This window comes from Tamandua tetradactyla, chromosome 25 (assembly GCF_023851605.1).
Source record: "Tamandua tetradactyla isolate mTamTet1 chromosome 25, mTamTet1.pri, whole genome shotgun sequence".
Taxonomy (NCBI): domain Eukaryota; kingdom Metazoa; phylum Chordata; class Mammalia; order Pilosa; family Myrmecophagidae; genus Tamandua; species Tamandua tetradactyla.
Window position 1 is genome coordinate 1,463,676 of NC_135351.1, and position 138,760 is coordinate 1,602,435.

The 138,760-nt window shown below is 42.6% G+C and overlaps 1 protein-coding gene, 1 long non-coding RNA gene and 1 other non-coding gene across 6 annotated transcripts; 2 read left to right on the forward strand and 1 right to left on the reverse strand.

Moving 5' to 3' along the window:
* Positions 1–30,695: 30,695 nt before the first annotated feature.
* Positions 30,696–31,885, reverse strand: LOC143668911 (uncharacterized). The gene is made up of 2 exons (XR_013168630.1): positions 31,511–31,885; positions 30,696–31,133 (listed from the first exon to the last, which is right to left on the reverse strand). It is a non-coding gene; the product is annotated as an uncharacterized LOC143668911 (long non-coding RNA).
* Positions 31,865–97,090, forward strand: DUSP22 (dual specificity phosphatase 22). Of its 4 annotated transcripts, none has more exons than XM_077143527.1 (8): positions 31,865–32,149; positions 46,707–46,740; positions 53,959–54,041; positions 76,428–76,477; positions 85,720–85,794; positions 86,123–86,294; positions 86,799–86,871; positions 88,633–97,090. In XM_077143527.1, the coding sequence occupies exons 1-8, from the start codon at positions 32,129–32,131 to the stop codon at positions 88,677–88,679; spliced, it is 555 nt and encodes a 184-aa protein (XP_076999642.1). In that variant the 5' UTR covers positions 31,865–32,128; the 3' UTR covers positions 88,680–97,090. The 4 variants fall into 4 exon arrangements, with proteins under 4 accessions (XP_076999642.1, XP_076999639.1, XP_076999641.1 ...); XM_077143526.1 differs by having other exon boundaries at positions 31,878–32,149; positions 86,799–86,910; XM_077143523.1 differs by having other exon boundaries at positions 31,878–32,149; positions 87,177–97,090.
* LOC143669424 (U6 spliceosomal RNA) lies at positions 65,270–65,372 on the forward strand. Its single transcript, XR_013168934.1, has one exon. It is a non-coding gene; the product is annotated as a U6 spliceosomal RNA (small nuclear RNA).
* Positions 97,091–138,760: the final 41,670 nt, after the last annotated feature.

A 138,760-nucleotide genomic window follows, 5' to 3' on the forward strand; every position in this document is an offset into this window, starting at 1 on the left:
AAATGTCGCTTCTTTCCCTGTTTCCTCTTGTCTTCCCCCGGGATCAGGCTCTCCTCTCAACCTTAGGTCTGTTACCTGAGCAGGATTGATCAGAGCCTGGTGTGAATTCCCACTCCTTCCCCGTGAGCGGTGGCATCAGTTTAAGTGTCCTGGCTGCTTTCCACCCCTTGGTTTAGTCCTTCTAACCTGGTAGAGTTTGGAAGGAGAAACCGAACCTGTGGGGCCCCTTCTTCTTTCTTATGTTTGGGGCAAGATGCTCTCAGGAAACTGCAATCTTCTGGCCCCCCAGGCTAGGCTCCCTGCACACAGGGAGCTGCACTTACCTGCAAGTATGTCTCTGTTGGGAATAAAGGGGCTTGTTGTTCATTGGCCCCCACCTGCCAACTCTTCTATCTAGTTTCTAAATTGATTCAAAACTCAGTTGGCACAAGAGGGTGCCCATTACTGACCTCCCCCCGAGACCCAACACTGCCTTCCAGACAAGACTAGCCATCAGTTCCTGCTTCCCGGAAACTGAAACTGAACCTGATTTCAGCCTCACCAAAGCCCTCCGAATTACGATTAAGTATTGGCTCATCCTTATTTGTCAACCTTTAAATTTCTTCCATTCTTGAGGAAAGTCAAACCCATTGTTAGGGAGGGGGTTGGGAATGCTAATGTATCACACACACACACACACACACACACACACACACACACACACACACATCTTCCTTGGGGCTTGCAGATTAGTTGGGAAACGTGTAGAAACCAGACAGAAGCAACATATTGGCTTTACTTCTGGTAAAGTTGGGCCAAAAATCTTGCCTTGGACCCAAGGTCCAAAGAGCCTTCTTGAACTTTCCACCACCCGCCTACAGGAGGCCAGCTGCAGGCCACCCCCAGCAAGGGCAGCACCTGGTCCCTTGGGCTTACCCCATGGAGAGGAGGAGGAGGACAGGTGCATCCTGTGGTCAGGCTGTTAAAAAAATTTGAGAGACAGAGAGGAGGGGAGAAGAATGGGGGGCAAGAAGGCCATGGAGGAAGGGGAGGGGAGACAAAGAAAGAAGAGGGGGAGGGAGAAGAGAGGGAGAGAGGAAGAGGGGGAGACAGCAAGGAGAAAAGGGAGAGAAGGAGCCTGGACCCTTCCACATTGATGCCAGGCTGTAACAGGCAGGCAGAATTAGTTGTCCCGGGGCAGAAATGAGGGGGAGGTAAAGCAAAGAGGGGAAAAGTTCTTTCCAATACTTCTGAAAGGTCAAAGTTCACCTTCCAAGGGCAGAACAGGTGAGGAAAGGGAGAAAATGCCTCCTCTGGTTGGATCACTTCGGCAGGGTCCCTGAGAAGCCTAACGTGAGCCAAAACTGTTGCGCGGCTGACCTTAACTGGGCCTGGCCTGCTGAGCTCCAAAATTTGAGAATCAGCAAAATATAAAATAATAATTTGAAAAAGAATGTGCATGTCTTCAAATCTCGTGCTCTGCCCTCATCACCACAGCCTACCCACAAAGGGCCAAACCCATCTCTGGCTCAGGTCAGTCCCCTTAGCATCCCCCGAGCTGATGAGCTGGAGCGCCTGTCCCTCTGGGGACCCAACGGGCTTCCCCTCCTCTTCTCTCCTCTTCTCTTGCAGCACGCACTGTGGCTCTCTGATTTGAGGGTTTTTTATGTTACTTGTCCCTAGGGTCAAAATTGCAAGGTAAAAAGTTGAAGGCAGCAGAATCTAGTTCTATGGTTCAACTCCATTCAACAATCATTTATTAAGCCCTTCCTTTGTGCTATTCCAGGTGCTAGGCATGCAGAGGGAATAACACAAAGCTCTTGCTCCCAGAGTTTCCATTCTAGGGGGAGGAGGCAGCAGTGAACAAACACTTAATCATTGGAGGTCATTTTGTCCATGTGCATTTACTTTTTGCCTGCTTTCACATAAAGCAGGACGTTAATAAGACACATTGCAGCCACTTTGAGGACATTCACTGAGACAGCGCTTCAGCAGTTGATGATTGTAAGACGCTTGAGTAAAAATCGCAGACATTGACACAAGATACACATAACTGATTTATTGACTGTTCAGGCTGTGCAATGGACACTTTCGTTTTAAGGCTTACTTAAGCACAGGAAGCATATTATAACCACAAACTGATGCCTTTTTAAGGGTGAAAACTAAACTTTGAACTCACCTCTGTTTGGTTCTAACCAGGTAGCCAAAAAAAAAAAACAGCAAAAGATTTGCTATCCAGCTAATTTTATTTGGGGAAAATAAATGAGCACATATAAACAGAAAAATAATTAAGGGAAGCACAAGGGAAGAAAGGACTGATTTCCAAATTTTTAATATGCTGCGATGCAGCTACTCTCATAACCAGAAGTTAGTCCCGAAATAAAGCAAAATATTTAAGGAGCACACTTGAAAATCCAGTATGAGATTCATCTGTGTTAAGAGGATTAATTTTTAAAAACAAAAACCTGACCTACGAATCGGAAGTTGGCATAAATCCAAATTCAGAAGTATACTAATATATGTATTGCAGATTCACTTGCAGAATAGAGACAAAAACTGAAACAAATAGAAAGATATAAAAGATTTATGCAATCTTGTGTTTAAAGGTGTTTAATGATAAGCATGGAATATCATAGTGTAATCACATTTTACTCAATTTATGCCAAAAAAGAGGAAATTAAGAGATGTTAATATACAGAGCAAATAAATAATTAAAAAAAAAGCTTCGCCCTCTTTTCTGTGTTATGTGTGTACTCACACATGCGTGCAAGTGACTTTTTTTTAAGATAAGTGTGAAAGGAAAATGTTTTTGCTTCACTCTCTCTCCAGGTCACTTTTGGGCAGGCACCAGGATCGATCCCGGGTCTCTGGAATGGAAGGGGAGAATTCTGCCTGCGGAGCCACCGTCGCACCACCCCTGTCCAGCTCACTTTTTTTGATCTTTGGCCAACAGCAAGTGGCTCCTGAAGTCTACATCCTCCACTGTCTGCGAACCCTGACACCCTTACTGGCATTTCACAGAGAATCGTTTACTCATTTAATAATCCAAAGAAAAGAAATTTTGATGAGGTTGCAGCATGTTGCACATGTGCAAACTCAGCGTCGGAGAGGCTTAGACACCATCCAGTTCAATCTCACGGTAGAGATATTCATCAGCACCCTGGCTGATGTTTCCAGCGAACAGTCTATTCTGTTGGTTGGGTATAAGCTTCCTCCTTATGCTGTGTTAAAAATCCACCTCCACGCAATTTCAACCCTTTGCTCCCAGTTTTGTTCCTGGATTAACTCTGAACTAGTCTGTGCCCTCTTGACAATGATAGCTCTTCAGATTTTTAATTTCATGAGAAACTACAGTTAACCCTTGTGGAGGTATTTCTTTTCTTCTACACAAGGTTTTCATTTTTTAAGTAGTTGCCAACATTTGAAAGTTGGAAGGTGTCATATAGTACACCCACGTTCGAGCTGCTCTTTCAAAATAGGTCTTCCTTACCCCTTTTCAGCATGAAGTTATAATGGTTTTTGCCCAAATATCCCTCAAGATTGAAGGATGAGCAAAAACAAAAGGGGGGAATTTTAACTGAAAAATTAAGAATAACAAATGATTATGATTACTGAATCATCATAATGGATATTTTTCTTTCTATATTGTGGAATAACCAACAGTTAGTAAGTGAAATTACTGAACCTCAACTGGTTTCAGCCCTGTGTATACTTACTGTTGTAATGGTTTCTCTAGCCTAGCCTCAGTCCTGCTTATGGTTGATATTGTAATGGTAACAACTCTATCTCTCCTTGTTTGAACCTATAAAAACATAAACCTCTTAAACTTGGGGAGACAGGGTTCTGGGCTGATAGGCCGTGTGATCTCCTGCTTCACGTGTCGTGGGTAAACTCTTTTTCTCTTTAAACAAGAATAACAAAAAAAATAGGTCTTCCTTCCCTTGAGTCAATGGCTGAGGCTAAAGAGAAGCTGCCCATTCTGGAATTCTAGCTACTCATCGAGACAGTTCTCCACTGCCAGCCATTCCCTGTGCCTACCGTGTCCTTCACGCGTCTGCGTGCTCAGCTACCTCCAGCCAGTTCTCAAATGCCATGGCTTCAAGACTGCACCCTCCCTGGAAAATGTGGCAGCTGTGCTTACAACATTCAGCGAATGACTGAACACAACCCTTCAGTTGTGACTCGCATATGGCTTCTCTTCATGTGGCTACCATATTTCTATGAGTTCTGCTAATTCAGCCTCAGTTGACATAACTTTTGTTCATCTGTGCTGTTGAGTTCTCTTCCATTAATATCTTGCTTATGACTTTTTATTTCAAGGCAGAATCCTTCTGTTATCCCACATCCATTTCATCTTGTTTGTTGAAGCCTACAACTGTAGCCTATCAGAGAACATTTAGAGCTCCTCACTCTGTCATTTAATGTATTCTGAGTACTGCCTTCTCCAAATGTGGTGTGCGTGATCACACCAAATGGATCTTCTTGCCAGTTATTGATTAAATCCTACTTGAAACCATCCTCTTAGTTGTCATTGTTTCATTAATCAAGACTCCTTTGGAAACAGCTGTCCAACTAACTCTTGGGGGGCATTTTTTATTTTTATTTAGTGTGTATGTGTGAGAGAGAGAGAGAGAGAGAGAGAATTCAAACTGTTTCATTTGAGATCCCATACAGAACAATACAGTGTAATTGTATCAGAAATAAACTTTTGGTTTAAATTATACCACTGAATTGTTGTATTAAATATCCAACAAGTGAAAACCAATGAATTGAAAGTATTTTAGGGGGAAGGGGGTGTATCTCCAAGACCATCATCAGGTTCAATGATTTCCCAGAACTCAACAAAGCTATTATACTCACAATTATGGTTTAATACAGCAAAAAAGATAAACGTTAAAGTCAGCAAAGGAAAAAGGTGCAAAGTCAGAGTCTGGGAGACACCAGGCACAAGTCTAGTTGTTCTCGTTCACACCGGTACAAGCATATCATTATTATAAATGCTTAGAAATTGAATTTCTGGGTCAGGCAATATATGCATTTGAAATTTTTAGAAGTGTAACCACATTGCCCTGCACAGTTTCTTACCAATTTACATTCCCACCAGCAATATGGAAAATTACTTACTTCCCTTTGCACTTACCCACACAGTAGCATTAAACTTTTTCATCTCTGTCAATGTGCTTGGTTCACTGTGCTTGATTTTTTCGTAACATGACTGCAGTTTATTACTCCTTTTCTGTAACTCTCAGCTCATATCCTCTGCTTGTTTTTCTGCTATTTAAAAAATATTGATATGTATAATCTCTTATTTTACTGGGGAGATTTGTCTTTGTTTTGGTGTCACTTGTAAATATTCATTTCCCAGTATGTTCGTTATTCTTTAACTCTGCTTTCAGTGGCTTTTATCTAACAAAAATGTTTTATGGTCAAGCATCTGAATTTATCAATTTATTGAGCTTTGTATCATAATTGGCTATGGATTATTCATTCAAAGGTTGTTTTGATAAAGCATTTTTCCCTTAGTTTCTCCTAGTACTTTTTTCTTCTTTTTTTTTTTTTGCATGGGCAGGCACCGGGAATCAAACCCGGCTCTCCAGCATTGCAGGAAAGAACTCTGCCTGCTGAACCACTATGGCCCACCCTCTCAGCACTTTTTTAAAAAACATTTTTAGTTGAGTGTTTAAAATTTTTTAAATAATAAAATCTATTTTTAGAGAAGTTTTAGATTTACAGAAAAATTGTTCAGAAATTACACAGTTCCCTTATACCAAACACATAGTTTATATTTTACATTTCTTGCATTAGTGTAGTACATTTGTTACAATTGAGGAACCAATATCGATACACTTTTAGTAAGGCAAGCCCATAGTTTACATTAGGGTTTGCCTTTGTGTTGTACAGACTTGTGGGTTTTGACAAATTCATGTCATGTATCCACCTTCACAGTATCATACAGAATAGTTTCAATGCTCTCAAACTGTCCTCTGCTCCACCCATTTATCCCTCTTTTCCTCCCCTTTAGCCCCTGAATGTCATATACTTGGAACCACATAGTATGAAGCTTTTTCAGACTGGCTTCTTTCACTTAGCAATATGTACTTACTATTCCTCCATGGTTTTCATGGCCTGACAGCTCTTTTTTTATATCACTGAATAGCCCTTCAATGTATGGATGTGCCACAATTTGCTGATACATTTACCCGTGGAAGGGCATCTTAGCAGCTTCTAATTTTTGAGAATTATGAGTATCTTATAGTACTTTTATGGTTTCATCTTTCTTTTTTACTTTTATATGTTAATAAATCCCACTGGGAATGCATGCTGGTGCAAAGTGTGAGCTTGGGATCCATATTTATTTGTCCTTCCAGTTGGCTTTTTGGTTATTCCAAGCCATATATTGGCAAATCTATCTATTCCACTGGCTTTGAGATGACCTACTGTAAGCACTTGATGTCCTTCCTGCTCAGATAGATTTCCACCCACCACAGGGTTATCTAATGGAAGCCCTCCTGAGAATGTAGGCGTTGCTCTCACTTTAGTACTAAACCCATATTTAGTAGGGGAGACATCTAGGAATTCCCTGGTCAGGAAGGCAGACAATTTGATACCAAGTTAATCTTCCTGTTTGCTCTACCTTGACCTTCCATTCCAGTTGAGAAAATGGCATTTCCCTGACTATGTTTCTCTCTGCAGCCAATTTCTTGGCCAGATCTTTATTTTTTATAGTTTTGAGTGGGCCACTGCCTTGAAAACTTATTTGGTGTCCTCAGTTTCTTCACGATTGAGGAATGGAGACCCATCAAGGCCAGGCATGGATCACTGAGCTGGGTCTCTGAATGGCATTCTCTCAGACTTCCTATTGTGAATTTCCACCATTTGGGAGAAAATAATTGCAAATGACATATCTCATAAAATACTTGTATCCAGAATATGGAGAAAACTCTCAGAGCCCAATAATAAGAAAACAAATGGGCAATTTGTACAGACAATTCAACAAAGTTTAGCAGATGGCCAGTAAGCATAAGCCAAGATGTTCAACACCATAAATCATTAAAGAATGAGGTACTCGCATCTATTAGAATGTCTAAAATCACAGCGACTAACCAAACCAAATGTTGGTGAGGATTTGGAGCAAGTGGACCCTTGTCATTACTCGTGGGAGTGTGAGTTAATCATGTCACACAAACACCTCCCATGTAACCCAGACAAGAACGAAAGCATGTGTCCATACAAAGATTGCACCCAAATCACAGCAGTTTCATGTGCAAAAGCCCTAAAATAATAGCAACTCAAATGTCCATCAACAGATAAAAGAAAAACAATTATGGTATATACAGTCGATTGAAGACTACTCAGCAGTAAAAGGAATCAATTATAGATACATGCAATGACATGGATGAGTCTCAAAATAATTATGCTGAGTGGGAACAGTCAGGCAAAAGTGTATACAAACCACATAATTTCATTGATATAAAACTCTAGAAAATGCAAACTAATCTTTGGTGACAGGAAGCAGGTCAGTGGTTGCCTGGGATGGGAAGTAGGCAAACAGAGGTAAGAGGAGGAATTACACAAAGGGGCACTGAAAACTTTTGGGGAGGATGGTTATATTTATTCACTATATTGATTGTGGTAATGGTTTCACTGGTATATACATATATCAAAACTTACCAAATTGTATGCGTCAAACTTGTACAGTTTTATAGATGGGTTTATAAATTGAGAATTGGTATTTGATTCTATGTATAATGGGAGAAATATCAGGAGGTTTTGAGAGAAAGCTGATACCCATAGAGCTATGTTCAAGAGCTCCGTGAAATTAGCTATAAAACTATCATTGGAATCATGAACCTGATATTTCTGAAAATATTTTCAAAATATTAAACTCTCAGAAGCCTAGAATGAACCATGTGGTTCTGGATTAGAAGGAGACATCAATACAAACTCTTGTTTAGTTTAATAGCGATAAAGATGGATTCATATAGAACTAATGATAGGATATATATACATATATATATGTTAGTATACACACAAATATGAGAGGATTTAGAAGCAGTGAGACTTCAGCAGCTTTGGCCACACCCAATAAAAGGAACTGCTTCTTGGAGAAATGACTGCTTCCGGGACTGGGGTCGGAAAAATACAACATGAGCCTGGAAGCATCCTGAGGTGTTAGCAAGAAAGGAAATTCTCAAGAAGCAAAATGATTGGATATGTAAAAGGAACTCAGAGGATAATCTGAAAGAGCCAAAATGGCCAAAGCTGGAACTATCTGAACCCCAAAATAATATCATATTGGATTATAGACCAAAGTGTAAAATAATATCATGAGTCTATACTGATACAAACAAATGATTGAATAAATGAATGTATGGACAACTAATGAAACAAACAAACAAACAAATAAATGAGAGCGGACAAATCTTACTGAAGAATTCTAAACAAGTTATGTTAGATTTTTTGCCCTCCAGGAGATAAAGCAATCTTCTCTGTTGCCCAAGTCCCCAAGTATAGAGCTTGCTTGATGACTGTACTTGATGACTAGCTTCCGACAAGTTGAGCGTGGAAATTTGGAATGGGTGTAGAGGTAAACTTTACAATGGAGAAACCTGGAAAACACTACCTAAGCCAGGAGATCAAAGATACCATCAGTGAGAAGTCATGTTGAAAGTACGTACTGTACTATGATACGATGAGAAAGACACTTCACCTCTGTGGTCTTCCTCCCCAAATCCATAAACCTCAGTCTAATCACGAGGAAACCCAAATTGAGGAACATTCTACAAGAGACCTGACCAATGTTACTCAAAACTGTCAAGATCATCAAGACTGTGGAAGGTCTGAGAAATTGTCCCAGACTGGAGGAGATGTCCTAGAACAGAAAAAGGAAATTAGAGGGAAAACTAGTGAAACCTGAATGAAATGTGTGGTTTAGTTCATAGCAATGTGGCAGTGTTGGTTCCTGAGATGCGACAAAGGGACCATACTGATGTAAAAGTTATTAACAATAGGGGAAACTGGGTATGGGGCATATGGGGACTCAGCCCAATCTTTGCAACTTTTCAGTCAATGTAAACCTACTCTAAAGTGAAAACTTCATTTAAAAATATTATCCACCTTATACTGGCCTTTAGGCAAACTAGTAGAACCAAAAAGAAAAAAAAAATTAACAAAGCTTCTTTCTGCAGCAACAAATTTACCACAGAGTTAGTGGCTTAAAACAATACAAATTTATTATCTTACAGCTCTGGAAGTCAGAATTCAAATTGGGTCACCAATAGTATATTCCTTTTGGAGATTCTAAATAAGAATCCATACCCTTGCCTTTTCCACCTTCTAGAGGCAGCTTATATTCCTTGGCTGGTGGCTCCTGCCTCCACTTTCAAAGCCAGCTGCATAGCATCTTCAAATCTCTCTCTCTCTGACTCCCCTGCCTCCTTATTTCCCCTGTCACCCAGGAAAATCTCCCCATCTCAAAATTCTTAATCTAAGCACATCCGCAAAGTCCCTTTTGTCATATCCACAAGTTTCAGGGATTAGGAAGTAGACACCTTTGGGAGATGCCATTATTTTTGCCTAGTGATCATTGGTTGAGTGAATGTTGAATGATAGAGTGAGGAACTATAGACTGCGAAGCTTTTTAAAAATACACTAGATGAACTTTGTACATTTTATAACTTCCCAATGTTTTAAATTTATTGTTGCATCATTTCTGTTTCACTATAATGATTAATTTTTTGCACTTGGCAGTGAAATCCTTAAAAACAAAGAGATTTGAGCATTCCACTTTGGAAAACCCAGTGACAAAACACTTACTGAGCATGAGGTTATTTGGCTAAGTGCTTTAGATGCATTATCTCATTGAATTCTCACTGAATTCTAGGAAATTAATGCTGTTGTTATGCCCTTGTTTTGCAGATAAGGAAACCAAGTTTCAGAGATTTAATAAATCACTCAAGTTTATACAGCTAATCACTGGTGGAACAGCTTGCATTTAGAAGTATTCCTGACAAAGTTAAGAGCAGAAAAATACCAATGGGAGGGGGCGGTGCAAGGGGTAGTTCAGTGGTAGAATTTTAAGTTCGATCCCCGGCCCATGCAATTCCCAAAAGCAAATAAACAAACAAATAAGCAAAACAAAGGAAAAAACAAACAAACAACAAAAATTCAACAAATGGTGCTGCAATAATGGGATACTCACATGGAAAAAAGAATCATATGTGACCCCCACAATATAGCAGACAAAAAAACAGAGTACCAATGGTGCAACCCGGTCCAGCAAGGAATAGGGTATGTAGGAAACCCAGCATTAGAACTTGGCTGAGCTTTGGAGCTAATAATCCCAAGGAATAGGAAGGATGGTTTCTAACTAAAAATGGAGAGGAAAGAAGAGAGAGTTCATCTTTAAATCCTGTTGGCAGTATTTTTTTCCAACAGATTTATTTGAGATATAATTCACAGACCATGCAATTCATCCACTTAAATCATATAATTCAATCATTTTTACCAACCAGTAGCACAATCTAATTTTAGAACATTTTCATCATCCCCAAAAGAAATCTTTATCCTTTAGCAGTCATCTCCCATTGACCTCCTTTCTCTCCCCACCTACACCCTGAGGTGTAGATTTTATATTTGCCTATACTGTACATTTTATATACAGGCCTACCTCAAAGATATTATGGGTTGGGTTCCAGACCACCGCAATAAAGTGAATATCTCAATAAAGTGAGTCACACAATTTTTTTGGCTTTCCAGTGCATATGAAAGTTATGTTTACACTATACCACAGTCTATTAAGTATGCAATAGCAGTGTGTCTAAAAATACCAATGTATATACCATAATTAAAAGTATGTTATTGCTAATAAATGCTAACCATAATCTGAGCTTTCAGCAAATTATTCTTTTGCTGGTGTGGAGTCCTACCTTGACGTTGATGGCTCCTGTTTATGGGTGGTGGTTGCTGAAGGATGAGGTGGCTGTGGCAAGTTCTTAAAATAAGACAATAATGAAAGTTTGCTGCATTGACTATCTTTTCCTTTCAGGAAAGATTTCTTCATAATATGCGATGCTGCTTGGTAGTGTTTTATCTACAGTGGAACTTCTTTTAAAATTAGAGGAAATGCTCACAAACCCTGGCACTGCTTTATGAACTACATTGATGTACTATTCTAAATCCTTTTGGTCATTTCAATGTTCACAGTATTTTCATCAGGAGTAGATTCCATATCAAGAGACCGCTTTTTTTGCTCATCCATAAGATGCAACTCCTCATTTGTTTAAGCTTTATTATGAGATTGCAGCAATTCAGGCACATCTTCAGACTCCATTTCCTATTCTATCTCTTGCTGTTCTCACCGCACCTGCATTACCTCCTCTCTGAAGTCTGAATCTCTCAAAGTCATTTATGAAGGATGGAATCAGCTTCTTTGAAACTCTTGTTGTATTTTGACTTCCTCTTATGAATTATGAAGGTTCTTAATGGAATATAGAATGGTAAATCATTTCCAGAAGGTTTTCAATTTACCTTGCCCAGATCCATCAGAGGAATCACTCATTATGACAGCTATAGTTTTACAAAATGCATTTCTTTAACAATAAGACTTGGAAGTTGAAATTACTCCTGGATCCACGGGCTGAAGGATGGATGTCGTGTTAGCAGGCATAAAAACAAGATTAACCTCATTGAACATCTCCATCAGAGCTCTTGGGAGACCAGGTGCATCATCAATGAGCAGTAATATTTTGAAAGGAATTTTTTTTTCTGAGCAGTGTAGTGGGCTTCAAATATTCAGAACTTGTTGTAAATAGGTGTGCTGTCATCTGGTCTTTGTTTTCCATTTATAGAGTACAAGGAGAGTAGATTTAGCATAATTATTAAGGGTCTTAGGAAAGTCAGAATGGTGAATGAGCATTGGGTTCTTCTTAAAGTCACCAGCTACATTAACCCCTCATAACAGAGTCAGCCTGTCCTTTGAAGCTTTGAAGTCAAGCATTGACTTCTCTCTAGCTATGAAAGTCCTAGATGGCATCTTCCTCCAATATAAGGCTATTCCATCTACATTGAAAATCTGTTGTTTAATGAAGATACCTTCATCAGTTATCTTAGCTAGGTCATTGGATAATTTGCTGTAGAGTCTACATCAGCATCTGCTGCTTCACCTTGGACTTTTATGTTATGGAGATGGCTTCTTTAAGCTTCATGAACCAACCTCTGCTAGCTTCAAATTTTTCTTTTACAGGATCCTTGCCTCTCTCAGCTTTCATAGAATTGAAGACAGTTAGTACTTTGCTCTGGATTAGACTTTGGCTTAAGGGAATGTTATAGCTGGTTTGATCTCTCATCCAGATCACTAAAACTTTCCCCATATCAACAATAAATTTTTTTTCACTTTCTTATCATTCATGTGTTCACTTGAACAGTACTTTTAATTTCCTTCAAGAACTTTTCCTTTGCATTCACAACCTGGCTAACTATTTCGTGCATGAAGCCAAGCTTTCAGCTTGTCTTGGCTTTCAATATGACTTCCTCACTAAGCTTAATCATTTCTAGCTTTTGATTTAAAGTGAGAGATGTGCAACTCTTTCTTTCATTGACTGCTTACAGGCCATTATAAGGTTATTAATTGACCTTATTTTTGTTGTCTTCCAGGAAATAGGGAGAGAGATAGGGGAACGGCCAGTCTATGGAGCCGTCAGAACACATACCACATTTACTAAGTTTGTTGCCTTATATGAGCATATTTCATGGCACCCCGAAACAATTACAGTAGTAATATCAAATATCACTGATCACAGATCACCATAACAGATATAATAATAATGAAAAAGGTTGATACATTGTGAGAATTACCAAAATGTGACACAGAGACATGATATGAACACATGTGTTCAATGCAGGGTTGTCACAAAACTTCAATCTGTAAAAAAAAAAAAAAAAAAACCCACAATAACAGAAAGCACAATAAAGCAAAGCACAATAGAATGAGGTATACGTGTGCAAGGAGTCATAGACTATGTGGGTTTTGTGGTTGGCTTCTTTCACTTAGCATAATGTTTGCATTCATGTGTTCATCCAGGTGGTTGCATGAATCATTCCGTCCTTTTTTATGCCTGTATAGTATTCCACTGAATGAATAATCCATGCTTTGTTTATCCTTCCATCTGTTGATGATCATTCAGGTTTTTCCCACTTTTGGACCATTATGATTAACAGCATTATGAACATTTTGTGTACAAGTTTTTGTGTAGACTTGTTTTCATTTAACTTGGGTATGTTTATAACAGTGAAATTTCTGAGTGATGTGATAATTCTACGTTTATCATTTTGAGGAACTGCCAAACGGGCTTCCAAAGTGATCATACCATTGTACATTCTTCCATCAGCAAAATACAAGCATTCCAATTTCACCATGTTCTTACCAATGCTTGTTTTTGCCTTTTTTACTGTAGCCATCCTAGGGGTGTGAAGTGGTGTCTCATTGTAGTTTTGTTTTGCGTTTCCCTTATGACTAAAAATGTTCAGCAACTTTTCATGTGCTTACTGGACATCTATATGTCTTTTTTTGAGAAATGTCTAGTTAGATTTTTAGAAACGTCTAGTTGCCCATTTTTTTTAGTGAGTTATTTATCTGTTTATTATTGAGTGATGAGTTCTTTATATTTTGAATACAAGCCCCTTATCAGATACATGACTTGTAAATATTTTTTCTCATCTTGCAGGTTTCTTTTCACCATCTACTGAATTTTAGAAGAGCTCTTAATCAAGATCATTTATATAAAAGATTTTAAATATCTAGTAAAACTGCTTACCATGTATTTCATATATTACCCTGGGATCTATAAAGTTAAAAAATATAAAAAAGGAAACTGTAAGAATTATAATTCACTCAATTCTCATTCAACAAAGTATTGCAGTGAGAACAAGTTGTAATTTATCCCACAAGTTCACATGTCAGTGAGTGCACTGGACTGATGTCCAACAGCTAACCTATCAAGTGAATCTCTGCTTCTGACTCACTACACAGAATCACCCACACAGGTAAATGGCTTTTAGAGGGATAAAAGGCAACAGAAAAGCTTACCATATCCCAAGTATTGTTCATGCAAAATCTTAGTCATGCATTTCATATTTATTGATAGAGATGCCACAGGACAGCCCTTGTTTTAGCATATTAATTTTATTCCTCATCAAATGAGTTATGTGAGATGGGAATATTCATTTAATTTAGTGAATATATGTCATGTCATTTTGAAAAACTGCTGCCACTACATTCTTTTGGCTGTCATAACCACACACACATATGATGAAGTCACGCTTCACTTTGGAGTTGTAACAGATATCTCTTGGTCAAAGATCTGACTCTAATTATCACTTCCCTGGGAATGTCCCCCAATACACAGGGATAGATTTCCAGTGACCATGTACACCAAATGTCCTTGTTATCCTGGCCATAACTAACTGACCCAGGGATAGCCGTCTGGCCCAATTTGGAACAACTTGGGGACCAAATTGTTTCTCTCAGGGATTTCAAATTTCATTCTGTGTAGTCAGCAGTGCCTTGACACCAAAGCCAGACAAGGACAAAACAGGAAAAGAAAACTACAGAATATCCATAATGAAAAAAGATCTCAATAGATATTAACACATCAAATCTAGGGATATATAAAAAGTAAAATAAATTATGACCAAGTAGGGCTTAGCCCATGAATGCAATGTTGGGTCAATATTAGAAAACCAATGTGATCACCATATCAGTAAACTAAAGGAAGAAAATATATGATCATCTGAATAGATCCAGATAAACATTTTATAAAATCCAACATCTATTTTTGACAAAAACTCCAACAAACCAGGAAAAGAAGGGAACTTCCTCAATCTGATGAAGGTCATCTACAGAAAGCCTATAGCTAATATTATATTTAATTGTGAAAAACAAAATGTTTTCCCTTTAAGATCAGACACTAGGCAAGGATAATCACACTTACACTCCTTTTCAACATGATACTAGAGGTTCCAGAATACTAGAGATGCCAAAGTAATAAGACAAAGAGAAAACTGAAGGATACAGATTGAAAATGGAGAAATAAAACTCTCTCTATTTGCTTATGATATGATTATGTACATAGAAAATCTCAAAGAGCATACAAAAGCTGCTAGAGCTACTAAGTAAATTTAGCAAGGCCACAGGATACAAGGTTAACATAAAATATCAGTTGTTTTTTGTATGAAAAAATGGAAATTGAAATTTAAAAACAGTGCCATTTATAATAGCAGCAGTAAATATGAAATATTTATGTGTAAATCTCATGAAGTACTTGCACAAACTGTATGTTTAAAAATAAATGAACATTGATGAGAGAGATCAAAGAAGAACTAATTGGACAGCTATACCATGTTCATGGATTGGCAGACTTAATATTGTCAAAATGTCAATCCTTCCTCGAATTGGTCCATACAGTCAATGCAATCCCATATATAGTCTCTTAAGGACACTTTGTAGAGGTGTCCCATACAATAAACCCATAGTTTATTCGTTTTGTAAAGGTAGAAAAGTTGATTCTAAAATTTCTAAGGAAATGCAAAAAAACTAGAATTGTTGGGTAAACCTAATTTCCTTATAGCTTAAACCATACTTAGTTGAGTTTTATGTTACTTGCAGCTAAAAACACCCTAGCAAGTAAGGAAGCAATGATTTGGGAGACTATATAACTTAATGATATCAAAATGTAAAAGGAAATAGCCTTCTCATTCAGAATGATGAAGGGCTTGAAAATTTCACTTACAATTGCATTTCACAAAATTTTTAATGAGTGTTAATGATAACAATAATAATAATAGCATTTATTAAGCATTAATAATGGACTAGTTATAACTAGCTATGGACCAGCATTATTATAAATGCCTTAAATGTATTAATTTTATTAATGCTTGCAGTTCTATGATGCAGGTATTAGCCTTACCTCCATTTTAACTGATGAAAAACTGAGGTTAGGAAACCTCAGATAACCTCTTTTGTTGTTCATACGTGCCCTCTCTAAACCAATGTGTCAAGTGAATTTACTGCCCTCCCCCGCCATATGAGACATGACTGACTCCCAGGGTACAAATCTTCCTGGCAGTGTGGGAGAAAAATCCCTGGATAAACCAGGACCTGACATCAAAGGATTGAGAAAGTCTTTTTGACTAAACGGGGGAAGAGAGAAATGAGGTGGAAAAGTTTCAGTGGCTGAGAGGTTTCAAACAGAGTTGAGAGGTTATTCTGGAAGTTATTCTTATACATTATATAGATATCCTTTCTTAGTTTATGGTGTATTAGAGTGGCTAGAGGGAAGTACCTGAAACTGTAGAGCTGTGTTCCACCAACCTTGATTCTTGAAGATGACAGCTTTTACAGTGTGACTGTGTGATTGTGAAAACCTTGGGTCTGATACTCCTTTTATCTAGGGTATGGATATATGAATAAAAATAAACAAAAAATAGGGAGGAAAAGGTTAAAATAAATTGGATCGACAGAAATACTAGTGGTCCAATGAAAGGGAGGAGTAAGAAATATGGTAGATAGGAGTTTTTTTTTCTTTTTATTTATTTTTCTAGAGTGATGCAAATGTTCTAAAAAATGATAACGGTGATGAATGCACCACTATGTGATGAGCCATTGATTGTACACCATGTGTGGAACGTTTGTAAGTTTAGATTTATCAATAAAAATATTTTAAAAAAAAAGAAAGAAAGAAGGATTAACTCTCCCAAATAATGTGCCAAATTAAGTGGAAGCATTTGCACCCGGGTAGTATAGCTTCAGAGAACAAACACTTCACCATTATCTTAATGTGAACTCCCTCTGGATTATGCATGCTCACTATGATATTATGTTTCCATAGAAATAATCCCCAAACAACCTTACATGGAACTTTAGCAACTATATTTTTCAATAATAAAAATATATTTAATTTAAGAATATTAAAAACTTCCCATATGTTGAACCAATTAGTAGAATCACAGTTTAGAACTGTGATTTTATTTAATATAATTATATTTCTAGACATCTGTTATGATTCTAATTCTGCAAAAAGCAGAACATCTGCTCAATATTTGTTTTTGCTTGGCTGAGTTCATCTAATTGGTGGAGGAAGCAGCAAAGAGGAACCACTGCAGGCCTAATTCTGAAGAACAGCTACAGCAATATAGTAGTATTCTCGTCATCTTAGAGTATGACTAACAAAAGAGAGTGAACACTGGGCATAGCCAGGCATATATGCCAAGTTTTGGAAAAGCAGATTTCCTTTTCAATTCAGATAATATATGGGCATAATTCCATGGACCTGAATTTTTTTAATGATTGACAATTCTTTATGTTGTAGGGAACCCAAACTGAATTTACTGGAATGCACTAGGTGTATGTATTAGTTTTCCATTGCTGCTGTTAATAAAGTACCACAAACTCAATGGCATAAAACAACACAAATGTATTATCTTGCAGTTCTGTAAGTTAGAAGTCTGGCATGGCTTTATCTGAGATAGGCTAAAATCAAGGTACCATACAGTATCCATTTCCTCCTCCTTTGGTTTGTTGTCAGAATTCAGTTCCTTGTGATTGTAGGACTTAGCTCTGCATTTTCTTACCAGTTGCAAGCTAAGGACCATTCCTCATTTCTAGAGGATACTACATTCCCTGGCTCATGGCCCATCTTCAAAGCAATGGTCAATCAAGTCTATTTCACATCGTATTTTTCTGACCGCTCTTCTTTGATCACTTTCAACTTTGAAGGACTGGTGTGTTTAAACTGAGCCAGGATACCCTTCCCATCTCAAGACCCCCCACCTTAATCACATCTTCAAAGTCCCTTCTGCCAAATAAAGTAACATATTCACAAATTCCAGGCAACAGAATGTGGACATCTTTGGGGAACCATTATTCTGCTTAGGAATATTTGTTGGTGCAAGTAATAGAAACCTTGACTAATAGCGACTTCCAGAAAGAGTGGTTTATTTTTATCTGGTAAAGTGAAGTCTTCCACTTAAGGCAATGAGCCCAAAGGATCACCCCTCTTTCATCTTTCTACTCTACCGTCTTGAGTAGATTGTCTTGCTCCTGCTGTCGTTTTGGCATTACATCTGTACTCAGGGCCAGAAGAAAGAGGGAGAGCTTTTCCAAAACCACCCCATCAAACTCCTCTTACGTATCTTCGATCAGAATTGAGTCAGATGATCCCCTTTCTGCAAGGGAGGGTAAAAAATGGAGGATTTGGCAAAGATAAGCTGTGTCGTTTGGGAGGGCTTAAAGCCATTGTCTAAGTTGGCCTGAGCTTCTATCACAAATACGCACAAATTGCTTTGGCATAAACAATAAGCATTTATCGACCATGGTTTTAGAGCCCAGAAATTCCAAATCAGAGTATAGGAAAGGCCAGCTTTTTCCCTGTGTTAGTAGCATTCTGAGGACAGCAGTTCTCTGTCACACGAAGACGCTCTTGGTCTTTTCTCTACGTTCTTTTAAGGCCTCCAGTAATCCAAATGAAGACCCACCTTCATTCGGTTGGACCACCACCTAACTTAAAATAACCTCTGCAAGAAGTCCTAGGTATAATGGATTCATGCCCAATGAAATTCCACTTGAGATTAAAACCATGTCTACATTGGGACACATAATTCAATCTACCACAAGCAATTGTGAATTATTTCAATTGGGAAATATACATTTTGTTGTTGGGGTTTTTTTTTTATTTAAGCAAAGAAGAACAAGGGAGGGTTCCTTTTTTTAATTAGAGAAGTTGTGGGTTTACAGAACAATCATGCATAAAATACAAGATTCCCATATACCACCCTATTATTACAACCTTGCATTTGTGCAGTACATTTGTTGCAATTGATGAAAGTACATTTTAACAATTGCACTATAGTCCATGGTTAATTTAGGATTTTTTAAAAAACACTTTATTCTAATAACCTAAAATTTCCCCTTTTAAAATCACATTCAAATATATACTTCAGTGCTGTTAATTATGTTCTCAATGTCATACTACTAACACCACCATCTATTACCAAAACTTTTCCATCATCCCAAACTGAAGCTGTACCTCTAAAACCTTAACTCACTAAGGAAGGGGTTTCAGGTAGGTAGTGAACAATGAGTGGGTTATCTCATAGAATCGAAAGAAAGATAAAACAATCAAGTGCCAAAAGAGAAATACCCCGTTTGTCTCTAAGGATCTGAACGGCAAGAATTTATGAAGCTTTTCCTGAGATATTGCAATAACATGCCTCTCCTCTCTCAATACTGTTTTCTGAAAGAGTGTATAAAATTGGTACTATTTCTTCCTTAAATGCTTGGTAGTTCCAAAGGAAAGAATGGTCTGGAAGGGATTCCCCACCTCCATGTCTGTACCACCTTGGTGCACCAATCTTTAACCCTTCACTTTCTTATGAGAACACGGTAGAAGCCTGGGGAAGAGCCTGTGTGAGTTAATAAATATCCCACATGTCTGTGGCTCCCTCTAGCTCATATTTGACCCTTCTGAACAGCCAATCCTTGGTCTTTCAGGTCTTTCCCCATTCTCAGAGATCGTTAATTCCCTATGGCGGTTTGAAGTTGTATATATCCCAGAAAAACATGCTTTTAAATATAATACATTCCTGTGGGTATAAACCTATTTTAAGTAGGAGCTTCTAATGAGGCTACTTCCGTTAAGGTGTGATCCACCTCACTTAGGATGGGACTTAATCCTGTTGGTGGAGTCCCTTATAAATGGAATGATTATACAAAGAGCAAGAGAAACACATAGAAGCAAGAAACTGAAAGCAACAAAAATCTGGAAGAGAAGAGGGAGACCAGTGGATGCTGCCATATGCCTTTTGCCAAGTGGCAGAGGAGTCAAGGATCACATGCACCTGATCTTTAGAAAAAAATCATTGCTGTGATGATGCCTTGATCTGGACATTCACATGGCTTCAAACTGTGTGCTAATAAATTCCCTTTGTTGAAAGTCAACCCATTTCATGGTATCTGCTTTGAGCAACCTAAGATACTAAAAACAATCTGTTACAAAAATTTGGGGGCTTCCTACCTGCTTGTTTGGTACCCAGCATCTTTCCTTCTATGTCCAACCACTGGTGATCAATGCTTGTACCTTGTCTCTCTTTGAAAGGTCATGACTTTCCTTGGATTTGGGGCTTTTGGTTACTGAATGACCTCAGGTCTCTGAAGGGTTCAAGAAAAGTACAATTATATAGTTTATCTAGCTTTTACTTGCTAGAGTAGGAGCAGTACTCTTTGCTTTCCATATATTTAAAACTCCTTGTCTTTCTTTCTAAGTGAAAATCTCAACACACAATAAAATAGAACTTTTAGATGTGCTTTGGAATCATCTTTAATGGGTCTTAAGAAGTCTGCAAATTGCTCTCTTGTAACAAAGAAAAATACATACACACACAGTGCCCCATCTTTATTATTATCTAAATGTGTATTAGGGACATTGTTTGACCAACAGCATTGTTTGACGGACAGTCACGCCAAAGTTATGGCAAGGAATTTCCAGTGGGTTTGAGACCCATTTCAGTGAAAAGAGGAAAAGAGCCATCTCTTTTACACCACAGCGTTCCCAAGGGCTGTCTGTGACTTCAGTTAGGGTTGTCAGAGCTACAAAACCACTGAAATTGAGGTAGATGATAAAAAGAATAATTTCAGATGAAGAGCTCAAAAACCCATTTTGGGGATCAGTTATTTCACATGAATAGGACATTTTCATTAACTTTGCAAATTGTGATATTGGACAGTTCACTTCCCCAATATTGGTGATCTATTTGAACTGACCAATTTGAAATATTTTATTAGGGTTCTACTGCATGACTTGCAGTGGGATTTTAGAGCTGTTGCCTTCATCTGGCCCACCTTCCTGAATTTATTTTAGTAATCTGTTCTTCTGTTGGCAATTACACTGAAAGGGAACTTGACTAGAAGCTTGAGCTGTGCCTGTCCCCATGTGGCCACTCACAGCACAGCCTTCCTCCTATGGGTCGCTGCCTAGTTTCATTGTTGTGACATCGATGCTTCTCACTCCAGTTCTCACACCTCCTGGGAGATTCCATCTTATTCCTCTTTTATTCCGACCTTCCCATTTTCTAACTTATTTCAATATTTATATACAATCAGAATTCAGTAACTGATTGTTTAAAAATTACTAAAATAACACCACGATTTATTCATGGTGGCCTTTGCTTATCACTCTTAACACAAGTGTGAAAATAAACATGTTTATAGAGCAAACAAGTTTATTTTTATTGAGCCATGAGATACTTAGTAAAATTTAAGTTATTAGATTTGCTGTATTTCTTCATGTAACCTGGCTGTAATTCTGTTTGGGTGACCTGAAAACACCTGAAACTCAGCATGTCCAGACAGCACCCATCAATTTCCTACCAAACCTGTTCCTCTTCTTGTGTCCCCAACTTTTGCAAATAGCACAACCACCCATGCAATTTCCCAAGCGAGGAACCTGGGAGACACCCTTCATCCCATCTTTCTTCTCACTTTTGACATTTAATTAGTCTCCAAGTCCCATGAATTCTCTCTTTTCATTTTTACCCCCAACCAGCATCCTTCTCTTCATCTCCACCGTCTATCTTTATTAAGGACCCTCATGGTTTCTCACCTGACCTTCTAACTGATCTCCCAAACCTCGATCTTGTCTGCTAGAATGTAACATTCTCCACATGGCCCTCAAGATGTTCATTCTAAAACCCCAACCCTCCAAAGACTTCCCAGTGTTCCTGAGAAGGAATCCAAACTTCCTGGCATAGAGTATGAGGATGCTCTTAGATGCTGACCCCTCCCTCCCTTCACCTCGTTTCTTGCCTCTCTCCATTTTGCACCCCATACTCCCACCTTGATGAACCTCTTTGGTGAACTATCTCTTACCAACATGTTTTTGGGCTTACAACATCCTCTTTTGGAGCCATCCTGTTCTTAGGCGTCCCTCACTTAGCCCATGACTATTTACCTGCAGGAATGCAGCTTGACATGGTAGCCAGGCAGATCTGGGTGTGAACGCTGGCTTAGCCATTTGCTTAACATCCTTGAGCTTGATTTTATCTGTAAAAGGGAGAAAACAACACCCCTCTTTTCCAGGCTTGCGAGGAGAACTAGAAATAATAAACAGAAAGAAACTGGTGGTAAAAATAATGTCAATAATAACAGTAATACATATATCTTTTTATGGACTGTGTAAGATTCTGAGCATTCTACTCAAATTAACTCATTTATTATTACAGACTCAGGTCAAGAGTCACCATTTCCATGCAGTGTTTCTTGATTTCTCAAGACTCATTTAGACGTCTTTGCCGATCATTGTTTGCTCTTTGATCCTGCCCTGATCTACAGTTGCGCCCTGAGACTGGCCTCTGTGCATGGCTCCTTGGCTGGCTTCTGGTTGAGTTTGGCTATTGAGAAAGATCTGAAAGCCTGGGAGAGAGTGGCCAGGGTGTTTCTCCCCGGTCTACTAGATGGGCTGTAACTCTGACGGTGGCTGTTCCCTTGTCAACTACAGTGCCACTCACATCAACCTTCTGTGGTGGCCGTGGCTCCCACTTGGCGCCAATAAATTCATTCCTCCTCTTCTCTTTTGGGCACAGGGATGGTAACTAACAGCGTCCCCCTGTCACTAGCTCTGGATACCTCAGCAGCTACCTTTGCTTCTCTTAACCCTGATGCACCTTTAAGGAAGTAATTACTCACTGAAGTTACTTGCATCATCTGGCTGAATTCCGTTTCCTGCTAGGACACTGACAGAGTGCCTTTCCTGTGAATGACTTTAGCCGCTTCCTTCTCCTGCCTCCAACACATAATGTACAGCATGCCAACTATCTGATTCTCTGTCATGTCCCACGAAACTGCAGGTTTCTTGAGGGTAAATGCTGTGTTTTTAAAAATTTTTTTTATTTTGCCTGTGGTAACACATATTCAGCATAACATTTCCCATTAACATTTTCAAGTCTACAATTCGGTGGTGTCAGTCGCATTCACAATATTGTGCTACCATCACAACCACCCATTACCAAAACCTTTCCAACACCCAAGCAGAAACTGTCTCAATTAAGCATTAGCTCCCCATCCCCCACCTCCACCCTCACCCCCGAGAGTTTGCCCTATAATCTTTCTGTCTCTGTGATTTTACATACTGCAGTTATTTCATAGAAGTGAAATAATTTTTGTGATTTTTATATTTGTGCTTTTGCGTCTGGTTTACTTCATTCAACATGATTGAACTCAAGGTTTCTCCACGTTACAGCATTTAGCAGAACTTCATTCCTTTCTACCGGCTGAATACCGTTCCATTGTGTGTACGCACCTCATTTTGTCCATTCATCCTCTACCAATGGACACTTGTGTTGCTTCCATTTATGACAGTTGTGAATCATGCTGCTATGAATATCAGTGTAAATATCTGTGTGAGTCCCTGCATTCAATTTTTTGAGGGTACATAGAAATGGAGTTGCTGGATCATAGGGTGACTCTATACTTAACTTCCTGAGGAGATGCCAAAATGACTTCCACAGTGACTGCACCATTACACATTCCCAATAACGATGAACGAGGGTTCCTCTTTCTCTGAATCCTAATGCTGCCTCTTTTTTGTTGGTATCTTTGAGGCCTAGCCTGCCGCCTGGTGTACCGGTGGGGGCCAATGCTTGGTGTACAAGCCAGTCATTTACTAAAGCTCCCCTCACTCCTACTTTCCCACCCCTGGCTCTTGTACAGTCTAACTTATTTAAATCCTACTCTGGGTCCTGGAGACAGCATTGTAATGGATCTCCCTGGTTCCCATGTCTTCCACTCTTAATCCTGCTCCTGTTCACTGGTGGCAGATTCCTCTTCCCCATCATGGGTGTGCAGATAGACATAGCCCTCAACGCACCCACAATTAGTCCCGACCGACCTTCAAGCCCCCATGCTCCTCCCTCATTCACACCAACCTCCTCCCCATTCACACAACACACAGACGCCCTCCACTCATGGCCTACCTCCTCCTGAAGCTCTCTTTGTCCTCCTCTCCTGCTAAAGTCTCACTGGCCTTCCAGACCACATCAAGGTGCTGACTGACTAACTCAGGCAATAGCTGCTTAGAGCTCAGCTCAGGCTGGCCCAGGGCTAACTCTCTGCTTCTGGACAGAGGGAAGGGGAGGATCCCAGAGAGGGGCTTGAGGAATGAGGGGAACTTGGGGCAGCAGGTATTTCCTAACACTGCCTTATCTTATGTGACCCCAAGAAAATCAATTAATGTTTCAGTGCCCCTGTTGCCAAGTAGTTTAGACTAGAATATGATGCTCTCCAAGGGCCCTCAAAGCTGTACAATTTGATTTTCTTCAATATATGCCAAATTTGATTTGCTGCCTTAGCTTATCACTTGAGGCTGGGTTTTCCTCAACAAATGTAGGAGAAAAGTTACCCTTCACAAGGCTGAACATTCCTCTGCTTTTATTTACTTGCAGCCTCTCTAGATCCCAAAGGCTTTCCTTGAAAATGGTACCTGTGAAAATCCCATAAGAGCTAGAGGAAGAGTAGGGAGTGAGGGTGTGAGACCATCCAAATTAGTTTGGCTTTTAAACTAGTTTATGTTCTGGAACGGCCCTGCTAACTGATGTCCTATAATCTGTGTCTGTATTTTCTACTTGGATGACCCAGGGCACCTGGATCTCAGTGTGTTCAGACAGCAGTCATCCTTCCCCCACCAAACCTTATTATAATCTCGGCATAAGGCACATATGTCATCCCCTATATCACAACCCCTTTGGAAATGACACTGAATGAATCAAAAAGCTCGAGAACGTGGCACTAAGACAAGTCTGTCTTATATTCCTGGTCCTAAATAACCAAAATCGCCGTGCTTGCAATACACACGTGTGTGTATGTTTGAACTCCTCACACACCAGAAATACAGGGACATCTATCCTTAGGGGAAAATAACAGAAGCAGTTCTATGCGCACCCTCCTTTACAGTCCCAAAGCGAAGTTAACACACTCAGAAGATACCATATCGCCTGGAAATCCCTTATGTCTTCTGTTTCAGGAACTAATAAAGAAATATGAGTTAATTATGGGGTGAATTTTGTTTTTATTTCTGTATCCCCCGGGTCAGGCACAATGCCTAGCACAGAGTAGGTCTGCAAAAAATGTTGGTAAATGAGAGAAAATGCCACCTCAAAGCTGGGAGATGGGGGATGTGGCTAGGACCTCTGAGACCACATTCTCTGGGGGCGGTCCCTGTGCTGGGAGCAGGACAGGGTGGGGGGAGGGAGTGTCTAAGGAGGAGGAAAATGATTAATTAATGCACTTCTGCACTCAACCTCTCCACCTTGCCAAAAATTTAACGACTTTTAGATTTTGAAATAAATCCTCCTTCAAGCATTCTGAGTTCTTTAATTCAATATTACCAAGAAAATATTAGGCTGTCGTGGTTAGTCTGAGATGGTTTCTCAAGAAAATATTCCAGTGGAACCTGACACATCCATTGACTTGGCTTTTATTAATTTTCATTTATTTATTTACTTTTTATTTTTTGGGCAAAGAGCAAAATGTATTTTTCTCCAGGGGAAATATTGGCACTTTTTTTCAGCCAATACTTCCCTTCTGGAAAATATCAACTGCCTTCCACAACCCTGAAGGAGCAGCCAGTCCCTGCCAGGTATAGGAAGCAGCTGATACAGCCTGGCCCTGCCAAGCAATTGGAGGTAGTTGGTCCCTTTCAACATTTGGAAAGCTGAATTTGTAAATAAAGTTTTTTAAATGTTTTTTTAATTTAATTAAAAAATTTAATTAAACATTTAAAAAATGACATCATTAAGTCAAATATAAATGTTTTCAGATTTAGACATTGCTTTTGTCAGTTCAGTAAAGCAAGTTGTGCATCAGTGAGATGGAGTAAGCTTTGCCCCAGACTTTGTTTCCCTTTTTTTTAGGGAGAGGATGCAGGAGAAGTGAAAGAGAAATGTCACTATTTATGAACTGAATGTGTTCTGTGCTGCCATCTCTCCAACCTCTTTGCAGAAACTGTTCTTAGTTTGGGCCACTATTTGCAGGGGACATGAAACTGAGGCCTGAGCAGAGAAAGGGCACAGAGGTGTGACAGAGAAATGAGTATTCTGAGTAAGTACGAGGCACCGAGGTAGACTGCTAGCTTCTGATGCAATTGTTTTGTCTGAACCAGAAGAAAGACCTGCACTTACAAGTCTAGTGACAATAAGTGAAAAATACAAAAGCCCTGCTGTGGATAAGAAAGAAAACCATTCTGGATCTTTTGTCTGGCCTGAGCTAGATGATAATGTACAATGATTTTCTCATGATTCACAGGGTTTTTTGTTTTATTTTATAAATTTTTTATTGTGAAATACAACATATATGTGAAGAAGCAATAAATTTCCAAGTACATTTTAACAAGTAGTTATAGAACAGATTTTCAGGTTTGGTATGGGTTACAGGTCCACAATTTTTCATTTTTTCTTCTAACTGCTCCGAGGCACTGGAGATCAACAGAAATATCAATATAATGATCCAGCACTCATACTCATTTGTTAAATCCTATCTTCTCTGTTATATTCCTCCTTCGCTTTAAATAACATATATACATAAAAGCAATAAATTTCAAAGTACATTGCAACAATCAGTTGTAGAACAGATTTCAGAGTTTGGTATGGGTTACAATTCCACAGTTTGAGGTTTTTGTTTCTAGCTGTTCTAACATACTGGAGTCTAATAGAAATATCAATATAATGATTCAGCAAAGTTAGAAAGATGCCCCTTTTAACTTTTTCATGTTGGAAGGGGTTGTCAATATTATGGGATAGGGGGATGGAACTAGTTGACGTTCTAGAAAGGCTGACCCCTTGGGTTTCAGGACTTACTTGGCCTAGGAACCCATCTCAGGGTTGTAAGTTTCTGGAAATTAATCATACTGCATGGAAACTTTTTTGAATCTCAGATAAAGCCCTAGATGTTCTTTAGGGGTTGGCAGGAATGGTTTTGGTTGAGGTTTGGCAAACTATGATAGGTAGTAATGTCTCGCTGAAGCTTGCATAACAGTGGCCTCCAGAGTAGCCTCTTGACTCTATTTGAACTCTCACAGCCACTGATACCTTATTTGTCACACTTCTTTTCCCCTCTGGTCAGGATGGCATTGTCAATCCCATGGTGCCAGGGCCAGACTCATCCCTGGGAGTCATCTCCCACATTTCCAGGGGGACTTTCACCCCAGAGTGTCATATCCACATGGGAGGGAGGGTAATGATTTCACTTGCAGAGCTGGGCTTAGAGAGAGAGAGGCCACATCTGAGCAACAAAAGAGGTTCTCTGGAAGAAGAACTGTTAGGCATACCTATAGGTAGGCTAAGTTTCTCTGCTCACAGAGTTTTAATGATGAATAATTAACATAATGAGAAATCTTAGCAAACATATAAGCCAACAGACAGTGTTAAATAATGACAATGTTATATCATATGAAATGGACTTCCCCTCTCACATTAAGTGAAATTTCTCTTGGGACATTCCGTTCTCTCAGGAAACCCCCTTCTCCTTCCAGCCCCCTACCAAACAGTTTTAAAGTGTCTTCAGGCCCAGTTCAATTTCTGTTTCACATAGAAGGGTGAAAAACAAAAACAAATAAACAAAACCAACCCCAAACTCTTCCCTAGCTAAGAGCTCCATAGTAACATATAACAGGTGGCTGTGTTGTCTTAAGAAAGCAACACTTGCCCAGTCATTTCTCAGTGACAGGGATTCCCTGCTGTTTCTCTTACGCTTTTACCCTGCAGGCATTTGAGGAAATAGAAATGCAGTGTGGTAAGTACAGACAGATGAACTCTTCCAGCCAGGGATATTTATCCATTTCCCACCCTCCACTTTGGATAACTAACTACATTGCCACTTTGAGTAAGGTCTTATGAAGATTTGGAGACAGTATACAGAAGTCTTGTGTAGACAGCAACTGATGGGCTCCTGGGTATGTCTGCCTTGTGCCCTTGGTAATCAGATGAGTTAGGGTGAGAATGCAAGGCTTAGTCTTATCTGATACAAACTAGTCCTGTCAAACAACTGAAAAGACATTAGTTATACAATCAACTTTCAAATGCTTAGAATAGATAGTCAGATAGATGGATAGATAGTAGATAGATAGATAGAAAGATAGATATAGATTATAGAATACTATGGAAAATGTGAAAAGTTGGTGGATCTGGGTATCCGGGTGGGGTATATGTTGGAGTTTCCTATATGGGCCCTGTAATTATTTTTGCAATTGTCCCATATTTGGAAATATTTCAAAATAAAAACATAAAGAAAAGAGACATCAGTGGTTCAGATTTGATTAGTTGTTTGGGGCTGGGATCATCAACCATGAAAAATTTTTAAAGACCTCGCTTGTTGTCACAGGTGGACCTTCCTTGGCAGCGGTAAAGAAGTATGTATGTCAAGCTAAATCATTCCAGACAAGGAAAATAACCACAGCCAGCCTTCAGGACAGATATGCCACAACCAGGAACGATGTCTTAATCAAAGCTCAGAGTCATACAACACGATGTCAAGGGCAGGGCTACCAGAAGTACTGGGCTGTGTCTTTGACAGTGGGGCTGCAAGCAGGGCCTCACATGGACGCTATGTGCGGACACTGGATGGCAGCTCCTTATCTCACCTCTTTGTTCTTGTTTAGAAGGCAGTGAGGCCTAAGAATTCCTGCAGAGAATTAACATCATCTGTTGGGTGTATATTTAACTGGTTATCAAGAGAGATAACAGCCATGGTTCTCAACAGGGGTCAGGTGGGGGTGGGCGGTGGGGGTGGGGGAGAGGTGACATTTTGCCCTTCAAGGGTGGAAGACATTTTTGCTTGTCATGACTGAGGGGTGTAACCGACATCTAGCGAGTAGGGCCCAGGGATGCTGCCATATGTTCTAACATGCACAGGATGGCCCTCACAGCTATCCAGTCCCAAATCGGCAGGAATGCCAAGGTTGAAAAACCCTGGATGTTCAAAAGGAATAGGAAGATTACATCCCTACTTCTCACTTGGGCAGAGGTTTGTATTTTGCTGAAATTATCACAAGCACTCCTAGCGATCTGGATAATCCTAATGATTAATGGCTGTGCTTCTGTTCATGGGCTCTTACCCACCCCACCTTAATGGCCAAAGTTGTTGCCTATCAGTTACTTGTAACCATGGGTCGATACAGGCCCAGAAGCCTACACAGCTTGTAGATGATTCCTTCTTGTGGATTTATGTGGCTTTACTTGTTTGGGGGTTCTTGTCAATTTGTGGGGTTGGCTGTGCTCACAGAGAACACAATAGCAGGAAGGAAAGTGGAAGTAAAGGTCTTAAATGGAGTGGAATTCCACTAGGTTTATGACTCATTAAATATTTCATGAGTGAGAGAGAATGCAAATGAATAAATACATTCTACTTTGGATGTGAAGCATACTAGGTTGGTCTGAGAGTTTCCTTCTCTCCTTCTTTCCATGATCAGGAACAATAGAGAATAAAAGAAGGAAGGCAGTAGGGAGCTTAGAAATGGGCAAATCACCTGTTCACCAAGACGGCTGAACCTGACAATCTCAGAAGCAATGCCACAAAAATGAAGAGAGAAAAAGGCAGGATGTGTTACCAAGTTGGATCAGACCTTCCCCTTTCCTTTTCTTTAGTCATAACCTTGCAAGATATGACGAACTGGTAGTTCTTGTGTTACAATGTTATGGTGATATGATGAGTTAGTTCTGATAGGGGAGGAGGCGGAGTGCAAGAAGGTGATCTTTATGGAGAACTCCCTTCCTCAAAGAATAAATTTTAAAAATCAGAATGCTTTGACTTCTCGTGTTAATGATCCCCCTACTTTTTCATTCAACAACAACAACAACAAAAACTTTGAGAATGTGAAATGAGTTCCAGGCATGTGGACTTCTGAGAGCCATCTTATAAAGCAGGCCTGAGTTTGGACTTGACTGTCAGTAGACAGCCACAACAGGTTCTGAGCCTAGGATGGTCAGGCAACTGGTCTGAACTGGAAAAACAAATTCATAGAGGACGATGAATACAAGAAAGGAAATATCACAAACGGATGGCAGGAGAAAAAACTGAGTAGGAAGCTGTCATTTGTGGGCAAGTACCAACTTCAGAACTCACTGCGTTCTCAACTGCTCACTGACTAGTGGAAACAGCAGTGGTTCAAGCCGAACAGAGGGAAATAGAAGCAGTTGATTGATTGCTGGATTAAAAATTCACAGCTCAAAATTCTCATTTTAAAGAAGAAACAACTGGCTCAGAAAAGTCAATCACCTTGCCCTGTAAGGACAACTCTGTAAGGAACTGAGGCTGATTTTGGATTTCCCCTGCAGTTTGCTAACCATGCCAAGCTGTCTCTAGTTGGAGGCAGTGAAAATAATGATGGTAAGAAGCAGAGGGCAAGAGGGTGGGTTGTCCAGGTGCCTGGGAGGCAGGAAGGAGAAGAGGCAACAAAGGGTAGGGAAGGAAAATTCCTAAAGCAAGGGGAAAGAAGGGTGCTCCCCAGTCTGGCCCCACCCATCCTATCTCTCCACAGGTCCACATTGACTGGGGACTTCCTGCACGTGGGGTACTGATACAGTTGTTGCCCAGAAGATGTGGTGTACAAGGAGAGAAATGACAAAGGATTGAGTTGCAAGCGCTTTCCAAATGTCAGCATTTCTCAGAATCTCACTGCTGTTTTCTCTGCCCACAGAAATTCATTCATTTATTCAACAACATTAATTAAACCCCTCGTGTCAGGTGCCATTGTAGTCCACAGTGGCTATAGCAGATTAAGACAAAGAAAGGGGAAAAAGGCCCTTTTTCTCTGGAGGTCACTGTCCAGCAAAAGGTAAACAAACACCGTACTTTCCCATCAAGCTGTGTGACTGGAAGAACTACTTTAGATCGGGTCAGAAAAATCCTCTTGGAAGAGGGGAGCGTTCAAAGACAAGAAGAAACGGCGTGGAAAGAGCAGGGGAATGACCAGTCTGGGTGGAAGGGCCTTGGGTGGCACCGGGCTTGATAAGTCCAAGGGACACCCGTGCGGCTGCAGTCTGAGCAGGAAGTGGGCACGAAACGAGGTCAGCCTGCTGTCTTCAGACATTAGACAAGTACCGATGAAGCGCCTTCTCTGTACAGGGCAAAGGAGGCACAGGTTAGGATGCAGGAATGCAGCTGCGAACCCCCGTCCCCAGGGACTCGCAGCCCCGGCAGGCGGACACGGCCGTGGAGCTCACCAGGGCTAGGGGCTTTCCGGGAGCAGTTGTGTCAGCTCCCATGCCCACAAGGGTGTGGGGAGGGTTATGCCCCAATTAAGGGCACATGGGCGTGCGGTGCGGCGGTGCGAGGCCGGGGTCGGCGGGGAGCCCCGGGCAGGGGGCGAGGCCGCCCACGGGGTGAGTCAGCGAGCCCCCTCGCCTCGACTTCTCGGTCTGAGTGGGCGTGGGGGGCGCAGGAATCCCCCAGCCTAAATCTGTTATACTCGGAAATCCGGGCTCCGATCCCCACCTCGAGCCTCGGGCCTCCTGGGGCCCGTTGCGCCTGCAGCCGAGACCCCCGCCTCCGGCTAGCACGTCCCTTCCCGAACTGAGGGCAGCGGATAGCGACTCCGGGAACCGTAGTCCTAGCGGGGCGGGGCGCGAGACACGCCGGGAATCGTAGGCGACGTCGCGGGCCCGCCGGGAGTTGTAGTCCGCGCAGGGCAAGGTGCGCCGGGCCGGTCAAAATGCTTAGTCCCCTCGGGCGGGGCGCAGGGCTCGCCGGGAATTGTAGTCCGCGCAGGGCAAGGAGCCCCGGGCCGGCCGAAATGCCTAGTCCCCTGGGGCGGGGCGCAGGGCCCGCCGGGAGTTGTAGTCCCCGAGGGGCCGACGCCGGGTGCCGGCCGGCGAGTGGGGGCGGGCGGCGCGGCGCCCAGCGTTTCCCGGCACGGGCGCTGTGGCTGCTCCACGCTCGGCCTCCTGGAACGCCCCGCCCTTCCCGCGGCCGGAGCGGGCAGGTCTGCCCCCACTCGATATTACCGTCGTCCTTGTCATTGGTCTTACGCCCAAGCGCTCCTCCCCGGGGACCCCCGGCTGCCCCCGCCCGCTCCGGATAGCCTCCGCCCGCTGCGAGCCGCCCGCCGCCGCCATGGGGAACGGCATGAACAAGGTAACCTGGCGGCTCGACCCCAAACCCGCGGCGCTGGGGGCGTGTCCGGGGCGGGGCTCGCCCTCAGTCGGGTTGAGGCGCGCCTACCGGTTGAGAGGCTGGGCCCTCGGGCTCGTCCCGTCTGTGATGTCGAGGTGCTCCCGTTTGTCCTTTCTGTCGTGTCAAGATGCAACCCCCCCGCCTTCCATGCCCTCCGTGGTGTCCAGGTGCTGCCCCCACCCCCACCCCCTCAGTGGTGTCCAGGTGCCGCCCCTCCATCCCCTCAGTGGTGTCCAGGTGCCGCCCCTCCACCCCCTCAGTGGTGTCCAGGTGCCGCCCCCCCATCCCCTCAGTGGTGTCCAGGTGCCGCCCCCCCCCCCCCGCCCATCCCCTCAGTGGTGTCCAGGTGCCGCCCCCCCATCCCCTCAGTGGTGTCCAGGTGCCGCCCCCACTGCCCATCCCCTCAGTGGTGTCCAGGTGCCGCCCCCCCATCCCCTCAGTGGTGTCCAGGTGCTGCCCGCCCCCCCCCCCCGCCCATCCCCTCAGTGGTGTCCAGGTGCCGCCCCCCCATCCCCTCAGTGGTGTCCAGGTGCCGCCCCCCATCCCCTCAGTGGTGTCCAGGTGCCGCCCCCCCATCCCCTCAGTGGTGTCCAGGTGCTGCCCGCCCCCCCCCCCCGCCCATCCCCTCAGTGGTGTCCAGGTGCCGCCCCCCCATCCCCTCAGTGGTGTCCAGGTGCTGCCCGCCCCCCCCCCGCCCATCCCCTCAGTGGTGTCCAGGTGCCGCCCCCCCCATCCCCTCAGTGGTGTCCAGGTGCCGCCCCCCATCCCCTCAGTGGTGTCCAGGTGCCGCCCCCCCATCCCCTCAGTGGTGTCCAGGTGCCGCCCCCCCATCCCCTCAGTGGTGTCCAGGTGCCGCCCCCCATCCCCTCAGTGGTGTCCAGGTGCTGCCCGCCCCCCCCCCCCCCGCCCATCCCCTCAGTGGTGTCCAGGTGCCGCCCCCCCCCCGCCCATCCCCTCAGTGGTGTCCAGGTGCTGCCCCCACCCCCGCTGCCCATCCCCTTTGTAGTATCGAGGTGCCCTAGACTGCCCTGCAGTGAGAACAGCCGTGCCCCTGCCCCCACCCCCAGCCCCCTTAAAAGCCATGACACTTGTCCCTGGGATGTGGGCTGAGCTCTGAAGCTGTGCTTTCTCCCTCCGCTTCCCGCAGGACTCTGAAGCATCATCCACCCTGTCACTGGTGAACTGGGCATGTCTGGGTGTCTTGTTCTGTCATTTCCTCCCACAGCCTCAGATCCTTTTTTGTGTGTGCACAGATAGGTTTTTGTTGTCTCCAGAGAAGCTGAGGGAGGCTTGTGTCCATAGCTCTGTGTAAATGCCTGGGAGTGAGAATGTGGATCCGGAATCCCTTTGTTCTGGGCTGTGTGGCTCCTGCTCTGGGACATCTTGCTGCCCCACTGCTCAGGTTGCTTAGACCTGTCTCTGTCCTGTCTGCCCCCTCTGCTGTCTGGTGTCCCCCCACCACCTTCCTAGGCTGGGGGCTAGGCTGCATCCTGTGTCCCTGGAAGGGGCCAGATCCTAGCTGTGTGGGAGGTATTGATGTCACCGGAAAGGCTAAGGATCTTGGGGTTTGAAGTGTGCATGTTTAAAGGAGAGACCAACAAGTCCTGGATCAGATTTGACCCTGCAGGTGCTCCTCAGCCCCGCTCCACGGTGTTCCACCCACCTGCAGCCCCCATGCCTTCAGCTGATGGCAGTGAGGACAGCAGTGTGGCTCCCTTCCTTCCTTTGGTGTTGCTCAGCACCCTGTCGGCCAGGTGGGCTCTGACAGCTGGAGTGCTGGAAGTGGCGGGGAGAGGCAGAGTGAGCATTGGGGTGAGCTCTGTGGCCAACTTCACTCCCCTCATCTGCCCTAATTGTGATTAATGTGTCCTGGGGACCCAGTTTATGAAAAAACTGCTGTGTATGCTGGGCCTGAATATCACTTCACTGAGATCTTTGATGATCAGGATTTTCTTCTTTTTTGTTTCTTTGCATTGTAGTTTATTTTGCCAGTGATCAAGTTTGGAAAGAGAGACTCTGGCTATGTATTTGTGTTATGTCACTCTTAACACTGGAACCCACTAGGGCCACATGCCTTCTGCTTTTTAACATTTCAAACCAAACAGTACAATCACTCTTCACAGGTTTGTTGGCTCGCAGTTTGCCTTCCTGATGATTGTGCATACCCCAGCTTTCCTTGGTATTTCTACAGTTTTTTTCCACCCAAGTTGCTCACTCCTCACTTTTTCAGCATTTGGTTTGTAACATTTTAGTATTATAATTTAAAGAACATATTCAGGAGTACAAATTATTGCCTAAGAGATCAAAGTTACTTTCAGGTTTTTAAGGAAGAAGTGAGTAATACTTTTTTTTACTAGTTTATTATCATAACCATCATGTATTGTAAGTAGAGCGGCTATCTTCTGTGTAGAGGAGAAATACATGTATAGAGAGATCTAGAGCTGTCAGTGATTCAACAAATATTTATTATGAACTTCCAGTGAGTCAGATGCTGTGTTAGTCAGAGAGGGTGGGAAGTACAGTGGTAAATAGCATAGAAGTCCTTCCCAGAATCTTCAGCATAGACGAGTGCTTGTCCAGTAGAAGTACAAAAGCCAAATGGTGATTTAAAATTTTCTAGTACTCACATGAAAAAAAAAATGAAACAGGTGAAATTAATTTTAATAATATATTTTACTTAAGCCTAAATTTCAATATTATCATTTCTTTATGTAATTGATATAAAAATTTCTCATGAGATATTTTACTTTTTTTTCACTAAAACTTTAAAGTCTGGAAGTGTATTTTATACTTAAATCACATCTCTGTTTGGACTGGACACATTGTAAGTGCTCAGTGGCCGCTTGTGACGGATGGCTGCCATATTGGATAATGCAGGGCTTGAGAGAGAGAGAGAGAGTGAACAAATACAGGGTGGGGAGGAGTGGAGGCGCCAGAGAATAAAACAGATGGTTGCATTTGAGTGGTCAAGTGCTCTTATGGGGTAAATGTGAGATGGGAGCGACATAGAAGGGACATCCAGTTTGGGCAGGGGATCCTGCTGGAGTTGAAGGTGAGATCAGAAGGAATTGCCCAAAATTGCAAGGTTCGTTATTGGCAAAGTAGATTGCTGGATGGAAAGCGAGAAACCGAGAGCCTTAATTGGAGTGTTCCCACATACTACTTTGACTTGAAACAACACTTCGTATTTTCCTCATCTAAAAGAAAGGAAGAAAAAAGAAACAACAGTTGATTTGCAAAATCAGTGGAATTAATATGAGATGCTAACCACAGAACTGCTTTTCAAAGGACATTTATGGATAAAAAACATGCATTGCCCTTGGAACTAAAATCATAACTTTGTTTGTGTGTGCCCTGAGGTTACCAGGACAGGATTTCTTTGCAATCTCACACAAATTTGTTATTCTTGACCAAAGAAAACACATGAATTTTACATAATGCAGATTCCATTCTGATTGTTTTGAGGATAACAGTTTTATTTGTATTTCACAGCTTCTGTGGTGGATATTGTCTTCAATAAGTGCACGGCTCCGTTGTACTAGATAGTATTGTGCTTTGCGGCAGACAGTATTATGTCCATCTTGCCCTAGATGTACACAGCGTGTTTTAGACAAAACGTAAGGGAAAAGGGGCTTCTGTATTCTGTCCGGTGCATGATTATGAGGCAATAGAGAAAGGGAACAAAACACTTGTGATCTATTGTTTTTTGAGCCCCACATGATGTGCCTGCCCTTTTTAAAATCCAGTCCTCACTATAGCCCTATGAGGTCAGGCTGTCTTATCCTCTTTTTACAGATTGGGAAACTGAAAGTTGGAGAGATGAAATAACATGACTAAGACCCTGCTATTAGGAAATAAATGGCAAAGTCAGGTTTGGAATCCTGTTCCCATCGATGCCAGTCCTTTGAACCAGGATGCCACTTCATCCCATGTCAATTCTAAAGACCCTGATAAATAATCAGAAAAGCTTCTTAGCGTTCCATATTAATTGCAAAACAGGCAAAGTCACCTGTCTTACTTCATGTTTGACATTGATAAAGAGGAGGGAAAAGGCAGGCAACTAAAACTATTTCGCCTCTTTGCTTCCCCAATAGATGCCCTGAGCTGGCCAAAATTATAATTGCCAATGGGCTTATGGTGCTCCAGGCCCTGTTATGAGCACTTTACCATTTAGAGTAACTCATGTGATCTTCATTTAACAACCCCATGAACAAGATGCTGTTGTTTTCACACCCATTTTACATAGGAGGGACAGAGAAGTTAAGCGACCCACCCAAGATCACAGAGCAGTGAGGGGTGGAGGCTGGATGGTCGTCTGGCTCATGCCACAGTTACTGCTAAAGGATCAGCCTAGTAAATGCCTCTGACAATTTAAAGGTTAAACTAAATGGGCTGTTAATGTGAATGTAACATTTTTGTGGAGCCTTTGAAAACTCCTCTTTGACTCATGGGTTTTCCAAGAGTCTGAACTCCAAGATCTTTTGGAGGGAGGGCTGCCATCTTACTAATCTTAAGTACCCTGGTACCCCATTTAAATCCAACACGTTTATCTTTTTAGTCAAGCATGATGCAAAGAAAACTGCCCTGATGCTGCTTCTCTGAGTGCATGTCTTTATCTTGATCTGCCTCAACTAATGACCTAAAAGTGGACTGAGTGTTGACCTCCTAGAGAGGGACCTGAGGTCACTTTGCCTTTTACATCTTTCCTCTCAGTGACCGCCAGGATTGATTCAGCTTATCCAGCACCCAGCCACACCAGTATGGTGTCCCCTTCCTTCCTTGCTACTTACTCCATGTCCCTCCAGAAGCATCATGCCAGTTGAAGTGGGTGCTGTTCCAGTCCCCCATGGGATGCTGGCTTGTGGTGGTAGGAGACAAAACTTGAATGAAAGCCTCACTTCCATGAGAGGCTGCTCTTTGTGCAGTGTGGAAGAAAGAGGGCCAGTGCCATCAGAAACCTAACTTGGGTGTCTCTCCACCTTTCTTCTTCATGGTGTCATCTTGGACGAGTCACTTGTTTCTGAACTTCAATTCTTTATCCCCTCAACGTATAGGCATTTATAGCTAAAAGACTTTCAGTGGTTACTTCATTGAATCTCCTTGGTGCTCTAAAAGGAGTAGAATAATACTTCCCCCAGTACTACTCAAGTTCTTAGGAGAAGCAAATAAATTTACTGGGAGATATTTTTTTGTAAACTACAAAGTACAGACATGCACTGTTATTGTTTTTGGGTTTGTCCCATCAATAATTACTGTGATACCATCTACCTCTTAGATAGCTAGCACCTTAGGATGGCTCTTTCCTCCTTAGAAAAGCAAGGGAGTTTAGTTCAGAAAGGAGTTAGTCATGGGAAAATGCCCCCAGCCATGGGATGTGGTTCTTCAACCTCAGCACTACTGCCATTTGGGGCTGGATATTTCTCTGTTGTGGGAAGGCATCCTGTGCATTGCAGGATCTTTAGTAGTGTTCCCGGTTTCCACCCACTAGATGCCAAAAGCATCCTCTCCCAGTTGTAACCCCAAAATATCTCCAGACATTGCCAGTGTCCTGGGGGTGGGGCAACAAAACCAACCCTGCTTGAGAACCCCTGGCTTAGGCTTCTCAGTGTCAGAATGTCTTGAGGCCTGTATGAGCTGGAACTTGGCTGTTATCAGAAGGGGGATATGACTTAACAGGTTGAGAAACACTGTCTAGTCTAGTAAGGGGCAGGCTGTCAGATATTTTTGCATTGTTAAATGCTGCATTTTACATGGTAGCCATGGCGTGGCTGTCTTGATCCTTAATTCATTCATCCATCCATCTGTCCATCTGGTAGTGTTGACCTCCTGCTATTTCAAGGCACAATAGTAGATCCTGTAGTGAAAAATAAATGAGTGGCATAAAAACCTTGTCATCTAAATGGTCACAGGATGCAAAGTCAGTCCCCCTGTGGATGTGAGCACACTGGAAGGGGACCCCATGCCAAGGCAGGCACTGATGCTGGGATGGCCCCCATAATGTCCCTACTCCCACCCTGGGACAGGCCCCCAGGCCACAATGGACCCCCATACTGTAAGGTGCTTCCACGCTGGGACAGGCCCCTCATGGGGGCAGGTGCCCCCTGTGTAGCTGGTGGCCTGCTCCGTGCTGGTGGACCCAGTCTTCTTGAGTCTCCTTATCTCCCCCACACCGGCCTCCTGACGTTTTTTCTTTCTCTCTTTAACATTCCTTCTTTATTTCATGTTCTAGGAATAGATGTTTAAGGCAGTGTTCTAAAGGCACATAAGACTATTTTCTGATTCTTCCCGTTTGTAAATATAAACTGGTAGAGTTCATGGCCAAATGGCATTAAGAAAGTTTCTATGACATTTAACCATTAGGGAATCCCCTTAACTTCTCCCCCTCACCCCTGGCTTTGAAAAGCAGACAGTCCTCTGTCACAGAGAAATTGTTAAGTGTCATCTCTCCCTGGTTTGTAATGCTGCTTGATCAGGAACTTTATATCTTACATCTGTTTGGGTGGGTTCTTAGATTTCATGGCATCCTGAAGTACTAAGAGAAATGTTTGAAAAAACAACAAAATATGGCCTGCCTTGGAAGAAGTATATTTTTGTGCTCAAATGCTTTTTTATGGCTAAGAATTTGGTTTTGTGCACTTCTCCTGACCACTGTCAGCCCAGTGTGGCATGTGGGTTGGGTGATAATTGATCAAGAAGAGCCGTCAGCCATGGAAAATCATTGTGATCTCAGAGTGACTCTGCAGGCGGAGTCTGCCTTCATTATCTGTCCACAGACAGTCTTTGAACAGAGTGCAAGAATCTCTTTTTTGACTGGCAGTGTCAGAAAACATCACCCTTTGTGGTTTGTGCTGTGTTTCATCAGCATCTATTCAGTAGTTACCTCATATTGTGCCAGCTGCTGTTGAAGGCTTTTGGGGCCCAGTAGATATGCCCCTTGCCTCAGGGTCACACAGAAAGTAAAACATGCCAGGTCCTGATAAATGTGAGGAAGGAAATAAAGCAGGGTAGTATCATCAGAGGTTCCTGGAGTTAGGTGCCCAGGAAAGACCTCCCTAGGAGAGGTCACTTCAAGGAGACCTGAGTGACAAGGAGGCCCTAGGTAAGCCTCTGTGGGAAGAGCATCCTGGGCAGAGGGAGAGAGAGGTTGTTTCCATGGACTGATCTGTGCTTAATTCCTTTAAGAGAAGTAGCAAGTTCCCAAGATGTATTCCCAAGTTGTTGTTGTTGTTGTTGTTGTTGTTTTTAGCCTATCCTTCCTAATAGGTGGGGTGATTTCCTTCCTGCTGTGTTCTTGCTGCTGGATTGATTTCAGGTTCTCTAGGAGCTGACTGGCCTGGTGCTGGTTCTTCTGTGAGCCATCGCTCTGCTGGAATATTATTTAATTTCACTTCATTTCATTTTCTCTTTCTATGTACTCTGGCATTACCAACAACAAAAATAATTGGGGAAGTAGAAAGGTCAAATTTTTTGAGTTTTAAATTTGGATCATGAGGCTGATGTAGAAGTTTAAATATTTGTGGGCTCTTCATTCTCTTTGAAACAAAAGTATAATTTCTGGGCGGGCCGCGGTGGCTCAGCGGGCAAAGTGCTTGCCTGCTATGCCGGAGGACCTCGGTTCGATTCCCGGCCCCAGCCCATGTAACAAAAACGGAGAAACAGAATACAATAAAACAAGAAAATGTTTAAAAATGTTTCCCTTTCTTCCTTCCTTCCTTCCTTCTATCCTTCCTTCCTTCTCTCTGTCTTTCCTTTAAAAAAAAAAAAAAAAAAAAAAAAGTATAATTTCTCTCCCGGCCCTTGGCCAGTCTTTCAGCTTTCCTTGATCTTGTTTTGTAATTCTACTTGGAAGAATATGGTCATATTCTGACTATAGAAATTAGGATGGAGCTGTTTGCTTTCTGTTTCCAGCCCTTCAAACTCCAGCTCACTTTCCTGGTCTGGAAAATGGAGTTTGTTTATAGACACAGCTTTATTCTCTCTTTACATTATTTAGAAATATTTAAAATACTCGTGAAATTACTTTTAGTAAGTTACCTTCAGCCTTTTTCTGCCTGTACCGGCACTTTGCTCTGGCTCCCCTTCAGCCTGCTGCTCTACTTCAGCATACCCCAATCCTGGGGGGTGTAGGGGTCACTGGCCCAGATGGAAGCCTGCTCATGGGCAGCAAGGAACCGAGTCCCTTGCAGACAATGCCTGCTCCAGATTTCACTTACCACTGTTTTTTTTATATCTCTCCTTACCTTGCCTCACTTCCATCTTGTCTTTTCGTCTTCATTCACTGAAGAAACATTTACTTAAGTACCTACCCAAGGCAGAGTCAATCAGGTTTAGAGAAAATACATTCACAGACATATGACAGGCAGAGATGAGAGGTGATAGTCAGCCACAGATGTGTTCTATTTGTCTATCTCAGTGTTCAAGTTTTTTTTGTTTTAAATTTATTTAGTTGACAAACTTTGAAACTGGGCTGTTTCACATAAAATCTGGATGCTGGAAGTTGGGGATACTTGGCCTGCTTTTCTCCATGGCGTCTCGCTATGGGTGAAAGTGAGATCAAGGGAAGGTGCTAGGAACAGGGTGAGGCTGAGGACAACACAGGCTTCTGTCATTACTCACTTGTCCAGGTGCAGAATTTGGGTTTCTTGCTGAAAGTTACTTGGAGCCTTAAGAGGATTTTAAGCTGAAGGGTCACACAGACACCTTTGCATGTCGGAGTGAATACCTTGGAGACTGTTTGAGGAATCCTTTGGAGGTAGGGAGATCAATGAGAGGCTATTGCGGTAACTCAGAGGGGAGGTGATAAGCTGAACAGAGATATTCCACTAGAGTTTGAAGAGGAGTAGATAAATGGAGAGAGATGGAGGAGTAGAAGTGGATGCTAAGTAAGGCACAAGTGGAGTCCAGAGGAGGCGGGAATGATTTCCTATTCATGTGATCTGTAAATAGTTCTCGAGGCCATCTGAACTGCTGTTTGAAGGGCGTGTAGGGCTTTGTTAGCAGCAGTGGGACAGGACCGGGATGCTAGGTCTGTGACTTGCCTAAAAGTCTGTGCAGCTTTTCTGCATTCATGCATATTTCCCAGATTGAGGGCTCATGTCAGGATCCTTGGTTGTAAGAATCAGAATCCAAATGTGGCTGCAATAAATAGAACAGGACAGATAGCCAGGATTGGGAAGAGCCAGATTTGAGGACTGCTCTGCCAGGAACAGACCTAGAACTGATCCAGTTAGGGCATCTTTGGGGCTGCTTCAAAGATGTTGGCTGGGGATGAAGGGCATGCCCCCAGCCCACCACCCATGCTGTCAGAGAAGATGCTTAGGTTATCTCTGGACTCTAGTCTGGAGCAGGAGTGGAGGCCTCTGGTACTCAGGTCACAGGCCCGCATTACCTCAACTAAGGCCTCTGCGAGCAAATGTGTGGCGTTTGCAACTTCTGTAATAAAAGCTGGGCACTTTTTCCTTCCAGAATCGTAAGGCGGGGAACCCTGAGACATAGGAGAGGGGATCAGATGCTGGGAAACCAACAAAATGAATGAAATATCCACTACAGGCCTTGTCATTTTTTTGTGTACCCAGGGGATGAGGGACCCCAAACAGTGAAGCCCTCCTGTGTATTTAGAGAGCATGTGTGGAACAAAGAAAGGTGGGACCAGGCAGGGGTATTGTAAAAGTGGAGTTAGGCTGGTATGATTGGAATAGAGGACTGGAGGGAAGTGGGGAGCCTTGGGGGTAGGAAGGTACGAGCTGTACCACAGAAGCCGTTGAATTCTCAGTCAAAATGTTCAGTGTTTATTTTCTTGGGAAGAGGTTTGTCATAGAATATGACAAATATGCCAGTATTGGATATTTGGATCTGGAAAAATATCCCAGTAAGAATATGACTTTAGGAAAATAATTTGATAAGGCAGAGAAAATATGTGAAGTGACTATTGCTGCATCTCGCTTGTGAACTAAGCTTGTAGACGTGGGTGGAGGTGGTGAGGCCAAGCAGGAGGGATGGAGGCTTTGGATCCAAGGGCACCAGGACCCCAGGCACATCTGGTAAGGGGGTAGAGTGGGGAGGAGACTGAGGGGTGGGGAGGAGTCTGAGGGGTGGGGAGGTACCATCAGGGGAAGGAGGACTCGATAATGGGAGTGGGGAATTCAGGAGTCTGTTTTAGGTTGTCCAGCGGGAAGTTGAAGGCAGGGACTGGGGCAGGTTTCTAACTGGATTCAGCAGTCAGAGAATCCTGTTTCTAGAACACTGAAGCTTAGGAACTCTCATCTCATGCCCTCATTTTATTTTACTTAAAAAAATGAGCAGCTTCTACTTTTGAGCCCCAACTTAAAGAAGAAGAACTGTTTTCTACTAAATTTTTCATTAATGCCAAGTTTTTCCTTTTATGTAAAATAAATTTATTGTGAATTGAAAAAATAAAATAAAATAATATAAAATTAAGTATTAGTTCACCTTTAGTATAGAAAGTAATAGAGGTACAAAGAAAAAAAAACAGGCTGTAACCCCTCTTGACAAAAAAGAAAAAAAGAAATTAAAGTAATGCATGTGTATGATTAGAAAGTTCAAACCACACAGAAAAGTACATGCAGAAATACAAAGTCTCCCTCCTTATGCTCCCCCCAGCCCCCAGTTAACCTCTTCACAGAGGTGAGCACTGGTAATGCAGGGCATACTGAAAATACAATGTTGGGGATTGAATTGTGTCACCCACAAAAGACACGTTTAAGTCCTAACCCCTGGTCCTGTGGGTGTGAACCTGTTTATAAATAGAATCTTTGGAAATGTTGTTAATGTGTGGCCAAACTGATTGAAGGTGGGCCTTAGTCCAATATGACTGAAGTCCTCATAAACAAAGGAAATTGGACACCAAAGGAGAAGGCAGAGAAGAAGAGAGTGATCACCACTTGACTGTCTGAGGTAGTGATTGAGCCACCACCGGAATGCAGCAGACTCGGAGAAAGTCTGATCCTGCCGATGCCTTGATTTAAGGTCTCTGGCCTCCAAAACTGTGAGCCAATAAATTCCTGTACTTTAAGGCAACAGTGTGTGGTATTTGTCACAACAAATGCCAGGCAAACTAAGCCTGACTTAGATTAGATAAACTAAGATCTGTCCCTTTTTTTTCATCATGACACTTCCAAGAGATATTAAATAAAAGCACTAAAAAGCTGTCCTCCTTTTTATAGCTCCACACATTAGCCATCTTAGCAGGATTTCCTTGCATGGCACTGATCCTGAAAGCCTTCCAGCAACCTTCCAGGCCATGCGTCAAGGTCCACTGGCCTCCATGTGGGGTGCACTCTGCCTCCCTTCTGTCCCATGTGCTTCCTGTAGACATGTCGGACTTCTTCCTCCTGGCATCCTGTGGCCATTGCTCCTGCTCCATCTGCTTGAGGCCCCATCCTCCCTGTTCCCCCAGCCTTTCTGATCCCAGCATGGTCAGGCCCCGTGTTGAATGTGCCCAGTCACTTGATCCCACCTTCCCTGCCCCAGAAGCACTGCAAGGATCCTGACCCTCTGCCACGCTTGGACCCCAGGCTCCCCCCATTGCCTGAATGTAGTGGGAGCTCCTGAGCTTCTCCCTGCCAACTGCTATGACTCCTTGTGACTTTGGGCAGACAGAGTCCAGTATTACCATCAGTTGTGGGACTCTGGATCTGTTCATGGTCACTGCCAACCAAAAAGTTATGGGATAGCCATGGCTTGGGTATCTATTGTGATATCCTAATGAGGATAGAGAGACTCAGGAGAACTAATAGAGAAACTCAGGAGAACTGGAGGTTACACAGGAAGACACACTGCAGACCAAGCTGCTAGAGCTGTGATTTGCTCCATTGCCAAGATGGCCTTGCACTGTTCTTAGGTCTTAAAGCAGGAATTCTGGGTATCCACTCCACCCTTCCCCCCAGGACAGTCCTAATGACGGATCATATTTCAAGAGAGACCCATCAAGTACTTTGAGCTCCTTGGCAGTAGATGCTGCTTTTTCCTCCAAGATACTGTTTCATATGTTCTTACTTACATTGCTGACCTGGCCTGCCCTGTGCCATGGCTTGAGCCATGGACATCACTGACCTCCTGGGTGTACAGGTACTGAGGTGAGGCAGGGCAAGTACACATCCTAGCATGTCCAGGTGGCTTCAGCTTTTGCCTATTTTCCAGGAGAGATTATTGCTCGATAGTTTCCCAGTTTGGTTGATAAATGCCATGCCCCTCAGCAAGGCCCCCTCTAGCACAAATGTGAATCAGGAATCAGTCACTACTTGTGACTGCTGCTCTGAAATGCACCAGTCATTTCCCCAGAAGGGACTTGCACATAGACCAGCGGTGTTAGCAAGGCCTCAGGAAGATGCTTGGAAAAGTGACCCTTAGGAAGCAGTTTGCTCCCTGCTGCTTCGGTTTCTTTAGTGGGAACAGAAGAGAGTGTGACAGAGCTGAGAGGGATGTGCGGTACTCATGCTGTCAAGAGGGGGCTATCAGCCCAGCAGGGTTTGCAGCACAGTTTCACCTGGCTGGAGTGCAGACTGATGTAGTAGTCAGAGTGTCAGCTTCTGAAGCAGTGTCCATATTTAATTTCTCTGTGTCCATGCAAAGGATTGGCAGGTTAAGGATTAGCATAGTGGGAGATGACTCTCAGGGATGAGCCTGGCTCTGGCACCATGGGATCAACAATGCCATTCTGACCAAAAGGGGGGAAATAAGTACAAAAAATAAGATATCAGTGGCTGAAAGAGTTCAAATAGAGCTGAGAGGCTACTCTGGAGGTTGCTCTTATGAACGCTTCAATTAGACATTGCTACCTATCATAACTTGCCAAACTCCAACCAAAACCATTCCAACCAATCCTAAAGAATTCCTAAGGCATTTTATAAGATTCTACAAAGGCTACATGTACTAAGGTAACTTTCCAGAAACCTGCAACCTCCAGATGGGTCCCTGGACCAGGTAAGTCCTGAAATGCAGAGGGGCCAGACTCTCCAGAACATCAACTAGTTCCATCTCCTATCCCATATTATTGACAGCCCCTTTCAACATGAAAAAGCTAGATTGGGCATAGCCCAAATTCCAATAAGGAGAAGAGAAAGATCAAAGGTGATGGTGGAGTTATACAGAGAAGGTAGGGTTTAACAAGTTAGTATGATTGCTAAATCATTATGTTGATATTTCTTTTAGTCTCCAGTATCTTAGAACAGCTAGAACCTAAAATTGTGGAATTGTAACGCATACCAAACTCTGGAATCTGTTCTACAACTAATTGTTATGTTGTGTTTTGAAATTTATTGCTTTTTTGTATATATGTTATTTTTCACTAAAAAAAAAAAGTTGATTGTAATGATAAAAAAATAATTGTAATAAAAAATGGCAAAAAAAAGAGTTAGCATTGTGTTTTGTAAAGTTGTGGGGTGGGGGAATGCTTTATGAGAAATGTAGCCCTCAGTTCTCTCAGATCTACTGAATCATTCCATGGGAAGGTGGGGGGATGCTTGCCTGGAAATTGTGTTTTTGACAGATTTTAGTGATTCTGATGGATAGTCTGCTTTGAGATCTACTGCCTTAGTAAGAGTAGACATTTTGGAGTAGATATGTGCTCTTATTAGCTTGCCTGTTCCTAGAGGATCCATTTATTTATTTAACAAATCTTTATTGACTGGTAATCCTGGGCTAAGGCCCTTTAACAGGAGCTGGGGATATAACATGGGTGAGAGGATATGTCCTGTTCCCGAGGAGCAATCCAGTCCATCAGAGGAGACAGCTACCCAATGATGCCAACAGCAGTGTCACTGAAGGGAAACACAGCAGGCTGGGGTACTTGAGTCTCCAGTATCCCAGTTAGGGGTTCGAGACAGGCCTCCAGGGAGGGACATCTCTTGGGAACTGGGAGGTAAAGTGTTCACTCTAGGTATAGGTGAACTTTTATTTTTAGTTCATCAAAATGCTCTGCAGTCCCCTAGGTGAATGAAACCGATGGAGCAAAGCCCATGTCATGTTTTGATTTTGTAGAAGTGAAAACACTGATTCCTTAGCACTGGAGGTGGGAGGTACCAAAGTAGGTGGAATGAACCTAGGAAACTTGCAAAAACATATCCCCACCTGTGTGAGCTTAGGAGAGCATCATCTGATGGTGGGAACTCAGGTACAGAGGTTCCTACAGGAGAAGTCAGGTCTTCCAAGCTGCATGAAGTCCAGGTCTTCAGTGCAGAGAGAAGGAGGAGGCGTGGGAGAGAGGGAAGGCAAGCAGGGTGAAGGTGACGGTGAGACTGATATTTGCAGCTTGGCTCTTAGTGTGCTGGGGAGCTCCAGGAGGTCTCAGCAAGGAGAAACACTATAAGTTAGAGGATATACGGTGGACCCAAGGCATTTTTTCCCAGTAGCCATGGGGCAGGCACAGACACTCTGCTGTCCATGCCATTAGGGAAGTGATGGGGAAGATTTGGGTCTGCCACAGCCTCTGTCCTGGTGAAGTTCACAGCCTTAGCTTTGGCCTGCAAACGTTCACCTTTTACATCTCTCTTTTCTCTAGATCCTGCCTGGCCTGTACATTGGCAACTTCAAAGGTGAGTTCTCTCTTTAAAAGATCACCTTTAGGCTTTTCACACGTGATTGGCAGGCAAGGTGAGGCTCAGTTTGTGTCGAAATGACTACTATTGGTGCCCGGGCCCCCCTTACTTCAACCCTCTACTCAGCTCCAACTCCTTGTTCCAGGAACTGGTGGGATAAGGGGGCAGCTGGAAGGGGACAAGGAAGGGGACAAAATCCCCACACACTGCCACCTTGCCTTGGTCCTACCCAATTCTCCATGCTCGCACAGAGGATGCTTTAGCCTTGATATCATTATCATAAGATGGTGGGTAAAAGGCATATTTAGCAGCCCTGTCATTTATAACCTTTTTTCACTCTTGTTTTCTAGTTATTGTCAATAAATTTCCAGAAGTCTTTTTGTTTTCAGTCACCCAGGAAAAATTAGTGGCATATTCTCATTTTGTGCTAACTTCTCCTTTTATGTGCCCCTTGCTGCTTCTCCAATATTTTTAACTTTTTATTTTTAGTTCATCAAAATGCTTTGCAGTCCCTAGGTGAATGAAACCGATGGAGCAGAGCCCATGTCATGTTTTGATTTTGTAGAAGTGAAAACACTGGTTCCTTAGCACTGGAGGTGAGAGGTACCAAAGTAGGTGGAATGGACCTAGGAAACTTGCAAAAACATATCCCCACCTGTGTGAGTTGAGAGGGAGCCAAAGCTTATCGGATGCATCAGAAGCTCCTCTCCTTCCTGAACAAGTTAGAACATGGCAGCAACTATTGTCTGTTTTCTGGTTGTTGCTTAAATTTGTGAGTACAGATTCAAATTGATTATAAAAATAATCTTTATTTCCTCTTCTTCCTCCCCTGTAGACTCCTAGAGCCATGAATTGGCCTCAGAGGGAATTGAGGACAGGGAGCAGACAGCTGCTAATTGCTACTAGAACGAACATGCTAAAAATAGTTTCTGAACTACTAAATTAGTAAGCTTTGTAGTTCCGAAAAAGCAGCAACTGCTTTGTGGTGGGCTGGCCTAGTGATGTTGGAATACATTAACTGAGCAAAGACTTGAGGGGTTATTTAGTCATTATTCACTGCTTTCATGGTCTTTATGTTTGGAAATAGGATGGAGTTTAGGATCCATTCCTAGAAATAGAATTGATGGTGAAAGTGTTTGCAAATTAAAACTTTTAATAGATATCAACCAATTTCATACCTCAGCCAACAGCACATGAGAATTTTACTCATAGGTTGCTTTCTTTTAAAAGGACTTGCCATAGGAGGTCAAGGGTAGTTCAGTGGTAGAATTCTCGCCTGCCATGCAGGAGACTCGGGTTTGATTCCCAGTCCATGCACATCCCAAAACACAAACAAACAAAACAAACAAACAAAAATTCAACAAATGGTGCTGCAATAATGGGATACTCACATGGAAAAATAATGAAATGCGACCCCACCATACAGCATAAAAAAATAATAATAATAAAAATAAATTAAAAAATGAAAGGACTTGCCTGCCTAGCTTTAAGGAAATAGTAAAACCCATTTTCCACCAAGATATGTACTTGTCTTCCAAGACTTCATCACATAGGTGTCTTCACAGCCCCTGGGTCCTCAGAGTGTTTTCACCTGCCAGCTACTTTGCGGCAGCCCTTAATCATCTTGTGCAGGCAGCTAATGTTTGCTGTTGCCTTTGGTGATTCTGACATGGATATGTCTTGTCATTTCCTCACCCACTAATTCACCAAGCATGTCCCAGACACCGAACAGGTGTATGAAGCTTATTAACACAGAGACTGGTAGTGCAAAAGCAGTAAGGAAAATGATAACGTTGCTATTCTTAACTCATTCCTCCCACAGACTTAGCTGAGTGTCCAAGCTGCTGGCCCTGAGCAGGGTGCCGACCATTAGCTGTGTGCTTGTCTGCAGGTGGTTCACCGTGAGATGGGCAGGGGCAGGTACTGGACAAGGGGTACCATGGAGCAAGGAAGGCTGCTCGGTGGCACATCAGACCAACCTGCCTCAGGTCTCAGGCCAGGTGCTAGCCATGTGGTTCCTGACAAATCATAGAACCTTAGATGTAAGGTGGGGGTGTAGCGTCCACTTTGAAGGCTGTGTGAGGGTTGAACTGAACAGTGTGGTTGGCACGCTTGCTCTGTCATTTAGTGCCTGGTGCAACAGTGGGCATGTAACAAGTACCATCTCCCCTTCCCAGTCTGTGAAATGGAGTCACACGCCTCCTTCTTCAGCATTGTTCTGATGTCTTAATCTCCCAGCTGCTAGGACAGATGCCACACGTGTGTTGGCATAAATAACAGGAAGGTATCAGCTCACAGTTTTTGAGCTAGAAGTCCAAAGTGAACAGCAGCAAGGCCATGCTTTCTCCGCAATGTCTGAGGTGTTTGGGCTCTGGCTCGCTGCAATCCTGGAAGTTCCTTGGCTTGCATCTCTGCCTCTGTCACATGGGGAGCCCTCTCTCCTTGTGTCTGCTCATCCTGCTTCTGCTGACTTCGGCCTCTTCTTCCTCCCTGTGACTTTCTCTAACTTACTGTGTCTAAATTTCTTCTGCTTATAAAGGCTTCCATCATCTGGATTAAGGCCCAACATGATTTAATTGGCCTTAACTAAAAACAGCATCTTCGAAAGATCCTGTTTACAAAAGGTTCATGCCCACAGGAATGCAGATTAGATTAAGAATTTGTCTTTGTTGGGGTACATAATTCAGTCCATTAGATCTGGTGACAAGGTAGCTGCTCATGAGATCTTACACCAACCTGGTGTGGTGGGCATTTGAAAAGATGTTATAAAAGGTGAAATCCAGTATGAAATGTGGCCTCTTTCTAGAAAGGATTGTAACTTTCCCCTGAAAGTAAATCCAGCTGTCTCTCTGATTTAGCATGGTTCTCATTTAGTCATGTCTCATTTAGACATTTCTTTCTTATACACTATGAAATAATACGTGCTTGTTGTAGCACAAACAATATAGAAATTCATAAAAAAAAAAGTTAATAGTCACTCCTTCTCTTGTCCCATCTCCTTTTTCCTCCCCTCACTTCCCCTCCCCTTCTCTCATCCTTTCCCCTTTCCTCTTCCCTTCCTTTTCCCTCCCCCTTCCTCTGCTATCCTCCTTCTTCCCTTCCTCTCTCCCTCCTCCCTCACTTTGTCTGTCCCTTTCCCTCAGTCTTTCTGTCTCTTCTCTCATCCTCCATGCCAGTGCTCTTGAGTCCTTAAATCAACAAGGCATAGGGTACAGGGTGCAATACAATACCCTTAGTATTGATATTGGAAAGGCACTGCCAATAAAGTTCTTTCCAGCCAAGTGTCTTTCTAGAAAGCCGGTGTTGATGGTGTTAAATGAAAATACTTCTTCCAATATAGTTTTGTAAATTTCATTAAGAAATTTACTGCTTGACATTTTTTTATTAGAGAAGTAATGCATTTCAGAAAAATCATACAGAAAACCCAGACTTACCATGTATCCCTGAATTATTAACACTTTGTATTAGTGTGTTACCTTTGTTACAATTGATAAAAGATTATTGTAATTGTACTATTAACTGTAGTCCCTGGTTTATATTATGGTTCACTATTTGTTTTGTACAGTCTTATTTTTTTAAAACTTTTTATTCTAAAATTTATACAACCTGAAATTTCCCCTGTTTACCATTGTCAAGTATGTAATTCAGTGGTCTTAATTATATTCACAATGTTGTGCCACCACCACCACCACCACCATCCATTACCAAAACTTTTCCATTACCGCAAACAAAAATTCTGTACCAATTTAGCACTAACTCCCCATTCCCCACCCCACCCCACCTCAGCCCCTGGTACCCTGTATTCTAGTTTCTGATTTTACAGATTTTCTTTTACCCTTACTTTGCTTACTTCTGGCACTCCCGCACATTAGGACTGCTTCTCTGTATCCACACGTCTGCATCAATATGAGAACTAGAACACTAGTGCCCCTTCCTAAGGATGCAGATGGCTTTGATTATTCAGGTCATTTCTTGCCCTTTGAGGACAGCATCTTCCACTGACCCTCTTACTCCCTCAGTGAGGCCTGACCCAGGCCTGGCAAGGTCTTCCTATGAGCCAGGGATGGAATGGATACCGCCACGGAGGGCATTTCTGTTCTAGTGCCCACAGGATGTGAAGGAGATATCTGCTGACTTCAGAAGACTGTGTGAGAACTCAAGGTGTGCGGGAGGCAGTTGGCCAGAGAAGGTGTGGTGAAAGAGGAAAAGAGCATGCTCAGCAGCTTTTCCCAAGGAAGGATGTGCTGGTTATCTTAGTTATTAATGTACTTATATTGGATTTGGTTGGCAGCATTGAAACATTTTTTCCTGCTTTTCCCAATTATAAAAGTGATATAGGTTCATTAGTTAAAAAAATTCGAACATGATAGAAATATGTTAAAGAGAGTGAAAATTTCCCATAGCCCCCCCAACTATCATGTTTTGGTTGGCGTATGGTCAGTTTCAGTTGGTGTATGTTCCTCTAAATTGTTTCTCTATGTGAATTCTACCCTGGATTATTTCTGTTTGTTTTATTAATACTGACTTGTTGAATTTGTGATCGCAGGTGGCAGTGGATTGTCTTCTGACTTAGATGGAGCAGAAGTTTCTACAGGAGATAAGGGGGTACCATTGGCACCAGGTCTTAAGATTTTGGTCCTCCTGGAAGCCCTCCGGGATGCAGTGCGGTGCAGAGCACATATGTCTCCTAGGCTTCTATTAAAATGCAACTGCTGATTCGGTGGGACAGGGCCAGAGACTGCATTTCTAACTGGCTCTAAGGGGAGGCCAAGGCTGCTAGTCTGCACACCCCACTTTGAGCAGCCACGGACTGAGTGTACCTGGTGGTTGTGTGTTCAGCAGAATTTTGTTTGGAATATCCAGGTCTGTTTGTGTGCATACTAACCCCCAGAGTGAGGCAGTGCTGTGACTCACAACTCTCTGTCAGAGTGCTCATGCTTATCGGGGCTTTGAGAATGATCAGTTACTTGAAATCACACAGAAGAAAAGGTCCAGTGTCATCACTGGTCAGCATTCAGTAAGCATTCTTAGGCCCTCTCGTAGACAGGGAGACAGCCTGTGCTTTATGGGAAAGGATAATCCCAAAAGCAGTAGAGCAGTGCAGAGGGCATTATGACATAACGATAGTTTAAGAAAGTTGTATCATGCAGTGGCCTGACAGAGTACGTTGTCTCTGGAGTCCAGCCGGCAGTTGATTGACTCACTGGTGGTAGTTGAGGGGTCTGTAGGAGATTGTATACAAAAACATGTAGTTTTATTCCCAAATCATTATTTTATTCTGTTATAAAAGTATATTAGAAATGTTAGTCATTAAACTTCGAGCCATTCAGCAGAATTTCAATCTTGAAGAATTCTGTACTAGAGTAGGATGTTCAGGTAGAAACCCCAATGCTACCTTTTCATGTTCTGTGGTGTTCCCTTTTCATGTACCTGCCTGCTCTGTTGTCTTGATATGTCTGTAAGCACCTAAAGCTTCTGCTTTCACATAGAAAAAGTGCTTTTACCACTTAACCAGGTTAAAACACACATCCTGGTGGCTGTTAGAAGATCATATTTTGGTGAGAATGTAGAGGCTGATTGCCTGTGAGAGCCTAAATGATTTTAGTTCCTGGCTAAAAGCCAGCCTTGTTGACTCCTCAATTTCTGATAGTAGGGTGGGACACGGGGAAGTTTGGAATATTGAGCCCCCATTTATTTGGTGTAGGTGGCTACCAAGCCCATCTGAATTTGAAACTTGAGATGGTCAGAGCAATGAAAAGAGTCATTTAAAAAAAACAGCATTTTAATATTTTTAAGGATTTTTTTCTGACTTTAAAGGCAGTACATATTTTCTGCAGAATATTTAGAGCTGTGTTTCTTGGTTTCCACACTGATCATTGAGGCTTGTTAAAAATGTACATTCCTCAGCCCCATACAGACCTCAACCTAAGCTGCAGTCCAGCAATCTGCTTTTGTAACAAGTCCCCCCAAATAGTTTATAGGCACATCAAGCTTTAGAAACACTCATGTAGAATACACAAAAACACTGTAAGAAAGAAAATAAAAACCACTTGTAATTCCATCTCTTAAGGGGATTACCACTGTTTGAGCTTAAGTCCTTACAGCAGTTTTTATCCTCTCTGTGTTTGTCTTTATGTATCTTTATAAATTGAGTTTATGTTATATTTATAGTTTTGTGCTTGCTTCCCCCTCCCCCCGCTTAACATTATATTCTGAGTGTTTTCCCACGTCATTAAATATTCTTTAGAAACATGATAATTGAATATTTTCCCTTTTCATTTTAAAAAGTTTTTCTCAGGCCAGGCCAAGCCAGGACATAAGGGGAGCTGTCAGCTGTTTGTAGCTGGCCCCTGTTTTGTAGATTAGCAGAAAAATTCCAGTTCAGGAGGACTGAGCCATGTAGTCTTTCTACAGGAAAATTTGAGGGGAATATAATTTCAGTGTCTGCTTACTTTCATAAAAAAATGATTTAATAGCCAGCTGATAACTGATGAACAGTTCTATTTGGAACTCTCAAAAATGTTCTGTTTACAGGCAGGCCACGGTGGCTCAGTGGCAGTCTCGCCTGCTATGCCAGAGACCCGGGTTCAATTCCTGGTGCCTGCCCATGAAAAAAAAAATAATAAAGTTCTGTTTTTCACTTTTGCTCTAAAATGAATGTAGACATTATTAACTGCAGTCATATCTGCATCTGTCTGGAGCTGTATGCGCTTTTGACACCGGGGTAAAGTGCCAAGCAAGTTCCTGTATCTTCTGTAGTCAGTGAGTGTTTTGTGTTTAGTTTCAGCTAGATTACCAGTCATTAGGAGATCATTGCTTTTTTAAAAAATAATTTTAACTTCTTTATTATTTCTCATGTAAAAGACGAACTTAAGTGTCTACAATTTATAAATGCCAGCTACAAACTGACCTTATAAGTTTAGTTCCTTTAAACAGCAGCAGTCATGATTACAGTGTTTACTAATCTAAATACAGTTCAAATTTTAGATTGCCACTTGGATCAAAATATGTGTCACCTAGAAATAAACTTAGTTGTTTGCAAAATACCTAAAAGCAATAGCCCTAAATTCTCTAGATCTGTATTATTTGTGTATTGTTAATTATGAAGTTTCAAGAAAGAAATGCGCAAGTCATCTTGTTTTTTCCTGGTTAAATGCTAGGAGGAATTAACTTGCAAAGAATGTTAAGATATCTATCTCCTTTCTTCTACCACAGATGCCAGAGATGCAGAGCAACTGAGTAAGAATAAGGTGACACATATTCTATCAGTCCATGACAGTGCCCGGCCATTGTTGGAGGTAAGAGAGAGCTGTGGTATGTGTGTGTGTTTTCATCTTTAAGTGAAATATGATTCTTCATTTGTATTCAGGGCGTAAGTATGACATCAGGGAGACGAATGTATTCTCTTTGGCACCAGTTGGCTCCTGTGCCTGCTAGCAGCATTAATTTGTGCTTATACCATGTTTGTGTTTATGCCCTGTCTTTGACTTGGTGGAAGGGGGTGATTGTACTTCTCCTGCTTGACTTTCTCGGCTATGTGCCAAAGAATAAGCTAATGCAGCACTTCCCTTTGGGCTTTAAGGACATTTAAAACCCATTTTCATTCCTTTCAGAATCATCTCCTCTTTTAGAATCCAAAGGAATTTAGGCTTCTCATTTCCTGTTTGTTTTTTACCATTTGAGTTCAATTATCTACCATTTGCATTTGGGAATAAAAGACAAGGGGAGGTAAGTTGTCACTTGAGAGTTTCCAGGGTTTCTGTGGTACAGAGACTATGAGTGTAAAAGTTGCTGCTGTGATTTAGGTTTTCAGGGTAAACAGGGTGTGTCTCCCTATATACTAATTCCAAAAACATCTTCAATTTTAACCTGATGGACGGTTTGAGCTGTTGGCTGGGAGTAAAAACTATTTCTGTTTTTTAGCCTTGTAGGAGTCCAAGTTACCTCTTTTTAGAACAGAATGCATGTGTGATTGTGATACTATGTGTTTTTCTATTTTAGGGTGGGGTGTTGGAGAGGGAGGGGTGACTTGTTCTGAAAGAAATAATCCTGGTCAAACTGTTTTTGCTTAAGTTCACATTATGTAAGAGTGGGTAATATTTTAAAATTTTTAAATTTATCTTTCTTGTTTGGTCATTAGAGCTGCCAGATTTTGGTTAGTATAAAGCAAGCTAAAAAAAAAGTGGGAAAACAAATAATAAATGATTCTATTAAATTTTATAGTACCAAAGAAAGTGAATAAACATCAATTCATTTATCCAAATCTGTGAGTTTGTACTTCCTTCTGTTGTTTTAACTATTAGTTTTTTGTTAAGGTGCTATCATTTATCTTGTAGATGATTTTATTGAAAAAAAAAGTCATTCTTAGGAGACTAACACTGTTTGAAAATTGCTACTCTGCTTTTTAATTCATCACTAATAGTTTATATTTAAAATATAGCCAAGCAATGGTGAAGACAATATGTTACGTTAAACTGTGAATTTATCATAATTAACTTTCTCTTAAAACACAAGATGAGGCTTGAAATTTCATTTATTTTAATAAATTACATATATGTTCTTCCCACTCTCAAGGCCTTCCTTGCTACTTTATACTACATTTAATGTAACACAGTCACATATGAACATGGTCCTTAAATCTGTTCAAATGGTAACTTCTATCTCGATACAAGATTTTCAAGTGTTAGAAATGAAAAAGCATTAATCTTTTCTGTCTGAGCATCCCATTTTATACACAGGAACACTAAGGCCAGCAGAGTTGAGTGACTTACTTGCTGAAGACTTGTGGACTAAACAGATGGGGTGATATCCCAGTTATAACTAGATCACTGTTGGCTTAAAAAACTCAGAGCTCTGGGCTGTGTTTCCCTGTCAGCAATACATTGTATATTACTTTTTATTTGTTTTTCAGCTCTAGCTTTGATAATTTATTTTTGTGGTAGATTTAGAGTTTATCTTTAACTTATCACCTTCAAATGATATTATACCACTTCCCACAAAGCAGAAGAACCTTAAAACAGAAAATACTTGCCATTCCTCCCTTTTTGGCCCTTAGTGATTTTGTCATACACTTGTCTTCTACATATCTTATAAACCCCACAGCACATTGCTGTTATTTTTGCTTTAAGTGGTCAATTCACTTTTAAATATATTTAATTAATAAGAAGGTAAAGTCTGTTATATTTACCCACATAGGTACTCTGTCCATTGCTCTCATTCCTTTGTCTAGACCCAGATTTCCATTGGCATCATTGTCCTTCTTTCTAAAGTACACCCTTTAAGATGTTGTGCAGTTAAGCTAGTGCTTAACTCTTTCAGCTTTTGTATGTCAAATCTTTATTTCACCTTCTTTTTTTGAAAGATAATTTTGCTGGGTATAGAATTTCCATTGTTTTTTTCAGTACTTGAAAGATTGCTCCACTATCTTCTGGCTTGCATAGTTTTGCTGTTGTCATTGTTTTAGTTTTGTTAGCTTGCTTTTTTTTTGTAAACTTTTTATTTTTAAATGATTACAAACGTACAGAAATTTGCAAAGATAGTACAAAAGAATAGGGAGAATTCTACTGTACCCCTTATCCAGATACCCAGATAACCTTTAATAATATATTACAAATTGTTTTTTATTCTCTGAGTCTATAAGACAAATTCTGCCCCTTTTCTTCACAGGAATGGTTCTTCTTTGGAGATATCCCATGTGGTCTTTGGGTGCTATTATTATTCAGCTTGGTGATAAGTGCTTACCTGTGGCCTCATGTTAACTGAGAGTTGCAATACCATTTCAAATCATAACATGGTTTAGCATTGTTCCCTTAATCTTATTTTATTCATTTTTAACTTCACAAGTAATTCATAAATATATTCTTAGACAAATATTAAAACAATAGCCTCTGGTTTCACAGGTGGGGAAAACTGGGGCACCAAAACATTGTTTTAAGTGACGCACCCACATTTAAGTGTATTGTAATGGAGGAGTTTGGCTCGCTAGGGTCTCAGAAGTTTCACATCTTTCTTTGGCCCACTGTGTGATGTGTAAAGGCAGTCTTCTGTATGAAATTACAAATTCAGTCCCAGAAACCATGACCTCACCTGGGCCTGAGCTAGGTCAAAGAAATTGTTTACTCCAAGTCAGATAGGAGATAAGGGATGAGTTTTACTCTGCAGCAGCTCCACACCTTAGTGGCCCTGATTCTTGGAGGGAGGCAGGGAAAGGATGTGGTAAGAACACCAACTGAACATAGGGGCAGCCTGCTGTGGTGAACTGGGCCCTAGGCCAAGGAGAGCCATAATTTAGGTGTAGGAATAAAGGGTGGGAGAGAGAGCTTTGAAATCAAAGCTGTTATCAAATGGAAAGCCCTGGTTTGGGGCTAGACCAGAAGTGGAGAGACAGTTACTGTCTAAAATGCTGGAGTTTTTGTACCCCTAGATCCCAGAGGGAATGCAGTGAGCCTTGCCCCTGAGCTATGTATTAGGAATTACATTGTAGATACTTCTTTGGGTCATTTCCAACAATTATCTGAATGGGTTTTTTTTAAAAACTAGATGCTGTGGTCTCTACCCCAGTGCTCAAGTGAGTCCTGGGAACAGTTTCTTCCTGTGATGAGAGGTGCTTATTATCAATTACCAAGGGCTTCCAGGATCAGTAAGTCTGCTTTTATTAAGATGAAAGACAAAAGAGGATGGGCACATTGTTTACTTTTCTAGAACAGAGGCGATAGGTCAGGGGCTTAATGAGGATTCTCAAAGGATAGATTGTCCACCAGTAGGCTTGGGAGGTGATGTTTTGCAGAAAAATGCGTTTAGGGGATTTGACTCATAAAGATCCCCAGTTACACTGACAAAATAAATCTCTCAGGTTCTGCATTAGGCCACACTGGTCAGTCTTTTTGCCCAGGCCACTGGGTGTGTGTGGGCGTGCCGCTGTGACACACCAGCAGATACCATCCCATAGAGTACAGGCCATGGAGGTCCTGATAAAGGAGGCCCTGAAAAAATTCAGGAGGAAGTGGTGCTGCTCACTCAGACAGCAGTGAGCTAAGGCTCCAAGCTGAACTTACTGCCACTGCCTTCATGCAGATTGTTGGCTTTTATGTTGTTTTACTTACTTTGTTGTGATAACCTGCTGTAGGTAGAACAGAAAACTACATTTTTTGTACCTGTTCCATCCTTTCTAGATGTAATGGTTTATAATCTGTTACAACACCTGGCTGTTGGCAGTACTGCAAAGTACACTAAATGAACAGCATATTCTTGTCTCCATACTCTGCAGTCCTGCTCCACAGAGCTGATAACTGTTTATATTTTTTTCAAATATCTTTCCCAAAACTTTTAAAGTAAAATTAAAAAAAAAATGGGTTTGTACTATGCAAACTGTTATGTAACTTTTTTCACTTAATATATTTTTAGGGATCTTTCCATACACATGGATCATTTTTTACAGCTTCATAAAATTCCAGTACATGAAATTCTTGGATCTTGCATATTGTCACCTAAATTGGTAAAGGTATTGATGAAAATCTTTAATGGATAATCACAACACTTTTGGTCATGTCTTTCCTTCAGCCTGAAGATTTTTTAAAAGAAAAAGATATCAAATCCCTACTGCTGCCTCCCTTTTAAATTGTTCTCTTTTGAAAAGCACCAGTGTGTGTTTTAGGTTGATTTCCCTGTTTAGGGAAATGACAGTCAGTTTCAGTTCTGATGGTATAAGCAAAACATAACATGTTTATAAAAGTTGTATCTTGAAACATTGTTGTTCACCAACTAGCAGCTTATATGATTTATCCCATGCATTGTTAGTATCACAAATTTTATAGTTATCTCCAGTAGCTATTTCTGTAGTACATATACTTATCTTTTCTCTAGTTTAACCCTAATTGAATTCTCCTTTTCTTATGGAGGCATTTATGTTCAAAGTGATGATTTCTTCCCTTAGATACATAGGGAGTCACAGGTTTGATGGTAAATGGACAGTTCAGTAGTGACTTAGCCTTTCTTATGTACTGTGTTGGAATTTTTGTTAGCAGTTTGAGCACTAGTTTTGTGTGCCTGTGAACTTAATGCTGCTTATTGTTGAATCCTCCTTTAACTTTATCCCATCTATTAAGCAAAGGCTACTAAGTTAATGACATTTTCTATACAGATACTGAATTTTATTTTCAGCCTTTAGCTAAAGATTTTTTTTCAGTAATTGCCTTATCTAATTTAAAATGTGTGTAAATCCAACATTCATCATCAGACAACTGGAGTTTTCCCTTCCCTTCCCTTCCAGTTGTTAATTGCCATGAACATCTTTGTATTCTATATGTATTTCTATTAGTGTGGTTATGTGAGTATATGCAAACAGTGAATTCCTAGACATAATGTTTCTGTTTCAAAGAATGCATTCATTTTAAAATGCTAGATATTGCCAAATTGGCTTTGGATAGGGCTGTTCTAGTAGAGTACACAAGTACTGTTTCCCCACACCATCACTCACACAAAGTTTGAGTTTACTTTCACTTTGATTACTAATATTTTGCTTTATTTCATTTGCCATGAATACCCACTGTTGAATTCCTGTTCTAGATACTTCTTCCCTCAAAGTCACAGGGTGGATTATTTCATTTCTTGAGCTTCTGTATGCCAGGCCCTGGGGTAGGTGCCGTAGATAATAGAAGTGAATTAATCCCAATATCTGCCTCAGCCAAGCCATTTGTAAACACTAGTCATCATTGCAATCCAGGGAAGATGATGCTTGGGCTCAGCATCAGTCCTTAGTGCTCCAAATCTCATAGGTAGCATGGAGCACAAGGCCCCTCTGCCACATGACGTTCGGAGACTCTGAGTGATGAGGTGTTTGACTGGATCCCTAGTGCAACTAGGAACTCAGAAATTGCAGGACATGGCATCCCAGCTAGCAGGAGACTGGTACAAAAGGACCAAGATGTGACTTCCTCTGGTGTGGCAGGGATTTCACACTGTGATGTCATTTGATTCTCTAAGAACTATGAACCAAAAAATTCAGATGGTTTTATCCCCATTATTTCACATTATAACAGGGTGAAACGACTGCCCAGCCAGCCAGTGGCCAAGCGCGGGCTGGAGCCTGAGGACTCCTGACCCCAGAGGAAGGCTCTTCCTGCCAGTCATGCCCATCAGACCTTTGGAGGCTGTTACTAATGCTTCAGAAGAAAACACTCTTTTGCCACAGATACTAATTTCAAGTAGAAATAAACTCAGACCTATAACTATATAGTTACAGGGGAAAGGCTTCTATTGTCCGTTTCTGAGTCCATGGTCTATTTCTGCATCATTTCTTGTTTGGTGTGCCTGTCCGTGCTGAGCCCAGTTTCCCTTATTTGAGAGACCAGGTGTGAGCTATGGGTGCAGTGCCTTTGACTGCTCTGGGTTTAAGGGGGGTGGATAACTCCTATAACCAAGATGGGCTTTTTCAAATCAGAAACCTGATATTGTTTGTAGGTTCCGAAGGAGTAATATTGAGCAATGAAAGGTTTCTCTCTTCCTCTGAAAAATGAAACAGAGCTCTGTCTTTCTAATGTAACCTTTTCAGGGTTTGTTTCATTTTTCATTGTGTATTTAACTAGAGCACCTGCAGGAAACAAAACTATTTTTCACTATTAACAAAAATGGTTTAAAAAGTATTCTCGTTCCTTTTGCTGTAATATAGCACAAAGAATAACACAAAGAATTTTAATGTTTAAATGTCTATTATAGGATTTAATACACGAAAAAATAGTTTATAAACATATTCAAAACAGAACATTGTATTATACCAGTGGATTTTGTGAGCTAGAGTTCAGCTTGGATATTCTTTACATTTGAAAGTTTTTTGTTTTTTTTAACATGGGCAGGCACTGGGAAATGAACCTGGGTCTCTGGCATGACAGGCAAGAACTCTGCCTGCTGAGCTACCATGGCCTACCCTGTTTTTTTGTTTTTTAACCATTTCAGGTTTCGTTGTTGCTGTTATTTGTTTGTTTTAAATAATAGAATGTTTTCCTTGATAGGCATTTATTTTTTGTAAAAGACTCTTTTTTCCTAAAGATATTTTCTCTGAGAAGGTTGTGGCCTGTTCTTTGAGTGTCCAGGTTCAAAATTTAATTTTGTTAGTTTGGTTAGTAACTGGCCACTTCTGGTTCAGATATTATTTTCACTGATATGTGTGTCCCACTTTCTTCACTCCCTTGTTTTTTTGTGACAGACCCCACCAAGGTAAGATGTCCAGTCTGCTTGGATGGCCTGTCTTATGTGCTGTGACTCTTCCAGGTGGCTGAGTGACCTGGGAGCCTGGAGGGCCCCTAGAAAGGCCTCTTCCCTTGGCTTACTGTTCCTCCCCTCTGGCTCATCCCTTTCTCTCATCCAGAAGTCCAAATGTAAAGCAGACCAGATCAAGATATTAAATGGTATTTAAAGTTTAAGACAGCATGCTTCTCTCCTCTCTTCTTTCTTCCTGCCCTTCTCTTGCCTCCCTTCAAACCTTGGCTCCACTCCCCTTCCTCTGTGAAGGAGGGCCACTCCCAGGGTGCTCCAGCCACAGGGACTCCTTCCTCTTTTTGTGTTAGATTTGTGGTTTATTCTCTTTATTTGGTAATGAATTATGTATGGCCTGTGACAGCTTTTGTATTATCATATTAAATGATTCCTGGATCTATATTTGATGAAGTAGCTGTTTGTGCCTCTCTGGGCTCCTGTGCAAGACCACAGCTTTCTACAGGCTCTCTGGGCCTGAACGGGGAGCCAGTTCAGATGCTACAGGTGAGCTTGGGAGCCCCATGCATTACCTCCAGTCGAAAGGGAGAAACCATCCTTGGTCACCTTTGGTTAATTGGGTGTGTGAAAGAAGAGCTGTGCCAAGAAGGAGTCGCAAGTCAGGGCCTGGGGAGTAATTCGTGAAGCCAAGTGATCTCATCAAGGCAGCCCTTCACTGGGCAGTTCCCCACTTGCCAGTGAGCATTGGCACAGGCAGACTTTCTGTTTCATAGAGCTGCCATGGCGCCCAGTTCAGAATGAACTCTTTTTAAGTTATTGGAACCAAGAATCTGCTGCGAAGCTGCTGTGACTTTCTTACCACTTTCTCAAGGCTCTTTCAGCTACCTTTGGTTTGCCTTAGAAGCTTGATTCTTGAAGGAGGATGTTGTATCTACAGCTCAGCTAGTGAATAATCAAATAAAGGAACATTTATCATGTTTAAGGCAGTATGCCAAACCAGTACAAAAGTTGTTTAAGAAATTGTCCCAGACTTCGAGGAGCTTATAGTCTGGTTGAGACAAGAGGTCATGGAAAGCTAGGAGCATTCAAGATGCAGCAGCCCTTGTTTGAATCCCAAAGGGAGCACCTGTTACCTGTGATCATCCCCTGGCAGCCACTGAGGCCCATCTGCAGCCCTGCCTTTCTGCTGGGAACCACTTCAGTCCTCAGCTCTTCAGTCCAGAGCATCCTGCACATGACCCATGAGGCACTGCAGCTATAGGCCACATTTCCCCTGGCACCAAAGGAATATCTCCTCACAACCATGAGTCTTATGTACACAGAGGAGTGGGCAATGACTTTCCCTGCAGCTCTGTTTATGATGGCAGAAAACTGGGACCACCACAGATTCATCAGAAGGATAGTGGTCAGACTATATCCATTTTGGGAAATATTCTGCAGCAGTTCAAAAGGAAAAGGAAGATTTATATTGTTCACTGGGAAAAGCAAAACAAGCAAGTTTTAGAATAATATCCATGGTCTCATCCCATTTATGTAAAATTTAAAATCAGTCATGTATTTCTGTATATACATATATAAAGTATGCAAATACACAGGTCAGGGTTTGAAAGGACCGAATCAGATGATTAAGAATGGTTATCCTCTGGAGAAAAGAGACAGAGAGAGAGGGGAAGGTGAAAACATTGATACTCACTTTTTTCTGTATTTTTTTTGATTCCCTGTTATTGGAGTATCTTCATATTATCTCTTTGAATGAAGAGAGGTTGGGAAGGAAGGGAGCCAGGGGGTGGGCGATATCTGTAATATAATAGTTCGGCTAGATTGCATCTTGAATAATCAGGATCAGCTTGAATGGCTTCTGGGTTTAGTATTGATGTTTCCCATTGAAATGTGAAATCAAACATATTTGTCATCCGTCATCAATAGAAACAAAACAGGTACATCATCCACTTCATTTAAGTTATTTCAATCTTTAACTGAGGGAAGAAAGCATAAGACACATCTTTTAACTGTATAGACTTTATTTCAGTATCAATTATGCTGTACTTCTCAGTTGGCTCAGTTAAATGAGTCTGTCTTTTTTTAGATTCACACACCCTCTGATGAGGCAGCTACAAGCATGGGCAAGATTACTGTTTGGATTGACCATTGTTTCCGCTATGGATTACTTAAATGATCTTACATCAGTGCTAATGAGCACAAGGGCCTTTGAAAACAAATGATTGTTTGACCTGAAATGGTTTCCAGATTGTCAGTTGACTCCAATGAAACCTGGTGTCCAGCTCTCCAGGAAAATGTCTTTGATGCCACCCAAGTTTCAGTGGTACTTGTAGTACCAAAAGCTGGCAGCAACTTTGATGTGTTGAGGTAGATTTGTTTGAAGTCAACCTCAGACTTAAATAGAAATGACTCAAATAGAAATGATTATGGTAGGTAGCGAAAACTGTCTAGTAATCACTATTTCTTGAATTAAGTTGTATCTAAGTTCCTTGTATGTCGGCAGTCAAGTGCGTAGAAGGATAACTTCGTCTGGCTGCTCACCCCATCTGTGACAAACCCACTAATCAGAATTCTAAAGCTTACGCAGAACTCCAGTGTAAATGGCCTAAAAGGGGCTTGAAGTCTTATAGCACTTAACTGATTCTGTGGAGGACACTGAACTTGTTTTATTTATTTTTTTTAATGCTAGGGAGGACACAATACCTTTTAGTTTAGCATAAGTGGAAGAGTTGAGTACGCACCCTTCTTTCATATATACTTGCTCCTGCTTTTAGTCACCATCCTCTGCATGTAGTTGAAAACTTACAAAGCAGATTCCCTGGATGTTGCTTTAGGCCATGCCCTGGTTTCCAGTAAGTCCTCTCTCATCTGCCCTTTCCTGACTCCTCTTCATGAACGAGTATGAAGCAGCTGTGTGACCAGGTCTGTGTTCTTGGAGTCAGTCTGCCTAATGTACATTCCCTCCTAGTCCTCACCTGGAAGCTATAAGTGAATGCCCTTCTCCACCAGGAGCTCCAAGCCATGGTCTCAAAAAAAGAATGTAGCCATCATGGTCTCTCCCTGTATTCCTTCAGGAATGACAGTGCACATCGCCCCAAACACAGCTGACTGTCTGGCCTGGAGGGCTAACTGTGTGCTGTGTGTGGTGGGGGCTGGTGAGTTTGCAGAGGGGCAGCAGGCCCATGGGCTTGGCTCTTTGGGGAAGTCATGGTAAAGAGCCCACCCTGTCAAACTTGCATGGCTTTGCTCTGTGGGGAGTAAAGGAGCGGGGCCTGTTCACCCAGGACATCCCTCCAGGCCAGGTCAGCATGGGAAATAAGCCTGGAATTGTAGGAGACTGTAGGGGGGTCTGGACCACCTGATGAAGGTAGAGGGGGAGTGGTCAGAACAGGGATGGGGGGCATCCCTTGTCCAGTCCTCCTTTTAGCTAAATTGGAATGTTGTTCCCGCAGACATTGTTATTACAGCAAATAGTGTTACTCTTGCAAACATTACCTTGAAGTAGGTATTGGGGATAAAATACAAAGAGAAGAGAGGCCAGCATTAAGGAGAGACAGTCACATAAATTATTACAATGGGACAGAGCTATAAGTGCCCAACAGAGGAGGGGTCTCCAGGGTATGGAGGAGAAAATGGGCAGCCCTGTCCAGACAATGGGGGGTCAGGAAGGCCTCACCAAGGAGCGGACATCTTGGTGTGGTCCTAAAGGATAGATAGTGGTAGTCTGCTAGGTAGTGATGGTGAGGAGAGCTGGTAGGCATGGGATTCCTGGCGGGCAAAACAGCAGATGCAAAGCTGCAGGCATGTAAATGTGGGGCATGATCTGGGATGTGAAGGACTCAGCAGGGCAGGACTGCGGGGTGTTGGGAGGAAGGACAGGAGACAAGAATGGAAAAGCAGGCTCATACCAGGTTTGGAAAGGTCACATTTGTCAAACTGTAGAGTTTGAGATTTATCTCGTGGGAAGTAGGGACTCCACAAAGTTCTGTGGACAGAGTCAGGTAACATGTGCAGATTCCTTTTCCAGGATACTGTCCCAGGCATAGAAGGAAAGCAGGGGAGGTAGATGTCAGGATACTTGGGAAGCCTGGTTAGGAATCATGATGGTTTGAACTGGGACTCTGCGGGTATGGTTTTTCCAGAAGAGTCCAGTTTTATCTGAAAGTCATGTCTGCAGAGTAGACATCCCAAGCAGACATGAACCAGCGGAAAGCCAGCATAACAATAGCTGTAGCAGGCAAAATAGAATTGAAAGCAAGAGAAAAAATAGTTGGGATAAAGAGAGAAACTACTTAATAATAAAAAAAAAGAGAAGTACTTGCTTCAGCAGCATGTATACTAAAATTGGAATGATACAGAGAAGATTAACATGGCTCCTGTGCAAGGATGACACACAAATTCGTCCATATTAAAAAAAAAAAAGAAACAATCCATCAAGAAGTTTTAATAGCCATGGCCTTGCATACACTTAATAAAACAGCTCCAGGATATAGAAAGCATGTCATTTCCCAGGTGGAATGAAGAGGCATTGTTCACTGATTAGCTATGGGAGCCAAGTGGGGTGGTTTTTAGGGGTTTCTGTGGCTATGTGATGGACTAAAGGAACTGTGGGGTCACTGGAAAGTGTTGGAGTCCAGGGCAGGGCTGGACTAGTGAAGGCCCCAAGTTCTGTTCTGGTTGGGATGCTTGGGTGACATTCGTGAGTGGGTGGAAACACAGGTCTGGAGCTCAGGAGAGAAGCCCAGTCTGAGTCATCAGCTCCTGGTGCTGAGCAAAACCATTCAAGAAAACACTACCTGAGCGTAAGTAGGAAAACAGACTCCCAGAGATGGGGGAGCCCCCTTGCTTTTTTTTAAACTTTTTTTATTGTATAGTATATATACAAAACAAAGAAAGAAAAAAGCAATAGTTTTCAAAGCACTCTTCAACAAGTAGTCACAGGACAGATTCCAGAGTTTGTCATGGGCTACCATACCACTATCTCAGATTTTTCCTTCTAGCCTCCCACATTCTGGAATTCTGCTCCAGAATATGGGAGGCTAGAAGGAATAAATATTTTTTTATCATAACAATCAACTTTTTTCTTTTTTGTGGAAAATAACATATGTACAAAACAATAAATTTCAAAGCACAACACAATTAGTTATAGAACAGATTTCAGAGTTTGGTGTGGGTTACAATTCCACAATTTTGGGTTTTTACTTCTAGCTGCTCAAAGATACTTAAGACTAAAAGAAGTATCAATTTAATGATTTAGCAATCGTATTCATTTGTTAAATCCTACCTTTTCTGTATAACTCCACCATCACCGTTGATCTTTCTATCCCACTCTTTAGGGATATTTGGGTTATGGCCATTCTAACTTTTTCATGTTGGAAGGTACTGCCAATAATACGGGGTAGGGAGATGGAACTAGCTGATGTCCTGAGCCCTCTAGGTTTCAGGACTTATATGGTCCAAGGACCCATCTGGAGATAATAGGTTTCTGGAAAGTTACTCTAGTTCATGGGACCTTTGTAGAATCTTATAACCCATTGCTTTTTATATGGTGGTGTTAGTGTGTCAGCATGCTCACCCACAAAGTCATGTTGTGATAGAGATATGTCTCAATGGTAATTCCTAAGGCTGCACGCCTCTGTGTGCAGCCTGGGGGTTCTCTACAGAGAGCCCCACAGGGGCAGAGAGGTGAGAGAGAGGCGCTGGCCCAGGCTGTAACGGTGTTTGTTTCACACCAGGCTGAGAGCCCACGGTTGGCTGATCACTGACCCCTAACCATTAGGCACTCGGTACCCACAGCTGTGTTAGGCACTGCAGATGGCAGAAGGGTGAGAACAGTGACACAGAAGCACACCTGGAAAATGTGGATCAAGGAGGTGGTTTTGTTAAGGAGTTTAAAAGGGAAGAGCCACTCAGTTTGGCGTAAACAACCAAGGAGAGTATCAGCAGAGAGAAAAGTATTTCCCTTCTCTGCTCCAGCCCTGAGTGCTGGGCAGTGATGGACGAGGGGTTGGATGAGTTACAGGTTCCTAGGGTGAACGAAAGGCTTCTGTCCAAAATCAGAAGTTAAGGTTTATTTGGTTAAGAATCATAGGAGGGTTAAAGGCCTCTGCAGGCACCATGATTGTTTTTAGCCATAAAGGAAATAAAGATTCAAATGTAGCCTGGTTTATTGGAGACTGCAGTAAACAAATCTGCCTTTTTCAGGTGCTCTTAATAATTCATTTCCTGGTAGGTGAGACATGTGACCTCGGTCTGCCCACACCTGCAAGGGAAGTGATCCAACCTCATTTTAAGACTCTGAGGCTGAAGCAATAGCACCTAACTAGTTTCATCACCTCAGTATAGGCTGTGTGAATAAGTAGTTGCCCTTGCTGCTTTTTAAACTCTTACTCCCCTTCGTGGTCTCACCCTGGGACATTTTGGAGCCCTGGGTATGTGATCTAACCCTGTATTTGAATTGAGACATTTTTATCTTCTCTCATGTATCACCACAACTAGCACAAATGTGCAGCGCCACTCTTCATCACTGGCATGGGCCTCTTCAGCCATCTCGTGTCCTCTTTTCTGGTGGGAAAGCAAATAGGTGGGGAAAGTAAGGGCTACCCAAGCCATAGCTTGCTTACAGTGCCTGTGACTAGAAGGAAGTGGGTAGCCTGAATCTGAACTGGTGCCTCTCTCTTGAGGTCCAACCTGTGGGTTGACTTACTTGCTTCTCAGATTTTTTTCCCAGCTAAAGGGGTTGAAGCCATAAAGCATTGACTACTTCAGATGAACCATAGCTGCCTGCCAGAGAAAGGAAAGCATGTGTCCAAAAGTTGCCTGGTTCATCCCTCTGTCATTTTTTGTAATGAGGGAGTGAGGCATAGAGAGAGGTGCCGTGTACTAGCAGAGCTGAGACCAGACCTTGGCCAGAGCTCCTAGTCTTACAAGCAACTCCTAGTCAGATTATATTTCATAGATCAGTTTAGGTTATACTGGCCTTTAGAGCATTTGAAGTTGAGTGATAGTGGAACAGGTACACACCAAACTTACCTATTTAATTAGATGATTCTTTCAAGATGACCAGCCCCATGGCATACATATGGAAGGCAGTTTCAAGGCTACTTTAAGCGACTGTCCATTTAAACTGCACTGTCTAAAAGAATACACCTCATACCTAACCGAGGAGGAACATTTCCAAGCCTCACCCCTGCTTCCACTCCTCCTGACAGTGATGTAACTGTGCCCTGCCCCTTCATCTCCTCCTTCCCTCTGGCCTTGATGACCCCCAGTAAAGGGTTTTCCAGCCTCCTTGATGGCCAGTGCATATACCCTGGTAAGTCCTTGCACAAGGCTCTGATCCAGGTGCCTGGGATTTCCTTTCGTGCAGTGGTGCAAGAGGATGCAGCTCTCAACATAAAAATAACCTGCCCAATTTCTGTCAGTAGTAGGCCACCTTGCATGGGGGGCAAAGGTCTTGGTAAAGCACTGCCCAGTAACCACGTCTCAGGCATGGGACCTTCTTAGGGATGTGTGGGACCAACTTAGGCCCCCTGGTCCTCAGAGCAGTGAGTGACCCAGGCCCTGGGGCTGGAGGACAGGAAGGCTGGCACATAAATATCAGCCTACACCAGCACAGGCCAGTGGTTCCTAACTAGAGAGATATAGGCTAGAATTGCACATTTGGACACTGTTGACGAGAAACTAGAAAATATTGTTCTCTCTACTTCATTGTCTCCACCCACTTTCCACAGGGCTTTTTCTGAGCTCCTGGGTCCTGCCCATGTAACCATCTCTCGGCAACTATCCGGCACAGGCTTTGCAAGTTTATAGGCCTTCACCCACCCAGGTGGGGCCAAGGGAGGTAGGGAGCAGTTCTGGGGAGGGCGGTGAGCATGCCCTTCACTACATCAGGGTCTGTACTTTCCCAAGGAAACCATTTCTAAGGTCTAATCCCAGGGGGAGGATCCAACATGAGGCTGAACAGACCATGAACCCTGTTCAAAAAGTGTGTAAATGCTACCTATGGTCCCAAGGTTTAAGAAATGTGGCCATCTCCAAAGTTGATAACTCACTCTGTAGTTGATTGGTTACTCTACCACAATTCTTCTGAGTGAGTGAATCCGAGAATTTATTTGTTTAGTGACTGCCTTGCAAAAGAGACCATAAATAATGTTCTAAACAAAGTCCTCTGCCTCCCAGGGCAGAGAGCTGAAAGTAAGGAGGGAGGCAGCCCGTGCTTTGCTGAGAAGATGCAGGTAACTTGGACAGGTACATTACTTGCCTTTCTGCACTCTGCCGTCCAGCAAATGCAATCAATGCCATGTTTGCTGGTCACAGAGCAGATGGGATAGCTGCCTAGGGAGAATCCCCAAAAGCATACCCTCCTTTCCCCTTGACTGGGCAGCTGCTGTGTGCCAGGCCCTGTCCTCCGTGCTTTTCACCTGTTGCGTCTGATCTCTGTTTTAAGAAAAGCCCCCTCATACCAGAATAAAATTCCCCCCGCCACTCTTTCTTTAAAAGAATAAGGAAGAGAAATGAGCAAAATTATTGATTTAAGAATTTGTACATTATTAGAAGGTCGTATGCTATATCAGATAATCATTTAATTGTAGAAGAAAATTGTGTGCTGCATAATGAACTCCAAGTCGTTTGGCAGCTGTCTATTAATGACCTTCAAGGAGAGAAGTACTAGGGTAACAGTAGGAAGCTGACTGAGGTGGGACCCAGGCATGTAATGGAGAGACTGGCCTGGTCATAGTGATGGCAATGGCCAGCCTCTGTGCCGGGACCAGAGTACCTGTGGGAACATGGGGCTTGGGGGTGTACAAAAGGTAACTTGGGTTGGTGCCTAAAGGTGGAGGCAAATGAAGTCAAGGAGTGCTCTCTGGAGAGGGTTAGCAGATGTATCTGGGAGGTTTTACTGAAAGAGAAGGCATTCCAGAGAGAGGAAACCATAGGAACAGAGGGGGAAGGCGAGTGCAGGACCCTGGGGAGACTCCCAAACTGTTCCACACACTTAATGTTTGATGAGCTGGGAAGGTGACAGGGAGAGGGCCTGGAGATGAGATTAGAAAGACAAAGTGTGTACACATATCAGAGGACTTAGAAGTCTACCCTTCTTTATTTTATAGTCAATGAGAAGCCACTGAATATTTCTTAGCATCAAGACACGTGATCAGAGATACATGTAGAATATTCCTAAGAAATATTCTGATACATGTAGAATATTCCTAAGGAATATTCTGCTGATTTCTCCTTCCTGATGAGCATCAGCTTCATTCATGGTAATATCTTGATCTTGTTGTTTAAATAAGCAAGCAATAAATGCTGCTGCAACAGGCCTTGGTTGGAGCAATGGCTATGCCTGGCCCTGTTTTCCTGAGTCATGCTGTGTATTGGCAGGTTCTCAAACTCAACCGAAAGGACAGCCAGCTTTCAGTTGTGAGTCGGAGTCAGCATGGACATCCTCCACTGACTTCTCATACCTACCCATGTGGGCTTAAGGACATCCGATGTTCTGGCTGGGCCCACTTTAGCTTTTCATTGAATACCTTGGACAAAAATAAGCATTTGAATCCTCATCTGTTGACCTGACAAGTCAAATGTATGTAGTTTTTTGAGTAACCTGAAAGAAGTCAACAGGTGTTGGGGGGTTATCATTTGCATTTTGTCTCACAAAATCAAACTAAGGGCTAAATCTTGTCTCTCCACTCCAGCCTTCCCGCCCCCTACCCACCCCATGAAGTACCGCAGAGTTCTTGGAAGTTATTTGCAGTAGTGTTTCCTAAATTTAGCTCATAAAGGAAGACTCAGCAGCGTAATGGTACTTTAAGAAGTACATCTCAGTTTTGGAACCTGGACTTAAGCATGCATTATCTAGCATTTCTGGGGTGCCTTTCTACAGTAATTTCCTTAAGATTTTTCTTATTGTACAAATTACAAAGGAAATAAAAAGAAAAATCATCAAGAATCTCAGCCCCTATACCCTATCTGTTTTATTTTCTTTGCTGATTTTCAGCTCTTAGTCCACAGGCATGCATAGTTTTTCCAGATATAAGCATCATAAACAATATATATATATATATATATTCTACTTTTTTCTTTAATATTACATAATTTCTAAAAATTGTATTGGCTTTGTGAAAATTCTTAGATTGAGGAGTAATAATAAAATGTATACCCTGGGTGTGACTTTGACACACATAAACAAAGTAAAAATCTTAATATGCTTTATCTTGAATAGAGAGAACTTCCAGTCAGTAGTTGTCATCTCAAGAGTAGGCCAGACAGATTCTGTTCAGAGAGTACTTATATTTAGGTATATTTAAAAGTGCTCACAGTGGTTATCTGCAATGGGAGAAGCTTTTGCAGTATTTTGTTTTGTTTTGTTTTGGTAATGGCTAAATTTTATTTTAACTTAATTTTTATTTTTTAGAGTCAGATGTCTGCTTTTGAATGTTTTGAAATGAGATTTTAATAGGGTCTCCAGCTTATGTCACCCAGTGCATTGCAGATATTAGAAGTTTTTGATACATTATAAGTGTGATTGTTTGCCAAAAGGAAAAATATCCTTTCCTCAGGGGGACCCCTTCTCTGATACCCATATTGTATGGCACTACATGGGCTAAGATGAGAAATCAGGGTTTCTAATAGTGTCTTTTTTATTAGCAGCTAAAATAACTTTTCAAAGAGAAAGTAAGTAAATAAATAAAAATAAAGAATGAAATAACTTTTCCAGTACATGGTTCCCCAACTCTGAACCCTTGCTGACTTCCTCCCCTTCCACTTGTATCTCCCTTTAGGTTTGCATAGGCCCTTGTAGAAAGTACAGTTATATTCTATAACTGCTTTCTTTTAACTTTCCTGAAAGAGAGAAAGAGATTATGAATGGTTTCTGATCATTTCTTTTGAAAAACCGATTGCCAATTAGGTTTTTCAGAAGACTCTTACCTGATAATGTTTCAGAAGGAAAAGAACAGTGAATTTTAGAAATTGTACTTGAAACAAGCGAGAGTTTGATCTCTTTACTAGTCTTGAATTCAGAATATTGGCCCTTGCCTTTCAGGCCCTTGCCTATGTATCGTTTTAAGTGTACACCTTTAGTTTCAGGGCCAAAGAAAAGCAAAAACCTTACTTTTGGTGGTTACTATGTTTGTTGAAACAGAAAACTGAAAAATATTAGAACTTTTGAGAATATTGACTTAGGAAGCCATAACCTTTTGTCAAAAAGAGCCTTCTAGAATACTTTCTAAACTTTCTTCTTGGCTGAGTGATGTCTGTCATTTCTTTCCAGACCTTAACACAAAAGCTTAATCCAAAAAGCCTTCTTTGGCATATCCCTCATAGTACTTTTATTTTTCTATATTTTCCTAATTTGTGTGCCACATTATATCATATTGATGGACATGTTACTTGATATTATGCATATTCAGTCTCAGCATAGATGGAAACTTGTTCCGTAATTCATCCTATCATCCACCCTCGGGGCCCATCTCATACTGGATCTGTTGTACTACTCAGAATGCCATGTGGTGAGAAGAAAAGAGCTGCCCTTCCTCTGTCTCCTGTAGACCTCGTTAACTAAGTCCATTTCTGTTAACCAAGCAACAGAGTTTTATTTTTGTTTTTCATTACAACCTTGGGCCACCTCTTTACATTGAAAAGCTGTAACTTGGCATTTGTTGTCTCCATAAAAGTTTAATGTTAAGTTGACTTTCTACCAGTCCACTTTTTTGAAGCATCATGGAAAGTACTGAATTTTTATTCGTCCAGTGAGAATTTTATTTCAAGGAAGATGATAACCAATTTTTGTTTTGTTTTTGGCTTATGTTATAGGTAATGTGAAGGAATAAATACCATATACAAATACTATACTAAAGGAGACATAACTGCTGTTTTATGGATTTTTATTCTGCTACTTAGGAAGTTTTCAGATTGTTCTAGAATCTTTTTAAATTCTTTTTGTTTGTTTTTACTTTAAATATACTCTGCATAATTTAGCTAAACAAATCCCATCCCTTATCTCTTTCTCTACAAGCCCTAGCACTAGAGAATTCGCATTTGTTTTGGTCCTGCTGGATGAAAAATTGATTCCACATTACAGTAAAGCATTTCCAAAACTCAGTGCATTAATATGAGAATAATTTTAAGCTTTCAAGTGGCCTTTCATGCTATCAGTACTTTTGCTGCTTTCTGAATTAGTAATTAACTGTCATGAAATGTACCCATGCGCAAGGCATCTGAAGCTCTTTTTCAGGCAGCGCCAGCTCAGTAGTCTGTAGATAAATGTTGTGCTTCATTAATGACTAAGCAAGATAAATAGATGCTCTTGGGTGGTGAGCAGCTGGACCTTTTTGACAGTTTTGACTCTTTTCTTTACTAAATTTACATAAATTGTTGCATTCTTATTATAGATCCCTGTGAGCTGGTTCTTAGACATCTCATTCAGGTGGATGGAAAGGGAGGTGATGTCTCTGGAGCAGGTTATGTAGAACGTGCCCTTTGCATGGCTCAACCAAACCCCAGCTCTCTCATCTCTGACTTTATCAGGATAAGTTGGGGGTGGGGAAATGGATAGAAGTAGTTTTACATCTCTTCAATTATTCTTACAGAGTGTGAATCCTCAAGTTAATTGATTTTCACCTTGTTCTCGTCATTCAGACTTTTTTTTTTTTTTTGAGTGCCTTCGGTATGCCAGGCATTGTTCCAGGGAAGGTGATAGTGATGGCGATTATTCTGTCGTTGAGAGAATGTGATCTTATTTTATGTTTTATATTTTCTGCCTTCATACAGAGGGTCCCCGAACTTGTGTAAGGAAACCTTGTTCCTCTTTAGACATTTCACAAGTGGGAAACTGAAGCTGCCACACACTCATTCCAGCTAGTAAGGGTGAGGGGCCTCGTTCTCTGTGACACACCAAGGGAGAGATACCCTCTGCCTCTTTCTGAGGTTCACAGATACTCATACCCCACTGACTAGGCACTCCTGTCCCAGGTAGCCGGCTGCAAATAGGGACCCATAACCCTATCTGGGGAATAGAGAAAGCAAATTCCTTTCCTTTCCCGATGCTCTCAGTTTGTATGGCATATGTTGCTCTTAAGCTAAGAGCTGTTTAACCTCTCTGTTGGCCTACCTCTTCCTTTCTTTGTTTTTTTCCTTTCTGAAGCAGTATGGGAAAACTGGGCTGATTTTAGATTCCTGTCTCCGAAGGAAGCTACTTCAGCATTCTTGATTGATTTGAGTTGCTCAGACTGAAGATAGCAGTAGAAGGGAGGGTGGAAACCTGAGGATCCTTCCAGCCCTTTTGGAAGTCTTCATCTAAAAGATTGAGTGAAGTGGGGGGAGGACAGAATTTCACAGGTTTTTGAGTCCTGATCTATTGCCAACTCTAAGAGTAAAAGAAAAAAAAATTAAATGAATAAATATAGTGGTGGCTGTGTGAAATGATTGGGTATATATACGTCTGTACTAACATGCTTAAATGGAGGGAAGTAGTGAAATGACTTTGATTTTTGCAGCAGCATTTACTTTTCAGTTTTCTCTCCCTTTAAGTCACTGTTTTGATACCTCTCTGGGTTTGGAGGTACTTCAGAACTTCCTAAAATTGCCTCAGTATTCCAGCAGAGCATAGTTCTCTGAGTCCTGGCTTAATGGGGACAGAGACAGAAGGAGGCAGTAGGGGGATGACAAAGTGAAAGGTGAATGAGCTGGTTCGCTTTCCTTTTCTACCAGTTGGTGCTTTAATTTAACCCTTAGCATGGTTGAAGCTTATGTGGTCTTAATGGAGGTGTTCCCATATGGATAATGTATCTTCTTGAAGGCTCCCAAAGGAGCCTTTATTAGAAGATGTAATGATTGACTCAAAGCTGGATAAAACAAACAAAAAAGAACTTACGCAGGAAAAAAAAGTTTTTTCTGACTTCTTATATGTGGGAGATGGAAAGGGAATTGTAACATTCAGGTCTTAGTTGCAAACAACAGATTCTACTCTGCCAGTTTCAGCAGGAAGAGATCCATTAAGAGATCATTGAAAGCTTAAGATTTCCCCGGAAGAGCTGGAGAAACAGGCTAAAGCTTAGGTTTCAGGCACGATTCCCAGAAGCACATTGCACTGCTGCCTGATGAGAAAACAGCTGCTCCTCTGCCCAGAGCCCCCTGCCTCTGCCGCCATCTGCACCTCCTGCTTCTTCCCAGATCCCATTTCCAAATTAGGGTCAGGCAGGTGTGTCAGACTGAGGAAACCAGGTCATCACACTAATAGGAAGGGAGGTTAGGAAATGTAGTTTGTGTGGATTATACTTTGGAAAGGAGGGATTCACAGTGTAGAAACTATCAAAGTGTGGAGAAAGGTGTTGGAAGGTTTTGGGCAGTCTGAAACCAAGATGCAGCTGTATGAGCAAATACAGCACAGAGGCTCCTAATGATGTGAATTAAGAGGAAAAATTTAATGATCATTTGCAAAAAAATTCAAGGCCAGTTATTTTATAAGATATTATACATCTTTTAGCGGTAGTGGATAAACTGCTTTATCTTTTGAGACAACTCCTGGTTGTCTGTATCACCATTCTACATAACTGCTCTTCTTTTACTGCCTCCATGGGTTGCTTTTCTAGTTTCTGATGTGTTTCTCCCCACTATCATCCATGACATGATGCTAAAATTCTGTAAGATAAGGCTGTCTACAGAGAAAGGGTTTTAAAATGATTCACTTATCTTCACGAACCATTTCTCTTGCAATGCTCCCTGACGTAATTAGATGATGTATTTTTAGTTGACACTTAAGACCTTTTGAACTGTATTTTAAATCCCTCCAAAGGAGAAACAACCAACCAAGTATTTTATAAAACTCAGATTTATCATGATTTCTATAGCCTGAATTTATATTAGAATGTAGGCTTTTATGGAGGACTATATTAAGTTCGTTTCAAGTTGGGCCATTCTTATAATATGCATTAGTTTGGCACACAAACTTCTACTCTTCTGAAAAGTAAGCAAAGCAAAGCTGATTGTTTCCATATAGAGTCCTTATCAGTGTATCTGTGAAATGTGGTTTTCATCTCAACTCACTTTGGATGTAGAAAGCCACTGGACAATGGTCTGGTTTTCACTCATGCTGTTAAAGTTCTTACTACCAGCTTTTCTTTTTTTGTTATTCAGTGAAATAGATGAAAATATGTGAAATACATTAACAAGCATATGAGGGGATGGTTGGAAACTTGTTGACACTGCTGAAAAGTACTCAACTATTTCACTTTTTAAATGCACCCTCGGCCAACTGGAGTATGAATATTGGTACATATGGTCATGGAAAATAACCAGGAACCTTAATTGAAAGAGTTCCCCGCACCCCCTGCCCCAGTTCCTTGGCAACAAAAGACTAGCGAAAACTTCTCCTTTTTATTTTTTTATTTTTTGTCCTGAGTAAATAGTTCCTTTAAATACTTTTCTACACTGAGTGTCATGTTTTTATTTTTTTATTCTTTTCCATTCTACAGGGGGTTAAATACCTGTGCATTCCTGCAGCGGATTCACCATCTCAAAACCTGTAAGCTATTTTCTATATATATTTGTACATAATAAAAACGAATTACAGATTGTGGCATCCTTAAAGCCAGTGGGAGTCATGAAGTATATCCATAGCCTCCTGTTCTCCAGAGGACCGCAGGAGGGCAATGAGCTTGCCAGAGTAGTGGCTGGATGTGGAGCCAATCACTAGCCTTCCCCTGCACAGAACTATGGTCTGGTTTCGCAAAGCGTGCTTCAAACCAAACTTTTGGCACGTTCATCCTTTCTCTAGAAACAGACTTTTGAAGAAGATGTTACGTTCTGTATAAATCAGCTCTGTCCAATTGAAATAAAAGATGAGCCACACATGTCATTTTAAATTTTAAAGTAGCCACATCAAAAAAGTAAAAAGGAACAGTTGACATTAATATTAGTAATATGCTTTTAACCCCGTAAATCCAAGGCATTATCGTTTCAACATGGACTCAGTATAAAAAAGACTTATGAATGGGACAGGTTACATCCTTTTTTTCATACTAAGTCTCTGAAATCTGGTATGGGACTTCACATTTGTAGCACACCTCAATTCGACCATCTGCATTTCAAGTGCACCTTAGCCACATGTGACTGGGGGCCACTATGAGGGACAGTGTGGCTCTAAAGCCTGTCAGGTTGAGTGAGGAGAAGGTCCAGTTCTCATTTTCTTCATAATTGGATTAATCTTCAGTGCCATTTTAACTTTATCTGTCCCTATAAAGAGAGTTTCACTCTTGCTACCCTTTCCAGGTGTAGCAGTGTCTAAACATGTATGGCATTAGGCTTCAGGAGGCTTGGGGACAGACTCTGGAGACCCAAAGCGATTAGGTTTAACATACACACTCTCAGGTGTTCAGAAGTGATCCATATAAACCATGCACAGAATAGAAAGTAGTATTGCTGAAGTAGAATCTGTGATCTTACCTTGCAGGCTGAGGTGGGGGTGGAAATTAAGGCACTCACCACCCATCCAACCAGCCAATCCAGCCTCTGATTCCCAAAGACCCAACCTTCACCTAGCATTTCACCTGGGGAGCTACAGTGATTGTGAGTTTTAGAAGTCCACAAGCTTCTCAGGATTCATCCTTCATGCCTCACCAATTCTACTGCCTGCAAACCCTGAATATCGGTATTGTAGACGATATAATCATAGGACTAATGGCCCACGTGTGCTACCTCTCCTAACACTGGAATGTCAGTCAATTTTGGTTTCTACTGCTAGAGAGCAGGGAAGTCACAGGTCATGTGATAATTTTGTGAGATCTACCTGTTTGAAAAAAACGGGGCTTGAGTCAGATCAACTGATGTGGGAAAGGATGAAGTGGGAGGGTCAGGGGCACGTGGTATTCGGTTAGATCCAGAAAGGGTATGGGCAGGTAGAAAGTTGTGTACCTTTATCAACTTTTTTGATAGTGTACAGAAAAGGTGACTCTCCTGAATTGAGACTGGTGGAGAAGGGACCCAACTAGGGGCACTGGAAAGACGAGAGGCAGCCTAGGTCTATACAGGGGGAAGGAACATTAAAGAACTTCCTTGGTTACGAGTCGTGTCAAGAAACAGAAGTGGTTGGAGGGCATGGTATGTACGGAAGGAAGTGAACCACTGCTTTTCTCTGAAGATCACAGCAGTCTTCTGGCCTTTGTTTTTGGTGGCTATTTTTGGAATAGTTGCTTTCCTTTTATCTCAACCCAAGATTCTAGCACATCGTTGAACTTGTCAATACCTGATTGGCTTTATGGTTCTTCAGAAGAATCAAACTGTAAAGCAGCCTGACCATTTGTCATGAAGTACCTAGCAACATGTCCTCGATCTGCCCTGAGAACTTTACGGCCTGGCCAGGAGCACAGCACCTCCTCAGTGTTGGTGACCCCTGACTTACCAAATCATGGTTCAGTGCTGAGCAGTCCTGGACTGCAGACAAGAAGCAGTAGACCCAGAAGTAGGAAAATCCATTAAAACCAGCTCCATCTACCTTGGGCAGATCACTTTCACCCACCTATACCTCTGTTCTCTTCTCTAGAGACGCGTTCCTTCAGGGTTTTTGTAGGTGAGATCATATTGTATGTGTTCTATGAACTCTGAGCACTTTTGCAAACAAGGTTATGTTTTTACTCATTACATTAATGCATTTTGAAAATTACAGAAAGGTAGTTGAAATGACAAGTTTTGGTGCTCATGGGGTCCGTTTTAATTACTTGGAAGATGTGCTTATATGGAAGACAAAGGGACAAGGGAGACAGCAGATCTGTTCTGGGTGTCAGTGTGTCATGCTCTGGCACTAGGAAGTGACTGTGTGATAACTGGTTTAGGTGCTGCAAGACTTGCCAGAGGACTAGCTGTGTAATAACAGAATTTGTTCTCTCCTGTACCAAACATATAAAGACTTGAGGTGTTAAGTCTTGTGCTGTCCCTTTTTTAGCCCTTTCCTTATATCTGAAAATACAAGGGTAGAGTGGGATCCCCAGTTCTAGGAGGCTTGGCATGCTGCAGCATAAATGGGGCTAATGACAAAAAGACTGTGTGGTGAGTATATTCATTGAGAATAAAGATATGGTATCCTTTCTTTTGAAGTCCTACCATGGTACAATGTAACATTCTGTTATAGTCGGAAAAAGAAGTCAAGACCTTAACTCACCTAAAGGCAGAAAATGAAGCATTTCTAATCTTCTTAATTATGCTTATAGGTATTTGTGTGATTCTTTGGGAATGTTTTTATTTTTAAGCCTATTAGTAATAGCAAAAGCTGGTGCATAAATAAGGCTATTGCATATGATCCATAATTCTATAAATATTTCTTGCTCTACTGAAGCTTTGTGGAGATCTTGGAGTCTCATTTGGAACTTTGAGTGTACTTGGTATATTAAGAGATGGCCTATGAAATAGCTTGAGTTTCTTTTTCCCTGCTGCAAGTGTTTCATCAAAAAGTATAACTTTTTTTTAATGATGAGCATGCTTTCATGATATAAACTGGAAATAGTAGTTCTTTAGTCTAGCCACTTTAATTGAAGCCTGAGAGTTCCTATAATTAATGACAACATAAATTCTAAAAAATAAATAAATAAATAAAAACTGGATTGCTTATTATTTTAAACTTAGGTATAAATTTAAAAAGTGATATTCAACTTGAATGTAAGTTAAGGTTTTATATCCTAAATCTTTCCCCTCAAATCCCTACATCAGCAGGAATCCTGGCTAATTATGCTTAGCAAAAAGAAAGGTTTTTGACCTTTGAGACTTAACTGCCTTCATTTGGCATTCAGTTGCTACAGCCTGCTCACAAAGGTCAGTTTTTATGTCTTGGCCTTAATCCTCAAGAATCTCCCCTCTCTGATCTTCCAGGAACTTAAAATGCAGAAACCTGGTTTAAGATAACATAAGCACATTAAAATTCTAGCTCAGTTCCCCCAACTCTCTTGCCTTGCGGAGTCAGGAAATGTAAAAGTTCAAGTTCTCATCGTTATAACCCCACAGGCCCAATGTGGTGAGTTTTGTTGATTTTGTCACAAAGATGCATCCTAGTATATGTGTCAAATACATCTGCTGCATGTTCTCCCAGTGGCTGTTTTCATGGGATTTGCTCTGTGATATAGGATGGATTAGTGAACTGAGGTTTTGGAAATACTTGATTTTGCTTTCTTTTTGGGCTTTCTTTGGCAAGCCACATAACCTCAGTTTAACCTGTAAAATGCTTACCTCGTGGGATTTTATGGTTTTAGGTGAGATATGTGCAAGTGCTTATTATGAACACCAAGAAATTCCAAAAATAATCTGTTTTCAGTCTGCTCAAGTAAGGTGTACTAATGTATTTTGAGAGTGAATGGTTTGATGTAAATTAACTTATATTTATTCATTTTTATTTTCATATATATTGAATTTATATTTTGTATTTAGACATCATTAAGGGAATAACATCTCTCTTTTTTCATGACAAAAAAGGGAGTCAAGTTTGTACCAGGCTGTGGAGCTTGTTACATTGCATCATTACAACAGAGCCATCATGACATTCAGTGGTTTGAGAATTGAGCAGGTCTCTACATTTCTTGAGGTTTTTGTGGGGAGAAGAGGCATTAGTAACACAGAGCACTTACATTTAAAACATCAACAAAACTTCCTTCTTATGTCACCTCCCTATCTTTTTGTCATTTCTTCTTTGGTTTAGCAGATGTCTTCTATTCTTCTAGCTCTCTTTTTCTCTCTCACATTTTTTAAAAAATCTTAATTGATTAAAGAGCAGTTTTATAAAATCAGCGCTTAGTGGGACCCTGCTTTCAGAGTTGCACGCATGTATATACACACACACACACACTCTCTCTCTCTCTCTCTGTCACTCTCTCACTGGGTCCTCAGGTTGTCAGAGAGAGATGTACAGGCACCTGGCCCTGGACATCAGAGGTGTACATGCACATGGCCCTGAGCACTGTCTTTGGCCCCTAGTGGTATTGTCCTTGATTAAGGCAAAATGAGAAAAATAAGGAAATAACTAGTGTGTATTCCGTAAGACTTAATCAATATAAAGCACTGTCTTTTAGGCTTATACTGTAACTTTGATTTTCTGGGGTTGTTCCCAAGTCATTTTGTGCAATGATGTTGTAGTAGATGGCAGAGAGGCTTTCTTCAATTTGTGTTAAAAATGACCATATCTGACATATACACTCCGTCTCCCAACTCTTAACACTGATAGTGCCTGAAATGTATCAGCTGGGACTCACTTGACCGGATATGAGGTGGCCTGTGTGTTTTGGTACTGGGCACTGAGCCACCCCAGATGTCCACTCGGGAGTGGAGGGTGCCTACCTGCCTGCTTGCTCCTGGATGAGGGAAGCTTCAGCCTATGCTGGATGGGGTCTGGTCCAGGAGGAAGCAGCTCTCTGGGCCACCCACCTTCCTGGGCCTGGGCACAGATAGGACACTCTGCCTGTTTGTTTTCTTAAAACATTCCTTTCTGAAAAGGGGTAAAAAAATCTAAGGATACTTACCTTGTCTGGTTTTTTCTCCTTTGCTTCCACGTGTACACACATCCAGGTACACACATACGTTTTCCTCTTCTAGGAACAGCCTGGACTCTTGTGGCCTTTCCTGACATATAAAACCTTGTCGGAAATTTAGGGAGCATGGCCAGATCCCAGGACTCCTAATACACTCAGCATAGCACTTCTCCATAGGACAGAACTGGACTCAGAGTCTCCAGTGGATATCAGAGCCTCCAAATCTTGGAGTAAGAGGTGATCATTCAATCTCAAAAAAAAGGAGCATGTACCCACATTTATGTGGCTTTAAGGAAATTGTGCTGTGTGGTTTTAGATGCCGTGTACCATCCTTTCTGTGACCTCTTTAAAGGTCAGGAAAGCTTGATTTGGTTGCTGGCTCTTGGTCTCTGGATGGAGAGAGGGAGAATACTGGGAGGGGAGGGTTGGGGAGGTGCACTGGTTAAGAATCAGTCAGTATAGACTGAGGGAGGAGGCTGGGAGCTGCCAGGCTCTGCCTGGAATCCACCTGGAGATGTGTCTCCCCATGCAGGTATCCTTGTCTGGCCTGACGTGTTCTTCCAACAGACTTGGCAGAGTAGAGTTTGCAGTTGGCTAATAGGTGTAGATAACTCCTAGGCCTTACTCTGTGTATTTGTCATACTAGTTTAGGTGGTGCTCACTTTTGGAAAGGCCTAGCTCATATTTCTTGGCCAGGATTTAATCCATATGTATTTTGATCAGAGTGAAAGGTTACCTGCCAATAAAATGCAGCACAGAAATAGGGAACTTGTGTTCATTGAAACTGCTTGTGGCAGTGAGGGTGCTTCAGATGTGTGCTTCTGCTTCACGTTGGAATTGAGCAATGTCAAGCCAGGGACCAGGGTACTTCCCACTGTGGAGAAGGGAGTTTAGAGGCCAGCATTTAGGCTTATGTCATTAGCTTCCTTGGAAATAACCCTCCCTCTCTGCAGCACACAGTTCTAGACCCAGCAACAGTGAGTTTGCCTGCTTCTGGCTTTTCTTGGAAGAGACATTTCTAGGAATGTCTGCTTGGCTTGGCCCAGTGCCTACTTGTGTTCACAGGTCGTTTTGCCATAGGGCAAAATGAGCAGTCCCTTCATTGGCATCATTTATGCTCCTGAGGTGGGGCTGTAGGGAGCACTGTCCCCAACACCTGAGCCTGGGGCTTCAGTACCCTCACCCCAACATAACAGTACAAAGGAGCTATGTCATGTGGGCTAGTCCTGGGCTCAGCCCTGGGTATAGACAGAACTGAACAGGGGTGAAGCCAGGTGGGAGGGACTCTTCACTCCTTGGTAAGATCACTCCAGACCCTGGGTTTTGGGTTGGGTCAGCCCTTTTGGACACGTGAAATGCTGCTGCATTGACTGTGTCTCGTGCTTTCTTGTTTTGAGATGTGGCAAGGCTGACCCTTGAACCCAGGCTAAACCCCACAATGTTTAAGGCTGGGTTTCATACTGATTATCTTTTGGTGAGTGCAGGTATAACAGCAAATCTAAGAAGTCCTTCCCACTCAAGAGTTTCAGTAAAGTGATTTAGTTTTCATGTTGCAGACCTTGGTGAGCTTAGGAGAACCAACTCTGCCCTGCCTCAGCAAGGAGGTGCACTGTTCATTTTTATATCATGGCCTAGTCTTCACAGTGTGCTCTGAAGGGATGGTGGCTTTCTGCATTTACTCAGGTAGCTTTCATTCGTTTCCAGATTTGTTTTTCCTTTTCTGGTTGCTGCATTCTTCCCTGCTGATGGTCATAGACTCAGCTTTCCTTGGCAAGAAAAAGACCCACAGAGAACAGGAAAGAGCATGGAGCTGCAAGCGTAGGGTGGATCTGTCCCCAGCTCAGCCATTAACTCCACACGCCGGCTCCTGAGTCTAGGACTAAAGTCACAAGGCCAGGGTGACTTGGGCCCACCAGGAGTTGTCAGGGCTGGAGTGCAGACCTCCTGCACTTTCCGGGTCCTCCACAGAGGGAAGGTGGCACTGGATAATCCTTAAAGCAGCTTGCAGACCGGCCGCCTGTAGCCACTTCTGGGCCAGATGTGTTGGCCTAGTCTTTGAAAATTTTCCAATTAGTTGCTGATATCAGATAGATTGCATTTGGCTGTAAGCAACAGAATACCTGATTAACAGCGTTTTAAGTTAGAAATAAATTTACTTCGCTCATATACTAAGAAGTCTGAAGCTGGATGTGTTCATGTTAGGGCAGAGCCCCTGGTGGCCCTCAGGAGCCTGTCTCTCCCTCCTGCTACCCTTTCACCCTTGGAGCTCTGCTCCTCACCTGTGACTGCAGATGTCGGATGGAACTCACCTGATCCTCACCTCCAGGTCAGTGGCAGGAATCCTGGGGCAGAGATAGAAGAAGGCTCTCCTTTTGTCAGGAAGGGAAAACTTTTCAGAGGCTCCACCCTACCTCACTGTCCTCCCTTTACATCTCAGTTGCAGAACTTTACATCTCAGTTGCAGAACTTAAGAGAAAACAGGAAATTCCCAAGGGACTAGGCACTTTCCTCCCCCAAACAATCAGTGCAACTGATGTCTGCCATAGTTCTGACCCTTCAGAATACAAAAATTTCTCAGCAGCCCAGATTGCTGGTTGCACCTGAGGCTCCTGAAGATCTCACAGCACAGGTCCATTCAGCCCCTTGCTTTGGCTGGCTTCTTCCCTTCAGTGCCCACCCCTTCATACATTGAGCCCCTGCCTGGCCTCCTGGGCCTCCACTTGACAAGCCTCCTGAGTCCCTTGTACAAGAATCCTTTCTTGCCTGCTTTATAGCAAGCCAGTATCTGGGAGTAGAATTGCAATTTCCTGAGTCTCTTTATAAGTTTACAGCTGGGAGCATTTGTCACTGGAAACGTTAGCTGAAGAATCTTTTGCAATGTTCTGAGAGTTAAAGGTTTCAGATAAGGTATGGAGTCCATGGGTTGATTGAACAGGGCTTTCTATTTGTGGAGACATTATGGGTGTATATCTTTCTTCTCCCACCTGCTTGTCCTGGCTGATCACCTGCAGTTCAGTTGCTGAATATCTTCTGCAGTCAGTACCTAGAAGAGTCCATTATGCCACATCTCAGTTTCCCATTCTTATTAAATCCAGCCATTATGAGACAGCAGACCAAGTTTTTCACTTGGTTGAGAACTACTTCTTATTCATCTCTAAAGTCCCAGGAAAACAGTCAGTACACAGTGCTTTAAGCTAAAGAGTTCAGGCAGTGGGTAACTTTTGGTGTTTTGGTGCTTTATATTCAAAGACAGAAGATGTCTTTGAACGTAAAAACATGTACTTTGTACTTACCCACAGAGTATTTCCCACAAAAATGTTTGAAGTGTAGGCAGAAAAACTTAGTTAATGGTAATATACCAGTGTTGATTTTTTTTAGTTGTCACCCATGTAAAATGGTTATGTGAGATGTTAACAGCAGGGAAACCTGGGTGAGGGATAGACCTTAATTCTGAACTGTTTGCAGCTTTCATGTAAATCTGCAATTATTCCCAAATTAAAAGTTCATTAATAGTAATGTTGTGTACTCATCAGGGCAGAGCTTGAATCCAATGTATTGTTATAAATTGAGAACTCAGCACAATGTCCCACCTAGAGCTACGGGAAAAGGTGTGAGTGAGGGGTGCAGTATCCATAGGTAGACAGGACTTTGCAGTTTTCTAGTACATTTACATACATTACCTCACCCCATCCACCCTGTGAGGTACTGTCCCCACAGCCAGGTGGGGCAGAGCAGGGATCTGAACTGCAATTTCTGTCCTGTGCAGCTCTGTGGGGAAGGAAGGCAGCAGCAGCTTTGTGAGGAAGGAAGACTCTTATCAAAGACAAAGTAGACCAATATTGGAGGGTTGTTTTTAAGTTTTTCAGATTGTCAGAAATAAACCAGCTCTTTTTTGGGAGCTGGAATGATGTGGGAGCCGTTCTCACCAAGTGACTGCACCTCACAGGGGACCACAAGAACCTTGGGTATGTTGCCAAGTTGGGATTTCAGACTGAACGCAAAGGGGTGACTGGGCATTGAGACCCCCAAGCCTTGGCGGCTGTGGCAAGGATTTTCTCTTGAAGAGAAATTCCAAATTTTCCAGAAGATGAGCATCCTTCCCGGGATATATTGTAAAGCTGAGGCAGCTCTAGCCCAATCTGACCAGGTTCTGGTGATATGGATGCTGAGACCTTTCTAAGAAACCTCAGCTGGACTTTTCTTGGCATCACATGTTGACTACAGTGCAGAGGTGTCACTTCTCTCTTTTTTCTTCCCCCAGGACGAGGCATTTCAAAGAAAGCATTAAATTCATTCACGAGTGCCGGCTCCAAGGGGAGGGCTGTCTTGTCCATTGGTACGTATGTACTCTTGCTTAAGAAGATCTTAGCATGTCTTGGTCAGTTTGATTTCTCATTAAGTGTTTTTCTATGTGTGATCAATTAAAGCAGCTCTAGAATGCCAGAGTTTCTAGTGTAACAGAGGAGACAGAAACCAGGTTATGTTTCTGGGTGATTTTCCAGGAACATACTTGCTTGCCATTCACATAAATAAACTTCAGGGTAGTGAGACTTCCTAAAACAAGGCCCTCAGAACCTGCTGCTCCAAGGGGACTGGGTGATAGAAACATGAAACCAAAGGTACCCTTGAAGGCCCCACATGGTGCTGACCTCTTTGTCTTGCAGCCTGGCTGGGGTCTCCAGAAGTGTAACGCTGGTGACAGCCTATATCATGACTGTCACTGACTTCGGCTGGGAAGATGCCCTGCATACTGTTCGTGCAGGACGGTCCTGTGCCAACCCCAACCTGGGTTTCCAAAGGCAACTGCAGGAGTTTGAAAAGCACGAAGTCCAACAGGTACTTGATCCTTAGGGAAACTTTTGAAACGTGGACAGAAGCCCAGAGATGATGTCCTCAGTCTTTGGTGTGCATCTGGAGTTGTAGGGGTCAGGGTGGGTATGGCCCACAAAGGACACTGGGCCCCAGAAACCCCCACTTTGCATAGCCATGGAGTCATGCAGCCCCTTGTGCACCAGTTGCAGCCTCAGCCCCTTCCTAATTTCCATTATGCTGTTTCCATTCTGGGTGCCCCATGGTAGCTTCTGTTTCTTTCCCTCTTGGTGAAATGCCATCTTTCTTGGTTTGCTTTGCTTTCAAGTCCTTAGGCCAAAATCTTGAAAAGGCAGTTCTCTCTCTTACTAGGCACTGCCAGATCACTGCAAGTTCTGTGATTGTCCAATGCTTGTTCATTTTCCTATTTGCGTTTGGCAGAATCTGTTCCATTTAGTGGTGCACAGAAGCACATGTGAACCAGGTAGGTGTATGTGTTTGGCATTCTTGCTTTGTTTCCAACCTCTCCAGTTTCGGCAGTGGTTGAAGGAAGAATATGGAGAGAGCCCTTTGCAGGATGCAGAAGAAGCCAAAAACATCCTGGGTAAATATAAAGAGCAAGGGCATGCGGAGCCCCCGCCAGGTACCAGGCGGTGGGGTGGGTTTTCAACCCTCCCTCCCTTGGCCTATAGGAACTATACGACAGAGACCTAATGGGAAGGGGATGGCTCCTTACTCTCTCATCTGCTTGTACTCGGTGCATTCCTTTGTGTGTACAGTGGTGGTTGGGTGCCTCTGCAACCCCTGGGATGGGGAGACTCCTGGGGTAGGGAGACCTGGGCCAGTGTGGGCAGGACCCCAGTCTTTGGTGGAGGAACTCTCAAGGCTCCCCTCCATGGCTGCACCCAGCCCTGCATCCTCTAAGCTTGCCGCTGCCCAAGGAGCTGCACGTAGCCCCACCTGCCCTGCCTGCCTGTGTGGCATGTGACTATCAGTGCTGCCAGGACATTCACAAGACCCCCACCACCAGGACGAGCATCATCATCCTCCCACATGGAAGGCATTCAAGTCCTACTCTGAGCACACCGCTCAAAAAGGAGCTGCCTGTGCATGTGAGCAGGCACACAGGAGAACTCGGGGATGAGTCCTGAGAGGAGGCTACTTCAAAGCCTGGGTCTCAGAGCCCAGGCATCTGTGGGCTGTGCGAGGGCTGGAAAGCAAGGCAGGGCTCCTGAGCATGTTCTGCTGCCCTGGAGAGAAGGGTGCGTTCTGAATGCTGTCTCAGACTCTGTGTAAGTGCAGCCAGGCCCTGTTTTCAGCTCCATCACGTCTCTTCATTTTCTTCTGTGGGCCTGCGTGTCAGCTCCGTGAAGTGGGATACCACTTCAGCCAAAGCTGTTCTGTGCCTGAGAGCCTCTCGTTTTTCTGCTGCCCAGGGTCACTTCTTCCAGCCTCTTGCTGCTCCCACTTTGCAGTAGGTACTTCTCAAGGTTTGCATGCACCTCAGGAATTGGGGAAAAAAAGATTAGGCACTGTAGCAGTTTGTGTTCATAAATGCTTATTAAGCACCTTTGTGTATGCTGTGGATTTGGTATTTGATCTCAGCTACCTCATTAAAATCTTTGCAAAGGTTTTTTTTTTTTTTTTTTTTTTTGTATACCAATGAACTCTGCCTTATTGTTGAAAATGCTCGGTCACAATGGCTTTTGAAGCCCAATGAAAAAGCCTCAATACCATTAAGATGTTTAAAGTTTCTCATTTGGGCTCCAGGAAGGATGCTTTCTGGATGGTGAGCATCCACATTTAGGCGAGCTCAGCAGAATGTGCAGGCATGTTGGAGAGTGCCTGTGGCCTGGACAGCAGGTATCTGCTGCTGGGCCCACCTCTGTGCCCCAGGCCTCCACACCAACACAAGTGTTTAAGCACACAGAGCCTCACGAATGAAAAAATATACTCAACCTCTTCCTCAAAAGATGTTGCAACCCAGTTTCTCTAAGTTCCACCACACAAAGAACCCCTGAATAAGAGCAGTTTCCTGTGCATTGTAGAGGGTGTGCCAAAGGTGAGCTCTTAGGCTGGGGAGAGCAAGGTTACTTGACACTAGCAGAAGCGCAAACCCCAGATACACCCAGTGAAAGGGCAGTGGGGCTCATGGGGCTGTACAGCTCTGATACATACATCTGCCTATGAAGTGCCTTTTCCCCTTAGACCAAAAAAAAAAATGTAAATATGTTAATAGGAAGAGCATTTAGGATATTTGCTTGAATGCTTATATGTGTGTACTTTTAGGAACATCTCAATGTATTCCTATAAGTCTTGAAATGTTGTTTTAATATTTGTTGCCAGCGATATCCTTTCTCCACAGCCACCCCTGGAATTCTGAAATATTTGGCCTTTCTCAGAAGACTGTAATGTACGTGAAGTTTCTGAAATATTGGAAAGCCACAGTGTTTAGGCTGGTGCTGCCCCAAAGAAAAGCAACCTAGAGTTTAAGTATCTACCAGTGATTTGTAAACTGGTTTGCTTTTAATAATAAATTGAATGCATGTAGAATCATGATGCTATACATTGATAACTACGCATACTTTTTTAGCGAGAAAAATATTTTTACCTGACCTCAACTGCCTTGGCTAATTCTTTAACCTTACTTTAATGACTATAATACTATTTTAAGAGCCTAGTCACACCATTTAGTATTAGGGATTGCTTCTCATGCGCAGCTAACCAAGGAGGAATATAATGTCTGGGACTGTACTGCGTGAACTCTGCTCACATGTTCTTAAGTTTCCCAGCTTGGGAAATATCTCTTTGGTGTATGTGTCCTCTATGGTGGAATTTACCAAAAACTACACTTTTTGTTAATAAAGGGCAACTCAACCAAATTTAGCTTTACGTGTCAAGGATTCTTCCTTAACCTAGCGTGAAGGCACTTTCGTTCTTGCCTCTGAGGATTACAAAAAAGGTGGAAGTCATCCCATGCAGTGATGCTAGTTTTCTCATAGAGGCTGTTTTCCTTCCGGTACAGCTGATGCTAGAACTGAATTAATTTCTACATGAGAGAAATATTGATCTCCATTGTGAGGTAAAAGAAGTTAAGATAGTCGATGTTTCATCCTAGCTGCTAAAACATATATTGTACTACAGTGGATTGGCTGAACAAGAATTTATTGGCTCATGATTTCAGAGGCTAGAAGGCTTGCTTCCTCCCTGGGTCGTACGTTCTGGCTGGCAAGCAGTCTTTGGGGTCCTTGGCTTTTCCATCACATGGCAATGTCCTCTCCTTTCTCCTCTTGACTCCTTTCTCCTCTTTCTCCCTTGACTTCCAGTTTCTGGCTGCTCCCGTCACTTCTCTCTGTGTGGCCATCTCTATAGGGCCTCCAGTAATAGAATTAAAACCCATCCTGATTCAGTTGGGCCACACCCTAATTAAAAATAACTTCTTCAAAAAGATAAAAAATATCCTATTTGCAATTTGTTCACACCCACAAGGATGGATTAAAATTAAGAGCATGGCTTTCTGGGGTGCTTAACTCCAAGCCATCACAACAGAATTGCTTTTTGTTTGTTTGTTTTTGTTTGCTTTTGCCTGCATAAAATGGGAATTGAGTTTTTGATACCCTGAATTACTGTGTTTAACGCAGGGGTTTGCAGCCCAGGTACACCATGAATATTTGCTGAAAATTAAATATGTTATTCTGACTCCATATCAAGCATTTAATCTTAAGGAAAAGAAACTGTCTTGAAGAGCTATTTAATACAATTTCCTAAATTTTCCTTATTTGAATCTAGCAAGAGGAGAAAAATTTAACTTCTTTAGGGCAGGTGAACTCAGCAGCTAATATATGCAGGCCCTTTGACTATAGGTGGCAGGCTTGTCATAGGTTCTGGGTTTGTGTTTCTAATGCCTAGAAGCTCTTGACTCAGGTTCCCGGGAAGGGCCTGGAGCCAGGCCATCCATGCTGACAGCTGTCCCTGGTAGGCTGGAGGTGACATGCACAGAACAGTGTCAGAGCAGAAACACCCTCAGTCTTAACAAGGCTTATATACCCAGTATAACACTGATAATCCTGTTGTAGACACTTTTGATTGTTCTCCTAGAGACTAAGATTCCTGTGTCTACCAGGACCTGTCTTTAGGAATGTGCCAGAATCTTGTCTTGTGTGGGAAACTCAGACAACTCTGACTACAGAATCTTAGTACATCCTTAATGTGGCATATAGCGGTGTGAGGCAATAGCATTATACAGGTAATTGAGTTTATTTACAACAATCCCAGTCCAGTAGATTGGTCCGTCTTTTATCTATCTGCATGTCCTTTCTTTTCCACCTTTTCTTTAATGTAGGATAGAATCTAGCACCAACAGTAATAATCACATAATTGCATGGTGCTTTGCTGGTCAGGAAGTACTGTCCTTATGCTTTATAGACCGCTGTAGGAAGTATTATTTCATTCTCTTGAAACTCAAAGAGGATAAGAAAGTCACCTAAAACTGATCATGTTAATGGAGCTATAACCCAAACCTGGATCTTTTAATTCCAAATCATTGGACAAGGTGAGAGGGAGAGGCAGTGGTTTGAGGAAGAAATTCAGGGTTTGGCCAAGCTGCCTCTGTGTTCTGGACATCAGGGGTTTGCAAGGTGAGGGCACAAGAGAGTCAAGACCACCACGGAAAAGTGAGCACAGCTGTGGAAGCCCAGAGCCTCCATCTAGCTACGTTTACCCTTTGGGTCTCTGGAAGATTTGTTTGGGGCATGAGGGGTGGCAGCAAACACCGACATTTCTCTGGAAGCTTGCAGGAGCACTTAGGTTAAGAATTGTGGGAACATGTCTAGATATTAGATGCCAGAGGCTATTTTCTGTTGATAACCAAACTAAGGGTTATGATTGCTCTGTCAATGGAGAGCAGTGAACTCCAGGACCCTTAAGGGACTCAGATCCTAATATAAGGAAGTTTGTGGCCCAGCTTTCTCACACTGTTTTTCCTGCAGTTTTCTATAAAAACAGACCAGATTCAGTCTCTGAGTCATGGCATACAAACAGGAGATGTCACTGGGTCAGGACTCTTGCCTATCCTTCCTCCCTCCTCACTCCTTCATGCATTCATTCACTTAACAAATACATATTCATAAAAGGCAGTGCCATGGGATTAGGCCAGGATCAAAGGTGCATTCTTGTTTCTTAGAAAGACTTACCTTGAAGGTTTGGCTGTTAGCAAAACTGGCAATTATAGAGCTGGGCAATAAGCACTGTTACAGATATTCCCTGGAGCTATGTGTAGGGAATGGGGATGGAGAACCACAACTCTAGTTTAGCCAGGGGTGACCATAAGTCTTTCTGTGTGAGTAGGACAAGCACCAGGGGGGTGGGGAATGGTGGCAAAGTGGGCAAGACAAGGCTATATGTACATGAGCAAGGACCTGGTCAGTCATGTTAATATTTGCAACCACCTACTAATTGTTTGGTAACTACCTGATTTAATTCTCACACCAACTCTTGGAGGGTAGATAACATGCCCCTGGTCTGGTTCCAGAACTGGGTTTTCAACTCTTTACCCTATAAGCAGCATGTTCATGTTTCCATGGGCACTGGAGGACTCACCATGCCCTGCTGAGCCAGCACGGGACTATTCATGTGCACTGGAGGTCCCCTTTGAATGCAGGCTCCCATCAACACAGGCTTACATAGATACACACTGGGGCCAATGAGGGACAGCAGTCACAGCTGCCCAGTTGAAAGAAGCAGGGTCACAGCCGTAGATTGGAGAGAGATTGGGAGGGAATAAACAAGCATTCTTGGTGCTCAGCTGAATGTTGAGGAGCAAAGGCTTAGTGGCCTGCCACCCACTGGAGTCTTGCTTCTAATGCAGTGGTTCTTTTCCATCAGCATCTCCCTGCATCATGATGGCTGTGTGAGCCTATGTAATATTGAGGCTGGCTGATTCCCAGGTCTAGGGCCAATAATGGGGCTCATCTAGAGCCACAAAGGGCTCATCTCTGGCATCCTGGGTGCAAAACAGCTTCACAAGTTAGGCATTCAAGTGTGTCAGGCATCCAGAACTGACCCCCAGTAACCAGACTCACTACAGTTAGTGTGTAATTCGAATTTCCAATTTCTTAATTTAGCTGTGAGGACTTTCCAGAGACTAGTCAGATAATGGCCAGGTTATCTATCTCTGTCATTACCAAGATTTTGGGGACAGACCAAATTAGCCATTAGGCATTGTCCTATGAACCTGGAGCATAAGGGCACAAGGCTTGAGAGATGTGATTTTGACCTGGCGATATCTGGTGGACAGAACAGTGTCACCATGGCGGAGAGAGGATGTATAAGGATGTGTGATGCATGGAGCTCACGTCTCCCTTGGATGCCTGCCTTTCCCAGGTCCTAGGCATACCTTTCTGTTTACAAGTCCTGCCCAAGGAGATCTTTGACTTTAAAGCATGTTTCTCAGAGCACCTTCTTTTCCATGGGACTTCTTGGGACTCAGTGCATTGCTGGTGCCAGTTTTTTCTCATCTCTGTCCCATTTCCTACTTATGGGACTACTTCGTGTTACTCTTGTAAAGAGACAACATACAGATTCTGGTGATTGGTGTGTCTGTGTGTGCTTCATTGTTTTGTTCTTATTTAAAGAAATCCTTAGGCTGCAGGGAGTCATGTTTTGCGGTGTCCAAGTTGTGTGGAGCTCAGTCCCAGTTTGGAGGCAGGTACCTGGGGCACCCACAGAAATGTTGGATAGTAAGTTGCACAACCAGAGCTGGGCGAATCATAAAAATGGGGAACACAGTAAGAATCAAAACCCTGTGATCCCACATTAGATGACTCCTCCCATCCTGACTCTGAGTTATTAATAATTTTATTAAGAATGTGCTTTCAACACGCTGTATTTATATATACACTTAACAAGAAATTGCCAAGGCTTCAGAAGGCACTTCCTCTTCCCTTTCCTTTTTATTACTCAGGGAGAAGAAGAAACTGAGAAAACAAAAACCCCAAACTGCCTTGTTTTTCTCTTGGAGGCTCGAAAATGTCTTTCTATCCCCTTCTCAGGAGATAGCAGGGTCTCCTTGTGCCTTAGGCACCTCAAGAAGCAGTGTAAGTCTTCAGTCAGACACTCTGGCTTTCATCACAGACCTTGAAGGGCAGGGAAATGTGGACGCTTTGCTCTCATGATCCCCCCCCACCCACCCACACACACACACACACACACATTAGAGATTTTGAGTGACTGGAATTATGGGACACAATGTTTTCAGTGGCATTTCTTCCAGTATCAAAGTTAATGTTTTGTTTTGCAGCTTAGACTTAACTACTTTAAATAAACTTGACTAAAGCTCACAACTGCTGAGTTTGTGTTTCTTTCCTTTAGGGGAAAACTTTCCCAGTCCCTGTTTGAACATCTGCAGCTTTAGGTTTTTATATTTATTCTAGATATTTATGCAAACTATTGATTATAAAGAGCTAACAGTTCACAGTTGTAAAATTACATGGTTTCCTGAAGTTTCTAGTTCAGTTATTAGAGTCTGGCTTTTAAAGAGAGTTGTTTAGCAGGTGCAAAGTACTGGGCAACTCAATATTCTACTTGAGTGTGGTGTTGACTGTTTAGAACAGGGCAGAATAAAAGAAGCCTTTTGGATGGACTCATTGCTGTCTTCATCCTATGTATAATATCCTGGTTAAGAAAACCAGCTGGGAGTAGGGGGAAAAGAAACCTTTGATTCTTTGGGTATTAACATTTCCTTAGCACTTCAAGGAGTAATGTAGTTTGGGGCAGATTTTAGAAATGGTACTGAGGACGCTATCCGCCCATCTTCCCAACTTGACTCGAGGAGGGCTATTCAGCTCACAGGTCTTTTGCTTAGTCACTTTGTCCTTAAGAATGCACACTGGTGACAGGTAACAATACTGTGGTTGGCCCCTCTCGCCCTAAGTCGGTTAATCATCTGATTGCCTTATAGACTCCTCTCCGGAAGAAATGGCCAAGCCAGCATAAACTGGAACCATCTTGGCTGGGGAGCAGGTTTGCCTTTTGCTGGCTGGCTCTGGGTTTCCCCATAGTACTGAAGGAACCCTTTTGAAAATAAGAATAAAAAGCCCTCTTCATGTGCATTAGAGAAATGTCACCTTCTGCTTTAAAAAGGGTGTGTCCTTCTCTGTAAGAAACCCAAGCTCCCTCAGAACAGGAGTCTTTGGAGAGGGCTTGTCATGTGCTGAGGTCAGTCAGCTGCTAGGAATATCCTTGGTTTTGTATGAAGCTGCCTGCTATGATGACAGTGGTAAAGGTAAGGAGGCAGGAGAGGAGAGGTGCCATTTGTAAACTGTTGGCAATAGTTTTCTCGCATCTCTAAGAACCAGATGTGTCCATGGGTTGGGTCCAAGAGGCATGACACAGGGACATGCGGAATTCAGCTTCACGTCAGATGCTCCCTGCCCCAAGCAGAGAAGACAGTTCTCAGCTTTGCTGGAGCCTCTTCCAATCATCCTCAACCTGAGCGTCTAGGTGCAGGCCCTGACTGCCAAGGCAGATGAAAGACCAAGGTCCTGAGCCAGTAACAGGCATGCCTGTTGGTTATAGGCCAGGCAGGCCTGGCTGTGCTTGATCCTGGTTCTCTGCAGGATCTTGGGGGAGTCCTCAAAAGGCAGCCCACTCATGTGGGGGAACTTCTTTGGAGGTCAGCACCAAAGGTACTCTTTAGAAGGTATGAACAGTGCCAGAGGGAGCCCACCCAATGTATGGTCCAGGTAGCCAGAGCCAGCTTCACCCATAGCCTTCCTTGGTGATATTTTATGTGTCTGAGGAGGTCCCTCCAATCCCAAAATGCCTCCCATCTAGATGGCAAGACAATTAACCTAATAATAGCCAGCAGTCATGGAGCACTATGTGTGGGACAAGAGCTGGCCTTGAGACTTCACACCCAACCCTGCAAGATAGGTAGGGTGATTATCCTCGTTTTTCAGATGAGGTACCCAAGCTCTGGACAATTCAAGGGGCTTGCCCAGTGTCACCACCACAAAGTGTCTAAGTTGAGATTGGAATCCAGGTAGTATGCTCCTAAAGACCAAGGTGTGCCTAAAATTCCACCATTCCTTTTGAAATGCCTGTACATGGGGTGGGTTAAATTGCTGAACAGTAGCAGATGCATACATTTGTATTAATGTCCTTTCCTGAAGGTGGGTTTCCATTAGATTAGAGGCTTTGTGGAGTGTGAGTCAGGAGATAAAATGAAGAAGCTAGGAGGTGGCACAAAGGCAATTCATTTATCTCTTCTTTCTACTGAAGCCTGCTGGTGGCATACATAACTGATTGGGAGTCTCTAATTTAGCCTTGAGTAGCCAGCAGAGCCCAGGGGCCCCAGGATGCACCGTGATGTCTCCCTTTATGGGAATATTCAGTTACCCCATGGCAGGAAGGCAGCAGGGGGTGGGGAGATGTCGTACCCAGCACACTAAGCAAGTGCTGTTTTGTCCTGTAATACTTCCAACATTATTCAAAATGAGGAGCACTAGGTGTCCGGTAAGGCATCTGTAAGAAGTTCAAGAACACGCTATTCTAATCTGAGAAGATGTCCATCATCAAGGAGAGGTGAGGCAGAGCTGGTTTCCAGGGCCCCAGCAGAAAACAGTTCAACTCAACTCTAATGAACAGACCCTCATCAAGAACAGAATTCAGGGAAGCAACTGTAGATGTTGATGTAGCCAGAGATCAGCAGGGGAAGAAGGGGCAGGGCTGGGAGACAGTTTTCCCAGTATTACCCAGTGAGAGCTGGGACCATGAGGGGTGGACCCACAGAACCTGTAGCCAAGGCTGGTCTGAAAAGCAAAGTAGGGAGGGGCAGGGAGAAGCACCCCTTCTTTTTCCCCCTGTCCTGTTTCCCCTGGCCCTGTCAAAACCCAGTGAGGAAGCCAGCCAGCAGGGAGCTTCTGTGGTGGGGTCCTGGGGGACAGCAACCCAGGCGTGGGGCCAGGCAGTCACCTCCCACACAGGCCGCTCTGCCCACAGTCAGGTGGGGCCAGTGATTCAGTGTTGAGAAGGGAGGAAGTGCTTCTGGCTTCCAAGAAGCATCTGAGTCTCAACCAGCTGATAGATACTAGTAGTGGGTCTGAGTGGAGAATCTGGGTTCTCCTCCATGCTTGGTGCCAAAAGTGTTACATCTAAAGCTTCACTCTGTGACTCACTGCTTTCATCTTTGAAAGTATGCTAGAAGTATGCATGCTGACGTGCCCCTACAGACCTGTGCTTTCCCCAGTTGCCTGTTTGGAGAAATCATGCCCTGCGAGGGAAGGCCATTGGGGGTCAGGGTAGTGTCTGAACCTTTGCTGAACCATGAGGGGAGATTCCCCACCTTTGAAGAGCTGGGAGTGGATACCCCAAGTGCTCTTGACGTGCTGCAGTGTTGTGGTTATTAGGTTCACTTCTTGATCTGTCTCTAGATCCTAGCCTAGTGCACACTGTTGTGAGGGAAAACATTCAGCAGGGCAGCCCCTGAATTCAGAGACTTCTAATCTAATTGGGGAAAGAGGGCAGATATGGTGCAGAGAGCAAGGCCAGTGTGGCTGCCTGGGGGCAGTGAAGTGGGGTCAGAGGAACTTGGAAGAAAGGGTCGAGGGCATTCCAGGTAGAGGGAGGTACCAGAAAAAGTCTGACACCTGAGGTTGGAACCTGCAAGCAGGCTTTTCCATGTTGTGGATCTTTGTGAGATCCAATCAGAGACTGACCAACAGAAGGGGCAGGTGGTCAGTACCCAGGGCCTTTGTCCTGCATGCTAGGCACAGCCATCAGCAGTCTTAGATTTAATTGGGCCCTGGGCAGGAAGGGTTGGAACAGGAAGCTATTGACAGTAGAGGCTGGGGGGGGGGGGGGGGGGGAAGGATCAGGAACCTGGAAAGAACCCCTGTAGGAATGCCCCCAAGGACCTTTGGGAAGAAGATCCTACCAAATTATGGGACATTTGGAGTGCAAACAAGTAAGGGCCATCTGATTGAAATAGCTAAGGCTGTGCTGGTTTGGGTTCTCCAGAATCAGACACAGAGGGAGGTGTGCAAAAGGGTATTGGGAAGGGAGAGGCACCTGTGAAACAAGAAAGGAGGAAGCCAGAGGGGCGGGGGCCCTGGGGCACTCCAGCCAAGCCTGTGGCTCCTTGCCGGGCTTGGCAGGGCACCCAGAGAGCACGGAACCCATGTGCAATGGCTGAGCGCCTCTGCAACTCCCGCGGGTGTTCCACGCCCATTCTCCATACTCTATGTCGCCCACGCCCCACCCTGTGTGACCCTGGAGACTTGCAGAGCTTTCAGGGACTGAAGCGCGCCTGGGGTCCCAAAAGACCCGGGAGCATCGACCCCACTCGCTGTGCTGGTCCAGGATGCAGAGGACGCAAGAGCACGGAGCACATGTCCAGGAACCCAAACCCACTTGCACCAAACTCGGAAACGTGGTCTGCCTTCTGCTTCCACGCAGTGCCGGCCATCCCAGGCCATGCCAGTGATAGATACTCCTCCCGCAGCGTTTTTGTTGCTCTAAGTTTTGTTGGTCTAAACAATTGATGCGTTTGCTGTGGTTTTAATAATCTATACGTGAACTTCAAATTAACACATTTGTATTAGCTTTTTTTTTTTTAATTAGCAACGTATTCTACATGAAAATAGACATATAGAACTCCCAGTTAGACAGTCGGTTAAACACTAGCAGGCTCAGCTGCAGCCATTATTTAGAATAAGTTTCTAAGGTTTGGAATCACGGAGGTTTGTGTCTCACCTCTCCCACCCCCACCCAACACATCCTCCCCACCCCACTACCACCCTGTGGTTTTGTATTTCTGCAATTAAACGGCAGGTTAAAAGTAGCCAGTGGATAGTAGTCAGTTACTTCAATTCCAGCATTCTTTGCAACCCCTCACAATGTTTGTCTTTAAATTTTTTTTTGATTGCAGAGATACTGAATGCTGCTAGAATTGATCCCAAAGGAACATACTATTTCTGAAATGTGATATGAAATAGAATTTTATGAATCTTCCCAATCTTTTCCTTTTGGTTGACACTTTTCTTAATTATTTGTATACATATTGCTTAATGTAAAAGAAACTATTTTTATTTTTATTTATTTTTTTGCATGGGCAGGCACCAGAAATCGAACCTGGGTCTCCGGCATGGCAGGTGAGAACTCTGCCTGCTGAGCCACTGTGGCCCGCCCAAGAAACTTTTTAAAGTTGAAATAAAAAATGTCCGCTTATCAACGGTGAATGCAGGTAGATTGACAAATCCACCTATACAGTTTATTGAGTGTGATATAAAGAGAAGTCCAGTTTTGACAAAATCATTGAAAAAATTGCTGAAATTAAGGCTCAAAAACGTAACTGTAATTATGATGTGATGGACTAATATATAGGTATATGTTTTTCTCCATTTTTCAAAATATACTTTATTGTAATTAAAACGTATTAGTACATGGCTTTTTCTTTTCATTGTGATATTTATTGAATTTTTGCTTTTGTTTTATTGGCATGAAAATAATATATAAAATTCAATAAAAGAACATTTTCACTGAATATGCTTCTTTTCTGTCCCTTATTATTTATTTCATATCCTGACCATTACTGAAAACAATTCTACCATGTAGAGGAGGGGAGTTAATGATACACTCTGGGTGTCAAATACTCTAGGTATGCCTCTGGGAGGCATTTTAAGTCCATTTTTGTACAGAGTATCTGTAAGGTCCCTCATGAAACACACAAAAAAATATGCATTTCACTTTCTTCATTCTGTGTCAACCCTCTTTTCTTAGGAAGTACTGGAGGCTGGTGAAGCCCATCTGACTTTACTGCATTCTGTTTCAGTGGGTACACCATTACTCTATTCTAATTCATCAGGTTTCCCCAAAGGATAGACTTTTGGCTGACTACTTACATTTCATTTTTTCTATAGAGACAGAAGTGAAAAGATGCTGAGAATCTGATTTTTCACACTTTTCTATCATTTTTTGGTCCTCTCTTCAAAGAAAATTGAAAATCACTTTGATTAGTTTTGAGGACCCTGAATGGGACGTTTGCGTTTTGTTTTCTTGTGCTGAAATCATCTCTGGAAGTCCCTTCCGATAAGAGACTCAGTATAAGATGATCTACATTTCCCAAGAAGTAAATGGAGGCAGGATCTTCTCCTTATCAAGGAGCCTTCTCTTTGTCAACAAATTCTCACTAACATACCTTTGAATTAACATCTCCTCTAGTTCATACATACAACCCATTGGGTCTACCTCTACTGGAAAGATCACAGAACATCTCTATTTGGTGATGTCCTAACTTGCACGTGTATGGATTGCTAGGACTCGTGGTCACAAAGAGGCCCTTCCTGTGTGCCACTATCACTGTTTGCATCTCCCTGCCAAGAGATTGTCTGCTTCTTAAGGGCAGGGCCTGGTGCTTAATAAGTGTCAACTCGTGACTCATTATTTGCCAGTGCAGATATCGTTATTTGATGTAATGATATGTGTAGACTGTTCACTCTTCACTGGGTAAGAGCATTGCGTGGGTCTGCTCCATTCTGTCCGCGGTCACATCCCCCTTCACCCCCTCCCTACTTCCCGCCCAGTCAGCTAGGCCCTGGCACCTTGCCCCCTCCTTCCCCTCTTCAGCAGAACTCTGGGGCAAGCAGAAGGTGCTTTTGATTCTTTGGCTTCCCTCCTGATTTCTTGACATGTCTTGGAGTCTAGTTAGTTCGAGGAGAGAATGGTTGAGCATCTACCATGAACAAAGCCCTTCTCTTAACCCAGTCCTTATGACCCTATCCCTTTTTAGAAATATTCTTGAGACCGTCTTTGCACTCCATACATTTAGCAGAGGAAGCATTTTAGAAATCTGAGCACATAGTGGACTGGGGGTCCTGTGACCTCTCCTCTGCACTGGCATCCTTTGTCTCTGAGCCTTTCTTCAAGAAAAGCCAGAAATGTGGGGCACAGAATCTTAGCTTTTTATACTTCCTTTTTTTTTCATCGAGACCTTCCTATTAGCATCCTAACCTGGTTTTGTTTTCCTTTCTTAAATTGAAAAACTAAAAGTGCTGATAAGCTCATTTCCTTTTCCTGGGCTAAATAGGTTAATGCATCAGAATTATTGGTTGCCCCCACTGTACACTCAGCTATGTGCCAGACCCTGCCCATTGGTCCCACTTGTCCAAATAAGAGGGTCACTGGCTGCATGTGGGTGCAGATGAAAAGCCTGCTTGATGGTCTACTTCTGTGAGTTGCTTTCGCAATCACAGCTAGACCCCTTGCGGATCCATCACAGCCAAAGCACCCTCAAGTTACTAATAAGTTTGCAGGCTATTGCAAAGACCTCATCTACCTTCTAGCCTACATTTTAGAACTATTACATTCTCCTTAACATATCACTGACCTTATTCTTGTCCCCTTTCACTCAAATCCATGCAGGTCCTATCTCATAACCTTGTTCTATTTCCTAGATTTCTTCATTCACTGCCTTTCTCACAATTTACACTCATTTCTAAGAACAGCTTGGTCCTGATTGCTCTGAAACTAGCTCTGAGCAAAGTTCACTCTACCAGTTAAACGGTTGCTTAAAGCAACTTTTTTTTAAGAGATACCCAACTTCCAACACTGGAATCCGACACCTCCTTTTAAGAAATGTGAGTTAACACAAAGGACTAGAGGGACAACCCCAAAGCCAACAATTTTACTGCCAAGGATGGGGAGCCTCCACGGGGCAATTCGAACTTGTGGTTTCTTTGTCAACACTGATAATGCACACACAGGGACTGGTATAAATCTGTTTCAGTTTGTAACATTATTTCCACAGGTTTCTAGGAAAAAAATCCCTCTAGATTTTCCATCCAACAACTTCTTTCTAAGATTACAAACATTTGCCCCCCCCAATAAAAGAAGTCTCAAGTGAAGATTCAGAAAATTACTTTTGTTTGGCCAATTCTAAAACACTTTATAGTATAGAGGGTTTTCCATTATGAGAGCACTTTCACATACATTGGTTCATTTATTTTCCCAATAATCCTATGCAGTAACTCGTCTCCACAATTAGCTTCTAAGGAAGAGAAGCAGACCTGGAACTCAGGTCTACCCCAGCTCAGTGCTCTTTGTGCTATACTGTCTTGAACTTCTTCAAATGACCAAAACAAAGATAACCTGCCAAAACGCTTTGGAAACAAAGGTCAAGGCAACTGTATTGTATGACATAGGTGGTTCTAAATGGATTAATTTACAAGTTAGTAAAGCAGAAATGAATGATAGAGGAGACCACAGTAAACTACTCTTCCACAGAACAGTGGTTTTTGCACATAACGTCTGTAGGCGGGAAAATTGTTTTCATCAAGGGTGAAATGCTCCTGAACTCTGAGTCCAAAATCATCGTTGAGGCATGTGGATTCAATTTGGCTGTGCTTAGGATTCCACTGAGGAAGCCTGGGCAAGTAGCTAGGCAGCACCTAGAAAAGGAACGGAGCATCCTAGAGAGAGGGGCTCTGTCTGAAGCAGACACTGCTGGAAGTGACGGAACCAAGAAAGACGAAGGTGCTGAAAAGAAGCAAGAGGCATGGCAGGAGCTTAGCAGGATAATGATAGAGGTGGGTGCCCCCCCAAGAATCAAACCAGCAGGGAAGAGGGGATTTGATCTGCATCAGGAGAGATAACTCAGGAGCAGAACTGTCTGCAGGAATGCACCGCATACCCCTGGAGCAGAGGACAGAACCAAATCACTGCACCGTCTACACAGGACAGGCTGATGGCTGAATTACATACTCAGAAAAAGGCCATTCTTGACCAGTGACAACTATCCAGTCTAACACCAAATTCTCAAATGTAAGTTAACATAATTCTTAAGACCATAAAGTAGATGTTCTCTTTATGAGAGGTAAAAAGTGTTTTGTCCCCAAAAGTGTTTTACCCCAGAGGTAAAAAGTGTTTTGTCCCCAAATTAAAAACAAATAAATAAATAAAAGCTCCCACATCCATGAAAACAAATAGGCTTTTTCAAAAGAAAATTTGATTTGGGGAAGAAAATCAGTGGGGGTGATTGAAATGTATTTATTAAAACAACCATTTTAAAAAAATAACATTTTAAATAGACAATGATTGAGGATACTGTTGACTCTCTTATCTGACTTTCTTAGCTACAGCAAACCTAGTTAACATGTCAATTAGGCCCCGCCCCCACCCACATTACTAAGGTTTAAAATTCAAAAGTTAGAAAGCAGAAAACCATGACATTCTTTGGAAGTAAAAGTCAATTTGATATTTTGAAAAATAACCTAACTTGCGCCATTTGGGCAGGAGGGTTTTATTTAGCCCCAGCCATATGCTCCTTGACCTGATAATGGTGCTTGAGGCTGTTGATAAACGGAAAGAAAACTTCAAATTTGCTTCTGAAGATTATGTTTATTTGCCAATGGGAGGCAGATAACTTTAAGGAAAAAAATTAATCTTTATGTCTTCTCTGGCTATGTCACCTTTTTCTTATAGCCACAGTTGATGAGATGCTTGTTTTCAATGTCTGTTTGTCACCTGACTCCTGCTCAAGAGATGTCACTGTAAACCATATTACATGAAATGTGAGCAGAATAAATGCTGTGCCTGTTACAATTGATGAGTAAAAAAATCAAAGAGATTTTCTACACAACCTTTCCTAGGTAACTGGGGGAATTTAGTTAAGTAAATCATCACCCTTCCCACCTTTGACCTCCAATTTGCAAATTGAGCCTAATCAGAATTGTTGACTGTTTCAGTCACTTTTTTCCTGAAAATGTGGCCGGGCGTTGTTAGACAGATTACCTACCTTCTTACTCTGGCAGGAAGAAACCATAACGGTTTCTCAAGTCCTCCTTTACTGGGCCTTAAAATTAGGACAGAATTCCTGCTTTCTACTATATCAGATGAAGAGTAATCAAGAGAAGAAAGTATCTTTGGGGCCAATTAATTTATCTTTTCTTTCCCCTGTGCCCACAGTTTCCAGCTAAAGAGAGGGAATTGATTTGCCCTCACTAAAACATTAGCAGATTGAGATCTTGAGATAATTTACCCCAAAGTCCCAAATTTTAACCACTTTCTCGCTTTGCTTAGCTTCACTGGAACTGAAATGTCAAGTGTTGTCTCGCTGACGGCTGGGCATTCAATCCAGTCAGTGTTTTTAATAGGACCAGAAAAAGCCCCTCCTGTAGTGAATGGCATCCCACTTCCTGGCACCCCCAAGATGTCACAAACCCCCTGAGAATCACTAGGTGTCTAAGTAAAAAGTGAATACTTTTTACAATAAGTTAATAGCAGTTGAACATTCTTCAAGAAAGACATGTGCTGCCCCAATTTCGATAAGAGAGTTCCCAGAATTTCTCTGAATAGCAGCAACAGCTGTAGCTTAATGCAAACCAAAGAGACGCAGAGAGAGAAAGAGAGGGAGAGAACATCTTACTGTGTTAGAGGTTTGAGTGGGTAATGGGAAATTCGGGGTGGTTTCAAATTTTTTCCCCTTTTCATATCATGTGACACCAAGCATGGTTCATCGTGAATGTGAATTATTTTCTATAATAGCAGAAAACATACAGTGTCTTAAAAGACAAACCCTCGTTAGTCCCCTTGTCCTGCTTCTGTTCATGCCGATCATGGGTGGCCAAGCATGCACGTAATTTTCCACAAAAAAATACACAGCAGCACCAGACAGCCCTTTGAATTACATCAGGTGTTAACAGACACTGCAGCTGTCTGACCATCAAAAATATTGTGGGCTTGCTCCAACGGTCATCGGGCTTGATAAAATGTGGGGCATCTGAGCACTTTGTCTTTAGAAAACCCTTGCCTAAAGTTGAATGAAATTACTGGGTTGGGGTTTATGATTCCCTGCTTCTACAATACATTTTCCCTTTCTATTTTTTTTCATGTTCTTTTCTGGTAACAACTTGATTGTGGTAAAATTTACATATAAAATTCACCCATTTTAAGGGTATAGTTAATAATTTTCAGTAAATCTTCCGACGACATAATCTAGTTTCAGAACATTTCCATGACTCCAGTAACCTTTCATGTCCAATTGAAGTTAATCTCTGTTCCCAACTCCTGGTGGGACTAATTTAATTTCTGTCTCTATAGATTTTCCTTTTCAGGACATTTCATCTCAGTGGAATTATAGAATACATGGTCTCTTGTGTCTGATTCCTTTACCTAGCATGGCCCACGTTGTGCCATGTATCAATGCCTCGTTCCTTTTTATGGAATAGCCTAGGTTTTTTGTTTTTGTTTTTGTGAGAGTTTAGGACTGATCGCTAAAGAGCTGGACCAGTAATTCTCATCCAGGCAGACAACCCTGCTCCCCAGGGGACACTGGGCACTGTCTGGAGATATTCTTGGTGGTCGCACTGAGGTGAGGGTGGGCACTACTCACCAGGGATGCTGCTAAGCATCCTGCAACACACAGGAAAGCCTCCCCCTACCCCCAACAAGGAATTACCCAGTTCAAAATGTCAGTCATGCTGAGGTTGAGAAACTCTGGGTTAGACTTTACTGCATTTCCACTTAGCATTGGGGTACATGTTTAAAACCAAATGCAGACCTTTCCTTTGAGTTTACTACATGTCGTTGCTCTGGGGTTTTGTTTATGTAATTGTGATGTATGTTAAAAATAGGAACTCTTGCAAAATTGATGTTTTTGTTTTTACCATTTGGGTAAATTCTGAAATCTAAAATATTGAGATGCAAAATATTATCCAGTAGTATACACTGTCCACCAGAGAAAAGGACAAGGAAAAAAGAAAGTATTACTTTTGTTTCCTGGTTGACAACTCATCACAACCTGATTTTGAAATTTTAACAATTGTAAAATAGCAACTCGTGTTGGCTAGTTTAGCCTGAGATCCCAGGAAGCTGTGGGAACAATTGGAACACATAATCAAGGCAATTAATAAATCACATTAAGCTTATTTGATAACATATTGCACCGTAATTATTGTGGCAGGAGGACCAATATCATCTATGCCCATTGCATTTATTAGTTCAGCTCCCGAATTTTGAATTGACTCTATTAGTCTTAAAGTTAATGAATAAAGCTTACATGGGAACACAGGTTAAAAGGAAACAGTTTCAAAAACAAAATTCAAGAAGTCTTTATCACCCAGCATTTGGTCCATGCAGTTTCCCTTTTGGGAATAAAAAGATATCAGCCAAAATTAAAATATTTTGATTTATCTGAGACCAAGCACTTGCTGGCTGCTAGCTTTTCTTCTCTGGGGTAGGTCAATTGCCAAGAGCTGGAATTCAATCTCTCAGTTCTTTTGAGCTTTGGTGATGATGAATTAGAAACTACTCTGTTTGGAGCATACTAATGTAAAAGGAGACCTCCTTGTTGGGGTTTGGTAAACTGTACTCGGCAGAGGGTACTTTGGGAATTGGACAGATAAACAGTGATATGTCAGCTGCCCCAGGGCAACTTCTCCTCGTGCTGACCCCTCTTTTGCTCAAACGGCCAGCTGTGTCTCAGCCCTGTGTGCCCTGGAAATGCAGGGAGAAAGGAGGTAGAGAAGGGAGAGCCTCTGTAAGAAGGGTCAAAGGGACGAACAGTTGGAACAGGAACTCTCTGAGGTTTTTCTGCATTTTACTATCCTTTATCAACCCACCATACCTCCTATTCATACGAATGGCAAACCACCTCAGAAATGTGTGTTGAAAGGAAACTGAAGGTAAAACACACACACAGACATGCCTACGTACACATACATACAATATGCAGTGTATCCATACACATGCATATATACATGTGCAGCTTATACACACATAAAAACACACATGCACGTGTATACATGCAGGCATGCCTATATACACATACACACATGCATAATATATACATATGTATGCAAACACACATATACACATGCATGCCTATACACATATGTACATACAAAAATATATGTGCTTATACACAAAACATGTCTATATTCACTTCCAGACACATGCATGATATATACCTGTGCACATATGCATCCATACACACACAAACACAATCCATGCCTAAACACACACACACACACACACACACATATACATATACACATGCACAAATTCCTCAAAATTACAGAGAAACCTGTGAGGGGAAGAGGGGAATTATAAAACTGTGAGGACTCTACAAGGGAGGGGTTCTGCACACATTTTTGGTTGCTTCATCACTGCCAGATAAGTGTTAAACTGTCTGTGATACTGTCAAGGAAGCTCATGCTCAGGGAGGTTAAGCAATTTGCTCAGACCCCCTTGGCTGTTAAGTGATAATGGAGGCAGGATTAAAACCAAGTTCTACATAAATCCGAACTCCAAAGAGAGAAGCAATACAAAAGAGAAGCTTGCCTTTAACAGGATGTACCTCCACACACAAGTGCTCCAGCACCGCTCACAGATGATCGAGTAGGGCACAGCTTGAATCTGAAGCAGAAGAAAGCGAGAAATTTTAGCCTCTCTCCCTCTCTCTTTTTAAAGAAAAATAGCTTTTCTCCCTCTGAAATTAAAAATGACTCATTACTGAAAGTGGATATATGCAAAGGAAATACAGAGATATAGTAAGAATTATCCCTACATCTCACCTAGAGATAAGTAATGTTATGATTTTGTAAGCATTCCTCCTGCTACCTCTCGGGGTATTTAGTTGGGTGGATACATGGATGGATGGATGGATGGATGGATGGAGGGATGGATGGATGGAGGGATGGATAGATAGATATGATAGATAAGTGATAGATGATAGATAAATGATAAGTACATGATAGAGGACAGGTAGATTGATGGATAAATGATAGATGATAAATGATAGATGAGAGAGAAATAAATGATAGACAACAGATGTTGACAGATGATAGAAGACAGATAGATGGTAGGTAAATAAATGATGGTAGGTAGGTAGGTAGATAGATAGTTACATAGATGATAAATAGAAAGATAGAACTTTACATAGATAATACTATGGTACAGATAAGTCAAGGGACAGGTTTTGTTTGTTTGATTTTTACTCAACAACATATGTTGATACTCCATGTCAATATATCTAATCCTATATCCTCACAATGGCCACACTATTCATGTATGATGATTTATTCGGCCTGTCTTCTCATTTTGGACATTGAGATTGGAACCAATTTCTCTGGTATTATTCATTCACTCAACAAACACTAACCAAGCGAGTGCCTACTGCATGCCAATCCCTCTCCCAGGTCCTGGGGACAGACTTGGATCCATCCTCACTACACTTCCACACCAGTGGAGAAAACAGATGGAGATGAGCCCATCAGGAGGCCCAGGGTGCAGAGGGGCTGTAAATACAAACCGTGCCCCCCAAACACCCTTAGACACATGTGCAAATCTACAGGATAATTTCAAGGCAATTTCCCAGAAGTGCTGTTGTGGGGCCAGAGTATCTCAACATTTCAATCCCCTCCAGGGATCAGCTTCCACTATAAAATACGGAGCAGAAAAGTAAAATATGGCTTTTTATGTAACTTTTTTCCTTTGATAAGTAATTTTTAAAAGGAAATGTAGGGTGGGCCACGGTGGCTCAGTGGTAGAGTTCTCGCCTTCCATGCTGGAAACTGGGGTTTGATTCCTGGTACCTGCCCATGCAAAAAACAAACAAAAAAAGGAGATGTAAGTGAAGAACCTCCTCCCCCAACCTCCCACTGTTTTTAATTTTCTCACACTATTCTGGAGATAAGTACTTTGATTCTCTGATGGGAGGCGTTAAGGAGAGGGAATGTGTTCTGAGGATTATCTTTGTATGCACTCACCCCTCCTGAATCTCAGAGAGGAGCAGTGGTTGTCGTTCTATCCCATTGGAATATATTTGTGCCAGTGGAGCTCTAAGCAATCCCTGGGAGGTACCTGTCCTTTCTCAGTTCAGTGGGAACTGCCAACTTTCGACCTTCACGCCCCAACCTGCCCTCTCCGACCTCCTGCCAAGGCAGAGTCCACTCGCTGGGCCACAAGGACCTCCCCTGTCCCTTTGGCCTTCCTCTGTGATCTCATTCTCAACCTTAGGTCTGCCTTGGAGAAACTTTATTTTGTAAATAAGAGGGTTTTAATTACCATTATTTTTTTAAAGGGGACTCTTGACACTGAGGAAATAAATGTTATCCCAACTTTGGAGACATACAACCACCTAAAGTGTTGCCAGAGAAAAAAGTTACGTCAATCCTAAGTGATAAAATATAGCCAAACCATCCAAAATTGTGCCCTAGCTGGCCTCCTGCATCACAAAGTAGGAGGGTAGAAGACTTTGTCCTTAGGGACTTTTTTTTTCCCTACCAAAAAGCACAAAACATTGTGCCAGCACTTTTGTTAACCCTTCCAGTGTAGTCCTGAGGAGGCAGAGGTGCCTACGCTAACGCTGAAAGCCAAGGGGGTCAACTCTTATTCCATTTGAGAGAGATGGAAAACCCCCAAAGAAAGGTCCTCTTTGGTCTCACCTGTGTGCGGTCAGTGGTCAGCTGGCCTTGGCCTAAATATGGTGATTGCCACCATCTATTGGGCACTTCCTGCATAAGGGTCAGTGAGCCAGGGCTTCCCAGCACCTGGTTGGCACTGGTATTTCCATTTTACGATGGGAAAGTGAAGCTCAGTCTATTCAGAAACAAGCTCAGTCACCTGGTTAGAGATGGCAGTGCCAGGACAAACCAGGGGCGGCAGGGCTGAAGCCAGCATGCTGGACCCTGCTGTCCACTGCATGCAGCATTTGCTCTACCTCTTCCAATCCCTGCCCTGACTGGGAGCCTGGGGGCTGGGAGGGCAGACCAACAGGAATCCAGACATGGTAGGAGCAGAGAGAGGACCTGGGCACACAGGCCGTTTCAGGACGCTCCCTGTAGGGGATGACGAGACCCAAAGTATGGGGCTGGAGAGCACAGTGTCAGCCCTCTGGGTTCAGCCCTCATACTTTCCCCACTGGATTTTCAAAACAAGAAATGCAAAGTACAAGTTAGCAAATGGCTGGGTTCCCACTAGCGGGATTGGTAATTTAGCATTTCATCATGTGTATTTTTCCTCTATGAAAATAATAAAACATTATGGAAATAGTTCCTCTGTTGGAGATGCAGTGTGGGCTGAGGCAGCTCTGGGTAGGACCCAGTACTTATACCCCTGTTTAGTTCCTTTTTGGCATCGAGAGGACTAACAAAGCTGGTGAGATGAACAAGGGTAAAAGCCCAAGCAGGGAACCACAGAGACCAGCTTCTCCCTCTGGTCCTTTGGCAGATGGGTTCTGTTACCATAGCCAATTAAGCAAATCTGGCTCCAAGCAAAATGCTATAACAGGTTTGACACCTGAAGCCCTAAACGTGGCTACTGCAGTACCTCCCTTGGAAGGAGAGGCTATCATTTGTTGTTCAGATGTGGCCTCTCTAAGCCAACCCAACAGGTGAACTCACTGCCCTCTCCACCCCCTACGTGGGACCTGATTTCCATGAGTGTAAATCTCCCTGGCAACTTGGGACAGGACTCCTGGGATGAGCCAGGACCCAGCATCAATTGATTCAGAAAGCCTTCTTGACCAAAAGGGGGAAGAGAGAAATGAGAAAAAATAAAGTGTCAGTGGCTGATAGATTTCAAACAGAGTCAAGAGGTTATACTGGAGGTTATTCTTATGCATTATATAAATATCCCTTTTTAGTCTATGGTGTATTGGAGTGGCTAGAAGGAAGTACCTAAAACTGTTGAGCTGTGTTGCAGTCATCTTGATTCTTGAAGACTGTATAACTATATAGCTTTTACTATGTGACCGTGTGATTGTGAAAACCTTGTGTCTGATGCTCTTTTTATCCAGGGTATGTACAGATGAGTAAAGATAAGTATAAAAACTAAATAAGTAATATGGGGGATAAGTGGTAAAAATTGGGAAGATTGAAAACCTGTGGGTCAATGAGGGGGAAAGGTAAGGGGTGTGGGATATATGAGTTCTGTTTTTTTTCCTTTTTATTTCTTTTTCTGGAGCAAATGTTCTGAAAAATAATCATGGTGAAGAATACACAACTATGTGATGTTATTGTGAGTCACTGAGTGTATAATAGGGTTGGACTGTATACGTGTGGATTTTCTCAGTAAAAATAAAAATAAATAGGAGAGGCTAGTTCAGAGCTCCGTGGACACCTTTCCAAGGTCTCAGAACTCAGGAATAGCAATGTGGTTTGGGATAAGGGTGGCAAATCTCGTGAGAAGTTGGTGAAGCTTTTGGCCTCCACAACTTCAGAAGAGATCTTAGAGAAACTTTAAAAAACAATCTGAAGACAAATAGGAGACCGGAAATGAAAAATACATCCTTGAGAAACTTTTTTATTGCTAACCTTGAAGTAAATGCTGGTAAATAGGAAAACATATTTAAATACAGAAAAGCATGGAAATGTATTTTCTTATTAAGTACAAGGCTGATAAATGAAGTGGAATTTCAAAAGGTACTATACAGTGATTATCCGGGTTAAGATCACCAGCCCGAAACAACTTGGAGTATGTAGTTATGATTTCATGGCACTGCAAAATGACAGCACTGGAAGATATTCAAGATGACTTTATTTCACCCCTTTCATTTTATGATAGAATATCCAGTACCCAAAGGTTGAGAGACTTAATCAAATCATACTATGTGAGATGGTGACTAGAACCCAGATGCCTTGATTCCTAGTTGAATGCAGTTTGTCCCAATTGTAGATTAAAATGATATTCCATCTGTGCTTTACTTGCTTAGAACATTTCTGGAATTCTAGACATTGCCTTCTAATCCAGGTGACAAGTGACAGGAGAATACTTGTAATTGCATTGTAGTCTTACCTTATATTTTATTTTATTTTTTAATTAATTTTTATATTTTTTTAAATACCAAAAAACACCAAACAAATGCAAACATTTGTAACTTTTGATCATTCCATTCTACGTATATAATCAGTAATTCACAATATCATCACATAATTGCATATTCATCATCATGATCATTTCTTGAAACATTTGCATCTCTTTTGTATTTTAAAATACTTATCTAAAGGCAAAAATGTTTTCTACATCTTTTTAAAGCTATATTGGGCCTTTTATGAAAAAGTAAATAAAAAAATAATTGAGACCTGTAATTTACTGATGTTAATTATAGTTTCAAGGAGTCAGTGAATGTTTTTCTCCTGGGAATATGGCAACTGCAGTTGTCAAATCTGGTAGTTAGTGTGAATCTCCAAAGAGGCTAAAAAGAAGAAAGAGGAAATGGAAACTATTTTCAGTGTTTGTAAAAGTTTTTAGAAATCACACCTATATTAAAGCTCCAAAAGCTAATAGCAGATATCTTCTTTTTACATACTGAGAGCAAATTATAGTATCTTAATAAGGTAAATAATTTGATTAATTTGTGCTAATCAGAAGAGTTGATTTGTAGTTCTGTGCTTTGTCTAATAAGTATGTAAGAGAATGTATTGATAGACAAAATCTTTCAAAACACAAAATCCACAAAAAGGACCAATTATAAAAAAAATCTTGCTGGAAGCAAACGAAACTCTGTTACAGATATAATATATATATCTTATATATATATTTTATATATATTATATATACAATCTTTTTATATTACTGATATTTTATTTATATAAATATATAATCTTTTTTTCAAAATCAACAAAAATAACTATGTTCAGGATGCACATAGAAAGGTCAGACCCAGGCAGGGTTTATGGACCGCAGTGCCCCGTAGAGGTGGTGTCGGAAGGGGACAGGGGACGGGATCCGGGGACTCTGCTTGGCCGCCTCCCCTAGAAGCCCGGCGCCCTGACGCAGAACGCACGGCTCTCTTGGTTTTCTGGATTCTGGGGGCATTCCCTGGTCTGGAACGCTCACGGCGTTCATTGCAGTCCTTCGGCTCCGTGGGAAAGAGCACGTGGCCACAGCAGCGGGATGATGTGGGAACACTTTGGGGATTTGGGGTACTGCAGCGCCTGCCCTCCAGTTGGCTCTAGCCCCCTCCCCGACCCTTGCCGCACCCCCAGTGTGCCTGAAGCTCCTCTGGTTCTGCACGAGTAGACCCTACAGCCCAGGAGGCCCATTTCTCGACTCTGACTTTCCGGCTCTTATGGGCCGGAACTGGTTCCTCATCCCGAAGCCCTCTCTGCTTTGTAGGATATAGCCCGTGGCCACCCACCGAACTCATCTCTGCAAAGACAAAATCAGCCTCCTCTCATATCATGCATCACACTGTATATGCATTGTGCCTGGGTGTGTCTGTGCGTGTGTATGCATGTGCATAAATGTGCATGCCTGTGTGTGTGTGTGTGTGCATATATGTATGTGCATGCCTGTTCGTGTGTGCATGTTCGTGAACGTCTGTGTCTGTGTATGCATGTTTATGCATGTGTGTGTGTGTGCATGTGAGAGAGCTGGAACTGTGGTTTATTCGTCTCAGTATCCCCAACTTCTAACACGGTGCCTGGCAGACATGTTATTGAATGAATCATTCATGCAGTGAGAGTGGGGTTTGGGTGGCTCCAAGCCAGCAGACTTCAAACTTGTGCACAATGTATCGCTGTTGGGTAAAAAGAAGTTTAAACACACACCTCATTGGCTATTGACTCAAGGCGGAACTTGCATCTTGCATGTCTCATTTTAACCGCAGAGAATATAAATTCCCATTTCAAATAGTCCTGACAATTCCAGTGCAAGGATGCTTTCTCATTTGATCTGATTGGTTCTGCGCTCTTCAGTCTCAAAATGCTGCCAATGAAGCACTGACCCTCAAGGGAGTGGCGGAAAGGGCCTGCTATTCCCTGGTTTGCTTTATAATAATATAGTTTTTAGCTTTCATTCTGTTTATTTGCTAATAGTTCTGCTGGGATTTGTCTATTTAAAGCCAGAGTATATTCCTTGCAAATTCACTTAGGGGCAGCTCACTGTGGAGGTCACCATGGAAGGGGCCTCCCCTTTACACCCCATGGGTGGCCCCAGTGGGGACTTCTGTCACCCTCTGGGTTAAAGACTAGTTAAGCTGAGATCTTCTATTTTAGATGACAATAAGTAGAAGATGTTCTGATATATTCTTTTGGGGACCACTGCTCAGAGCCCTCTCTTGGGCTCTACTCACAAAGAATGACCCCTCCAAAGGGGCAGGAGCTCAGGCTTGTGCTGAGCTGCTGGTCCTTAGGATGTGCTCAGGGCATGGCAGGGACTCAACACTGCTTATCGAAAGAGGAGATGTTCTTCAGATTCGATCTCCCCTATCAGACTGAGGACAGACTCATGGCAGATATAAGACACTCGTATGGACTTGTGTCCTCTCTTTGGCTGGAGGCCTGGGACTGTCTTCTCCTGGGACTGGGGCTCTGTGTGGGCAGAAAGACTCAGACACAAGTTCCCCAACTCTTGCACACTATTCCCTATCAGATCTGAACAACTTCCCTAAATTAACAGTGGGGCTCGTGGTGGGGCTGGTCTCCAGTTTGGAGCCTTCCGACAGGTGAAGTTCACTTTCAAAAAAGGGCTTTGATGGCAGCTTCCCAAAAGGGGTTAATTACAAGGACATAAAAATAGTGGTGGTGGTGATGGTGGAAGTAGCAGTCATAGCATTAATATTAGTAGTGGTGGTAGAGACAGTCGTGTTGCCAGTTCAGTAGTATTAGCATTAGTCATGGTGGTGTTGATAACACTAGTACTGGTGGTAGTAGCAGGGTTAGTAGGGTAGTGGGGTGGTGTTAGAGCAGAGGTGGCTGCAGCCACCCCTCACTGAATCCCCCCTACGTGGAATTCAATCCCTCAAAAGCACCTTGCCCCCTCCCTCGTGTACAGCCACCTGTCCTCAACTCCCTAACCTCCAACCAATCTCCACCACCCTGCAGGCTCAGCTCAAGTCCCTTCCTGCTAAGGCAGGCATTTCCATATCATCCTCTCCACCTCAGGCCTGGCAGTTATCTCTGGTATTGGAAATGTTTCTTGAATCCTCCATCTCGCCCCTCTTGCGGAGCCGGAAAAGAGGGACATGCTTGAAAAAGAATGGGAATGTATCGAAGGGACATGGGAGTCCATCTGAGGAGCTGCTAATGGCAGAAGCTGGAACACGTTAAGCCACAATAGAAATGATAGCATTGGATTCTAACCCATAAAACATATATCCATGAGGCCATATCGCTATGAAAAAAATGCAAGCTCAGTTGGAACCAGCAGTTCATATGTCGTGCTCACTGCTCACAGGTCTATCCCTCTAAGGCCTAGCATGGAACATGGCACACAGTAGATGCTTCATAAATAATAATCAGATAAGTGAGTTGCATTATTATTATCATTTAATGTATGAGAAAATGGAGGATGAAAGATGGAATTACTGCTCAAAAAGATGGAAGTACTGCTTAGTACTGGGCAGAGTTGGAATTTGACCTCTGTGATGTCTGTCTTTAAACTTTGTGCTTTTCTTTACTATGACCTCCCAAAGGGGAGCCAAACCCTTGGTAGGCTTTCTGTTTGTCAGTTCCCAAAGTGAATCAAGAACCTGGAGTGGCAGTTAATCATGGAGCAAGATTCCAGGTCCTTTGACTTTCCGTTGTTAAGTATTAAGGACAATTTACCTTGCATTACACGACATTTCATGTATCTTTGTGAATCAAATAGTGAATCTCCTCATTTTTCAATGTGATTAGTGGCAAGTGGAGAGAGTCTTCTGGCATCTCATTATAATCCTTAGCTAGTAAGAAAAATAGGTGAATAAATTTGAAAAGTATTTTATTTTAGATGAATCTAACGACAGCATCTACCAGCAGCTCTGACACTTCACACCTTGTTATTCAAAGAGTCTACTTTGAATGCTCTTACACTGCTTTTGCAACCCTCCTGAGCATTCCCTGCCTGGTTCTCAGTTGTTTGTTTAGAAATGTGGCTCACACATTCCAGTGAGTTCTTTCAAACTCATGTTGATATTGCCTGTTAAATACCAAGCGTGGTGATGAGACACTTCCTGAGCTCTTTCCTTTGACATATCCCTGTTCCCTGGCTGCTTAAAGTAGTATTCAGTTCTGTGGAGTGACTTACACTCTCCCAGACCCTATTTCCTTAGGAAATGTTTTTAGAAAAACGAGGATGGAGGTTTGATTCCTGGTTTCAGGCTCCCCAGACTGGCAGAAGTTGGAATTGCTTCGAAGCCATCAATTCCTTCTCTGGGAAGCAGGGAGCAAGGTTCTACCCACCAGAGCCCTTTCTGTTAAATGAGGAAGTCACTACATGGGACTCATTCCGCAGAGACATTTGATGGCATCTCAGCTGTGCCAGATGCCCTTCTGAGTTCTGTGGGTGTCGCTGTGATGAGACAAACGCGGCCCTTGCACTCCCGGAGCCAACATCTCCATCAGAAGGTTGTCACTGGAATCCAGTGTGCGATTGTGAAACAGAGATTCAAATTTGTGGGGGTTGATTTCATGGAGAAGTGGTTGCTCTTAGGGCTAGAATGGGGGAAATACAAGATGAGTCTGAGACGTCTTACGGGATCAGAAAATAAGGAACTGTTCAAAAAAGGAAAGGATACGTCAAAAGAGCACAAAAGCTAACCTGAAGGAGTTCCCAATGGCCAAAACTGGAACAATTTGAGCCATAAAAAAAAATGGTAAAGTTAGACTCTAATTCACAGAAAAAAATAAATATTCATGAGTCCAGAGTGATGTAAGGAAACAATCGTATATACAAATGGGGAAAAAAGGGGTATTGCTAAAATCACTGGGCAGAAGTTTGGGGAGAAGCAGGACATTTCCATCGCCTGAGTGACCTTCCCCTAAAGAGTGATCAATTAGAAAGAGAATGGGTACCATCTTAACCAACTGGTTAAGGTAATCATCTCTGAAATCAGGCATATCAACATCATGTGCCTCCTGATAGGGTTCACTAAAACGAACATAACATCCCTCCATGGGATTACTGCCGGAAATGCATAGCCTCGACACAGTCATGAGAAAAATATCAGACAAATCCAAATGGAGAGATATTCTACAAAATAACTGAACACTACTCATCAAAAATGTCAAGTGCATGAAGACAAGGAAAGATTGAGGAACTGTCACGAACTAGAAGAGACTAATGAAAATTGACGATAAAATGCTACCTGGGGCTCCACGGAAAAGTTAGAGGAGGGACAGGAAAGCGACTGAGGCAGTGATTCCAGAGTGTGGCTGACCTGGGAGAGACTTCTGCACCACGTGCAGGAGCCCTGGTTGCAGAGGCCGAGGAACTGAGAGTCAGAGAGCTGGAGACTGGCACGGAGGCGCGGAGCCCACGGGAGGGCACAGACTGGAGCGCAGGACTAGGAAGTAAGCCAGGCCGCGTTCCTTGGGCACACTATCCTCACCAGCACAGCCCAGGGACCGGTGACTCACCCCACACCTCACGTGCCTGACCCTGTCACCCACTCCCATTCCCCGCACTCCAGGCACCCCCACCCCACCCCACCAGCCCCCAGTGCACATAACTATCCCCGACCCCCACCCCAAGTGCAGCCCTCCTGCACCCCTCCTGAGCACTACCTCCCTCTCCCTGTTCCCTGCAGGCTGTTGCCAGTGCACAAAGGTTGCGGGCAACGACCTCCATACCTAGGCTACCCCCCCCCACCCCCACCCATAGTGTCCCAAGCCTCACCCTCCCTCACTGAGCTCAGAGCATCCCTTTACAACACTCCCAGGCCCATGCATGCGCACAGGCCCCCAGTCATGTCATTCAGCTCTGGGAACCGCACTTTACAGTACTCCTAGAATCTGCCCCCAATCCACGAAGGCGTAATGCCAACCTGCTGCCACAACTGTACACATGTGCACAAAAGGCCCCATGCCTTAGGCCAGTGCACACCAAGGTTGTGGCCCCCAGACTGGTGCACCCACACAGCTACATCCTCCCTGGCCGCTTGGTGCCCACATTCACAAGCATCAGTGTAACATCCTCAATCTGTGCCCATACCTGCCCTGAAACAAATCACCATACTGAGTGCTCCACCCCATGCCCTGCTCCCTGCTGTACAACCATCCTGAAAACACGAGGTCTTAGATTACTGAAAGAAATCAACTCCCAAAGTCAATCAATTAAGATATTTACATGCCATGAAGACAGCAGATCACTAAGCATATCACAATGCAGACAGATATAGCCCTGCCTAATGACCAAATTAAAACACTTGAGTAGACACAGGTGTTGGAACAACTAATCAAAGACGTTCATACAACTCTACTTAATAAAATAAGTGGGATAGCAAATGACATAAAGGAGATCAAGAAGACAGTAGAAGAGCACAAAGAGGAATTTGAAAGACTAAATAGAAAGATAGTGGAAATCACAGAAATTAAAGACTCTGTTCACCAAATAAAAGCATACTAGAGGCACACAACACCAGATTTGAAGAGATAGAAGAAAGAATAAGTGAAATAGAGGACAGGATAATTGACTTTGAAGACTCAAAACAGCAAATGGCAAAAAAGATGGAAAAACTTCAGTGGGAACCAGGGAAATGATAAACAAACAAAGCACACAAATATAAGAATCATTGGTGTCCCAGAAGGAAAAGAAAGGAGTAAAGGGCTAGGAAGTTAATGGGGGAAAACTTCCCAACCCTTATAAAGGACATAAATATACAAGTCAAAGAAGCCCAAAGAACTCCAAACAGAATAAATCCAGATACTAATCAGTCTGTCAAATGTTGAAGAGAAGCAGAAAATCCCAAAAGCAAGAAAAAAACAATCTGCTACATACAAGAGAAATCAAATAAGACTGAGTTCAGACTACTCAGTTAACATCCTGGAGGCGAGAAGGCAGTGGTATGATATATTTAAGCTCCTGAAAGAGAGAGATGTCCAGCCAAGAATTCTGTACCCAGCAAATTGTCCTTCAAAACTGAGGGAGAGATTAAGGTTTTCACAGACAAAGAAGTCCTGAAAGAATTTGTCAACAAGAGACTGGCCCTACAAGAAATACTAAAAGGAGTTCTGCCAACTGAAAAAAAAAATAAAAAGACAGGAGAGAGAGGTCTGGAGGAGGGCACAGAATTGAAGAGTACCACTAAGGGCAATTTAAAGAATACAAAGAGTAAGAGGGAAAAGAATATATACATCTGACAAATAAAATTTAAAAAGATAAGATGGTGGAATCAAGAAACTCCTTTTCAGTAATAACTTTGAATGTTAACGGACTAAACTTACCAACTAAAAGATACAGATTGGCAGAATGGATTAAGAAACATCATTCAGCTATATGCTGCTTATAAGAGACTCATCTTAGACACAATGATACAAATAGATTGAAAGTGAAAGGATGGAAAAAGAGGTTCAACCTAAGTTGTAACCAAAAGAAAGCAGGAGTAGCTATACTAATATAGGACAAAACAGACTTTAAATGTAAAGACATCATAAGGGTCAAAGAAGAATACTATATATTGATTAAATGGCCAATTCACCAAGAAGATATAACAATCATAAATGTTTATGCTCCCAATCAAGGAGTTCCAAAGTAAATGAGACAGACATTGGCAAAACTGAAGGGAGCAATAGATGTTTCAACAATAATAGTAGGAGACTTCAATACACCACTCTCCTCTATAGATAGAACAACCAGACAGAAGATCAACAAGGAAACAGAGAATTTAAATAACTTGATAAATGAATTTGACCTAACAGACATATATATATAGGCTATTGCACTCCAATGCAAAGTATAACAAGGTTATACATTCTTCTCTAGTGCTCATGAAACATTCTCCAGGATAGATCATATGCTGGGGCACAAAACAGGTCTTTATAAATTTAAAAATATTGAAATTAATCAAAGCACTTTCTCTGATCACAATGGGATGAAGCTGGATCTCAATAACCACCAAAGAATGAGAATATTCACAAATATATGGAGATTAAATAACACACTCTTAAACAACCAATGGGAAAAGAAGAAATTGCTAAAGAAATCAGTAGCTATCTGGAGATGAATGAAAATGAGAATACTACTTATCAGAACTTATGGGATGTGGCAAAGGCTGTGCTTAGAGGTAAATTTATTGCCCTAAAAGCCTATATTAGAAAACAAGAAAGAGTAGTAATCAAAGACTTAACAGCAAACCTGGAGGAACTTGAGAAAGAACAGCAAACTAACCCTGAAGCAAATAAAAGAGAAATAACAAAGATTAAAGCGGAGATAAATGAATGGGAGAAAAAAAGAGCAATAGAAAGAATCAATAAAACCAAAAGTTGGTTCTTTGAGAAAATCAATAAAATTGTTCTGCCACTAGCAAGACCAACAAAGAAAAAAAGAGAAAGGATGCAAATAAGCAAAATCAGAAATTAGAAGGGGTGCATTACCACAGACCCTAAAGAAATAAAAGAAATTGTAAAAGGACATTACAAACAACTATATGCCAACAAACTACACAACTTAGATTAATGGACAAATTCCTGGAGAAACACAAACAAGCTACACTGACTCAGGAAGAAATAGAAGATCTCAACAAACCAATGACAAGTAAAGAGATTCAATCAGTCATCAAAAATCTTCCTACAAAGAAAAGCCCAGGGACAGATGGCTTCACAGGGGCATTTTATCAAACATTTCAGAAAGAATTAACACCAATGCTGCTCAAACTTTTCCAAAAAATTGAGGAAAAAGGAACTCTACCTAACTCATTTTATAAAGCCAATATCATCTTAATACCAAAACTGGATAAAGATGCTATAAGAAAGGAAAACTACAGGCCAATCTCCCTAATGAACACAGATGCATAAATTCTCAATAAAATATTAGCAAATCAAATCCAATAGCACATTAAAAAAATTATACACCATGACCAAGGGGGTTTATACCAGGAATGCAAGGATGGTTCAGTGTAAGAAAATCAATTAATGTAATACAGCACATTAACAAATCAAAAGGGAAAAATCACATGATCATCTCAATTGATGCTAAAAAAGCATTCGACAAAATTCAGCATCCTTTTCTGAAAAAACACTTCAAAAGATAGGAATCAAAGGTAACTACTTCAATATGATAAAGGGAATATATGAAAAACTGATAGCCAGCATCATACTCAATGAAGACAGACTGAAAGCCTAAGATCAGCAACAAGATGAGAATGACTTCCTGTCACCACTATTATTCAACATTGTGCTAGAAATTCTAGCCAGAGCAATCAGGCAGGACAAAGAAATAAAAGGCATCAAAATTGGAAAACAAGAAGTAAAACACTCATTATTTGCAGATGATATGATACTATACTTGGAAGATCCTGAGAAATCTACAGCAGAGTTACTTGAGCTAATAAAAAAATCAGCAAGGTGACAGGATATGAAATTAATATGCAAAAATCAATAACATTTCTATATACAAGCGATGACATAGCTGAGGAGTCAGTTAAGGGAAAAATTCCATTTAAAATAGCAACTGAGAGAATCAAACACTTAGGAATGAACTTAACTGGGGATGTAAAGGACTTGTACACAGAAAACTACATAACATAGTTAAAAGAAATCAAAGGAGATCTAAATAGGTGGAAAAAGATTCCCTGCTCATGGATAGGAAGGCTAAATATAGTTAAGATGTCAGTTCTCCCCAAATCAATCTACAGATTCAACACAGTACCAATAAAAATTCCAACAACCTACTTTGAAGATTTAGAAAAGCTAACTGCCAAATTCATCCAGAAGGGAAAGAGACCCTGAATAGCTAAAAGCATACTAAAAAAAAGAACAAAGTGGGAAGATTAACACTCCCTGATTTTAAAACCTATTATAAAGCCACAGTGGTCAAAACAGCATGGTGCTAGCACAAAGACAGAAGCACTGACCAATGGAATTGAATTGAGACTGCAGAAATAGACCACAAATCTACAGTCAACTGTTTTTTGACAAGGCCCCCGAATCCTCTGAACTGGGGCAAAACAGTCTTCTCAATAATTGGTCATGGAAGAACTGAATATCAATAGCCAAGAGAATGAAAGAGGACCCTTATCTTACATGCTCCACAAAAATTAACTCAAAGTGGATGGAACACCTAAATATAAGAACCAGCACCATAAATCTTCTAGAAGAAAATGTAGGGAAACATCTTCAAGACCTAATAATAGGAGATAGCTTCCTAAACTTTACACCCAAAGCACAGCAACAAAAGAAAAAATAGATAAATGGTAACTTCTCAAAATCAAATGCTTCTGTACCTCAAAAGACTTTGTCAAAAAAGTGAAGAGGCAGCCAACTCAATGGGAGAAAATATTTGGAAATCACATATCAGACAAAGGTTTGATTTTCTGTATATACAAAGAAATCATACAACTCAACAACAATAGAACAAACAACCCAATTATAAAATGGGCTAAAGATATGAATAGGCATGCTTCTGAAGAACAAATACAGATGGCTCAAGAGCACATGAAGAGATGCTCATTTTCACTGGGTATAAGGGAAATGCAGATCAAGACTACAATGAAATAATACCCCACACCTAAAAGAATGGCTGCTATTAAGCAAACAGGAATCTATAATGTTGGAGAGGATGTGGAAAAACTGGGATACTTATGCACTGCTGGTGGGAATGTGTAATGGTGCAGCCACTATGGATGACTGTTTGGTGGTTCCTTAGAAAACTAAATATCAAGTTGCCCTATAACCCAGCAATAGCACTACTTGGTATATACCCAGAAGAGCTGAAAGCTACGACACAGACATTTGCACACCGATGTTCATAGCAGCATTATTTCACAATGACCAAAACATGGAAAGAAACCAAATGTTCATCAACAGATGAGTGGACCAACAAAATGTGGTATATACATACAATGGAATATTATGCAGCAGTAAGACAAAATGATCTTCTGAAGCACAGTACAAGATGGATGAGCCTTGAGAACATAATGCTGAGTGAAATTAGCCAGCCACAAAGGGATAGATAGTGTATGGTTCCATTTTAATGACCAGCATAAAGGTATAATCAGAGGCTTATAATATAGAATATAGGGAACTTAGAGAAGATAGAGATGCGTGAACCGTTATCTAATGAGGTTGAACTCCAATGTTAGGGATTAGATAGAAGCGAAGGTGATTCTCCAGTGGGTCTAGAAGTTTATTACCATATTGAAGATGAACAAGATTGAAAGGGGTTGTATAGACCTACATATCCCACTGATTCACACTAGAAATATAAATGAGTTCTTGTAAGAATTACTTCAAAGATATGATTCTTGTATAAAGAGTGTTTAAGTCCAGGGTTCAGGGGAAAACTGCTATTGCATGCTATGAGCTATGTTTAAGAGGAAACCATCAGGACTACCCCAGCAACAGCAGAGGTAAATAATGGGGTGAGGGACAAAAGTTAAGAGGAGGTTTAGATTTCCTGTTTGGCAGGGGTATGTATATTGATTTTCTGTCTCTTGGGAACAATGAAATTATCTAAAATTGAGAAGGTTAATGGGCTGTGCACCTTGGGCCTTCTACATGATGCCCGATGAATGCAGGTGACTAAAGAATGCACTGACAGAGAAGTAGATTGGTGAATGATGGTGTATACTTATGAATGAAGGTTGTGCTGCTACAAAAAAGAACGATGTCATGAGGCAGGCAACAGTATGAACGAACATGTGGGACATTTGGTGAGACAAAATAAGTCAGAAACAAAGAGACAACAATGGTATGGTCACCTTTAGAAAATGCTCATAAGGGAACAGGGGCCTAGATTGTAAGCTTTTAGAGAAGACACATTAAGTCTGGAGTGGTGATTATTATTTCTGGATTTTGAGAGGCCGTTTTGTGTATATAACCTGATATTTAGGGATAAGAACAAAGCTGAACAGGTTGGGGTTAAAGTAATTCAGAACATAGAGGTAAGGAAGACAGTGTCTATATTTTAGAACCACACATATTCTTTGAGACCAATGGAAAAAAGGTTTATTTGAGCTGGACCTGAAATTTTCTGTAGTGCATAATCTAATTCAGCCCATCTGTATAGCTCATTTGAACAACTGAAACACAGGAAGCACAGAATAAGAAAGTGGTCTTTTAATCCTGTATAGATTATTGTAATGCCTGGATACATCCTAGAGTATATCAAGCAGATAATCAAAAAGTTTTGACAAAGTCCCCTGAGGGATGGGAGAAAAATATGGAACTATTAAACCTTACCATCAGGGAATCCCCTGACACTGTGTCAAACTTTAGGGACACCCAAATCAATAGGCCATGCCGTCGATTATGAGGCTTACACTTGTGAAGCTTATGTAAGTAGCAGAAAAGCTTAGACTACTTATAGGCATGCCTATGAGTTGCTTCTGGAAGACTCTTTTGTTGCTCAGATGTGGTCTCAGTCTCTCTAAGCCCAACTCTGCAAGAGAAATCATTGTCTTCCCCCCTACGTGGGACATGACATCCAGAGGGAAAGTCTCCCTGGTGACATAGGAGATAACTCCCAGGGATGAATCCAGACCTGGCACCGTGAGAGCAAAAATTCCATCCTGACAAAAGGGGAAAAAGAAGTATAATTAATAAAGTATCAGTGGCAGAGAGAGTTCAAATAGAGTCGAGAGGCTACTTTGGAGGTTGCTCTTATGCAAGCTTCAGGTAGACCTTGCTACCTATGATAACCTGCCAACCCCCAACCAGGACCGTTCCAACCAACCGTAAAGAACGTCTGGGCAATATATAAGATTTCACAAGGGTTCCATGCATTAGATTAACTTTCCAGAAACCTACAACCTCCGGATGGGTCCCTGGTCCAGATAAGTCCTGAAACCTAACCCAGCCTCTCCAGAACATCAGATAGTTCCATCTCCCTACCCCATATTAGTGACAGACCCTTCCAATATGAAAAATGTAGAATTGCCATAGCCCAAACAACCCTAAAGAGAGGTATGGAAAGATCAAAGGTGATGGTGGAATTATACATAGAAGATAGGATTTAATAAATGAATATGAATGCTGAATCATAAAATTGATATGTGTTTTAGTCTCCAAGTATTTTAGAGCAGCCAGAAGTAAAAACCTAAAATTGTGAAATTGTAACTCATGTCAAAGTCTGAAATATGTTCTACAACTAATTGTGGTGCTGTGCTTTGAAAGTTATAGCTTTTTTTGGTATATATGTTATTGTTCACAAAAAAAGAAGGGAAAAATGTTGATTGTGATGATAAAAAAAAGTATTAAGCCCTTTAGCTTCCTATATTCTGGAGCAGCTAGAAGGAAAAACTGGAAAGGATCGTATGGTAGCCCATGACAAACTCTGGGATCTGTCCTGTAACCACCTGTTGAAGAGTGCTTTGAAAGATATTGCTTTTTTATTTCTTTGCTTTGTATATGTGTTACACTATACAATAAAAAAAAGTTTTTAAAAAAATGCTACCTGGGATCCTGAAGCAAAAAAAGACATTAGGGGGAAAAAATGCTGAAATTCAAACAAGATCTGTAGTTGATTTAATGTGACTATTCTAACATTAATCTCCCAGTTCGATGGTGAGATGTCAGATATTAACATTAGAAAAATTGGGCAAAGGGTATGCATGAACTGTCTAAGCAATTATTTTATTTCAGAATAAAAGTTTTAAAATTCTAGTGATCTGCTCTCCTATAAAACAAAAGCATTGGGGTTGGGATAGAGAAATGCTCTTACATCCTGGCAGAAGTGGGGAACCTCAAAAGTCACATGGTAGGTGCCACTGCAGTCTTTGCGGTTGAGTGAGGTGGAGAGAGAATAAAGCATTTGAATAGCACAGATGTAGAGGTAGGATGGTGCCAATAGATATTTCCTATTTTTCTCAATAGCAGATGTTTTTTTAATTAGCCTATTTGGACAATTGCCTGTCAGTTAGCTTACTTTGTGCAAAAGTACTATTTTAAGCCCTATGAAAAATAATAAAGAAATAGGAAATATGGTCCTTGCCCTTAGAAAACATAGGAGGGGGAAACAGGATTTTAGAGAGAAATACGCTAACCAAAGATTAAAAGCGTGCCCTTTTCTGAGATGTATAACTTCGTGCTAAGAATAGGGGCAGCCTGTTTAAAGGTCTATGGGTCAGGCAGGCTTCATCTGGAAAGAGAAGTCCAAAGCTGTGGTTTGAATTTGGGTTGCAAGGAGAGTATTCTAAGATGGAGAGAAGTTTCAAAAAGAAAAAAAAAAGGTCGACAGAGCAACTGAATCCTTAGGACATGCAGGTAAGATAGAGATGAGGGGCAGCAACGAAATTTATTTTTTGCTTAAGGAGCATAGAGCACGGGGCCAAAGGTTGTGAAACTGTCGTAAAGATAAAGATCTTTGAAGCATCTGTTCAGATAACTTAGAGCTGATTCAAGAACATGGAGGACCTAGAGATTCTGAGGACAAGGAAAGGAGCTGTTAGAAGCAGTTAGAAGCTGACCAGGCTGGGAGGGCGTCCTGGAGGAGGGGGGTGACTGGTCACAGGCTGGGGAGGCAAGAGGCGCAGGAAAGGGATAAAGCCGTTTGATTTTTGCCAGAAAAAAAATGTCACTGGTGGTTTTCGCAAAAGTAGTTCCTCCAAGACAAAGACCCGAGAGCTAGAGCTGCTCAACCAAGAATTCACTTTGAGGGCAGGAACTCATCTCTAATATAACTTGTATTTCCCCAAAACTCCTTGCCCAGAATATCATCTTTAAATTTTGACAGTAAACATCTAAGTCTCCCTGCCAACAGGGAGGGAAAAAGGTAATCATATGGAAATAGGAGTGCTTACATCGAAGATGTGTTTAAGGAATGAATTTTACTGCAAGAAGGAAGAGAATGGAAGCTTGGCATAGAATTAAGGAATGGAGTGAAAACGAAGTTCAGGAGATAGGGTGAAGGAATTGACATAAACCAACATGATTGGTCAATCTTAACATGTTTTAATTGTCTTTTCTTATGAACTCTTTCTATGGTTTTGATTATACCATATGTTTGCTCCAGAAACAAAGTAAAAATTCAGAAAAAAATTAAGATTCAGAACAATATATATAAAGAACTATTGATAACACGTTGGGGTTTTCCCTTATTCTTGCATATTTTTCTGAGTTAAGATCATATCATGCATGCAATTTTGCATTGTGCTCTCTTCCCTTAACCTCATACATAAGCATTTTCCCCCAATTAACAGAAATTTTCATAAATATAATTTTCCATGTCTTTACTTGTTCCCTGACAATTAGATATTTAAATTATCTCTAAGTTTCATAGTATCTAATGATGAGAGGAACATCTTCAGTAAAGAATGTCCAGTTGCTTTCTAGAAGAGGGGTGTTCATTCCACACACACTCTCTTTATGTGGTCTCATTTAAGCCGATGGTCAATTTGCTTTTTCTTTTTAACGCTCATTTGCTCATTTATACATTTATTCAAAAAATATTTATAGAGCCTCTAACACGTGGATAGAGTTTCATGCAATGGGGTGGGGGAGTCCAGGTGAGCAAAACGGTCCTCACGGAGCTGCCTGTCTCACCAGGAGCGGGAACAGCCAGCAAAATAAGCAAGTAGCAAAAGTAGAAGCTTAAGAGGTAGCAAGGGCTGGGCAGAGAAATCATGTGAGTGCCTATGCTGAGGGGATGCCCGGAAGACATCTCTGCGGAGGTGGCATTTGAATGTGGACATGAAGGAAGTCAGGGGAGAACCCCACTAGGCCTGCTGGCTTCCCAAAAGGAGGGGCTTCTCTGCGACCCCCAGTGAGGCTCGACGTGTTTTTCAAAATGTATCATGCTGTGCTCACTCCTTGATCCCAGTAGTTTCAGAATCAGTGACATCCCACAGACCAGACCCGAGGTGGGTGTCTGCAGGCGATCCCCCCAACTCTGATGAAGAGGCACTTTTATGGAAACCCGTGCCCACCCCCCAGGAGCCGGGATCCTGGAGACAGAGATGGGCAAAGCAGCTTCATGTTTCCTAAAACGTCTTGGGAGAGGAATCCTCCAGAACGGCCCCGGGTTGGTAGCATGCGCCACAGGTTTCTCTCCCTCCTGGGCTCGCAGCTCCCATACCGCGTGGAACTCACCAGCGCGGGGACCCTGCGCGGTGCTGACCCTAAGGGAGCTCGGTTCCCAACCCCAGCGACTCCGAAGCGAGGCTACTGAGCCCTCCTTGGTGGGAAGTGATCGGCTCTCGTGGCCCGGGGAGGCCGAGCTCCTCCGGACCCCCTGCCCCTCCCTGACACTCTGGGGCCGGGAAAAGGGAAAAGCAGCCGTCGCCGCAGGATCACGCGTGCCGAGCGCGGCTGGCGGGACCTCGACTGGCTCCTGAGTCCGCGCCCGCATCCGCCCAAACGTCCCTGTTGGCGCCCCAAGCCAAGTTCCCGCACCCGGCTCCCGGCTCCCCTAGCTGCTCTGGGCTGAGCCCCAGCGTTGCCGCCGCCCCCTCCCCCTCCAACCCCTTCTGTGCCTCCCCTCTCTGCACCCCTTTCTGCATTTCCTCTGTGCTCCGACTCTGAGCCCCTTTGTGTCCCGTTTGTGCCCTTTCGGGTTCTCCCCTTTGCGTCCCCATCCATCCCCACTGCGGCCTCTCCTCTGTGTCCCCTCTCCTGAGTCCTCTCTCTGTAGCCCCCTCTGCACCCCCTCTGTGCACTGTCACTCAACTTGGTGTGTGGCTTCTCTGCCCCCAAGCTTTCCCAGGACAGCCTCTGCCCCCTTTCCCTCACACTGCCTGAATCAAACACAGCCCCCACTCCCCCAACCCCATTGGGTGCCCCCTTGCTGGACTGACTCCCTTGGACACCCACAGTGTCCTCCCAGTAACTGCAAGTCCCTCGTCCTTCAGGGCCCTCCCCTCTGGGCCTTTTGCCCTGATCCCAGCCTGTCCTGACCCCTCGCTGCTGCATCATCTTCACCCCCACCCTCCAGGGCCTTGGTCCAGCTGCTCCTTTGCCCAGAATGTCCTGCGCCTTTTCCCCCACAGCTGTCTCATGCCTTCAGACCTCGGGTAGAGCCCATCTTCTGTCCGAGGTTTTTGTGAATTCCTCCCATTTCCCCCTCCCCTGTATCATCAGATTATATCTATGGCTTCCAGTTTTTCAATTTTGTGTTTTGATTGCCGGGTACAGGGCTGTCTCCTCCAAAGCATGAACCCTTGCTTTGATGACAGCCAGGCCCAGGGACTTGCCCATGACAGGCTCTCAGTCCCCTAGGGGCAAGCCCTCAGCTGGCCCTTCTTGGTGTCACCCACTCTGTCCACGCTTTGCTCACAAAAATCGCCTCACACAGACTGAGCCAGCCTGGAGGGTGGAAGCTCCACCAGTTCCTCCTCCACATTTGACTTGGGCGGGCTACCCAAGCTCTCCATGACTCAGTTTCCTCATCTACAAAACTGAGGTAGTAGGACTTATTTCTTGGGGTTGTCATAAGATGAAATGTTTAGTCATAGGGCCATGAGAAGAGTATCTGGGGCAGTCAGTGCCCAAAAAATGCTGTTTGTCATTAACCCAGTTTGATGCCTTCGTTTAAATAGGGGTTGCTTCTTTTGTCCTTTGTACTCCACATTTACCTTCAAAAATAGTGTCTTTTGGTTCATCCCCCCATCGTCCTACCTTGACACCTATATATGTCCGCTGTCGTTTTCTGACTCACTGTTTTGAAGCCCCGCCTAACTCCCAGGCTCAATGGGCTCTGCATTAGGCAGGGGACACCCAGAGACAGATGCCGCCATGAAGAGTGGACTGGGCAGGAGCATCACAGGATGCAGCAGGACCCAAAGCAGGACCAGTCTGTCTGGCCAGAGACTGTGGGGTCAAGAGAGGCTTCCCAAAGGGGACACCATGAGTGGGCTCTGACGCACAGATGCGCAGGTCTTGGTGAGAAGAGACTGTTTGGAAGGAGCAGCAGTGGCCAAGCCAGGGGGCAAGACCATCCTGGTAAGTTTGGGCAGTCCACAGTGTTTGGTACAAATTGGGTGGGAGAGAGAGTGTTTACAAGGTACACGAGGTCACAAGCAAGTGACCGGTTGCCCAGAGATGTTGGAATATGCTTCCAGGGAGAGTAACTGTTCCGTGGGCAGCTGCAGGGACAAATGTATGTATTACTTTCATAGTTCCCAGACTGAACGTGATGTGGGCTAAGGCTAGTTGAGCCATTTGCCAGGAGAGGGTGGGGGACAGGGCCAGTCTGAGCAGGGCTGGGTTCAGGGGCCAGAAGTTTCCATCAGGAGAGGAGCAGGATGTGCCTCTCTTGTGAGTTTTCCAGGCTCTGCCACTGCCCCCCCCCATATGTGCACCTCACACTCCCCATTCAGTCAGGCCATACACGGTCCATTGCACTTCCCAGAATGTCAGTGTGGGGATGAGTTGGTCTTGGCCCAGGGGATCCTCTTATTCATGAATGCACACACACTGGAGTCCTTACCCAGGCCGCAGCCAGGAACCATGGAGTGCTTCCTTGCTGGGTCTCCCCAGCCCTTCCCCCAGGCGCAGGGTAGCATGCACACATCTAGCTATCTTGGTTTGTGAAAATGCATACTCTTTTTCTGACTGGGCTCCTGGTCCTTGCCTGAATACTTTCCCCTAGGCCACCCAAACCATGAGCCGGTTAGGAGTTCCAGGACCGATTTTAGACCTCTCCTCTATACAGCTTCCCTGAGATTCACTCACACATGATCTGAGTTTCCTTGTGCCACAGGACCTTAGCACACACTGTTTCTTTCTTCTTGGAAAGCACAGGCATCCACACATGTCCTCACACACATACTCACATACATATTGACATACACAACCACACACACACACACACACAGGTCCTCAGAGAGGAATTTGTCTCAGCTCTGCCTGCCTTCTCTTGCCAAATTCCCAGTGGGTCACCTGCATCCTCCTGCCTTTTAAGTCCCTTCGAAGCCACTGACTTCTCCTTGGCACCATTTCTCTGTCGGCACCCCCTCAAGGGGGCACATCTCAGGCCCTGAACATGCTAACACTCTTGATCTCTTCTCATACAAAGAACCAGCAGCAAAGGCTCTACTGTGCCTGTATGATGTTTTCTGTCTCTGCCAATCTGGACCTTTCCTGAATTCACAACAATTTGGGGAAAGTGGGTAGAGCAGGAGGTGGAGGTGGACAGGGTGGGTTAAAGATTTGCCACAAAAATTTTCTGGAAAACGAGTTGCAGTTTAGCAACTAAATATGGAAGAATGAAAGAGGTAGAAAGAAAGGAGAAAGAAGGAAAGGCACAACCCAGGAAGGAATTAACTCCTTCCAATGAAGAGCTTTGGGCAGAAGCCACCTGATCCATTTATACTGCCAGACCACCTGGTCCAGGGTTCCAACCCAGTGCAAATTACAGGAACACGTGCTGAGAACTAGTCATGCTTCAGGCTTTGTGTCAATTCCGCATAATTCACAGTGAGCAAACCAGCCATTGGTTCTGCTCCTCCGGCTTTCAGATGGTGGGAGAGATAAAAGTAAGCACAAGTGCACATAAATGCATAAAATAGGGAGAGCCATAAAGAAAGAAAACGGCACTCAAGGATGAGGGAAGATGGTGAGGGTGTTGCAAGGCCGGATAATAGTGGTCAAGTGTAGCCTCTCTAAGGAATGACATTTAAGCTGGGAACAGAAAGATGAGAAGGGCTCAGCCATGTGTGCAGTATTTGTGTGTGAGTGTGTGTGAATGTCCCTGAGTGTGGTTAAGTGTGTTATATGTGTATATATTCCAGGAAGAAAAATTGTGTGTGCAAGGGCCCTGTGGCATAAGGAAACCTGGAGCATTAAAGGAATTTCTAGAAATGACATGGGTGAAGCAGTGAAAGTGTATGTGTGTGTGTGTGTGAGAGAGACAGAGAGAGAGCGAGAGATGGAGCGAGGAAGGGAGAGAGGGGAAAAGACAGGGAAGAGAAAGAGAAAGTGAGAGAGAGAGAAGTTTTGGAGAGTGAGGTAGACAGCCACCAGCCTAGGGCTTATACAGCTGTCTGTATATCAAGAGATGACTGAGGAGTTAGGAGTTGGTGGGTTTTGGCCACACCTCTGTGCATGGGGAGAGCTATCCCATTATCCCATTCTCTCCTGGCTTCCTTTTCATCCCAGTGTTGCCCTCTCCATTTCCCAAGGTTACCATTTCCATCGTTATCTTATTTCTCAAGAGTCCCACCACCCCAAATACCTGCTAATTCTCGGCAGACAGCTTTGCTTTGTACTTCACAGAATAAGAAGAGGCACCAGGTCGGGCCTTCTGGTCACCCCCTCCCATACCTGCATACCCCTGCTCCTTCACCCATTCCATCATTTTCCACCAACCAGAAAAAGAGGTGACTCCTCCCCAAGGCTAAGCCTCTAGCCTGTTCTCCAAAGCCTCCTATTGCCGCTAAGGTCTTTTTCCATCCATGAGGCCCCTCTTCGTTATGTCTTCACACTTTCCTTCTTCACTAGGCATCTAAACCAGTCTATGCATCCTAGAAACCTCTCCTTAAGACCAAACACCCTCTTGGAGCACTTTCTCATCAGCCTTCCTTCATGAGGTTTTGTTTCATGATGACCTGACCAAGGCTTTCAGACCCACATAATTACATGTGTTTTTAAACCATCTTCTTTTTCGACAACTGTCCCTGACATTTGCATTCTGTTTTGTAATCCTACCTACAATTATTAATTCTTAATTCTCTGCCTAATTGCTGTCAGTGCTTACTTACAGTTGCTTTAAGATACGAGTCCATGGAAAGTGTGCTCACCTGAGGGGCTGGGTTGTAGCCTCTCCACCTCAAAACTGCAGTTGTTGCTCTGTTAGCTTAGTGGAGGCTAATCTGTGGCAAGTTTACATTTTTCCTTTAAAAAGGAAAATAATTGGACTTACCCCCTGTGATGTTCAGTTTCCTGTGTCAACTTGGCCAGGTGATGGTGCCCAGTTGTCTGGTCAAGCAAACAATGGCCTACCTGTTGCTATGAGGACATATCGTGGACTTAAATTTTGAGCGCATTGGGCTGCAATGGGTGATGCTTAATCTAATCACCCTAAGGCTTTTAAGGAGAATTCAGAAGAGAGATGCACTTTCTCTCTCCACTTCAGCCAGCCAGCCTCTCTTAGGGGATTCGTTGAGGACCTTCCTCAGAGTTGCTATCTCGTGGCATGCCCTTCAGATTTTGGACTCCTATGTCCCCATGGTTGTTTGAAGCAGCTTTATAAATCTCATATTTACAGACATCTCCTGTTGGTTCTGTTTTTCCAGAGAACCCTGACTAATACAGCTTAGTAACAGGAGTGGTTCTTGAGAAACAAAATCTTAAAAATGAGTTTTTACAGTTTGTTTCTACTCTGACTAGACTCAGAGGCACTAATGACTCTTTCCAGTAATCAAGATGGCACTGGCAGTCCTTGGAGTGAGTTGGCAAGAGAGATACTCAAAATATCACCATTTGGGGGCGGGCCGCGGTGGCTCAGCGGGCAAGAGTGCTTGCCTGCCGTGCCGGAGGACCCCGGTTCGATTCCCGGCCCCAGCCCATGTAAAAAACAAACAAACAAACAAAATATAATAAAATAAGAAAATGTTTCCCTTTCTTCCTCCCTTCCTTCCTTCCATCCTTCCTTCCTTCTCTGTCTTTCTTTCCTTCCTTTCCTCCCTCTCTCTTTAAAAAAAAAAAAAAATCACCATTTGATTCTGCTAATTGTATGCTTATACAAGGCAAGGCTCTGGGTGAGAATGTTTTTGACATTTTGACAGTTTTGTGGAGTTAAAAGGTGTATGATGTTGGTTGATTGTTTGTAGATATGCTGGATACAGTTATAAAAGAAAGGGATGAGCTGAAGTCTTCAAAATTTAAAGCTTAAGTGCCATATAAAAGATGTAAACGTTTCTATGAGTTCCCTGAAGGAAAGTCTTAATTCCTGTAGCTGCAGACTTAACAGCTCTGAAAATCAGACCCAGAGTCTCATTGTTAGAATAGCAGATATACAACATAAATTAAAATCTTAACCTTGCAGAGTGTCTGCTGTTAAAATGAAGGCATTGACTGGAAAGGAGTGGGATTCCAGTGAAAATTAGAATGGGACATATGGGTTGATATTAATGACTATTGGGACGCTGAAACCCTAGATTCTGTTGGGTCCTTTCTAGACAAACATGTAATGATCTCATCTGAGGACATAACTACCCCACCTCCAGCCTTCCTTGAAGAAAGGGCTTCCTGACCTCCAGTCAGCCCTGAGGAGTCTGTCATCCAGCCTCCACCTGAAGAGAGTAACCCTTCAGTGGTACAAGGCATATAATCACCTCCCCTGGGAAACAGCCCTTGCTCCTCTGCCTGGAGAGATTAATCCTGTTCCACCAGATGAAACCACAAAGGAATGCCCTAAAACAACTGGCCTGAAGACACTTCTAATTATTTTCATGACCCACCCCCACCACCCCTCTTTTCTTCCAGACTTACAATTAGACTAAAGTCCCAGGATGCCCCAAAAGGTGAGGTACTTAGGGTCACCCATTAGGAGGTACACTGTACTCCAAAAGAAATGCATGAGTTTTCCAATTTATATAGACAGAAATCAGAGGAATGTGTGTGGGAATGGATATTAATGGTGTGGGATAATGGTGGAAGGAATATAAAGCTGGATCAAGCTGATGTTATCGATATGGGCGCACTAAGCAGTAAAACAGAAGCAATACTGGCTACATGGAGGGAATGCAGAGATTCATGCCACTCCAAAGGACTTGAAGGATGTAGGGGTGATGATTCCCGCCACATCCTCATTCAGTTTTCCTATTTGACCTGTGCAGAACACAAATGGGTCTTAGAGGATAACAGTGGATTATTGTAAACTCAACCAGGTGATGACTCCAATTGCACCTGCTGTTCCTGATGTAGTATCATTGCTTAAGCAAATCAACACATCCCCTGGTGCCTAGTATGCAGCTATTGATCTGGAAAGTGATTTTTTCTCAATAGCTGGTAGTAAGGACCAGATACAGTTTACTTTCAGCTGTCAAGGCTAGCAATATACTTTCACTGTCCTACCTCAGGGGTTTATTAGCTCTCCAACTTTATGTCATAATTTTGTCCACAGGGACCATCATCGTTTCTCCCTCCCAAAAGACAACACATGAGTTCATTATATTGATGATATCATGTTGATTGGACCTAGTGAGCAAGAAGTAGCAACTACTCTAGACTTATTCATAAGGCATTTGCATGTCAGAGGACGGGAGATAAATCCAACAAAAATACAGGGTCCTTCCACTTCAGTGAAACTTCTAGGTGTCCAGTGGTGTGGGGCATGTTGATATATCCCTTCTAAGGTGAAGGATAAGCTGTTGCATCTGGCCCCTCCTCTGACCAAAAAAGAGGCACAATGCCTAATTGGTGTCTTTGGATTTTAGAGACAACATATTCTTCATTTGGATATGCTACTCCAGCCCATTTACCAAGTGACTAGAAAAGGTGCTAGTTTTGAGTAGGGACCTGAGCAAGAGGAGGTTCTGTGACAGATCCAGGCTGCCGTGCAAGCTGCTTCTCTACTAGACCATATTATCTGGCAGATCCAATGGTGCTGGAAGTATCAGTGGCAAATAGATGCTATCTGGAGCCTTTGGCAGGCCCCTTGAGGAGAATCACAATACAGGCTCTTCTGATTTGGAGAAAGCCTTGTTGTCCTCTGCAGACAACTACTCTTCTTTTGAGAAACAGCTTTTAACCTGCTACTGTCCTTAATGCTTAACCATAGGCCATCAAGTTACCATGAGACCTGATGGTCTATCATGAGCTGATGTTTTCCGACCAACCAAGCCATAAAGTTGGGTGTGCAAAGCAGCACTCCATCATGAAATGGAAATGGTATATACAAGAAACGGCTTGAGGAGGTCCTGAAGGCAAAAGTTATATGAGAAAGTGGCCCAAATGTCCATGGCCCCCACTCCTGCCACATTACCTTCTCTTTTTCAGCCCAGAGCTATGACCCCTTGGGGAGTTCCTTACAGTCAGTTGACTGAGGAAGAGAAAATTCACACCTGGTTTATAGATGGTTCTGCATGATATACAGATTCCACCCAAAAGTAGACAGCTTGCAGCACTGAAGCCCTTTTCAGGATATCCCTGAAATGGAAATCCTCCCAGTGGGCAGAACTTTCAGCAGTGTACCTGTGATTGTTCATTTTTCTTGGAAGGAGAACTGTCAGGAAGTGCGTTTGTACACTGACTCGTGGGCTGTTGCTAATGGTTTGGCTGGGTGGTCAGGGACTTGGAAGGAGCATGATTTAAAGATTGGTGACAAAAAGGTTTGGGTAAGAGGTATGTGGATAGACCTTTCTGAGTGGGCAAAACATGAAGAAATTTGTGTCCCATGTTAATGTGCACCAGAGGGTGACTTCAGCAGAGGAAGGTTTTAATAATCAAGTGGATAAGATGACCCATTCTGTGGATACCAATCAGCCTCTTTCCCCAGCCACTCTGCCATTGCCCAATGGGCTCATGAACAAAGTGGTCATGGTGGTAGGGATGGAGGTTATGCATGGGCTCAGCAACATGGACTTCTACTCACCAAGGCTGACCTGGCTACAGTCACTATTGAGTGCTCAATCTGCCAGCAGCAGAGGTGCACACTCAGCCCCCGATATCACACCATTCTCTGAGGTGACCAGCTGGCTACATGGTGGCAGGTTGATTGCATTGGACCACTTCCCATCATGGAAGGGGTAGTGATTTGCTCTAACTGGAATAGACACATACTCTGGATATGGGTTTGCCTTCCTTGCACACAATGCTTCTGCCAAAACTACCATCCGTGGATTTACAGAATGCCTTATCCATTGTCATGGTATTCCACACAGCATTACTTCTGATCAAGGAACCCACTTCACAGCAAATGAAGTACAGGAATGGTCGTGTGCTCATGGAATTCTTTGATCTTACCATGTTCCCCATCATCTTAAGCAGCTGGATTGATAGAACAGTGAAATAGCCCTTTGAAGACCTAATTATGGTGCCAACTAGGTGGCAATACTTTGCAGGGTGGGGCAATGTCTCCAGGAGGCTGTTTATGCTCTGAGTAAGCATTCAATTTATGGTGCTGTTTCTCCCGTATCTGGATTCATGGGTCCAGGAATCACAAGGTAGAAACAAGAGTAGCACCACTCACTATTACTCTTAGTGATCCAATAGGAAAAGTTTTACTTCCTGTCCCTGCAACCTTGAGCTCTTCTGGTCTATAGGTTTTAGCTCCAGAAGGAGAAGTTCTCCTACTAGGAGACAAAACAATGATTCCATTGGACTGGAAGCTAAGGCTGCCACCTTGTCACTTTGAACTACTTATGCCCCTGAATCAAGAGGCAAAGCAACTTTACTGGTTGGGGTGATTGACCCTGACTATCAAGGGGAAATACGACTACAGCTACACAGTGGAGGTAAAGAAGAGTTTTTCTGGAATACAAGAGATACCCTAGGGCATTTCTTAGTACTACCATGCCCTGTGATTAAAATCAATGGAAAACTGCAACGACCCAATCCAGGCAAGAGTACCAATGGCTCAGAAACTTCAGGAATGAAAATTTGGGTCACTCCACCTGGCAAAGAATCACAGCCAGCTGTGGTGCTTGCTGGGGGTAAAGGGAACATGGAGTGGGTAGTAGAAGGAGGTGTAGTGATAAATACACACTATGACCACATGACCACTTATAAAAACAAGGCTGTAATGGTATGAATATCTTTCTTGCTTTGTAATGAGTATCTATGCATTTTTACATAAAGCAAATATCTTTGTTTTCCTCTCTGTTTTATCCCCTTTTATCATATGACATAAATTGTATGGTTCATATGACAATAATTGTACTATAGGATATTAAGTTTAACAATAGCTATTACCCAAGGACTTGCACCCTATTCTGGAGAGATTTAGTTCATTTCCAATTGTACGCAGGGGGTGTTGAGTATTGTCAGTTGATAAAAAAAATCTGTTATTTTCTATTTAGAAATTAAATATGGTTTACAGTGATCTGTATAGCTGCCAAGTTGACAAGGGGTAGACTTGATGTTCAGGGTCATGTGTCAACTTGGTCAGGTGATGGTGCCCAGTTGTCTGGTCAAGCAAGCACTGGCCTATCTATTGCTGTGAGAACATTTCTTGGACTTAAATTATGAGCATGTTGTCTGCGTCCACAGTTGACTACATCTGCAGTCAGTTAAGGAGAGTATCTTCTGCAATGAGTGATGGTTAATCTAATCACCTGAAGGCTTTTAAGGAGAATTCAGAAGAGAGATGCCCTCTTTCTCTCCACTTCAGTCAGCCAGCCTCTTCTGGGCAGTTCATTGAGGACATTCATTGGAGCTGCCAGCTTGTGGCCTTCCCTACAGGTTTTGGGCTCTTACATTCCCACGGTTGCATGAGACACTTTTATAAATCTCATATTTACAGATATTTCCTGTTGGTTCTGTCTTTCTAGAGAACCCTGAACAGTACACCCCCAAAATGGGATACTTTTGAGAGTAAAAACTGTCGCTATTAAGAATCTTGCCAGGCGTGAGAGATGACTCCCTGGGATGAATACAGACCTGGCACTGTGGGATCAACAATTCCATCCTGACCAAAAGGGGAAAAGAAGTGTAATTAATAAAGTATCAGTAGCAGAGAGAGTTCAAATAGAGTCGAGAGGCTACTCTGGAGGTTGCTCTTATGCAAGCTTCAGTTAAACCTTACTACCTATCATAACCTGCTAACCCCCAACCAGGACCATTCCAGCCAATCCTAAAGAACACCTAGGACAATATATAAGATTGCACAAGGGTTCTATGCACTAGAGTAACTTTCCAGACATCTACAACCTAATGGGTCCTTGGTCCAGATAAGTCCTAAAATCTAACCCAGCCTCTCCAGAACATCAGATAGCTCCATCTCCCTACCCAATATTAGTGACAGACCCTCCCAATATGAAAAATTTAGAATTGCCATAGCCCAACCCCCTAAAGAAAGGGATAGAAAGATCAAAGGTGATGGTGGAGTTATACAGAGAAGATAGGACTTAACAAATGAATATGATTGCTGAATCATTAAGTTGATATCTCTTTTAGTCTCCAGTTTTTTAGAGCAACTAGAAGTAAAAACCTAAAAGGTGAAATTGTAACCTGTGTCAAACTCTGAAATAATTCTTAACTAATTGTGGTGCTGTGCTTTGAAAGTTATAGCTTTTTTGTATATATGTTATTTTTCACAAAAAAAGAAGGAAAAAAGTCTATTGTGATGATAAAAAATATTTAAGCCCTCTAGCCTCCTATATTTTGGAGCAGCCAGAAGGAAAAATATGAGAGGATCATATGGTAGCCATGAGAAACTCTGGGATCTCTCCTTTAACCGCTTGTTGAAGAGAGCTTTGGAAACAATTGCTTTTTTATTTCTCTGCTTTGTATATATGCTATACTAGATAATAAAAAAAAGTTAAAAAAAAAAAAAAGAATCTTGCCAGGACAATGGCCTCTCCTAGGGACTGTCCCACAGCCAAATGGGGCCCAGGATGACCCCATTTCCAGGTAACACAGAACAGGGCTGAATATCTGCTTGCCAACTCTGTGCTCCTGGGCAAGGCTTTTATGCCAACTTCAGGCTCCTGCCATCTAAAATAGTATTATTAATGTGCTCTTAGATGGAGCAATAATATCTCT

Coding starts and splice junctions, on each gene's coding strand:
- DUSP22 (XM_077143523.1), top strand. CDS start 32,129: ATGGGGAACGGCATGAACAAG. Junction 54,042..76,427: donor GTGCCCGGCCATTGTTGGAG/GTAAGAGAGAGC, acceptor TCCATTCTACAG/GGGGTTAAATACCTGTGCAT. Junction 86,872..87,176: donor AGAAGCCAAAAACATCCTGG/GTAAATATAAAG, acceptor GGCTGCACCCAG/CCCTGCATCCTCTAAGCTTG.